General features: G+C 39.4%; 4 protein-coding genes across 5 annotated transcripts; 3 read left to right on the top strand and 1 right to left on the bottom strand.

Moving 5' to 3' along the window:
* The first annotated feature begins 20,398 nt into the window (after nt 1-20,398).
* On the top strand, nt 20,399-27,275 carry LOC137258560 (uncharacterized). Of its 2 annotated transcripts, XM_067796272.1 has the most exons (3): nt 20,399-20,602; nt 23,403-26,773; nt 26,834-27,275. In XM_067796272.1, exons 1-2 carry the CDS (start codon nt 20,558-20,560, stop codon nt 24,462-24,464), a joined length of 1,107 nt encoding a protein of 368 aa, XP_067652373.1. In that variant the 5' UTR covers nt 20,399-20,557; the 3' UTR covers nt 24,465-26,773; nt 26,834-27,275. The 2 variants fall into 2 exon arrangements, with proteins under 2 accessions (XP_067652373.1, XP_067652372.1); XM_067796271.1 differs by lacking the exons at nt 20,399-20,602; nt 26,834-27,275 and adding an exon at nt 21,595-21,809 and having other exon boundaries at nt 23,403-24,464.
* A 5,833-nt stretch (nt 27,276-33,108) lies between these two features.
* LOC137258935 (zinc finger protein 423-like) lies at nt 33,109-95,513 on the bottom strand. Its single transcript, XM_067796630.1, has 8 exons — nt 95,393-95,513; nt 83,019-83,114; nt 82,238-82,423; nt 55,793-56,052; nt 52,437-52,576; nt 37,602-41,026; nt 35,642-35,769; nt 33,109-34,801 (listed from the first exon to the last, which is right to left on the bottom strand). The coding sequence occupies exons 1-8, from the start codon at nt 95,430-95,432 to the stop codon at nt 34,634-34,636; spliced, it is 4,443 nt and encodes a 1,480-aa protein (XP_067652731.1). The 5' UTR covers nt 95,433-95,513; the 3' UTR covers nt 33,109-34,633.
* Nucleotides 95,514-108,440: 12,927 nt separating this feature from the next.
* On the top strand, nt 108,441-118,785 carry LOC137257666 (eukaryotic translation initiation factor 2 subunit 2-like). Its single transcript, XM_067795026.1, has 9 exons — nt 108,441-108,654; nt 110,467-110,626; nt 111,237-111,313; nt 114,050-114,221; nt 114,702-114,781; nt 114,945-115,093; nt 115,571-115,627; nt 117,147-117,232; nt 117,810-118,785. The coding sequence occupies exons 1-9, from the start codon at nt 108,637-108,639 to the stop codon at nt 117,983-117,985; spliced, it is 975 nt and encodes a 324-aa protein (XP_067651127.1). The 5' UTR covers nt 108,441-108,636; the 3' UTR covers nt 117,986-118,785.
* A 4,551-nt stretch (nt 118,786-123,336) lies between these two features.
* LOC137258010 (uncharacterized) lies at nt 123,337-137,532 on the top strand. The gene is made up of 4 exons (XM_067795543.1): nt 123,337-124,209; nt 125,672-125,807; nt 130,282-130,414; nt 135,683-137,532. The coding sequence occupies exons 1-4, from the start codon at nt 123,503-123,505 to the stop codon at nt 135,766-135,768; spliced, it is 1,062 nt and encodes a 353-aa protein (XP_067651644.1). The 5' UTR covers nt 123,337-123,502; the 3' UTR covers nt 135,769-137,532.
* Nucleotides 137,533-141,447: the final 3,915 nt, after the last annotated feature.

Here is a 141,447-nt window from a genome sequence, read left to right as displayed (position 1 = left end):
GTGATACATGTTTTCCCGAGTGCTAACAATCCCACCCTTGGCGGCGTAAAACTAAACTCAATCATTAACTCACACTGTATCTGTTGACACCTGTGGATGGTAGTAGCAGCATGAAATACGGCAGAAGAAAAGGGTTGAACAAAGTTTAGTGTTATCATGAATGTACAAAGACATTTCCTGACCTGCCGTGTTATACCTGGTTGAAATGACCGCTGCGAATGAATCACATGAAGCTAGTGAAGAACTAGTCTCCTGATAGATGCCAAGCTACTGGTCGTGGTGACATTACTTCCTTTCTCGTCCAGGTGTTGCCTTCGTGGTTGGTCGATATCGCCGTGGAACATACTGAACATACTACGAGAGATTTATAGTCACTGTTACCTTCGCTTGTATAGGTGTTGTCTGGGAAACAACGGCGTGAGCAGGATACTTTTGTAATTTCCGTCACATGGATTATGCATATAGTGGCCGGGAGTGGGGTAATTGCACATGCATAATAAAGACCAGGAACTGAGGCCATCTAAATCAATCAATCTAAATAATAAATGCTGTGGTTATCTCACTCGTATCTTGTCCAGGTGTAAATGCACTGTGTTACAATCAATCAACCTTTATTTCTTTGTAGTGAGACCACAGGCCCACGTTATATTTCATGATTTCTGTTGTATAAAATCCGCTATGTGAGAACTCTTCTTTGACAGTATCTAGTTTTATAATTGATTCGAATAAACCCCCGGGCCCCATCAATAAGAGTGAGTGAGTTGAGGTTTACACCGCACTCAGAAATATTCCAGCTATGTGGCGGCGGTCTGTAAATAAGGCTATCAACTTGTCTGGACTAGACAATCCAGTGATCAACAGCATGAGCATCGATCTGCGCAAGTTGGGAACCGATGCCAAGTGTCCACCAAGTCAGCAAGCCTGATCACCCGATGATCCCGTTAGTCGACTCTTACGACAAGCATAGTTGCTTTTATGGCAAGCATGTGTTGTTGAAGGACTATTCTACCCTACCCCGGGACCTTCACGGGTCAGTCAATAAGAAGCCTTTTGATGCGATGCGACCGATGCACGGGCGCTGCCTTCCTCTCTTACTTTATCCTCGGTTTCAATGTCGACTGTTTCGGCAAGCATTGGTTGCTGAGGACCAATTCTTGTAACGTACTGTTTCGGCAAGCATTGGTTGCTGAGGACCAATTCTTGTAACGTATGCTAAATTTGGTATTAGACTTTCTTAGTCAAGTACAGATTCTTGCACTTTTATTGTGTTGAGTCCCAACCGGGATTCGAACCCACACCCTCAGAGTCTGGCATCTAATCGCCAGCACACAAAGCCAGTCGCCTAACCAGCTCAGCCACCGCGCCCAATTCTTACTTAAATCAGGGATAATCTACAACAGGGATAGTTCACTCACCTGCTTTCTTTACCATTTGTACTAATTAGCGCGTGCCTCGTCATGCTCCAACGCACACAATGACTAGGCTCGTTCCCAGTGCAACTTCAGTTGTGTTTAACAGAACTTCTGCCAGTTTATTGTTGCAGTCGGAATTTTACAATGAATGAATGAATGAATGAATGAATGATAGTAAAGATTAAGAGCAAGAATTAAATTTGAATGAATGAAAGAAAGGAAGCAAATGGATAAAAGAAAGTACATATGTGCATGAATGAAAGAATAAATGATACACCGCGGCCTCCCCACCTCTCCTACACACACACACACACACACACACCATGTTAAAGAACGCAAAAGTACCGCTAGAATACACGTGTTATCATCAGCTGTCCTTGTAAAAAATCTGCTTTGAAACATTTTTGCTTACATTAAAATTATTTCAGATATCTTATTGCAATGAGGGGAATGGAATGGACATAAACAAAATGTTAACTGACACTGTCACACAGCCCTCAAGAACAGAAAGCGTAAAGCTGTCACAAAGCGTTGTAAACACCTTTCCAGTTTGTCAAATAATAGGATCAACAAGAAAGAAAGAAGTTATGTAACTACAACCCTCAAGCATCAATGGCGAATCAGATCAGATCGGCATATTTTTAACACACATCATATACACCCTAACAATTAGTTTTAGATTATGAAACTATTACTATTGCATGCAAACACATTTCACCTGATAGTATATTAAATTAAAAGGTGTGTGACAGATGTTTTTGAAGAAATAACTAGAAACACTCAAACAACGGCGTGTAGCATTTCAGTGGGGGATCTGATCACATCAGCGACATGTCATATTTTTCAAACACCTCAAATACACCCTAATAATTTTTGTAAGTCATAAAACTATCACTATTACTTGCAAATACCTTTCAACTAAAGGCATGTTTCCCTTCTAGAAAGTAAACGAATGTGTGAAAGACGTGTTTATCGGCTCAATTTAGTCTGTCTTCGTGGAGAATCGAGAATGGAAGCCAGTGAGCTATAACATACCGACTGAAACTTTACTACCAATCCACTGTCGTAATACTGACAAGGGTTAGTCCCACCTGTCCGGTTTGTTTGATATGCCGACAGATAATCCCGTACGGGGAATTACCGTCTTGTCTTTGATGTACCGACTGGAATACTGGACAAGGGGAGCAATATAAAGTTATATCTTTTTAAGGGTTAAAAGGTTAAGAAGGTAAATTTTAACATTTTAATACTGCATTTAATTAACAATGCTACGTAACTTGACATTTTGACATTCATAACAATATATATACACAATTTCCTAAATTGACATTATTTTACAAAATTGTAAACCATATATATGTTTCCTGACTATCCTTGTGATCTTGCTCCAGGGAATGTTTCTGATGACAGTAACTTCAATCTGAGGAATAATGAAAATTATCAGACTATAAGATGAAAATCTACCAACTGCCAAATCGTTACTGCCCGACACAATGTAACTGTGGAATGAACTACCTATAAATGCGAAAAATGCTTCCTCTTTTGGACAGTTTAAGAATCTAATCAAACCAAAAGTTAACACAAACATAATGTTCGATCTCAATTTTGGTAGCCGATTCTGTCATATAATTCACTGTCGCCTTAGTGTGGGATGCAGTGACTTAAACAGTGACAGGTGTAATCGTTTCATCTCAGATAATGCTACTTGCTCCTGCTCACAAAGCCCAGAGGGTGTATTCCACTATTTTTTCATGTGTCCTAAATTGATAGCATTCGATACGAATTATGTTTATATGTTTAGTAGAACGGTGTTGGCTCAGTGGGTAAGTGACAGGAATTGACTGACAACTGAACTGCGCTCACTGAAACTGACTACAACGGGCCAGCAACCCAAGCGCAACACTTAAACTGGATTACCTCGGATTACCTGAGCGGACAAGTGGGACTGACACTGACACTAATACCAAATATCTGACTTAAACTGAAGTGACAAAATAGTTAACTTATCTTCTACATGTGGAATTTCAGTTGTCACAAGACTCAGCGAATTTAATCAGCTGCTGAATATAAACCGGGCTCAATCTTAAATACTGATCATGACTGCACTGGTTACGTGTTACAGCGGCCAAAGTGCCATAGTTCAGCGAACGATACCACATACCTTCACCGAAGGGAACTACATGTACGACACGCATTGCTCACTAGCGTTCAGATCAAATGATTGACCAAAACCATACAAAAGAGGGATGCAACATCAACGCTTCAACAGTAAACTCACTGTAGGTAGGGCGGCACGGTATTACCGGTATACCGGTATATCGCGATACTCTTTATAAACGATATTTATTGCAATATCCTTTCTGAGAAGCGGTATACTGTATAAAGAACATGTGACGTTTTTGTGATTATCTTCGTGGTTCAAATCAAAATCTACACAGACTGCCATTAACAACAATTGTTTCCATCATTATCCAGTGACAAAACGGCATACTGTACACAGGAACCCGATATCGCACTGTAGGTTAAACATAGACCATAGATATACACTCACGTCATATATATTAATAGAGTGAAGGAGCAGAAGCTGCCATATTGGATTGTCGTGCAGACATCGACTCGTTCCGATTTCAAGCTGAAATGTACGCTAGGAATTCGGTGACATTCAAAACTATGCACACGTACCTCTCAATTATACATGTCCCCAAACATCCTGCCTGATTTCCACGACATAACACCCATTTTATTAAGTATAATACGTCTTCAAACTCGAAAATCAAACCAAAACACCTCTGGGGTGAACGTTATCCCCGCACTCGCAGTGAGTTAAGTTTTACGCTGCTTTTAGCAATATTCCAGCAATATCACGGCGGGGGACACCAGAAAATGGGCTTCACACATTGTATCCATGTGGGGAATAGAACCCGGGTCTTCGGTGTGACGAGCGAACGCCTTAACCACTACGCTACCCCACCACCCCTGTAATACAATAAATTGTACAAAGAAGGAAATGGAGTACTAAGCTATGCAACCTCATTTTGAGATTGCTCTTATCAGAATCATGACATGTATGTTTAGGGACTTCAAATGTAGTTAATAGGATTGGCATGCACAGCATGTGTCACTCACTATCAAACACATAACTTCCCAATGTATCGCAATATGTTGCGCAATACGTGTCCCAGTATAGTGTTGCAATACAATTTACTTGCCGATACACAGCCCTATGGATTAGAATTTAAGCAGGGGATGAAGTATTTTGATTTTATCAAATGTATTTTGAATATCAAATGTCGTTCTCTATCTGAACATTAAAGTTGCTATCGAATGCAGTTAGTGAGTGAGTGGGTGAGTGAGTGAGTGAGTGAGTGGGTGAGTGAGTGAGTTTTACGCCGCTCTCAGCAATATTTCAGCTATATGGTGGCGATCTGTAAATAATCGAGTATGGACCAGACACTCCAGTGATCAACGACATAAGCACCGATCTGCGTAGTTGGGAACCGATGAAATTTGGCAGCCAAGTCAGCGAGCCTGACAACCCGATCCCGTTAGTCGCCTCTTACGACAAGCGTAGTCGCCTTTTATGGCAAACATGGTTTGCTGAAGGCCTATTCTACCACGGTAACTTCACGGATCGCTATCGAATGCAGTATATAGGATGATTTAAATACTATGACGCGATGCTATGAGTAGAATTTGTAGTTAAGACATGAAATGGGTTAATCACAGGAGTATGCAGATGAGTGAGTGAGCGAACTTAGTTTCACGCCGCACTCAACATTATTTCAGCTATATGGCGGCGGTCTGTAAATAGTCGAGTCTGGACCAGACAATCCAGTGAACAACAGTGTGAGCATCGATCTGCGCAACTGGGAACCGATGACATGTGTCAAAAAAGTCAGCGAGCCTGACTACCCAATCCCGTTAGTCGCCTCTTACGAGAAGCATAGTTGCCTTTTATGGCAAGCATGGGTTTCTTGAAGGCCTGCATACATGGTTTAAATGACAACATAGATGTCTTCACTAATGATATTTAACCTGAGAGGTTCGAATCTCTGTTTGGACAATAATTTTCAAAAATATAAATCTAGACTTTTTCAATCGTATAATGTTTTCAGATGCTATAATTTACATATAATTCAAATTTCAATTTTTTCAGGAAATTCTACCTCTACACTCATGGCATAAAATACGCCAATATACACGTGTACACTCATTGCATAAATAATTTCACCTAAAAACATTATACGATTGCAAATGTCTAGAGTCATATTTTTGAAAATTACTGTCCAAACAGAGATTCGAACCCCTGTGTATATAAGCATGGGTTATACTGCGACATCAGTACCACTCCTTTGTTGGGCTCATATCATATGACACACTGAAGGGTGATTTCCGATGATGTATGAAAAGTGTATGATAAGTTTTCGGATAATGTAAGATACTCTTTCAAATAAGCCTCCTTGTCGTTGATTATTAAGCCCTTTTAATGGTTATTAAATAACATTTCATGACGTATCAGCACGATGGGTGAGTTTAGTTTGAGCAATATTCCAGCAATATCACGGTATCTGGGGACACCAGAAACGTGCTTCACACACAATATCGGGTCAGAATTAATCTTCAGTAACCCAGCGTGATGTCACCACCCCATCAGCGGGAAGTCACCGCCCCATCAGCGTGAAGCCACCGCCCCATCAGTGTGATGAGGTCACCGCTCCATCAGCGTGATGAGGTCACCGCTCCATCAGCGTGATGAGGTCACTGCTCCATCAGTGTTGAAGTCACCGCTCCATCAGCGTGATGTCACTGCCCCATCAGCATGTTGAAGTCACCGCTCCATCAGCATGATGAAGTCACCGCTCCATCAGCGTGATGTCACTGCCCCATCAGCATGGTGAAGTCACCGCTCCATCAGCGTGATGAGATCACCGCTCCATCAGCATGGTGAAGTCACTGCTTCATCAGCGTGATGAGATCACCGCTCCATCAGCATGGTGAAGTCACCGCTCCATCAGCATGGTGAAGTCACCGCCGCATCAACGTGATGAGGTCACCGCCCCATTAGCATGCTGAAGTCACCGCTCCATCAGCGTGATGAGGTCACCGCCCCATCAGCATGTTGAAGTCAACGCTCCATCAGCGTGATGAGGTCACCGTCGCTTCAACATGATGAGGTCAGCACCCCTTCAGCATGATCAGAGGTCACGGATATGAAGCTTGTAAACCTCTCTAGGAAGGTTATCAATGTTAATAAGGGTTCACGACCGTAAATGATGCTACTCAGATGACCCAGCAACCAGTGTCCCCGGATACTACAGCTAGCAACGGCGAGAAATTTCAAAACCCACTTTCACCTTGCGAAACTACAACCCAGTACTACTACTCTTACCTGATACAATTGTCTAAAGCACACAATACTGGAGATTACACGACAGCACTTCCGTCACTATTTATCGAACGCCAAACACTTCATGTCTAACCTGTCCGTTAAACCCCAGCCAAGATGACAACCAAAGTGTGCTGATTTACGATGCATCTGAACTTGTGTGACCTTTTCTAAAATCTCCCACATACAGAACAATATGTTTATTTTTTGATAATGTGTGGCGTAATATTAAACTCCAGAGGTGATTCATTGTTTGTCTGGAAATTTTGCGTTTTATTCCGGGGATCTAGAACCTTTTGCATAAACACATTTTCTGTGTGTTAATTCCTCGCGTGTTTCAACCATTTGTCCGAACACACTGACAGTTAAAAATTCCTGATATGATCAACTGTTTGTTTCAACATGGCATGGTGACTGTGAATTATGTAACCGACATGATCAACCATTTACCTCAACACGCTGACCCTGTATTAAATCCCCGACATAATCAGTCCTTTGTCTTTCACTGTGTAGATTTCTCATAGTATCTTCTTCCATCGTTACAGAAACGTTATAATTTGATTCTTAATTCAGCCTCTGTTCCAGAAAGCTGGCTTAAGGCATGATAAAACCGTTGTACAAAAGCAAAGGAAACACCATGGACCCGAATTCGTACCGCCCAATCACAATATTGTCATGTTTCAGAGAGTTCTTCACGTCCGTTCTGAATAACAGATTAGCCAATTTTCTTAAAGGTCATATGCAACGTAAAACACAACTTTGTAGATTCTGAAACCTTTGGGTATGCACTTACCGAAACATATCATCAAAAATGCCAATTCAACCTAGAAAGTTGAGAAAACGCGATGAAAAACAGCCCACGAAATAGGAAATAATCTACTCGTTACATAACAACAACAAAAAAAACCCAAAACATATGATGACTGTGATACGTAGACTCTGTCAATGAGAAAACTCAATGTCTGGTTTACTGACAACTATGTCTGCCTGCCTGGTAATAGCAACATGCAATGCATAACTTAAAACATTGACCACATGCAATTAGAAATTAACACCTATCGGGCTTATTAGCCATAAAAAGGGCCAGCTAAGCGTATCGGCAAATGAACCAGTGGCCAATGAAAAGGCTTCGTTACACTTGAGTGCACATCCACCGGCTTTGACTGGGTTCGGTATCGCGGCTGCTGGTTTCGAGGGAGGTAAACCCAAGTACAAAATATTGCACTTTTGATTTGCGATTACACGCTTATAATTTTGTTTGTTTGGGATTTTTTTCTTAATCAGCAATTCATTTTATATATCATGAATAAATGTATGTGATAACTGTCTTTTAACCATGTTTGAATTTGGGTTGCATGTGACCTTTCATATAAGCAATATTTTAACTTCTGCCTGGGCAGGATTCAGAAAAGGTTTTTCGGGATCAGACAATCTCTTTGTCATACATATACTTACAGAACTGTTAAAATTACACGAAAAGAAGTTGTACTGTGTCTTCATTGATTTTACGAAGCGTTCGATACAGTTTGGCGTGCTGGTCTGTGGCATGATATGGTCAGGAACGGAATAAGTGGAAAAAATTCAAAAATTAATAAAAAACATGTCTCATGATATCAATGCTTTATAACAATCTATCAAATACATTTCAGTGTTACTCTGGTGTTAGACAAGGAGAAAAGGTATCGCCATTATTGTTCTTAAATATTTATAAATGACGTAGAAAATGTTCTTCATGAAAGCAATTGTAAAGGCGTAGACCTCGAATGTAATGGAAATATGGATATGCTGTCTCTGTTAAAACTGATAATCTTATTACATGTTGATGATGGTGTTCTTTTTAGTGAGGATCCAGTTGAATAAAAAAAACCAACAAAAACACTAGGTATATTTCAAGGATATTTTTCCACATGGAAATTACATGTAAATCTCACAAAGAAGTGCTTTTTTGGAAGCGGACCTGCGACTAAATTAAAAAAAATAGAGAGAGAGTACTAAACTTAACACCATATTTATGAAACGGGTGAGTGGTTTGGTATCTCACGAGCCAAAGCGAGTTAGATACCGATACCATTCACGAGTTTCTTAAATATGGTGTTACACGGGACAAAGTTTAGTATTTTATTTATTACTGACCCAACATTTAATCGCTAAATAGTATCGAGCAAAGTACTTCTTTTCTAAGAGAATTCAACGAGTGTAGTGATTCTCAGCTTTCCGCCAATCATAGCAAAAACACACAGAATTAGTGACGTGTGCAATTATCTCGGAATCAAACTTCATAGGAATGGTGAGAGTGCATCAAAAGTCATGTACGCTTTATTGAAAAAAGCTCGGAATATATATTTACCACAAGATTGTATTTTATCAGCTTTTGACACTATGCTCTTATCTATTATGATTTATGGACCCGAAATTTGGGGATTTGAAAATTTACTGATTATTGAAAGATTACACCTAAAATTCTTAAAACTTATTTCCTCATTGTGAATTTGGTAGAGAGCCAGATTATATAAAATATATAATATAAACCAGTAATAACTTTCTGGCATAAGATCGCTAGTTGTACCAGTACCTTGAAAATCTCCAGTACACTGGATAAGTATGTTCAGGTCAATGTCCCAGATAAGATGGACAGACTGAGATTCTTAACGATTGCGGACTAAACGATGCATATGATAATCCCTCCATTTGCAGCACTACATGGCTAGCATCAACAGTAGAACAGATACTCAAGGAACGAAATTTACAAAATCGTAGAAGTTCTTTAGAACTAAGTTCCAAGGGAGTTTATTATAAATAGTATGAACAGGATTTATATTTTGAACCATGTCTTTTTATGCCAAATGCAGTTTACTTGCCTATTCTTAAATTTAAAACCAGTAACCATTATCTACCCCTTGAGACCAGGTGGACTAATACTTTTAGAAATAATCGTTTATGTAAACCATGGACCTCGCCTGCTGTTGGAGATCACTACCTGTTCATGTATCAAGCTCTTCACCTGCAGTATGTCAATACATGGCCCAACCTTTATACGCTTAAAATATTATTTTGGTCAAAGAAAGCTAAAAATGCTTTAAGAAATTGTCAAAATTTTTCAAATGCATCAATAGAGGTTTAGATATAACTATATGTACATGTAGTTAAATGTGTGTACCACTCTCCAATGGCATCTGTGCATGTATGTATGAATGTGTGTGTTCGTACGTACGTACGTATGCGTGCGTGTATGTGCATATTTATGTATAAATATGCATATTGTATTTTACATCATCCTGTCTCATGTATATATGTCACAAATGCCATCCTGGTGTATATTTGCATATAAGTTGTATTCCATTTCAATCACTGGTTCCACCGTTGGTGGAAGCTGAGAAATAAAAAACCTTCGAACCTTGGACTGTGAAATAAATTCCCATCATAATAATCCGTTTGTCTGAACAACGTTGACTCTGTAACAAATTCCCGATATGATCAACTGTTTGAACGCGTTAGCTGCATATTGAATTCCTGACATAATCAACCGTTTGTCTGAACGCGTTAGCTTCATATTAAATTTCTGACATAATCAACCGTTTGTCCGAACGCGTTAGCTTCATATTAAATTTCTGACATAATCAACCGTTTGTCCGAACACGTTGACTGTAACAAATTCCAAACATGATCATCTGTTTGTCTGAACACCTAAGTTGCATATTTAATTTCTGACATAATCGACCGTTTGTCTGAATATGTTTGATTGTGTACCATGACCTGACGAACGCGTTAGCTGCATATTAAATTCCTGACGTAATCAACCGTTTGTCTAAACGCGTTAGCTCCATATTAATTCCTGACATAATTGACCGTTTGTCTGAATATGTTTGATTGTGTACCATCACCTGACCTGACGATGTAACTGTGACCTGCGGACAACATTTCGGGGTCGTGTTATTTGCCTGAGAACAAACTGTGTCACGGTGAAAGGCTATTAAGTTGAACATTGTGCAATGCTGACAAATCTAAGATCAAATGTCGACAAATAACGCACACTCTCAGCAACTGGGACACCGAAATCTTCTACACCAAAATACGAATGTTGTTTAAAACATTGGTCATGTACCTGCCGATATTTCTTCTGAGGCTAAGGGTCCTCCTTTCCTAAGATAACGTCCGTCACTGCCTACAAAGGTATCCACGACGGCTGTACTGCCCCAACAGCAATTGAATGCTTGTCTGCCGATACACCACTTTTCAGGCTTCAGTTACAAACACGCCACTTTATAACAATATCCGCTTTCATGACGTCGCCAACTTGAGTCACCTACAGCATGGCTATTGAGTCAACAAACAGCTCAATTGCATTCGCGAGACATTCAATCGTGCCAGTCAGGATTTTAAAAGAGAATTAAAATCCCCGGTAAGGGACTAAAACTTAATTGAAGCATTAATGTGTCATTAAACGTTCATTTATTAACGATTCATTAAATTCTGTTGTGCTAACGTTTTAATTACGCCGTGATGTCATTAGCTCTTCATTAACATAATGAGATTCTATGGGATCATTAGAGCGTCATTAAATTCCTGGGTGCCCTGGGTGCACATTTCTACGAGATCTGATATTTTAACTTGATGGTCTTATCTGTATTTTATGAATGGATATCTAGTGATTAAATGTACATTTCATTTTAGCACTCATGGTATTTTTATCATAGATTAAATTGAATGACAATGGTGTCTAAAGGGCACTGTATGTGTGTATGTATGTATGTATGTATGTATGTATGTATGTATGTATGTATGTATGTATGTATGGATGGATGGATGGGTGTAAACACAAGTACAAATACTTCGGTAGTTTGGAAACAAAACACTGATACATGTTTTACGAAATTTTGCGAAGTTTTACGTAAAACAAAGTAAAGTTATCCGTTTATACCGTGTACCGATAAAAGCACAGTGCTACGTCATTTTTCAATTGCCATCTAACGGAAAATGTACAAAATACTGTCTGATATCTGTACGACATATACTGGCGTCTCCTATTCTCGCGGTACTCACGGATATCGGCTGAAAAAAAATAACAGAAGCAATTCTTCCTGGATGATTGCTTGTTTTTTAATGATGGGCCTTCTCTTCTAACATCAGCGTCTATCATAAGCTAGATCCACGAGGTGAACGACCAGTGACGAGTCCAGTGATAAACAATGCCGTCCGCCATTGACAGAATGAGACTTCTTCTATTCTCGCGGTATAACGGTTAAGTCACGTAATGGAGTGTATGGAAGGGCAGTCCTGTCTGAAATCTTGGGTGAAACATCTGATATATCCAAGTTGGAGTATAAAGGCTAAATAATTCGAAAAGTAAAAGTCCTCAAAGTGAAACTATTTACAAAGAAAGTCAAGTCTGACAATCACTCTTCACATTGACAGTAAGGAACTAATATGCTGTGACGTCTCAACTCTCGAATTTCCGAGCAGTACACCAGATGAGTCCAGTGGGGACAAAGGTCGCATTTCCCCCATTTCACAAAGACAATGTGGGGACGTCTACGAATTTCATGAGGATGAGATTTGTTGCACACACAGCATTTTTCTTCCTCTGCGAGTGATGACGCGTACCTGTCGTCACAGATTTCCGGCGAAGATACGGGCATGACACCATTGTTGGCACACAACCCTGATGTGGAACGTCGCACATCTGTGACACCGCGATCAAACGGGAGGATTCCCGACTTGCGAAACGTGTTGGAGATGATGGCTGGACATAGCGCTTTGATATATGGCTGAGCTGACAAAGTGGCAACTTCATATCTGGTGATAGATACCCCAGATTTGTTGTGAAGATATGTGCGACATTCCCTGTAATAATGATTCTTGAAAGGACTGAATACTCCAACATCAAGACGTTGAGTCAAATGGCTTGTGGTGGCAGTACAAAAAGAACGACGTTTCTTTTTCTTGCCCAGTCAGTTAGCATCAGAGATAATATGTGATTTGTGACCGTCATAAAGGATCAGTGTAGGTGGGACATCAATCCCTTCCATTATTGCAGCATGTTTGGCAAGATGATCCATCACACAGGTCTCAAAAATGGCGGAATTCGACCATTCAGTTTGCGACATCTTCCCGTTGGATCCAACTGGCGCACCTGTCAAGAGATCGTCTGACCAACGTTTACCTGGGAAAGCGTAAAATGGCGTAACATAATTTCCGAGCGCGTTCGCCCCTGCAATGATTGTTACATTTGCCGATCTAGGAGATGTGATGGCTTGGGGGTTGGATTCTTTTCCACACACAACCTTTGATGTATTGTGTTCTGTGCTCACACCAGTTTCGTCGATGATTAAAGATGCGCTCAGGGAAACTGTTGAAGTTATGCCTCGTCATAATTGCTTTCAGCTAACGGAAGTACTTACCTGCTGCTCGTTTAGAAGCACCCTTTGCCCTGGTTAAGTGTAGTTTCTGTGGTTTGGCTAATGTAAAGTCTGGCCAGCGTTTCAAAACACCATAGAACCACCTGTTATTTAAGGGGTGGCTAGCCTTAACATGTTTCTTAACTGACTTCAGAGTAACCATATCCGATTTCCGCAATGTATTTCACATGATTCATCTTCTGCAGTACTAGTTTTAAAGGGTCTGTCAGGTCCAGGTGTCCCATCCAGAGCAACACTACATCGTGTGCGGTCCTCAAAGTTGATACGGGGATGATATTAAAACAGCAAAAATGTAACGACACGTATACCTTAGTTACCGAAGAATGGCATTGACGATTGCGCCCACTTCCATTTTATGGCCCTTAAATGTTTCCATACTATTTATTTGATTTACTTGTGATTTGTATTTGTCAACGAGTAGTAGTGTAGCAGACGATGTTTTTACTGGAGACTGAATATGTCTGTGTGTTTTTTTAACTAGATAGAGATACCACATTGTGACAGAGTAAATATCATAGACCACTGGCATATCACACACACGGTGTTATGGTTCTTTTCTTGTAATGTCACCAATATTCGTGACACTGCAATATTTTGTTCGCTCGCAGAATTAGTCACTTCTTAGTTACCAGTCGGCAAGGTAAACAACCGCTAGGCGTCGCGCATGGGTGATCTCGGCAGAAAATGTGTTTACCGCGAGAATAGGAGACGGCCCTTACTTACACGGTGTTTTTGAAAGGGTGTACGGGACTGCAAGATCGTCACAAATTCCGTTTTTCCTTTGGCTACGCCTCGTGTGACCAAATTATTACCATTAAGATATAATTTTAATTTATATCTTCTCTTTAAGCAAGAACATTCAACATTCGGCAGAATGAGACGCAAAATATTCCGCCATGATATTTCCTGAACGGCCATAAAGGGAGATAACATGGGATGGTTTATTTTATGGTAAACTGAATCGATGAAATTTGCCGTTTTGTTAACAAGTGAACCATATCGATTCTGTTCTACTGATGAGTTTGTCTCATATACCTGTGGCGAGGTCGACTTCGATCGTGTTTTCGCAAACATCTGTTACCATGTCTACTTCACAGCGAGTCATATGTTTGCAAAACTTAAGTAGTTGCGAAAGAGATAATACACAGCGGTGTTTATCCACAGTTATTTAGACTATCTATAATAAAATTAGCCAAGCATTTTGAGATGGGTTTCTGTCATAATCTAGTTTCATATAGTTGTTACATTTCTGCCTTAAAATCCTATTAGAATTAATTTATCATTATATTTATGTGCCCCTTAAAATCCCCATAAATAGGTGCGCGATCTGTTTAGTGAATTTATTAAATTACTTTAATTTCTAGATATGTTATGGTCCTTAATATATAAGTAAATCATATTTCACCTACAATTGCCCGAATTGTGGCTTGTACATGTTGTCTGTCTCGCCCAGAATAAATTCACAGCGGAAAAAAAATTGAAGCGGAATGATTTTGTTGAATGCTACAAACGAAATGAAAACACAATACAGATAACATAGCCACGTTACAGCAAGACTATCAGACTATTGCCTTGTGCGAGGGATGTATCTATCAATATCCACTTCAACGTACAATATGCTACTCATCAGCCGCTGAAAAGAAAACCTGTTCTGTGCCACGTGATCATTTTCCAGTTTTTTTTCACACTGCTGTAGTGTATGTTCTCATTATGTTAAGTTATGCACAGCCAAACTGTAGCGCAAATGAGGTTGCGAAGCATACAAAGTCTTCTTATATGCGAGCGAAGCGAGCAAAATAAAACATTGCCACCATCAAAAATGCACTTCCATTTCACGTGATTAATTGTTCAACATGGGGTTGGAAATGTGAGAGCACCACTCAGTGAAGAAATGGGTGTTTACCTTTGATGGTGGCGATATTTTACATGAAAAATATGTTTCGAACCGAAGCAAGGAAAGTATGTTTCCAACCTTTGCTCGCATCACGGGCAAACTGTAGCGCAAATGCTGTTGCGCAGCTTAGAGAAAATTACCAGTCTATATATATGCGAGCGAAGCGAGCAAAGGTTGGCAACGCACTTCCCTCGCTTCGGTTCAAAAAGTATTTTTCATGTCAAAATAAAATATCGCCACCATCGAGGGTACACTTCCATTTCCTCACTGGGTTGTGCTCTCACATTTCCTATCTCATGTTTGATAATTACTCACATGAAATATGTTTTATTCAACATTTTGAACGCCACTCGTGGTATTCAAATCGTTCTTCGCCTGTATTACCCCTGTCAGCTTCCGGTTAAACGGAGTAGAGGAACAAAAATAAGCAGAAATTAGAAAGACATACCATATTGCCTAATTTTATCACGATTCTGTTGAATTGTATTTGTCTTAAGTGTCGGCGTTATTGTTAGATCTTTTCTAACATTTATTCTACAATAAACACTGCTTTGAACCGGAAGCTGGCAGGGGTAATGGAGGCGAAGAACGGTCTGATGTACCACGAGTTGCGCGTAAAATGTTGAATAAAACATATTTCCCGTGAGTAATTATCAAATATGGCGTTGGAAATCTGAGAGCACAACCTAGTGAGGAAACTGCATGGTGTGTAGCTTTCATGGTGGCGATATTTTATTTTGACATGAAAAATATTTTTTGAACCGAACCGAGGGATGTGCGTTGCCAACCTCTGCTCGCTTCGCTCGCATATATGAATACATGTACGGGTCATATTCTCTACGCTGCGCAACCCCACTTGCGGTACAGTTTGCCTGTGCTCGCATGTAAGAAAACTGGTCATTTTCTTTATGGTGCGCAAACCATTTGCGCTACAGTTTGCCCGTGGGTTGGTTTGGGGTTAGGGTTAGAGTTAGGGTTAGAGTTAGATTACGGTTTTACATTGCCTAAAATCCATGACTACCACAACTCTCGCAAATCACGACAGTCCGGAAGAATCAGTCATTTGTTCATTGTCGCACCATTGGTTGAGAGAAGACCCTGATGACAAATATGAAATATATGCTTTGAAACTGTCTTTGCCATCCCATACATATACAAACATTCTTTGAGAAAACAGACGATGTAAACTTTGCGATTCTGTTTCATTAGGGAAGAATTCCATTACCTTTTTAACTGTGAAGCTCTTCTCCAACAACGGATAATGTATAATCCAAGTCCTTTCTATGAAGGGCTTACTCTGTTTCAAATTAAACGGCCATTTGTTTAGAAAGCATATAACTCTGTAAATTCAACCTAAACGGATTTCCATCTATGACGGAATACGGCAACAGAGAGGTCATGCCCGTATAAAAAACAGAAGAGAGTATAACTCCCTAAGCCGGGGTTCAGATGCACAGTTTCCTTAGGTTTGTTAGTAAACGTTGTGCGGGAATTGCGCAGGCGTGGTCCAGGATCTACGTACAGCTATAAAATTACACAGCAATGTTAGATTGTCAAATTTCTCGAGCGCCGACAGAGAGGCCATGGACCATGGACGTAGTGTTAGATTTGGGTGAAATTTTGAGTGGGTGAAAGTAATGTTTCTGGACCCCCTCTAATGTTAGATAGAGGGAGTCCTCACTGAATTTGATGAGTCAAAACACTCAAAAACCCTCTCTTGAGCCAACACTGGACGTATAATGACGAGAGGGCACAAGTCGCCAGGTCGCCAGGTGACTGTAACGTAATACCAGATCGAATTTCAATCTCATCACAATGTAAGTCTGAAAAATCACGGCATCGGGGGCTTAATAGGCTTTTTTAAAAGGTCAGCTTTAATATTTTTACACGGTTGCCTAAACAAAGAGTGAAAAAAGAAACTTTAATGGCTTCATCCATCAGAAGGTAGTCGTACAAGAAGTAGTTGAAAATCACAGAATACCGAAGTCATCTTTTCATATGATCACTTTGAATTCATGCTTCGCATGCTTCCAAGTGATGATCTGCCAGTGAGATCAGTCAACAATATCGTCGGTTATCTAACACATATTGCCTATAGCAGTCTATTCTGGGCGAAGTGTAAACACCATACCTTGGGGTGATTTGTGAAGCAGATGTCCTCTGCACAATATGATAGTGTCCCTGACCTTTCCCGTTTCTCAGGGGCAGTTAATCCCATTTAGTTTGGAGTGATCTCCCTTTGTATGAAAAAGCTATTGCTCGACATTACACGTTTGCAGTTTTCCTCGGAAAAAAGTTCCGCCGATGCATGTTCTATATTGCTTTCACGCCATATTCATACTTAGGTGCTGTTTCTATATTTTCGAATTTTATAAACGTAATGAATCAGTGTCTATGACGAAGGACAACGCGATAAGCCTTTCTCGACGTATGTTACACCTAGAATAGCCTATAAGGTACATAGCGTTCACTACATGAAGTGAACGCTATGTATCTTAGCTACACCTAGAAATGAGTGATTAGAAGAATGAAAAAATACATTGTATACATTAGTCAGTTCAGCCAGGTAATACATATTGTAAAATGTTGTATTTCTGTATGTTTCATATTATTCTTTATGACCACCGAAATATAGCTAGAATACTGAATCATGCGATGCGGCCTGAAACTAAACCAACTCACTCGCATAGGATGTAGGGAGCTGCCCAATGCACAAATGAAAGTAATGTTCTATGGTCTCGTATATTTGTGAATGTCTATTTCTGAAAAAAAAGGGCCAACACAAACAAACATTACCACAAGAATATTTCAATTTATATAGGTCCGATTTGAATATTTAACAACATACATAAATAATCTTGTATATATTAGACTTAAACACGTATCTTGAATTCTGTCTGCTGTTCGATCAAAGCCATTACCATTGTCATATATAATAACGATTTCATTGCGAGGTGTAGGCATCATGACCATCACAAATTGTCCCTGTTTGATGAGGTCGTAAAATGATTCACAATGCATCTGGCTCACTGGTCACACCTGTTATGTGATGTTTGCGGTACAGGGGCCCGTTTCACAAAACTCTCGTAAGCCTAAGATCTCGTAACTTTTCTCGTAGCATCCGCAGCTCCTGTGTTACAGTATAGGAGGTACATTGGCTACGAGAAAACTTACGAGATCTTAGGCTTACGAGAGTTTTGTGAAACGCGGTACATTTCTATAACGCACAATGAGATTGATGTAATATCAGATCTGTACCAGACCGCCAAACTCGTGTTGAGATTTTTACGATTTCCAGGAAAAGGCGTTTCCCTTCTTGTTGCATTTGTATGTGTGTTGGCCATTCAAGATGAAAGCATCTGTGCAGTATAAACTGATTATTTTCTGGCTACCACAGAAGGAGCGAATTACGGCCAAACAAGCATCATTTGAGCACCGACCTAGGTATTGACAGGTATTGGCATGTATGAGTGCTGGCCACTGGTGGTTGCCATTGTGCGGCCCCAGGTTGTCCGCGATCAAGTATAGTTTCTACACCGCCCACGTCACAGTCTTATGTGTCAGGCGTGAGCAGGTACGCACGGAATCAGTTTCATCGTCATGCACTGCACGCGCACTGACTTACGTCTGCTCTCCTTTTCACAAACCAAATGGGTTTTGTCATTGCCGTGCACAGCCTTCTTCTCGTAAATGCATTCTCTAAACCCTTGTTTGCCAGGAGTAAGTGATCTGGTGTTTCTTTGTATCATAAGATCCAATTTTTCTGATGACCTGATTTTGCGAGTGTTTTAAAGGGTAACAGATGTAGGCCAAAACAAAGGGTGTAAAGGTAGCTCAGTTCTCAACAAAAACAAGTTCTTGTAAGATTAACTTTTGGCCTTACCAAATATTTTTTTATAAAACACACGAATATATGGATTAGGAGGTTGCTTGGTTGAATGATTTGCTGTTCAACTCCGCGCTGGACCAGACAATCCAGTGATCAACAGCATGAGCATCAATCAAAGTACACAATATTATAATAAATATATTTATTATCAGAGTCCCTGTTTCATAGTGAGACATGCATCAAAGGGAAGTGCATGCCTCTTGCCGTTAACACTGCTGAACTCATACGATGACATTGAATCGGTACTTGCAAGACTATACATGTGCGCGTTTACTTAGAGCGCAAGTGCATAGGTTATGAGTTCTTTTCAAGTTACATGTGGAATATGATTCAGCGAGGTCGAGCTCACCTGTGCTCGAGTGTAAAAACCTTGAAGTCAACTTTAAATGTTGTCACAACCCCTTGTGCTCAGTACACAACCCTGTTCACTTTAAACAAATACACGAATCTGTTAGTACAGGGCCAGATGGTGGCCACATACAAACACCTAGTTGTGGGTACAGTAACAACTGTACTTTGACTATTTGGCCCAGTCAACTCAGCTGTGAATGGGTACCACGTAAAGATGAGAAATCCGCAACGCAATAAAAGCGGTGCGCCTGGTGGTTGCAAGAGTTGCATACTCCTCGGGGAGTTGAGATTAATAATAGGATGTCCCGTTGAGATTGACATCCAATGATCAAACAGAACAAAAATTACCAGCGCTTTGAGCATGTACTTGTTGCATGGATATCTGCATGCATTATATAAAGATCCTGACCCTGATCCTGATCCTGATCCTTATGTCACTGACAGTCCATATAAACGTTTGATGTGGACGGTGACACGTTCGCACATACCGACGTTATTCGCAACTCACGTTTGCCTCTGCATGTGTGATTACACATTCTAAACAGAACTCCGTGTCAATCCCCTTACTTTCTCAAGCTGCACTTGGCGATTGGGGGCTCCCTCTGGAATGTCCAAATCACTGCCATTTGCTCTGAAGGGACATGACGTAGATACTCTGTCTCATAATCTCTGATCCATGTTGCCATGTTACATGAACATGTATTTCCCTACATCCTAGAACGCCGGGATGTATTGCTGGAATATTGCCATAAGCGGCGTAAAAAACAGACACTCGCTGTTTCGTTCGTAGTCTCATTTAAGGGAACGCACTCAATCAGTTTAGAGATAAAATCATATCACAGACAATGTTGAGTTTGGCTGGGCAAATATGACAGATCTTGCAGCCCCGGTAATCTTAGTGCATTCACTAATAAATTAACAGCCTCTACTCGAAGGTAGTGAAGTTATCTGTGTTCACACATACATGTATGCATTGTGTCAGTAGAGATAACCTAGTTTCAGTGAAGAGATGTCCTCAAGGGTATTATCCTTGACATAATCATTCGGAACACACACAGGCTGGACACGCTGTACTTCAGACTATACCAGGACAAGTCCAGCAAGCCGATTAACGAGGTTCCCAGGCTGTGTGACATTGGGAACAGACGTGTCAGGGGTTCACCCTGTATTCTAAGAGATACGTTTCAATAAACGGCTTACAACTCAAGGATGAATGGAGCCAGGTTGGAAGGAGCGAAGGTGTCGAGGAGAAAGGTATCAACTGTTGGAACTTTGGTATATTTTATATACTAAGATGGCGATCTGTTTGTGAAAATGGCTGCTTTGATGGGTTGTTCTAACTGAATATCACAGTGCTCAGTATCTATAGCCTGTCTCAGGACGGTGTTTGGTAACTTTGGTTCAACACTATAAGTGCTATCCGTTTCCAGTTTAGTATGAGGCTTTATAATTCTTCTACTACTGAGGATTTTAATTGTCATAATTTATCACTCGATAATAAGAACGTTGTCTATAAGAGCCGTCATTAGTCATAACACCACCTCACATGTCAAGGGTGTTGAGCTAATTACCAGAACAGCGACCCGGTCATGCAAATAGGCAGGTCACATGTCACATTCTTACATTTTGCTCGGCAGGTCATGTCATGTGACTTAAAGCACGTGCATTTTGCATTAGTTAACGGTGTCAATACCGATGTAGGGCTAAAGGACTCATCTCAAAATCAAATATGTCACATAATTTATATGATGTTTTCAAACTGCTATTGCGATGTCTTTTCGTGCACATGTAAATGGCGGAGAATTTTGATTGTTTAGTTTCCATGAAAATATTTTGAGCTTGGAAGGAGTTAGGGGACAGGTTTATTTTCTAGGCATTATTCACAGTCCATTGATCATATTTCCGCGAAACTATGCATGTACACATTACAGAAGTGGGTCTTTGACTTGTATTTTGGGGGTTGATCACCTACTTGTTTTCCTCGCATTTTTCAAGATTTTTCAAGCACAAAGCATCTCTTCTTCGGGCAGGTCAGTATCTTATTCATCTACAAGATGTATTAAGATTGGTGGGATGGTCTCTTCTGTAATACCAGTACTCATTTTCAGCTGCCAATACATGTTTGACACAGGCTTCCCACCGACTGATATAAATCTCCCTATTGCCGTGTGAACATTTTTTTCAACGTCAGATAACTTGAATGTCGTGTTGTAACGCGATACCGTCCCCTTGATATCACCCGTATCAGTTCAGTTGGATTCAAATAGAAACTGTATGGTGGTAGTCGCAGAACCTCGTGACCAGCGTTCTTCAACATATTGTCGATGGCATAGGAAGTCTGTGCTGTAACACAAGCTCATGTCAAGTCATGTCTTACGATGTTTCTGTCAAGCCATTCAATGATCTCTGCTCTACGACAATTGGATGTTGGACACCGATTGTCGGACTCACGGCAACTGTGGTAGGGAACATTGTTCATCACTACCAAGGACTTTTCTGTAAGGGCTGTAATCAGTTGTTCTTCTACATACTGTGTAAAAACAGCCCCCTTCATTTCCCTATGGTAGGCTCTCCCGTCGGTGGACGTAGATTTAAATATCAAATCACACCCAGGCAGAAATCCTCTGTGTGAGCTAGCATGCAGAGTTATAAGTCTCTGTCCTCTACCAGCTGGTAGCTTCCGCTTCGGCTCCTGTCTGTCAGGATGCTGCCATGGTATGATGCTGTATGAGAGGTATTTGTCTCGTCTAGACACACCGGTTCGTAACCATCAGCGCCTTTTTGTAATTGTTATCAAGTAATTCATTCTTGATTTTACGATGTCATGTCGTTCACACATGGCAAGTTTTATCCCATAAACACTTTTATATTTGTACCCAAATTTCAGCAGCAGTTTGCAAATAGTATAACGAGAGACATCAAACTGGAGATCTTGAGCTAGGATTTGTTTCAATCGCCGTACCGACACATGCTCATTTTGACGTGTTACTTTTCTAAATGTGTCCCTGACAAGCCTTTGATCAAAACTATCCAGTTTTAATTTCCTACCAACTTTGGATAATTCCACTCAGCACGCCCTTTGAGAGATCCAAGGCATGTTGGGTTCGTTTGAAATACTCTTCAGGAGCTGCAAATGGACGGCCCCTTTCACTTTCTCGTTTGAAATAATTAAAGATTTTTCTAATAATGTGTAACATAGTCATGTTTACGCGAGAATCGTGATAGCTTGGCCACTGAATATATGGGTGATACGGACTATCTGCTGGGCTGATAAGACCAACGGTCAACCAGCATCTACACAAATATCTGGTCATGATACTGATACTGTTATGCTGGTTATCTACATGTACGGCCGATAAGATCAAAAGGTCACGGGTAGCTGTCACAAACATCTTGTTGTGATACCCAGACTACTACAACGTTGCCGATAAACTCCTCAACTCAGGATTTTTGAAGAAATAATCCAGTTTAGACAAACTGCCGGATTGTAGAGCTGATGATAATTGTACAAGCCACATATTTAATGCTGGTGTTTTGCAACTTGCCAGATTTTACAGATGCTGGTTTTGACAGCTTTAATGGTGTGTGAAAGCAAAATATTGTCTCGGGTTTTATAACAGGAACAAGGCGTGCTCAGTGGGTGTAATGGATCTTGTGAAAACATCTACGCTTTCTTTAAAGGCAGTGACCAAAATATATCCAAAAAATAAGATTCAAAACACATGGAATGACGTGAGAGGTTTTACATTCGATCAACAATCCGGGTTACAGTAAGTTTTCAGCAAGCCAAGCTGGACTAACAGGATCGGGTGGTTAGTCTCGCTGACTTGGTTGACACATGTAACCGTATGCCAATTGCGTAGTTTGATGCTTATGCTGTTGATCACAGGTCCTGGCTCGAATATTTACAGACCGCCGTCATACAGCTGGAATATTGCTGAGTGCGGCGTTAAACACAACACCAACCAACATACCAACCAACCAACCCTTCCATCGGCAAATATGGAAATAGTCCCTTGTCATATAACAACCTCATCTTTTTATGTTACGACAGTGCGTGTCCCGCAGCGTCGCTCTCGCGAGTGTCGTCATGGTTGCCATCATCGTTGTCATTTACGGCGTGGCGTGGAGGAGTCTCACAATTTTCAACCTTGCATCAAGTAGTCTTCCATCGGCGGGGGATAAACAGATTATAATTTACAGATGTTTGAAACGCCAACTCTGCGGTGGATATGCAGATCGCCAGAAAGGCATCGTTGCTAGTTACGTCATATCCGTAATGACGGGTCGAGGGTTTGGCATTGAGCTGAACAAACCTTGTGAGTTGTCAAACTTTCTCCACCCGAATGAAGTGAACTGGACAGTCAGTCCGGAGATACACGGATTCAAATCTGACACGTGTTCAAAGCTCGACAGTGGGGCACATTATATGCGTGTGAAACTATCAACTGATGATGTCAGCAAAATCTTCCCAGAAAACATAACTTACCTCACTTTTAATACAGATTTTGTCCAATATCTGAAACAGAATGCCAAATACAGAAATAATCTAGGGTGGATGGTGAATGCATCTCTGAGTGAAATCTATGCCAAATCGTGGAGGACGTTGTTTTGTTTAAAGGATGATTTGCAAAAGGATCTGGATAAATTCCTATCTCTCGTTCCAAGGAACTACTCGCTTATTTGTGCCCAAATTCGTATGGGTAAGAATCCAAGTATTCCCAAAGACAGTGAGACAAGAAACGATCCTGAAAGCATTAACACGATATGGGAGTTTCTTCATCATTATAACGATACGTCAAAATATAAAATATTTGTGTCAACAGATTCAGAAAATATGTGGAATGAAAGCTTTCGGCTTTTCCCAAATAATTCTGTGACAATTCCGGGTGTTATTGCGCATGTGGACAAGTCACCTCGGTGTGAAGGCTTCCGAAAGGTGATACTGGATCAGGAAGCGCTGAGTCATTGTGACACCCTATTGATCACCAACAGTGGTGTGGGCAGGATAGCAGCCTTTCTTAGACAACGAGAAGATAATCTATATTGTTTCATGAATCGAAAACTTACTAAATGTAATTATACCTCTCCAGAATTCATGCCCAAGAACTGGTAGAAGGTTGTTGATGTTGTTGTTGTTGTTGTTGTTGTTGTTGTTGTTGTTGTCAACAAAAGAGAACCACTGTTTTCTTGCAATAACCGAAAAGAAGTCTTGTTTCAAAACACAACCTCCGCCACCACCAAATATTATAAAATTTATAACGGCCCTCGACACTGACTAACGTGGAACTTTAAAATACATATTCTCTTGCGCAAACGCCACTATTGGCCACTACGTTTAGATATCTTATCTGTTAAAGAAAATAAGCTTTTTGTACACATTCTATCTTAAGATTTAGGTTTCAGTCCATGCCCTAGACTAATGGCTAATCTCTGAAAAATATTTTTTTGTTGTAACAAATACATCCATTTGAATTGAAAAGGGACCCCAGTCAGCTGGGAAATTCTGGACTTCTGCAGGGTGCAACATTGCAGGGAGAGCTCAGCTGTAGGGAAAATAATATAGTTCAAGGACTGTGAGACGGATCGTGTAGTCAGGTAAGAATCGACCGTTAGCAACCCAAGCATGTCGAAAGTCTCAGTATTTATTTATTGTTTGATTGTTTGTTTGTTGGTTTGTTTGTTTATTTATTTATTTGCGCCTCTTTAGCAACAATCCCGCAATATCACGTCTGGAAATAAATTGAAGAAGTGAGCTTCAAACATTGCACTAATGTGGGGAATCGAACTCTGACGAGCGAACGCTTTAACCACTGGGCTACCCAACATCCCTGCTGCCTCTGAGAAGACCGAGCCGCCCGTGGTTGACGCATATCCTAATTGCAGAGATCGTTCCTGTGGTCAGTCACTAAACTGTCTTGTCCAGACCAAATGGAATGGTGGAACAAAGTGTTGTTAGAGTTCTCTCGCTTTTCAAGTCTCCTTCACCATCATTTGTGATAAACGGGACGAGCCGCATAGCGACACGTGCCCATCTGGAAGGATTCGTGACCAACTCGTGTCATTCCGGGACAAGCCGAATAGCGACTTGTGCCCTCTGGAAGGACCGTAGGAACATCAGAACTTCTTCAAACAGGAACGATAACTGTATTCCTGTTTCATTCCAATGGTAGTTAATATTACCGAAGTACTCGCGATCGTACATTATACTGATGTTTTTGTTTTTGCTTATCTATTTTAAAGAATAAAACCTCCTTGGTGCAACTAAAAGGAGAAAAACATATTTGTTAAAGACATATTCTGACGTAATTATTAGTACATATTTACTTTAGATTTATTTTTCTGAAAAGGGTTTAATAATCACAAATTGGATTTGTGTTATTGACTGAATAAATAATCATTTTTTAAAAATAACCTGGTTACATTAAATCCCAAAGCAGTTACTCAAAAATGACTTTAAAATATTTCTAAAAACTGGACATTCGTGTAACCTTGCTGTCATACCCCAAGTTGAATTTTAAATCAAATCGTTGAACAGTACATGTATGACCGAAAAGAATTCAGACTACAATAGTCCCATAGATGTGAACTAGGAGATGTGCGAAAATACGACAGACCAATCAGAAAGCCGTAATGACTGCGATGCTTTGATGTTTTGTTATGTTTGGGGGTTTGGTGGTAGTGGTGGGGCTTTTTTTGTTTTTCATATTTTTTTGTTTTGTTTTGTTTTAGGGTGTTTTTAGTTTTTGTTTTTGTTTTAGTTTTAAATACATAAAAACATATCTCGTCACGTTAAAAGTACAATAAACGTAGGTAACACAGTGGTGTGGCCTCACGTGAAGTTGTTAATAAGGATAACGCCAGTGACGGTGAGAGTCAGATACGAGCATGTACGTTTGTTTACGTAACTGCTTTCGATGGTCCGACTGAGGGTCATTCGCCACCACTTGCCATTTTCCGTAAGGAAAACTGGGAAGACTAATGGCCTTGTTCCGGAATAACACGGGTTGGTCACGAGTGATTTCAAGTGTATTTCAGACGATTTTGCTGGCTTGTTTGGAAATTGTACGTGCGCTTCTAACATTTTTATGAAATATATTCGTAATCTCTACGAGTTTAAAAACAATAATATTACATCTGTATTTAACTAAATTTAATCATTAACACTGGGTTTACGTTTCACATCTCTGGAGATTCCCAGATATCTGACTTTTTGTGGTTATTCATAATTTGTTTTTAGAGTATGCTTTATAAAAATTCCACCAGGCATATAGCAGTAGTAAAGTTACAGCGATTGTTCGCTGAGATAAATTTTTTAAAGTCATGTAGTATCTGCTTTGGGGTTTATTTCAACAGGAAAAACATTTAGTTATTTTTTTGTGTTCCGACCCCAGTATGAGGTGAGGTGAGGTGAGGTGAGGTGAGGTGAGGTGAGGTGAGGTGAGGTGAGGTGAGGTGAGGTGAGGTGAGGTGAGGTGAGGTGAGGTGAAATGGTTGTACTTACGAATATTTAGTGCATGTAAGGACGTGCATGCGTGTGTACATGTGTGACTGCTTGTATTAGCCCAGACCTAAGCTACTCTGCCATCCGGTTGTTGTTAATTCTGGATCTCGGCACGAAATGAGCCGCCCAAATATATGCTTATCCAGAAATCAGCGCTGTCTAATACGGCACGTTGCGAGGGAGTCGGTCGGATGTGTTGTCTCACAAATTAATCCTGCGTTTATACTACATGGTTGCTGACAAAGATTATTTAATCTGTCTTTTCTTGTCAATGTGCGCCATGTAATAAAACCATGTAACCATGTGATAAGACACATGTAATAACACCATGTAACCATGTGATAAGACACATGTAATAACACCATGTAACCATGTAATAAAACACATGTAATAACACCATGTAACCATGTAATAAAACACATGTAATAACACCATGTAACCATGTAATAAAACACATGTAATAACACCATGTAACCATGTAATAAAACACATGCACATCGTGTATCAGAGTGGCAAAACTGGTTCGTTCTAATCAAAGATAACAATGTCATCTCGAGAATCCGGCACGTTCTCAAAACCGAATTATTTCTTCAGTCCCGACGAGCGCCGGTTTGGACAGCTTGTATATACAATAAATTGAATACGAAACAGGAGATGAAAGAGTGAAATGTACAGATAATATGTATATTGTTTACATAAGGAAGAGTTTGTACAAGTGATTAGCAGATAGGAGTAGAAGGTAGTAACTGTCCAACTGACTTCCTTTCAGCTGCGGTTGTAATTGTTTTATGGTTAAAGACTCTGATAGTTTGCCCATGTGCCAATCATGGACACTGATGGTTAATAAGATTGACTGTTGTCAGTCAGTGGAGTGAGGAGGGTTTCTCATGATCTGCTCAGAGAGAGATGATTTTTGGTTCATGTGATTGTTGCTTCACAGATACTGAACATGTGTGTAGGTGAAACATCCCGCCCATACGACTGAAAGAGCACAAACCATCTGTACAATAACTTGACCACAAAATTATTAAGATATTCTGCTTCAAAATACGGCGCCATTTACTTACCATGGGCTGCAAATGATAATCAAAGAGGGGCAATTGTTACGTCGTACGTTCATGATTGGGCAAATATCGGGACACTTATCAATAGATATACCAAACTTCATTCCCATCACTTTTGTGTGGAGAAAATTTTGAATTATAGAACAACTGTAAGTCACAAACAGGGTGATGAGCCGGTTAAAACTGTTACAGTCTACCATACAAACGGTGAACAAATCATCAAAACTGATCTCATACACACCAAAACAGAACAAAAATCACCGAAATTTCCAAAACTGCAACAATAGCCTCTAAAACCGAAACAAAGGCTCTGGGGAGTGAGTACAGCTAACAGAATAGCCAGGTGAGGGGCTAGAGGTACTAATTAGTAGCTTGTAACAACAGGGGCGGGTGGGAAGGGGCTAGAGGTACTAATTAGTGGCTTGTAACAACAGGGGGCGGGTGGGAAGGGGCTAGAGGTACTAATTAGTGGCTTGTGACAACAGGGGGCGGGTGGGAAGGGGCTAGAGGTACTAATTGGTGGCTTGTAACAACAGGGGCGGGTGGGAAGGGGTTAGAGGATTGTTGCCATTATGCAGGAGGGAAAACACGCAAAATGGCACCTCCTTTCAAGTAGAGATGATGCATACAGCAACTGATGCTACTAGATCTGTTCCTGACTGTTTCAAACAATTTCATAGTTGAGTACCTCTGTTGGGAATCAAACTAACCTCAAGGATAATAAACCTACAAGCTCCGCTCTCCTGTCTCCCCAACCCCTCCTCCACCTGTGACAGTAATTGTTGGGACTGAAACATGATATAGTCAATGTGCATCTTCATATTATGTGTTATAACCCTAATTAGTTTATTTTAACATTCGTTCACGCTTTGAAACGTAATTAAAAAACACGATCAGCTTATACTTATAGTGAAATCATAAACACGATTGTAATATCTAGACAGTTTGTAGATGGCCAACGTAATTCATATTTCACACACACACGCCGTAAATGCGACCGAGTGTATTACACGTCACGACGAAAAGAAATGGTTCTGTTGAATGCTACAACGAATGAATAAAAACAAAATTGCAAATATCAACATTAAAGCAGACCGGCGTTATAACAACAATGTCCCGCTATTACCTTGTCCGATGGACGTATCAATCAGTTTCCACATAAAGGAACAATCTGCCATTCATCTGCAGCTGGCAAAAAATCCTGTTCCATGTCATGTGTCTTTTTAACGTTCCAGTATGTGAAAAAGTGATAGATCGTTATTACTAGTGGTAGTTTCCCAACTGGTCACATGACTGTTTCATGTGAGTGAGTGACTTTAGTTTTACGTGTCAATAAAGTCAGCGACCGTGACCACCCGATCCCGTTAGTCGCCTTTTATGGTGAGCATGGGTTGGTGAAGGCCTATTCTCACACTTGTATGTAGTTTCATTGGCCACCTAAGATAGCTCATATGGAAAAAAAATTACTAAGCCTTTCAGTCAACATATTGTTGGTTAATCCTTTTTAAAGAAGGGCGTTGTTTTAACAAAGTCACTTTACGACAGGGTGTGTTCTGTTTAGATTAGTAAATAATTACTACCTTTTCACAATATTCCGCCGTGCAAGGTTAGTTACAAATAATCAGCCAGCGTGTAATCCTTTGATCGATGTTTGTTTGTTAAACTCAGCTGATAATTCCTCTTGCTGCTCTTCCATGCAAATATTATATAACATGTAATACATTTTCCACATCAGACCATGAGTTGAGTATTATTTACTCAAGACACGGGAAATGCCAAATGGTATAGAGTCTCCTTGACGTAACGAAGGGCACAGCGGTTCGAATCACTGTTTGGACAATAATTAAAAGTGACTATTTTGGAAAATCTACCACTACACTCATAATACTGATTTTTCTGTGATACAAGGGAAATATCTTTTCATCCAAAACAAAAACTAAAATTCTACCCTTACCTACTAACACACAAATATTGATGTAGTCAAAGTATATTTTTTTGTGTGTCATTTTTATGCTTTTCTCATTTTAACAGGCTGGGTAATTTGGGCCATGGAACAAGTCTTTAGAATACTGTAAGTTAAACCTGTGTGCAGAAAATTATTCCTAAAAACTTTGAAATATAGGGCTAATTAGTGTCCGTGAGATAATAATACACAAACTATGAGGGATCTGTTTCTCCAACTCATAAGTTAAGAATTTTCTACCTACTGAACATTTTGAGGCAGTACTTTTCAATTACCAAACTGAATTAGCTCATATAAAGATACACATGTGCAGGTGTGGCTACTTGTACTAGCCCAGAGTGAGTGAGTGAGTGAGTGAGTGAGTGAGTGAGTGAGTGAGTGAGTGAGTGAGTGAGTGAGTGAGTGAGTGAGTGAGTGAGTGAGTGAGTGAGTGAGTGAGTGAGTGAGTGAGTGAGTGAGTGAGTGAGTGAGTGAGTGAGTGAGTGAGTGAGTGAGTGAGTGAGTGAGTGAGTGAGCGAGCGAGCGAGTGTTTTATCCCGCTCAGCAATATTCCAGTTATATGGATGAGGTCTGTAAATAATCAAGTCTGGACCAGACGATCCAATGATCAACAGCATGAATATCAATCTGCACAGTTGGGAACCATGTCAGTGAGCCTGCTGGTCTAATAGTGCCAGCATACTGAGACAGTTAAGCATGAATATCCCACTCAAACACATTATACTTACTCCCAGCTGACCAGTCCTTGCAGCCATTTATCCAAGCGCCAGGCAGGGAATGCCAAGTACCATATTTTAATGTCATTTGGAATGACACGTCCCAGATTGCTCTTTATCAGACACACTAACCACCACACTAGGGTCTCCCAGACAATCAGAAGAAATAAGTAAATAGATTGTGAGTCTTTCACAAGTTTTATTATGAATTCAGCACTTATATCATATGAACACAAAGCTTCACTGATCACAAAGCCGCTACAGTCAAGACATGTTGACATAGAATTTAAAAATATAACTTCTGATTTTGCTGCATCCAAAGTAAAACTCCATGACCGATCAACATTGTGGTGACCTGCTGTCATTATGTCATAGAGTTCCTCACACCAATACAAGCAACTTATGAAAATCATTCACAGTAATCACCGTTGATGTGTTAAGGAAAGGACTATTTGAGGTGACATTACTGCACAAAGATTAAATGAATGAACAGGTTTTACACAACTCAGGGCCCACAGTCAGACACAGAGTCAGAATTCCGACTTGCATGGAATATAATTGTTTGTCTGTGGTAAATATCAAACATCCTTCCCTACATAGAGAGTTAGTTTTCTGTTGCTTTGAACCGTTTTCCGATCTATCATGGCTTGTCAACTGAATCAAGGTTGAAAACCTGAAGGGAGGCAGGTCTCATACATTCACCACTTTGATAAAGTTACAAACTCACTGTGGTTATGGTGCTTATGAGTGAGTGAGTGAGTTTAGTTTTACGCTGCACTCAGCAATATTCCAGCTATATGGCAATGGTCTGTACATAATTGATCAGACAATCCAGTGATCAACAACATGTGTTGATCTAGGCATGTGTGATCGCACAACAAGCATGGGTTTCTAAAAATCAATGCCTGGATCACCAAAGAACTGACCCCACATATTGTTCCTTTGCTTGGAATCAAACCAGGTTGTTGAGAGTGGTGAGCATGTGCTGTAGGTTATCCACTAGGCTACCCACTACCACGGTTAAGGGAGAGACAGCGTATGCTGCCCATTGCAATATTAGAGCAGTATGACAGCATGCAGCACTAAGAATTCAAACCTTGCACCAGTGTTGGGATCTGTACCTGGGCTCAAAACATTCGTATCCAAAACAATTCTTAACTTTGATTGCAGCCAGTGTGTAATGAATGGGCTTTAGAAGTTTATAGATCTACAGATGTTTCGAGAACAGCTTGTCTGGTCTCTGCTGTAAGAAACACAACTATGGGCACTCATATTCCCATGACCACCCCTACTACCAAAGGTAAAGAGGTAATCAATGCCTTCAGGTAGATCCATCATCAAAATCATATGAAAACTAGTTGTGGTAGGCCATTTACATATAGGATTGCATAAATATATGTTATTCCTCCCTCAAAAAGTTAATACATAGAGACAAAATTCACTTTCAAAACTGCTACAAACAACAATTTTTCACCTTAGGTTCGATCTGTGAAATCACCTTCACAGTACTAGATAACACATTGCATATGAAAAATTCAACAAGCAACAATAGATTCTCACTGGAGTTAAAATACATTTCTTGCTTCTGATAATTATATTCTTCTGCTTCTCTATTTGTACATACACAACATTACAAAAATACAGCTGCATTAAGAATACTGTGGTCATAGACTTCCAAACCAAACGTTATCAAACAGTTGTATCTACCATAACAAACCAATGAAGGACTTATTTAGTTTCAAATTAATTTTTTTTAAAAAGTAACTAAATTTCCAAAGCAACAATCAGAAAATGTTTACATTTCAAAACCTTTCGCTAGCCATAGACAACCTGTTTTAACAGGTATCAAGTTTATTTGTCTACATAACTACTTGTCTTATATACAAAACTAATAAATCATCACATACAAAACACACACATCTCCTTAGGAATGATTAAGAGTCGCATACAAATATCTGTACAAAAAGCAAATTACAATCTTCAAAATAAACTAATATTTTCTACTCAAAACTGCCTTAAGTTAAAATACAGATATCACAATCGCCAACATCTCATAGCACTTACATAATCTTCTCAAGCTAAAAAAATAACAATCAAAACGAATATTTCATGATTCTGAGGCACTACCTGAATAATAAAAATAATAACTATCTAGTGTTGTTTTTTCTGTTCTTGTTAATAAAACGTAAATACTCTGATGCCAGAGAGCAAACCATATTTTACACAGAGCACCCTTCTGTCACATTGTTGCAAATGATTATTTTTCTGAGACCAGACCAGTTCTATTTCTTGTTTTACAGATTTTTGCCCTGAGAAAATATAAGGCAGGAGGGGAAAAAGAAGATAATATCATCAATCAAAGAAATATTCCTTATAATATTCAAAGTATTTCACTTTTGGCAATTTATGAAGTTTATATGAGGCAAAATACAATCTAACAAAATGTTCTTGTAAGTTTACATAGTTGGCTAGTTACAACATTAGAATTTCATTTTTGGAGCAGGGAAAATTAATTTTCTTCTTCTTCTTATTCCTGGAAAAATACGACAGGTGGAATCATAAAACAGGAAATATAATTGGTCTGGTCTGAATATGTTTTCATGATACAGAGGTGGCAACACCAAAAAGACTGACATTTGTAATTTCGAATTTTTTAAAACACCAACTGACTTAAAAACAATCAGTCTTAAAAGGATACGAACATAATACTTGTCAAAAATGACGTCTTCTGTCACAACAGTCTCTAGACGTTGATGCATCAGTGAGTTATCCCCCTTCAACCACAATTCATACAAGGATCTCAATGGAGACTTGAAGAAGTTAATTCACTTTGCAATTGACCTAATAACTGTCAGCACAACTACCATTAAGGATGTCCACTCGTCTGCATGCAATCATTTAACTTTTAAAAATCTGATTTCTTCATTGGAAAAATATACAAGAAATAAATCAATCAAGAGTACAAATTAATGAAAGGTTGAGATGTGAGACTAGAAGGTATTTTCTCATAGTGTCATTGTGCATTAAAGAATCACTGAAACTGATTCATGTTCCAGAAACCATTACCAGATATATGTAACATCAGACATAATCAACATTTAAAAGATTAAATGTAGGTCTTCAGCTTTTACTCATAAGCATAGGTATGGTGATGAGAAACCCCAGAAATATAATTATGCCAAATAGGAACTAGAACCCAACATCATAAGTTTGTTGCACACTAAAGGGATTAGGGTTACAATGATTTGGTTTAGTTAAGCAAAATTTGAACCCAACAGGTTAGTTTCGATTTTCGATAATCATTATCGATTCGATTTCAATTCAACATTTGAATACCTATTTAAATCATTTCCACACACCAAGAACGTAATTCTGACTCCAGCAAAAATGAGCAGTTTCAAGGGATGGAATACAGGGAAACATGATTGGTTGCTAATCATTCAATTAGAACTGTTGCTAGCAGATATCATCAAGTTGACAATGGATTTCAGCTAACCAAGCTGACTCTGAGAGTTAAATGAAATCTGATGTTTTTACGTATATGAAGAATCAAATCGAAAATGATCGAATCGAGTGTCCAAACTTAACAATTTTATCAAAACACACTGAATTACAGCAGCTTCCACAACGGTCCACTCATGCCCCGAATTTCTGGATGCATCATGACAGCTGTGAACCATGACTAGAGCACAGAAGTATTAGCCAGGTTCAGTATCTGCAGTTACCACCGCCCCATTTCATAAACGATCATAATGCTATGGTGATCCTAACTCCCATACTTCAACATTGACTTCAACAGACATAGGGCTGTTATCACTTTGTGAACTGGGCACCTCATCCTTCCAGCAGACATCCTAACATTCCTAAACACCAAGACCCTACAGCATTAACACTTGAGCAACAGACACATTTACACGGATCAATAGTGTCAGGGTAGAGCTGATACCATTATTTTAAACAACACTGACATTACATCAAATCTTTAGCTGACATTAAATGGACAATCTGAATTATTCAGATACTGTCAAAGGAGAGTGTCTAATGGACCAGTATTTCATTGGTGGCAGTGGTGGTGGCTCCATCTAGGTCATCTTTCTGGTCAAGGTCAGATAACTCTTGTATGCCGTTCTGGCTGGCTTCTTCGCTGGTGGTGTCACTGTGAGTGTCCATCTCAGACATCACCTGTTCCATGAGCGCTGCAGAGTCCTGCACAACAGACAAAATCATCAATAGAAATGGGCACATTCAATACTCAAGAATCTTGTTCATGTACGTCTGAGGGCAGTGGGTGGCCTAGGAGCTCCTTACACTGTTTGTTTGTACAGGAGACTGTGGTGGCTGTATGGGTTAGTTCACTCACTGACACTGAGAGTATGGGTTTGAATCCCAGATGAGACTCAGGCTAACATAAGTACCAGAATCTGTGCTTAACTGAGAGTGTTACTGTGATGAAAACAGCATTCTGTATTCAAGCCAATAAAGGTGAGTGAGTATTCAAGCCAATAAAGGTGAGTGAGTATTCAAGCCAATAAAGGTGATGTGTTATATTTACATATGCTTTCAGCAAGGTGCAGCCTTCACACTTCCCACATAAACAATCAAAACAGCACCTTTTATGAGCATGAATAACATCAACAATATCCACCTGTATGGTCTGCCCATGGAGCTGACAGTCAGTGTTTTGAACCCTGCTAAAATCATGATAAGGGCATTAAAATGGACTTGTTGCTACCAAGGGGCCCATTTCACATGGAGATTGTAGTACTACGACTGTCATAAGTCTATGTTAAAGTTTGGACGTTAGGATCACCTTAGCACTACAATCACCTTGTGCAACAGGGCCCTGGATGATTAAAAGATGCTGCTACCCTGGCTGATGCTCAGCACTAGGAGGATAGAACAAAGACTGTTGTCATCATACTCTGACAGCAAGAATCACAGGATTGTTTGGTCCAGACTACATCTGCCATATAGCTGGAATATTGCTGAGTGGGTCATTAACAACCAACAAAACCTACTGGATGACAGGACTAGCTGGAGACTTACATGTTCCACGTGGGACTTGATATGATCGCGGAGATAGCGGCGACGGGAGAAGGCACGGTGACAGACCGGACACAGGAAGGGCTTCATCCCTTGGTGGCATCGCATTTGGCTCTTGCGGTTTTCTTTTCCTGTGGAAGAAAGTTTACTATGTCAGCCCTGTCTCAATCTTTCACAAGGATCAGGAAGTCAATCACTCCAGGAGTATGTGAAATTATGAGTAAGTGAGTGAAGTTTTATGTCGCTTTAATATTCCAGCCACATTACAGTGGGGACATCAGGTGGGGTAGTCTCAAGGTTAACATGTTCGCTCATCAAGCCAATGGCCCTGGGTTTATTCCCCATATGGGTAAAATGTGTAAGCCCATTTCTGGTGTTCCCCGCCGTGATATTGATGGAATACTGCTAAGTGTTGTAAAACTGCTCGCTCGCTCACTCACTCACTCACTCACTCACTCACTCACTCACTCACTCACTCACTCACTCACTCACTCTGACAGTAACAAGGCATCTACACCTATGACATCAACATTCATGTTCGTCCCTACTGGTACAAATTTAAGTGACTATTTTGTCATGTTCAGCCATATGATTAGTCAGTTCCATTTTAGAAACACCTGAAATAAAAGTAGCCAGAAATGTGATCTTTTTGAACAAAAATAGAAACAGATGTAAAGGTTCAGTTGAAATATGAAAACATGACACATGAACTAACCCAATTTACTATGCATGTACTTATTCACTATGCCACAACACTTGTATCCACAAAATAGGTGGATAATACTTGGACTTACCCACTAGTAATTTTGTAACACTTGAAACAGCCAGTTACACTGACTGACTAAAGCCACAGTTACCTGTAAGCACTACGGCAGGAACTTGTGAAAATGACTTTATGCTTTCAAAATTCTTTTCACATAGATTCTGGGATATTGCAATCAAATAACTAATGAATTCGTATTAAACTTGCTTTAAGTAATATTTTCATGCCAGAATTCAATTTGCTATACATTTTTTCTTAAGGCCAGAGTAAGTAAGTGTTATGCCAATCTGCAGTATGCTAGTACACAGGGCTGTGTATCAGTATCTACTCACACCTACATAGATCCCTGTAACTGGGATATTTGGGGGATGAGCAATATGTGGGTGAATCACAAGAAAAGCTCCATTTTCCACAGTAAGATATATGTCATTATTCATAATGAAAAGAGGGACAATAAGTTATCAATGCTGAAGTCACAAGATTTCTGTATTTGTGCTTTTCTGGGAATAAAAATGAGTTGAATTCAGTAAATTTTGTCACAAGGGAGCATCTCATTTGGTCATCTGGAAATTCATGGGGCTTTTCCAGAAGTGCATAGACATGTGAATGGTGAGGCTGTGTGTTAACACAAACACTTTCTGGCAAACAGGGCAGGGGAACATGGCATCTGGGGATGACAGACATGTACAGTGGTAATGACGATGTCAATGAGGCAGGTTGTGGAGAGTTACATCTGAGATAGACGGTACAAGGATCCACACCTAAACTCTAACAAACCTTATCAACCTCACTCACATATAACGGGTCACCTCAGACCATATTCTCAAGATGGCATCATATGGTTACACTATATAATCAGAGATGTGTATTGTATATCATCGGGTTGTAAACTGTCATACCCTGGGATGTGAACAGTAAAGATGTGCCTGCTGTGACTTTACACTGATGATTTCTAAACATACGTTTCCATGTAGACATTTTGAAGTAACCATTATTTATGACTGAAAGAACTTTGTCTTGCTGTCACTGATCCTAAAATATCACATTATTGGAAACTTCCAGTATATTGTGGCAACACCTAGTTTCCTCAAGTACAGGTTCTGAATCTCTGGTCTCCCTTGGGCTCTTTTTTAATTCACATGAGCTAGTTTGTTACTATAAAAATTATTTATATTCAAAAACTAAGCATTAGTCTAATACCTGTCTTGTGCGTCCTCATGTGTCCCTGGAGATTACTGAGGCTAGGGAACTCTTCGTCACACTCAGTGCAGGGGTACGTCTTCTTCACACCGTCAAGGTCAATGTTGGAGTGTGTGCTGAAGAAGTGCTGCTGCATGGTCCCGACTGAAGTGAACACTTTAGGGCAGAGGGAACACTTGATTCTCTCCTCCTTGTTACCTTCACACTTGCGCTGGTGAGCCTGGAGGTATGTGGTGCTTGCGAAGTGCTGGTGGCACTGCAGACACTCCACTGTAGTGGATGATGTTGGGGAGCTTTGACGAGACTTGGATGAGTTTTGTAGGGAGGCAGAAGCACCGAGAGCATCTTTCATTTCATTATGGATCATGTATTTCTGTGAACTGTGCACATGGTGGGACAATGAGTTGAGGAAGGCTTTCTGAGAGTCAGGCGAGCCGTGAGTCGAGGAGACTTTCCCAGGGGACATGTGCAGTCCTGGAGAGGTGTTCACGTGAGGACTTGAGGAAGTGGCTTGTTGGTGGGAAAAGAGATGGTTCTCAAGCTCAGCGCTAAAGAAGAACTTCAGGTTGCACTGACTGCAGGCATACTTGCGGCCACCAACCCCATGTTCTAGAGCATGGGCTTGGATGTCTGTGATGGAGCTGTAGACATTGCAGCAAATACTGCACCTCATTTCATCACCTTGGTAGGTATGGTCTATCAGGTGACACTGCAGCTTGGAGGGTGTTTCAAAGTTCTTGCCACACAGTTTACACTCATGAATGTTTCCTTCCTGAATCATGTGAGTAGCAACATGCATCTGGATCTCATATTCTGTAGCAAAAGACTCTTGGCATTTAATGCACTGAAACGTCTGCTTGTGGGTCAGCTTATGAGCATCTAGTTGGGCACTTGTTGGGAAAGTCTGGCTGCATTTATCACAAGTATGTTCAACAGTCTCTCCATGATAACACGGCTTACAGACATAGTACGTCCTGCCGCTGGTGTTCAGCTTTGAGACAAGGTTTTCTTTAGAGTCAAAGCTTTTGAGACAGACACAGCATGTATAGAAACTGGGCTTTGACTGGAAATGGTGTTTTCCATGCATATTGAGCTCTACCAGTGAGGCAAGGGTCTGCCTACACACGATACACTGCAGTAAGGAACCTTGGTAACCATGTTCCTGGGAATGGATGTAGAATTGGTCCTCACTCTTCAGACTGATCTTACAAACAACACATGAGTTTCCTTGCTGGATCTTACAGTGCTGGAGCTTGTGCTCTGCCAGAATGCTACCTGATGGAAACACTTCATCACAGATGTTACACTTGAGATTCTCCGAACTAAGATGAATCCTCATGTGCTTCTCATACTCGGACTTGTTCTTGAAGGTCTGGCTGCAGTAGATACAGGAGGACATCTGTCTGTCTCCAGTTAGGGCAGATATCAGGGCTGAGTTTGGGACCACCAGCTTGTCTCGAGGTGGAGACAGCAGGTCACTAATGTCCGATGTTTTAGTGATCTTCAGGCCATGATCCTGGGCTTTATGCATGGTGAGGAGGGACTGTTGGCTGAACTTCATGTCACATATATTACACATATGCATGGGTTCAGTGTTCTTCCAGATAGCAGATCCCATTGCTGCTGGTGAGGACGCCGGCATGGGGCTGGTTCTTGGAACTGGAGCAGGTACTTCTTGTTCAAAGAGAATATCTGGATCTTTTTCAGATTTGATATTTACAACTGGAACGTCAGGCTTTGGAGGATGTGGATGTTCATGTACTGGTTTGTCCCCATGGATATTCTGCATGTGTTGATCTAGAAGATACTCTATATGGAAAGAACTGTCACACATAGGACACTTGAAGGGTTTGCTATGAGTTGTCAGATGACACTGTAATTCCATCTCATTAGAGAAACTCTCCTTGCAAAAGAGACAGCGGTATGGTTTGGACATGTGAAGGTGGTTCACACGTACATGGACCTGCCATTCAGTCTCTGAGCGGAAGATGTTGTCGCACTGTGTGCACTTAAACAACTTGCACTCATTGCTATGTTTGATTGCAAAGTGGACCTGGATGTTGACCTTGGAATCAAAGATCTCCTTACAAAGGGAACACCTGTAGAGGTGGTGGGCATGGATGTCCATGAGATGCTTCTGAAGCTCATCAGGCTTGGAGAACAGCTTCATGCAGCTGGTGCAGCCGTACTCAGTGGTCATACACAGATAATGGATGGAGGAGTGATTCTCAAGCTGATCCTCAGTCTGGAAATGCTGGTTGCACTGCTTGCAGGTGAACTTGTTCATGACAGATTCCAGATGGAGCTTCATGTGGGCCTGGAAGTTTGTCAGATCATGGAAGGTAGCGTTACACTGGTCACATGTTAAACTGTTCGGTACACTCTCGTACATACTGGTCCCATTTCCTATTGGACCCATGTTTAGCCTTTTCGGGGGACTACAATGTTTGTGATCCTTGTTCAGCTTGGACCATGACCTCCTATTCTTAACTTTGCCACCAACCTTAACCTTCTCCGAGACTGGAGTCTTGTGAACAGTGTTCCGATGTTCCTCAAGTGCAGCTGGATCTGAGAAGGCCAGAGTACACTGAACACAGTAGATGGAGTCTACCATAGCAGTTGACCCTTCCTTAAAGTAGTGAGCAGTCTTCTTGTGCTCAGCAAGAGCTTCTATACTTGGGAACTGCTTTGTGCAAAGACTACAGGGGTATTTGATGTCCATACATGGCTGGTTCCTGTGAACCACATTCATGTGATCATGAAGGCTGTAAAGATTTGGATAGGGGGCATTGCAGTAGTTACAAGTATATATCTCAGCTGGTTTCACACTATGCATGCTTTGCATATGAATTTCCAACATTTCTAAGTTATTAAAATCGTCTCTCATACAATAAGGACAAACCAATAGATCACTTGCAACACTGACTCTTCCAGTAGACAAAGAAGAGTTATCTCCACTTAGCTGAACTAGGTTAGAGTTGTCTCCACTTTCCTGAACTGAAGACACATCATCTGAGTTTGGTAAGTTATGAATGTCCATATGCTGACAAAGCTGTTCTGTGCTGAAGAAGTTCTCGAAGCAAACTGGACACTTTAGCTCCAGGGGGTTCTCATGGACATCATGATGGTGCTTATCCAGAGCCTCCTGTCCCAGGAAACACTCCCCACACAGCTGGCACTGACACTTCTCAACCTTTACTGTGTGGATAATGAGGTGAGCCTGCAGTTCTTTGGTGGTTGGAAACTTTTCCTGACACTGAAGACACTCCAGTTGCTTGTTGTCTGCTGACTGTGATGACAAGGTCTTGTGGGACAACACATGGGACGTCAGGGATGCTGCAGTCTGGAAGCCTCGGGAACACACCGGACACTGGTAGGGTTTGCCACTTTCATGAGTTCGCATGTGACTCTTCAGATGATCACTCCTGTAAGAAAATAATCATTGTTAGTGGGATATAATCGTACAGTTAACCTTAAGTGTTAATCAATAATGGCCAGGGTTGAACAGTGCAAGGGTGATGAGAGGCAATATTTTGCTTTTATGTAGCATACAGACATGGCCAGTTATGCATCTGAATCCCATTTTGTAAAATTCCAGGTGTAAACCTATGTGTATAGAATGAATTAGAACTGTGTACACAATAGGTTAAACAAAAACAAAAACAAATCTGAGTATACATTTGAAGAAAGTTTTACACGACTACTTCAGAATATTATGTTTTTTGACAATATCTCTTCAACCATGGCTCATCATCACCTCTCTGGATAACAAACATGGTTACACTGACAATCAAACCCATTTTTCCACTTCAAGAATTGAGCTTAGATGTTATTCTGCGTGCTATGGGGAACATGTTCAGAACTACAATAAGGTGTGTAAACCATGACTAACTCGAAACAATAAGTTAAAGGCAAGGTGAAAACGTAACAACTTAGATAATGTTACAATAATTTGAGCTCAAGTAATGCAATAGTTCACAGAAATATTACCAAAGCACAGGGTGCAGATATTTGTCATCTACCAGATCTGCTGGAATATTTTCTTCATTTTAGTACCGGTTCCATGAAATAAACTATACTGCGCAGAAGATAACATGCATTCTACTCATGTCCCATGCACCACTGTATATCCTATAATTGTAGGAAAGAGATGTGACCCACCTTATTCTGAAATAACTGATGTTTTTTCTGACACCACACTCACAGAAACAAATAAGGGAACATGTATTTTCACGTGTTCCTTCATTTGTTTCATTGAGAGTATCAATAGTATGTTATCAAGATGAATGTTCAGAACTGATTTGCAAGAAGAAAGCTTTTACATTCTGCCATTCTAATTTCATTAAAATTGGCTGAAAACAGGCCATATATTCAAATTAATAAATTTATGGAGTGAGTGAGTCTAGTTTTACGCCGCACTCAGCAATATTCCAGCTATATGGCGGCGGCTGTAAATAATCAAGTCTGGACCAGACAATGTAGTGATCAACAACATGAGCATCGATCCGCGCAATTGGGAACCAATGACATATGTCAACCAAGTCAGCGAGCCTGAGCACCAAATCCCGTTAGTCGCCTCTTACGACAAGCACAGTCTCCTTTTATGGCAAGCATGGGTTGCTGAAGGCCCATTCTACCCCGGACCTTCACGGGTCCTGAACTATGATGGCTGTTGTTTGACAAGCGCTTCTATAAAGCTGATGCATGATATAGCACATACAATATGTAGATATCAATTTATTTTCACATGGAGTCAACGGTTGAACCTAGCCTTGTCACTTTATTCTAACTCATTTACGATATACTGATTAATGCACACAACAGAGACAGACTGTATAGTGTCTACTTTGTCATATGACATTTAGTGACTAATCAGTCAGCATCCCGGTTCAGTAGGGTAGCCTAGTAGTTATAGCGTTTGCTCATCACACCGAAAGACGCAGGTTCGATTCCCTACATGGGGACAGTGTGTGAAGTCCATTTCTGGTGTTCCCTGCCATGACATTACTGGAATATTGCTAAAGTGGAATAAAATCAAACTCAGTCACTCTTTCAATCAGCATACCATCAACAGAAGACAAAGAACAAGAAACTTAAGACAGCAACCATAGACACCAGAACAAATTCTCTCGATTCTTCAAAAATGGTCAACATCCCAGACACCAACAATATTCTTTTTTCAACAAATTCAATATCCCATACACCAATATTAAAATATATATAATATTCACTGAACACCTGTCCTACCTGATCTGAGGAAAAAACTGATGTTCCAACATCTTCAAGTCAGCCAGGTAGCAAGACATAACAACTGCATGTACAGGTAATTCCATACCAGACAATAACAACCTACTGAATCCACATTGCACACACACACACTTCATGTTACCTCCAATTACTTCAGTTCTACATCACTACCACAGTTCAATGACAGGGAATACTAAAGGGGCATATATGCATCCCTTGACAGATTTCTAGAAGTATAATACTGTCACAGAGAGTACTCCCCACCTAGGAGATCAGATGGCTGAAGTAATGCTATTGTAGTAGTAACTCAATGCTTGCTGTAACAATTCCTGCAGGTACGTTTGTTAATTAATGTCACGCCCAGCGACATTCCACCTACGTGACAGCAACCCGCATGCATGGATGGACCAAACAACAAAGTCATCGAAATTCAGAACAATTGATCCATCGATGGGTCCAAGTCACCAAACCGGACTACACGATTCCAAAAATACCCGCTCATGACCAAAAATTTGTTGTCATGGAATAGTCTTGTAGTGTTGTAGAGAAATAGTTGCTACATCTATGCCTGTACGTTACTAGCTAACAAACTTCTTCACTAGCCCAAAATTTGAACATAAAAAAATATTACAAAAAAGAATTACAAAAACAGATGAGAATAAAACTCCTGGTCCTATGGCCAGTGGTTTTTCCCACAAATCTCTGAATATTATTTTGGACCGATGAAGTACAGACAGGACCACTAATCATTGGCCATTCACGGGTCCTGTGGTCCTGTGGTGTTACAGGAAATATTGTAAGGGGCGGTGGGATAGTCTTGTGTTTAAAGCATTTGCTCAGTACGCTGAATATGGGTTCAATTCCCCACATGGGCACAATGTGTGAAGCTCATTTCTGGTGTCCCTGCCACAGCATTGCTGGAATGCTGCTAAAAGCAGCGCAAAAACTCACTCTCTCTCACTCACTCACTCACTCACTCACTCACTCACTCACTCACTCACTCACTCACTCACTGCATTTTCACACCACACCAAACTAAGACTATAAAGCAAGACATGCTTACCTTTTTCACAAACACCTGGGATAATCAATGATGCTCTGTTATCCATTAATACAATCTTCATTGCTCAATGGAATTTTATGCTAAGTGGAACCTCTGTGGGCTGATAATAGAGATGGATATTCTTCTGCACTGATATCTTACATACAGAATTAGAGGTCTCCCAAACCGAGTGTTTTTCCTTAAATGTTGATTTAAGAGGACAGGAAAATTGCCAGATGTTTGTCATAAATAATCAAATACTTCATGGAAAGAAACATTTACCCAGTATGGAAACTTTACACCAGATAAATTACTAGACTTCCAAATGACATTTATTCAGAGTTATGTTTATGATGAGGATGAAAATGGTTGATAGCAATACCTGTAGCGTTATGTATTGTGTACTTGTGATGTTGGTAGATGGTGTGATGTCTGTTGACTGGTTTGAAGTTGCAATATTTCTAAACAAAAAACATACTATTAATACAGCTTTGACACACTTGTGCCCTTTTTGTTATGATCACAAATATTGTATGATCAATCATAATTTGATAACAGTGGAGAAACACATTGGCACATAAAGTAACAAAGGAAACAGTATTTTTTAAAAATGTTTTTAAATTGTCTTATGAGATATAATTAATGGTAACTAGCAAATGGAAAGCAGTCTATGATAAGTTTTGATGTTTTACACAGCTGAGTGCGTGAGTGACTTTTATGCTGTTTTTAGCAATATTCCAGCAATATCTCGGCCGTGGACACCAGACATGGGCTTCACATTTACACAATTGAAATTATACTGCCAATATATCAATATCAATATATCAGTATCAATATATCAATATATCAATAAATCATTATATCAATATGCTGTTTGCATGCCCTTTAACCAAAAATAACCGTATTTAAAAAAAAAAAACAGAACAAAAACAAAAACTTAAAGCGTATTTGACTCTTGTCTCCTGGAGATGAGTGAGTGAGTCTGACTTTATGTTGTTTATATCAATGTTCCTGCACTAGTATGGCAGGGGACATCAGAAATGGGTCTTGAACCCAAGTCGTGGGTGTGATGAGTGAACATTCTAACCACAAAGCCACTTTACCACCCTCCCAGAAAAACTCAAGATCATGAGCATAGATATAAAGGAAATGGGTCATTACATGGATGATAGACAGTATGTCATTTCTGATCAGGTTCGTCTGGTACAACCTTCTAATGTGTCATTAGATCTTCACAATCTTTTAAGAAGTTGTTAGATATTCATGACCTTCTAATGAGTCATTGGATCTTCACGACCTTTTGAGTCATCAGATCTTCATGGCCTTCTAATGAGTCAATAAATCTTCAAAATCTTTTAATGAGTCACTAGATCTTCATGATCTTCTAACGAGTTGTTAAATCTTCAAAACCTTCTAATGAATCGTTAGACTGTCATGACTCTTGACATGAGTGAGTAGATCTTCATGAACTTCTAACGAGTACTCACAACCTCCTAATGAGTTGTTAGATCTTCACAATCTTCTAATGAGTTGTTAGATCTTAATGACCTTCCAATGAGTCGCTAGATCTTCACGACATTTTAATGAGTCATTAGATCTTCACGACCTATCAATGAGTCAATATGAAGTTGTAGCTAGAGTCCAACATAATCTCTTTAAGGCTCTCATAGTACCGATGCTTTGACAGTGATCAGCACTATACTGACACAAAATAACAGTCATCAGGATTGAACTTCCAAAAGTATTTTGTATCTGGCACTGAATGAGTAAGCATGTTTGTTTCATACTACTTTAAGCAGAATTCAGTCACATCAGGTGGCTTGTCAACTTCCAAATGAAGTGACTATTGTCTTGGACATGTTCAGTTTGATTCAACCACAAGTAAATTACTAAAGACATAAAGGTCCAAAGAGTAGCCGCTGTGGTTTCCATGAACTTGAACAGGGTTAAAGAGTATAACCTTTTTAAAAAACATGTTACAATCAGGACTAGAGGCCCAAGGGTTAGGTAAGCAGATAGATTGTATATTGGTAGTTTCGAACACCGCTGTTGTCGGTCAAACAACTGGGACCAAAAATCCAGACACACATAAGCGTTAGTATTCCACTGGGTCTTCTCAATGTTCAGTGTTTGCCTCAAAGTGATGCATTTTGTAGATTCTGGCTAAGAAATGACCACATAAAAAAACATCACTAAATCATCAAAGAAATCAACCAATTCCTTGAAAAAAAACCCAGCACTATCTCATCACTGTAGGATAGAAAAACCTAACGAGCACAGTATGCAGTGGGAGAGCATTATTTAAAATAATCAATGGCATAGTCATGGCGACTTGGGGGAATTTAAGAATGCTTACAAATAATGGACTATCTCAATCATTGTAAAACATTCTCAACATAAAATCTTCAAGATTCAGCCTCAGAGGTACATTTCACAATGTACTTTATTAGCAGATAGTTTGCCTACATGTTGTCATTTTAATCAGTAAGAACACTGATCACTGAACTGATTTGCTGGATTTTCTTTATGGATACCCATGTTTCAAATTTTACCATTCATGACAAAATTCTGGAAACAAACCAGATTGGCAATAATGCATGAGCCTGTAGATGTAACAACTATCAAATTATAAAATGTTATATACATGCATCCATGTTTGCCATGCTTTATATTACATTCAACATTCTGATGCCTACCCTAACGAACTGCTTCCAAACACATTAGCAGATTACGGCTTAATGGCAACTTATCTCATTTTTTACAATGAAGCATTAACAAATTAAAACTGAGAAATTACTCACAGAAGAATAAGATTGATCAACCAAGATCATGGTTACAATGGGCACTTTATGTCTTTCTGGTGTCAAACCTTGGTGTTTGTGTCATTTCAAAAATTAGACGCTAACAGCCTCAAAAGAATCATTGTCATTCCATCAGACAAAAATCAATGCTTGTTGTTTCTTCCTACATTGTGTCTTCATCATGAAAAATCATCATGAAAGCCTAAAACTCAATATTTTTGATGCTGCTGGGATATACTTGTGACAACACCCCTACTTGTTCACCTGGAACTTCCACAGCAAAAGCTCAAGGTGTGATATATTTCACACTATAGCAGAAGCAGACATGTGATACGGTTCTATATAACAGGATTGAATTACAGCATGATGACTAGATTTCCTTTCATTATGATACATTGTTCTACAACAAAGACGCAGAAAAGATAGCACATTTCAGTCATCACAATATAACATGTCTAGAATCACATCTTGCGATGTTTGTCACCTGTATATCAGAAATATCGGTTATAAATTAAGTCCTGTGTATCATGATATATCATGATATATAACATGAAAATGAGATGATGTTAAGAAGAAAAAATTGATTATTGCACTTGTTTTTAGATCTATAAAAACAGATTTATAAAAACAATCTTTTGAGTGCATTTGAAAATCATTGAGACAAAGTCTGAACCTTAGATCAAATGAAGGACACCTGCACAAGAACGTGTAATGCCAAACACAAACTTGATGAAAGATTATTAACTCACCCGCTTTCTTCTGGTTTTGACCGTCTCACAATGTGAATAGCCCGCAAGAAATACAATATACAAAATAAATATACGGACAGCTTAACAACGCTGATGTACAGAAATAATTTTACTGTGCTGTCATGGACTCTCCTGGGAAATTTAATCTATTGGGCGAGTGAGAAGAGGTGACATTTTCAATTCCAGGTACATATCGCTATAGTTTCACTGCTAAGTAAACCTGTTGCCATGGAAACCAAACATCAAAGTTTCTTTATTAATCTGCAAAGATACGCGACATCTCCAGGTAGGGTTTTTCTTTGATCAGTAGAGATAATAAATTGGAGACTGGCTGCCAATAGTCTGTTCATTGCACACACATCAGAAAAGGTTAATAACGATGATGATGGTGAATGATCTCCCTTGGGAAGCAACCGAGTACTGATTTCTGTCTGCCGGGAGCCGAGACACATGTATGGAAACCCACAAGGGAAATCAACTCAATACCTTCCCTGAAACAATTACGGAGATGCTTCAATAAAACTACTGAAAGAAAAGAGCAAGCACACAAGGAAGCTCGGTTGGAAAATATTGTCTCGTGGGATGAGAGCATTTTGCATACAGCAGTGTTTTGGAGACATGCATAAATTATTCAAACTTTGTTATAAACTTGCAGTATTCCTTCTGGTGGCAGAACAGACTTGGTTAAACACTGAGTGTGGGGGAATATTGTAATGTAGATTTTTATGACATTGTCGTCTTGTGAGTCGGACAGCCTGTCTGTGATTTTCTCTAGAGGATCTGGTGTAGAGCTGCAGAATTTAGAGTGACAGTCTCTTGAGGATGTGTCATGAAATATTGATGCATATTACTGTCTGAATAGAAGAAGAACAAACTCCTTTGGCAATGAAGGAATTCATCAGTGTCTTTAAATCAGATATATTCCAGGCTGTAAATTTTTGCACGTCATATTTGCCAGTGTCTGAGAAGAATATGGGTGAAGTTTGGATACCTCAGTGCATCAAGATTGACTCATTAAATAACTAGCAAGAGCCTCATCAATTTGTAATCAGAGCACCTTCCCTGAAGATTACTTTACCTCGAAATCTGAGAGCACAGTTCTCTGTAACTCATATCAACTCTGTACATAGAACATACATTTTCTCTTCACATTGCAAATTAGTTTAAACGACCGTTGTTGTCTTTCAAACAAAGGAGATATTGGACACCGAATACTGAAGAAAATATAGCAGGTTTCCATTTTTCCGTAGATTTCAACAAAAAGACATGTTTATATTCTTGTTGAATTTCTCTGTGAACCAGTCAGGCTCAACAATGGTATGTTTATGCCAGTCATACTAGTCTTCATTATGCATGGTAGGCTGCACATGTATGCTAGTCACAAGCTGCCTACTGGGATCTGGCAATACTGTAGCATACCTGGTCTATGGAATTCTACCACAGGCGCTTCTATACCAAAGCCGCAAGATTTCTACAACACCGTAATTAATACAGTTTTTTTTAGCAGTTTTCTGAATTTCATTTTGATTTTACTGGTTCAAAGGTGACTATGTATATTTTTTAATCTCATGTGATGTAACACTCTATTTATCTAAAGAAGAAGACTCATGAAACATTTTACTTCAATCAAAATAAAAATAGGTCATCACAATCTCTCTCATCATGAGTGAGTGAGTGAGTTTAGTTTTACACCACACTCAACAGGAACTCCAGCAATATGGTGGTGGTCTGTAACAAAGTCTGGACCAGACAATCAAGTGATGAATAGCATGAGCATTAACTTCCCCCCATCCCCACCCAGTTGGGATTAGTTGCCTCTTACTACTAGCATGGAATGCTGAAGACCAATTTTACCTCGGATCTTCGCAGGTTCTTTATGCAACCTGTTGACTCAGTGACAGCTGTTTAAAGATAACAGTTATGTCTTCCTTTTTTCCCTATCTTTTGTACAGTTTTATTTGATATGGAAATGTAAATTTCAAAGCCAGTGCCTCTATCATAAGATTATCATGGGTTTGATCATAATGAGGAAATCCCAACCTGGCTATTGGATAAAAATAGACTTTTGAGAATTATCATTGGCAGAATTTGCCACTGATTGTCACATATTTGGTGCAACACATCCACAGCCAAGAGTGAGTGAGTTAAGTTCTATGCCAAACTCAGTAATACATGACAGCGGTCTGTAAATAATTGAGCCTGGCCACCAGATCCAGTCTCCCCATAAGACAAGCATGGGTTACTGACAGAAAGTCCAACCTGGGGTTTCAAGGGTCTCCACAGCCAAGAACCAGACTTGGTAAGAAAGGCATCTTTAAAAAATGTGTGTAGTAAATTAATCCTCAAATATAATATATACAATTACTAAAAATCACATAATGGTGGTAGGAAATAAATACAAATCTGATCTTGCCATGACTGAGTAAGTTGAATGGTGGACAATTAAGAACATCACACATGACATGATGAAATCCACATGATGTGGCCATGGAGCATTAAAAAATAACAGTAGATCATCTCATCACCTTTGAACCATGAAACAAGACAACAAGCTAATAATTCCTGTAAACAAGTAAAATCATACTAATAAAAAATTCACAGTTTATGAGGACTTGAGACAGTTCAAAGGCTTTCAATGTTGTCAAAATAATCTGCATATGGGACAGCACCATATATCTACACCTCCACAAAGGACATTTAATAATTATTCAAGCTAAATGAAGCAAGTAAAACTTTGTAGTTTGATCCTGCACAGAATACACATTTATGAGATGGCACACCAGGAGGTTGATCTCCGTATGATGCTCAACCAATCATCAAAAAGAAGGATATAACTTCTGCATCTTCCATTCAGGATCTTGTAATATTACCCACAGTAAAGATCAGATCTTATGTCAGCATCACATCATTCTGAGTCCCATGCGTGTCCTGTGAGTCAGTGTAAGGACCATGATTTTGTCAAATCAAGGCTCAAACAGAGATCACGTCTCAGTGGCTGGAGACTGACATAATGAAAGTCACTGTTGGAATTCAGTCCATTGGAACTCTTGAAGTTCTTGAAGCTGCTGCTCTTAAGAGGAATCTGAGTGAGGCTTGTTTGACAAGGATACGCTGTCAAACATGTAACATCAGTGAAGTCATCTCTCCAACCTTTTGTCAACAGATGTTTGTTATTCATGGTACTGTTGTCATAGAAATATTACCGGTGCTTTAACGTAGCTGGGGTCCCTGATCTGTGGTAAATAATCATATCTGGACCAGATGAACCTGTGATTTACATTATGAGTCATGCTACACATGAGACTGCTGACAACTGAGAATTGATCTTTCTATGTGGTCATCCTACTGCACCACATTATCACGTTACCATCGCCCACCCTCACCATCACTCTGACCATCACCATCCCCACCAGGAGAATCATCATCCTCATCATCACCCATCCTCACCATCACCATCACCACATCACTGTCACATCACCACCAGGAGAATCATCATCATCACCGACCCTCACCATCACGACGGGAAATCATCATCATCATCATCATCATCATCATCATCATCATCATCATCATCACCACCATCATCATCATCATCATCCACACTCACCATTGCTACCATCACATAACCAACATCACCATTATCACCATCACCACCAAGAGAATTATCATCACCTACCCTCACCATCACCAATGCCATCACCACCATCACCATCTCACCAGGAGAAACGTCATCGCCACCCTCACCATCACCAATTCCACTACCGCCATCATCACCCATCCTCACCATCACCACATCACCATCATCACCATTACATTCACCAAGAGAATCATCATCACCCATCCTTACCATCACCATCTCTATCATCACCATCCTCACCCATCCTCACCATCACCACATCAACATCATCACCATTACAATCACCACCAAGAGAATCATCATCACCCATCTTCACCATCACTACATCATTACCATCACCACATATGATCCACCACCGACCACCCACTCCACACCCACACCTACCTGGTTCCCCCACAGCCCCCATTATCACCACCGCATATTATCCACGTACGATTACAACAGCCACCTACACCCATCATCACCACCACCATGACCACGTATCGTCACTATGACCACCGCAGCCAACAGTCATCTACACCTCCACCCACTAACATCACTCACTACCACCAATATGCAACACCCTCTACCACCTCCACCAACAAGTACCAACAACTTGGATAACACATAAAAATCCTCAAGCTGTGAAAATACATATATAAGGAGAAAATATCCACACTTTTATGAACAGGTTCATGTTCTTACAACCTCATGTATTAATTACCTGAGAAATGAATATCTTTAAAGTTCAAACACATGAAATAATCTTTCGTATGTATAACAGTGAAAAGGCAAACACTCTTAAGCCTTCAAACAGCCAACACTAATAAAAGCACTGGAAAAAGTGAATTGATTAAACTTTGATTCTGATCAACAAAAGGTTGTCTTACATTCAGAAGAACAGACCTAGTCAAGCCCTCTATCTGCTGAAGTTTGACACAAGACAGAATTGAAGTAATTAGGCACACACATTACCAGCAAATAAAACTCTTAGACTTCCTTTCTTTAATAACCAAAACCTATGGAAAACAACACACCTGTGAAATTAATATCTAACAATGTTTTAATGACTCTAAAACTACCTTGTGAAAGAGAACGAAAAAACACATATTTACAAAAAATGATTTACACATCTCCAAACCTGAAAGCATTAAAAACCAGTGGGTTCTAAGGGTATTAAGATTTCCTTCATCCCCTTACAAACTCAAAACTGAATTTCAAATTTTAGAATGTACTACCTATCACACAGAGCACATTTTTAATTTCAAACCAGTAATTCACAGGTCTAGTTCAATGTGTCCTCTTTTCATGAGCATGGAAACTCAGCTTTGTAGATAACACCATTCTGCAAAACAAAACTTAAGTTAATGTTTTACTTACCTGGAAAATGCAGCATCACACTGTTGGCACTTGTACTTCTTTATGCCTGTGTGGAGTTTCATGTGGCGATCTCGACTGCGCTTATGTCGGAACAGACGATGGCAGTGGCTGCACTTAAACGGCATCTGGTCTCCATGAACCTAGCAGTAAGAATTTCAATTTTAGATCATGTAAATTTCTGTGCTCTCTGTTAACAGGGCTTGATAAGCATATTCTGCTAAATTCCATTTCTCCTTGTTTTTGTAGGAATATTGATTCCAGCTTGCTAATTTGGTTGACAGTTTGCACTAATTAATTCCAATATTGAATTAATTTCACATTCATTGAGACAAACCAACCCAGATGAATCAATCTTGTAAAAACGTAAAAAGTAGTCTGAAAATTATAACTAAACACTATGTGAAGTGTATTTTGAAAAAATAAATTACACTGAACTCTTACATAAAATTTCACAAACACTTATATAGTAGTTGACAAAATTACAGCAATATGTATATTCAGGAGACAAATACATTTCACAAGAGGTATGGCTGTGAAATAGTCCTCTGTTGTGATACAAACATGGAGAAAAAAACTGACACAAGCTTTAAGGATCTGAATTCTTACAGCTCGTCCTTGAGGATTTCTTACTCCCAATAAACATCAGTTTGAATAAACAGTATTATACAGTTTCCAGCTATCTGTAACATCTGAGAGCAACAGGAAGAAATCTCCTTGAAGAATGACTAACTTCTGCTCCAGGTAAAGAGGAGTTGCAAAAACATACAAGTCTGATGCAGAGCTCAAAATTAAGGAGATGTTGGGTCTTCCTAATTTGCCCCTAAGCATCTGAATCTGCAACCTTAGCACTGGGGCAACACCTTGACTTACAGACTACTGAATCCACAGCCCTTCAATCTTCTACATTAGCACTGGGACAACACCTTGACATACAGACTACTGAATCCACAGCCCTTCAATCTCCTACATTAGCACTGGGACAACACCTTGACTTACAGACTACTGAATCCACAGCCCTTCAATCTCCTACATTAGCACTGGACAACACCTTGACTTACAGACTACTGAATCCACAGCCCTTTGATCTTCTACCATAAGACTGGGGCAACACCTTGACTTACAGACTACTGAATCCACAGCCCTTCAATCTTTTACCTTAGCACTGGGGCAACACCTTGACATACAGACTACTGAATCCACCGCCCTCCAATCTTTTCCGTTAGCAATGGGGCAACACCTTCCGATTTGTGTTTGATCAAATTATTTCTGTGTATCAACAGTGCACTCAGCAATATTCCCACAACGTGTTGTCCACCTGTAAATATTTGGGTAAATACCAAACAATCCAGTGTTCAACACTGAGAGTTACAATAGATGTTATAAAGGGCAATCACATGAACCATGTCGCCTGACCACCTGATCGATATTGTGTAGCTTCATATAATCCGCATAGGCTGCATGGGATCTATTAATCCTTAAATCCCCAAGGTTTAATTAAACTTTGTGATTTAAATCTCATTAAAAAATGCTCTATAAGTCTTCCGTGGAAATCACACACAGCCCATTATAGTTAGGTTGGCTAAAACACTGTCTTAACAATTGATTCACATCATTCAAACCTGTGAAGATATGGGTTAGAATTGTTCATCAGCCAATCATGCTTGTCGAAAGGAGCGTATAACAGGATTCTTAACATTTGATTCACATCATTCATATCCACGAAGATACGGGTTAGAATTGCTAAACAGACACTAATGCTTGTCGTAAGAGGTGATTAACAGGATTCTTAACACTCGATTCACATCATTAAAACCCACAAAGATATGGGTTACAATTGTTAATCAGCTACTCATGCTTGTTGTAAGGAGGATAACACAGGATCGGGTTGTCTAGCATGCTGACTTGGTTGACACATGTCATCATATTCCACTAGCTTAATCAATGCTCTTGCTGTCAATCAGTGGTCCAGGCTTGATTTTTTTTTTTTACATACTGCTGCCAAATAGCTGAAACAGTGCTGAATGTGGCTTTGAACAAAGTGTATACAAAAACTTGTGATGTACAGGTGATATGGCACTCATAGTAGGGACAAAACTGGGATGTCACTTTACATCAGTTTCATGAATTAATACGCATAACAATACCCTGGCATCATTTGATATGCATCACAATACATTATTTTTGCGGCATTATTGCATAAATTTAATTACATTTTGAAAATAAATATTACATATTTTATAACAAGACAAGATTAACATTTTTGATCGTAAGAGAATAAAGAGTTCTAATTTCCCATCTTTGCACATGAAAAATAATCATGGATGACTCTCATAGCAACAAAAAACAATGACACATTTGCAAAATGTAAATGATATTTAAACATATTTATACCAATACTTTCAAACCCTAATATGGATACAGTTCGGAATGTATTAATAATTGTATCATCTTAAACAAAGTATTATTGAATAAGCATCCCTGGTAATGTATGTTGTTTATTTGTAAGATTATTTACAGATTGCTGCCATTTAGTCTGAATATTGCTGACAGCAATAGACAAACGTCATATAAACTACTCCAAAGTCTTTGTATCAATTCCACACAAGGTGCAAGGTACAACATCTGAAGTGGCAGAGGGGTAGCTTCATGGTTAAAGTGCTGCCTCATCATGCCAAAGACCCACATTTCCACATTAATACAATCAGTGAAGCACATGTTTGGAGTCCCCTGCCATGACTGTTGAAATATTGTTAAAAACTGACACACCCTTTTAACTTTGGTTGAAGGTGACTCACCACAACACCTTCGCCTAGTCATCTCACCAAATAAGTCACTCCTAGTGTCTTTATCCTTGCACATTTGGTGAGACCAACTTTATTTCTAGTTTTACGCATCCATCGATAGTTTTTTTTCGAGAATAATAAAAAATTAATTAATTTGCCCCATTAAAAAACAAAAATCCAAATGGTTTTATTGGCCAAAATTGTAAACATACAAAATTGTTTAGATTGTGTTTTTGCCACTATACATTTCATGAATTGACAAACGTAAAATACTTTTAGTATCTGAAAGGAATATTACTTTGGTAATTTTCTTTTTTCCCCTCCTGCATTTAGGCTTTCTGAGGACAAAAATCTGTAAAACAAGAAATAAAAATGTCCTAAAGTCAAAATGTTTTTGATATGGGGGATGCATTTGCATCCATGGACTATCTTCTCCCCTAGTGACCTGTATGTAAAATCATATCTACTTGTTAAAAGTATACCTGTGCTCTAACAAAAAGATTCAAGCATACTGTGTTCAAGGTGTCTTAAAAAAACACTTGAAATGTCAGGGTTTTTTTATCTGAAACTTACAATTTCATGTATTTTGAGGTAAGCCATTCGAGAGAAGGCCTTGTCACAGAAATGGCAGCCGTAAGGAAAAGCCTTGTTGATAGTGTTGGAGAACGGCAGGTGATCGGGAGTGAGGGAATCCAACACAGGTGAGCGAGAGTCACTTCCTGTTGGTGGACTCTTGCTGCACTCCAGAGATGACGACGTGGATGAGGGTGTATCTGATCGGGCAAGGTTAGAGCCATCATTCAGGGTCCACGGGATTGCAATACACGTCCCATCTGAAATACAAAGCAAAAAAACTAACATTTTGAGTTCCCATAGGTTTATTGTAAAAAGATTACCTGAATTTCTTAAGAATTATAGGAAAAGCATTCTGAATTGATATCAACATTCTGGTTTGATGCATGGTGAGCAATATTTCACTCATTTCATGGCTGCTTGCAGTATAATCTTGTCTGTACCTTTCAAACCAGTGGTTGATAATATGTGCAACAATCAACACCAGTGACATAAGATGACATTAATAATTAAATTCTGGGAGTTGTTCTTCAAGGACAGTTAGGTATTTCAAGAACAAATGCTCCAACAACATGCAATGCATCCTATGAACACCATCTACTCACTGCTATATACAGCTTTTGTGCCATAAAGCAGCACTTAATGAGTGCATTTGTGAGTTTTATGCCGCTTTGAGCAATATTACAGCAATATCACAGCTAGGGACACAGAAATGGGCTTCACACATTGAACCCACAATGGGAAACAAACCCATGTCTTTCCCATCACAAGCAACCGCTAGCTAGCTACTCCACCACCTCAAACAACACTTAAACCAATGGAGCTAATATCCCTATCCCTTTCAGAGACAGCTTTCTTTATAAAAATCAACCTGAGCATACAAGAGTACAAGACAAATACAGATGGAATACTTCCAATGAAACATAAATAAAACACCAAGCAACAAATGGTTTAAATCAAGTATTAAAAGTATCAATATCTTCCCATTCCAGATCTGTTTCTGACAGCATTTACATGCAGAAAGCTGGTTCATAAGTGAACTGCATAAATCTTTCACAAAGACAGCACAAAAAATTTTACAGTAATCTAATTCCACCTTGCAAAAAAATTAACCAATACAGCAAACTATTTCCAAATTGGAAAAACGTTCCCTTCTTCTAAAATCTGCTTTCATACATGCTTCAATTATTTGCATAAAAGTGTCAAACATAATTTGTTATCGTTCTTGCTCATTTGAGGGTAGAAGGACAAGGAGACAGCAAAGGCCCTAATCAAAGAAACAAGGCTGCACCATGGGTCACGTCCACTGAGTGGTTCCTCTCAAACCCAGCACAACATATCAAATGAAATCAGTATATTGCCAATCCCCAAGATATTTTTCACTGTTTCCCATTAATATTTATTTGGCTTTATTTATCAAAGATGTCCTCCGGTAATAAAAGCTGATTCCCTGGATGGCTTTGCCATCTCTTGCAAAATATGTTGGTATCCGTTGAGAGTTAAGTTTTCTGATTGACTAAGGTCTGCTTGTAGAGGAGTTAATTAGAGCCATGCCCATAGGGGGCGCTGGTAAAGAACAGCACGCCATATTATGAAACTCTATCATCCCAAGGGAGATTATAAACCAGAGAGCTACATTTTCACGAGTTAATTCTAACGACAGTTTGCGTCCTCTCCCTAAAGTCTCTCATCTCTCGATGTCTTGCATATTATGACAAATGAAAACTATCTTAGGTTTCTTCTTGTTAAAAAATACAATGGACCCCCTGAGGGCTCATTATTCAGGCAAGACCTCTGAATAGTTTTGTATATCCATTACAGGGCTGTCAATATATTCAGGTGTCTTCCCCTGGGAGCCAAGCAACACAGTTACTGCAGGCAGGCTGCATCTTGCAGAGGCTGACTGAAATGCGGGGGTTCTACATAAAGTACGCAAACTTGGAAAACTTTCTCCATGATGACTGGAATATTCTGACAAACCAGATTGGGTCTGCAGTTGATGGTGGTATATAATCACTTTTTCTTTGGGTTGGGATTATTCATCTACACTGATATCCTCAAGAAGAAGAAAATTATGGTTTCTTGATATTGTAATTCATTGACAGCGGTCATTTCTTGCTTTTAACTATGAATGATGGAAATCTGTATTATTTATATTAAATCAATTTACATTCAGTTGTTTTCAGACTGAAAAGGATTTTTTTTGCCTTTCAAGATCTGTGTCTTCGTACCTGAAACAGACAGCCATTGGACTGTCAGTTTAGACATGGAAGACGAGGTGGGTGTTGTAATTCCCACACGTTAAAGTTCCATGCAACTGAGATTCAATGTGAGTACATGTCAGCTGAAAAGCCATGCAGGATGCATACAGCGAAGGCGACCGGTTTAGAACCTCCATGATAAGAGTTATGTGAGGTTGTGTGCAGACATTTTCTGTGATAATTGAACCTTCGGAGACTGGAGAGCTCCCTGGGGCCACCATTATAAGCAGGATGCATCGTAGCCCACGCCCCTGGATACCAAACTCAGGACCTGATGTAATTATTGCCACAGCCACATAGCACTTACCACCTGCCAAGACCCAAATGAGTGATCTCCCTTGGGTGTCTGCTGCTGACTATGTAATCATTCTCTACCAGGTGGAGCCCCCATCGGGATCAGCCAATGGCAAGCTAGACCTCAGTAGGGCCCCTTACCATTGAGGCAACTCCCCAGTCTAATCTATCACCATAATACAGTCCATTTCATGGCTCTTTTCAGAGGCATTTTATCTGCCCATGGAGACTAGGAGGTTTCAAACTGGAGAAAAGTAAACCCCAGCTGCTAAAATTATTTCCGGATCTGCACGAGCTTTATTTCAGGGAGGAGGGAGCCTCCAGTAAACTGAGCGAGACAGTGCCCCCTTGGGGACAGCCATGACACTCGTCAATAAACTTGTAGTTTTTACCCCAAAATGGGATCAAACGAAACCCAATGGCATAACATAAAGTACCTTGTCTCTTCATCATGAAACCGAACGAACGGATTTCTTTAAGCAGATCACTGAACACACCAGCAACATAACATCTGCTTGAGAATTACCAACACGTAATATGGAAATCTGTATTTTTATTCCATCCTACAAGAGGTAGGATTTGTATCATACATTTGATGATAAGTTTGATATTTTTTCTTTGCCCAAACCTGCTGCTGACCTCTACACATGAAGTTCTCTCATTGATGACAGATGCAGTTTCATGTGTCATGTTTACAAGCAAAAGAACACAGATTTAAGTGACTGAAGTACAAAAAGTGTTGCTTAAGCACAGAAAACACGTGTTGGACCCTTGTCTGCAGTCATATAATGATTTGCACTTGAGCGTTCATCACATGTTGGTATGTCAATCTCTTTCCCTTACACCAGAGGTGTTGCTCTGTTGCCTATAAGAAGAATCCGATCCTCAATTCTCCATAGGCCTGACACAACAATGAGGCAAGGCACTTTGCAAGTATATTTGTCCTTGGCAAAGATCTTCAAGCCATATTTGTCTTCTGCAGAAGACTTGTGTCTTACTTTCTTTGTAATGTATAATTTCAAGATAGAAAATCATGACTTATTCAGTAAGTACATATGATACAATGTTGAAGGTGTCAAGTCAAATTAGAAGGAGTTATCTCCCTTTACAATATGAAACCAGTGAATTGTTCTCTTGACTGTAAAGTAAACATGTATGGTGAAAAATGCTGAAATGTCTCCAGAGATACATCCTTACTTACATTAGGGCTTGCAGCCACTGAAAAGTACACAGTACTGTTAGGTCACTGCTGCAGAAAACAATTAATTGGAATATACAGAATGCCATATTTTTTCTGACACTTGGGAGACAAGGAACACACATCATGTTTTGGGTGTCATGACTACCATCAAATTGCTGGTGCCATTGTTAGCATCCTTCTAGTTACCGATGCTACTGCTACCATCCATAAAGATAGTGATGCTATTGTTGCCATCCAACATTTTGTTGTGCCATTGCTACGTTCAAGGTGTTACACATGCCCACCATGCTGCTAATGCTGTTGTTACTACTGCTGGCACCATTGTTACCTTCAATCATCTTGATGATATCATTTTTATCTTCCATCAAGTTGATGATGTTGCTGATGCCTTTGGTGCTATCCATCATCTTGTTTGGTGTCAATGTTACCATCAATCATCTTGCAGGTGCCATTGCTAATATCAGTCAAGTTGCTGGTGCCATTGCTACTATCAGTCAGGTTGCTGGTGGCATTCTTCCTATCCATCATAATGCTGGTGCTTTTGTTACTATCCATCATCTTGCTGGTGTCATTGTTACTATCCATCATCTTGCTGGTGTCATTGTTACTATCCATCATCTTGCTGGCGTCATTGTAACTACCAATCATCTTGCTAGTGCCATTGCGACTATCAGTCCAGTTGCTGGTGCCATTCTCCTTATCCATCATAATGCTGGTGCTTTTGTTACTATCCATCACCTTGCTGGTGTCATTGTTACTATCCATCATCTTGCTGGTGTCATTGTTACTATCCATCATCTTGCTGGTGTCATTGTAACTATCCATCATCTTGCTGGTGTCAGTGTTACCATCCTACTATCCATCATCTTGCTGGTGTCATTGTTACTATCCATCATCTTGCTGGTGCCATTGTTACTATCCATCCTCTTGCTGGTGTCATTGTTACTGTCCATCATCTTGCTGGTGTCATTGTTACTATCCATCATCTTGCTGGTGGCATTGTTACTATCCATCATCTTGCTGGTGTCATTGTTACTGTCCATCATCTTGCTGGTGTCATTGTTACTATCCATCATCTTGCTCGTGTCATTGTTACTATTCATCATCTTGCTGGTGTCATTGTTACTGTCCATGATACTGCTAGTGACATTGTTACTATCCATCAATCACCTTGCTGGTGTTTCACAAAATGATTGTAACACTACAACTGGCAAAAGTCTATGTTAAAGTCTGGGAGTCACAATCACCTTAATACTATTGCTTCGTGAATTGGGCCCTGGTTTGCCCCAGTTAGTTTTTTTCATTTTGTGAGCACCAATGGTTTAATCATGAGTTAGTGAGTGAGAATGGTTTAACGCCACGTTTAACATTATTCCAACTATGACACAGTGGGGGACATCAGAACCACGCTTAATATTATAGCTTCACCAACATGGTAAATGTTTTGAGCCCAGCATCACTTTCGTCATTATTCCCACAACAAACTGACAACATGGCTATAATCCCATCTTACTCACTCTCACTCACTCACTCACTCACTCATTCACTCAACCACTTACTTCCTGTGCCCTCAGTGTTGAGACACCCCATACTCCAATCATTACACAGGCTTACATACACAGTCCTATAGCCACAGGGAAGCAGCTTAACTAACATCCACTGTCTACCATAGTGACAACATGTAGGACATCCACCAATAGTATGGAGGTCCATCAGCCCTAGCCACCTCCTTGTTCTTGCCATTACACAAGCTTACATAACAGTCCTATAGCCACAGGGAAGCAGCTCAACTAACATCCACTGTCTACCATAGTGACAACATGTAGGACATCCACCAATAGTATGGAAGTCCATCAGCCCAAGCAACCTCCTTGTTCTTGCCATTACACAAGCTTACATAACAGTCCTACAGCCACAGGGAAGCAGCTCAACTAACATCCACTGTCTACCATAGTGACAACATGTAGGACATCCACCAATAGCATGGAAGTCCATCAGCCCAAGCAACCTCCTAGGTGTAATGGTTACAGCATCCACCTGGAGTGCGGAAGGTTGTGGTTTGAATTCCAGCCATGCTATACCAAAAGACTTTGAATATGGTACTTGTCTTTCCCTGCCTGGGACTCGGCATTAATGGGTACAACAAAGACTGGTCAAATATGTCTAGAGTGGGGTATTCATGCTCAGCTGAGGCACTGTATCTCAATGAGCTAGAAACCAAGTCTGGTCTAGTGCATGCATGTCGTCGTCTGAGTGAAATATTCTTACGTACAATGTTGAACCCCATGTCACCTCACTTCCACAGTCTTAGAAATACTCTTTATGTTACACAAACTCCTCATGAAAAATACATTATAAGTTTACAGAGAAGAAGAAAAAATAAAATTACTGTCTCAGATAAATGTAACCATCTGGGAATTCAGGAAAATATAACAATTTGCTTCAAATTGTATTATTCCAAAAGATGACATATCAGTTACTCGCTAAGCACATACATTGGCTATGTTGATGAGGAAATTTAAGGAAACACACTTTGAGAACAATAGTCAGTTAAGATCGAGATGCAAATTAAAGTTATCTTTTCCACATTTTGCTGCAAATGCAGATATTTATAACCCTGACACTGAATATCCCCACTTCAATATCACCCATTCATCATCACCCTCTCTCCACAATTACATCTTGGAAGAAACAATGGACCACCAAAACTGATAATAGCTGTAATTTAATTTCAGTTTTTAACTAAAACTCATTTAGTTGACAACAGAATAAATTAATCCAGTGTGGGCCACAAAGTACAAACAATTGATGCAAGTTGTTTGTACAAATATGCTAATGGTTCCCTGAACACACCTCCTCTCCACGTCAACAATGGCCTACACGGATGCACATCACAAAATCTGTTAATCAGCCTCATGTCCCACTGCTGCCTTCCAAAAACAGACCTTAAACCATTCTTGTTTGACAAAAGTTGGAATAAGTCCATAGGGGATGATCCTAACTTATTAATAGGTACTTTAATTATTGATCGGCAGCAATGAGGAGGCTTTAAAACGAGGCATTTATCATTTCATTTGAAGATCAATAAATTATCTTGATTGGCAACGAGGGAACCAAAGATAACATATTCTCAGTTTCTTTACTTTTTCCACTGGTTTGAGACTAGCTACCCTTGGACGTTAGCATAATTGCATGTGACACAGCCGACTGCTTCAAAAATGGATAGGGCCATATTGGGATCGGAGTCTTCAGTCAGACATTGGTGTCATGAATTGGACTTAGTGCGTTTAAGCCGTTAAACCTATTATACATACCATAATGATATGTGTTAACATCTCATAACGCTGATTACAATTTGAGCAACAGAAACCATTTATCTTTTACCTTCATGAAAATAAATGGCATGATTACACAATGCCATTTACAAAGTGGTTAAATGCAATGTATGTTAAATTTGGGATTTCACTTTCTTAGTATAGTACAAATTCTAGTACTTTTTTGGTAGAGTCCCATCCTGGATTCGAACCCGCACCCTTAAAGTCAGGCACCTAATCGCCAGAACACAAAGCGTAATAATAGCTTTCAGCCGTGGGAGCCGTGCCAATTTTTACTTATCAGAGGGGTACACAAAGTATGCAGTCTAGGCTACCAGTTGTCTTTCATTTTTGAGGAAGTCCCATTGGCTGAGCGGGCTAGGCGGCTGACTTTGTGTGCTGGCGAATAGGTGCCTGACTCTGAGGATGCGGGTTCGAATCTCAGATGGGACTCTGAATTTGTACTTTACCAAAAAAGTGAAATCCCAAAATGAAGATATAAGTTGAATGGTTTTTGTAGTCTGTGATTTTTTCAGTTTAATGTGACCTTCAAACTCCACTAAGACAACTCAGCCCTGCGACTATTCCTTGTCATGGGAAAGGAAGGAAACTTTAAGACTGCTTTGAGGAAATTGCTACAGGATTATATAGGCTAGAGCAGAATCACACATTTCCCAGGGTGCACAATCTTCCACAAAGACATGTTTGTGCTGCAACAGTTGAAAGCCTATGGGAGTTATGATAATCTTTGAGGCTCTGTAAAAACACCGTATCATAGTAAGGCATCTCAAAAGGCAGCTCTATGCAATGTACCTTGTTTGAGAAATGAACCCATGTTTTTGCCAAGATGTCCCAATGCTTCCTCAACACTAGTAATTCAGGACAAAAAGTCTGTAGGTTAATATTGCCCTCAGAATGTTCCAAGCAAACAATGATGGCTTTAGAAACTGAATCTGGACAAAAGAGGGAGTGAGAAGAAATGGTTTTACGCCAATTCTGGCAACATCACAATAACCAATGTATGAAATAAGGCCTGTCCGACCACCTAAGACAGGTTATATTTTGGATGGATGGTCAAAATCTACAGCTAGCCAGCCCCAAGGTCTGGTGAAAACTTTAAATAACATATTCCATACAGCTGAGAGTGAGTGAGTTAGTTTTATGCCGCACTCAGCTATATTCCAGCTGTATGGAGCAGTCTGTAAATAATTGAGTCTGGACCTGACAATCCAGTGACAAACATCATGAGTATTGATATGTGTCAACCAAATCAGCGAGTCTGACCACCCAATCCCATTAGTTGCCTCTAACGACAAGCAGAGTCGGTTTTTGGCTTATATCATACTATGCAACAACCGACACTTGCTCTGGGCTTGATACATTCTATCCATGGGGGAAAAGAACCCAGGTGTTCAACATGATGATAGGCTTCCCCCAAGTTCCTCTGACCAGTAAAACCAGCGATTTGTTCACACACAAGAAAACCCTGTCAAAACCCTGTTATTATCCCCATGAAAGAGCACATTAAAATTTTGTTATTCAATAGGAAGGTTTCTTGAGGTTTTCAGTGCAAGTTCCAAACTGGTTACTTCCATTTTCAAGTCAAAGTTCTGGAGTGTTCCAGAATGTCTTACAGATAGCTTAGATTGTATGGCACCACTTTCCATGGAGGAAGCCACAATGGCTGAGTGCTTTAGGTGGCTGAGTTTGTGTGCTGGTGATTAGGTGCCAGACTCTGAAGGTGTGGGTTCGAATCCCGAATGGGACTCAACCCTCAAAAGCACTAGAATTTGTACTTTACTAAGAAAGTACATTCCCAAATATAACATATGTTACTTTCCAAAGGTTATGGAAAAGAAGGGTGCAATGCTTTACATAACTAACGACAACATAAACTCGTTGGTACATATTTCCTCTTGTCATTTGTCCTACCTTACCATTAGCTTTAATATCAGTATTAGTTATAATAAGCCTTGGCTGTGTGTCTTACATGTTGCATGCTGTTCCACAGTAGTTAATTCAGTGAGGTAAATGAGGTTTAAAGTCACATCCAAATTGTGTGAGTGTATGTGTGTCTGTGTGTGTCTGTGTGTGTCTGTGTGTGTGTATGTGAGTGTGCATCTGTGTATGACTTTGACATTATCAAAAGTTTGATGGGGAACTCGGTGAGAATAGAGTCTGAATCTATTTGACTCTGAAATTGGCACTGGTGACGAATTGTTGGAATGTTCACACTCTCAAAGTAGACAACATATGTTTGATGTGTATAGGCCGCTTAAGACATCACTATATCAAGATGCATTTTCAAGTACCTAAAACAGAAGGAGTTCATTTCACAACTATTTCTACAAAAAAGTCTTAAAATCAAACCATGAACTTTCAATTTCAAAAACATAACCAGACAAGCTTAATGAACCACCAACTCTACATAATGTACAAGTAAACATGCAAAATGGTAAAGAACAATGCAAGCCTGTTTCATAAGAACCTCAAAAATGACAATGACCTCTTGACACTGTGGCACTGACAGGATTTATGCAAATTTTGAAGCTGCAGTAGTAAGAATGCCATCTTCTACCCAAGCTGGTTCTACAACACTTCCAATTTTATACAGACTTACTCCATTGTAGATCATCCTTCATCAAAACCCATAAACATTCAGCATCAAAGTCAGATACTACCACAAAGCATAATTTGACTTCATTCCCACCTGTTTCACACCCACAATACTAAACAAAAGTGAACATCAGTTGGTGGCACAATTTGAAACAGCGCAGTGAAAGCTTGAACATCAGGGAAGCTCAAATATGGCATCTTTTCAATATGAAACATGCCCAGACAAACATATGACAGAATTTATTATTGGTCCCGTGAGGTCCAAACCCAGACAAGTGGTGAGACAAGGCTGTCCCTGAATACCCACAGTCTGCTGATTCAACAGCTACACAGTCAGGAGGTCCACACCTGCATATCATCACAATACAAACTTCAATCGCCAGTCGCTAGGAATGTTTAAATGCCCATTCGGATGATTCTCAAAACACAGACCTTGGGTAATTGCCAATAAGTCCCTAATGTGACCATAATGGCTGATTGTTTAGATACACCTGATGAGAATTCTATGGCCCAAATTGCTACATGACTGATAACAATGAATTCCCACAATGTGATTCTCTCAGTCTGTTGCTTCTTATGGCCAGCGTTTCTTCTTAAAGATAATAGCAGTGGACCTCTTGTGCTCCAGCTAGCAAACTTTTTCATACAATAAAATGCCGGTGATGCTTTTGTTTCAGACTTAAAATTCATGCTCCCGTGAAAGCCTGTAAACATGATAGATAGAGCTTATTTCCTCATCACATGTCATACTGATGACAATAAGAGTGTCACAAATGTTTTACTTTCCACGTGGCACCAGTATGAGTGAGTGAGCAATATTTTATGCCCCTTTCAACAGTACTCTGGTGACACTATGGACAGAAATGGGCTTCGCACTCACACACTTCGAACTTTGGCCTTTGTCATGACTAGGTAATACTTTAAACACTTTATATACACTGCTACCCCAACACTTCCGTTTGTATGAATGCACACATACAATTAATAATTTACAGAGGTGAAGATCCAGGAGTATTCGGATGAGCCAATTTTTTCTTCAGCAACAGCAACCCATGCCTGTTGTAAGAGGCTACTAACAGGATCAGGTGGTAAAATTCACTGACTTCACACATGTGACACCTGTCACTGTATACCCTGTTGGCATGACCTAACACAGGATCCTCTAGTCCACTCGACATACGTTCTGATAAATCTCCACTATACCCTGGTTGCATCCATGGCTCAGCCCAATGAATTTATTACCCTTGGTTGGCTTTTCATCCAATCAGGTGTCCACGCTGATCCGGAAGTTGAGCACACAAGTCACAACTCACTTTTGCTACTTATATTATCTAACCAATTAAACTTGGCAACACAACTGATGCAGTTACTCTGAAAGAAGTAGAAGGAGTTCATATATTTCAGATCTGTCAATTTATCTGTATAATTTCTCCCCAAATCTGAGTCACACTGTGAACAAACCTCTGCAGCAAACGCTGAGACCACTATCTTTGTTGACACTTTTCAAGCTCAGTTGTAACGGCAGCTTACTGATTGGCTATTGTGAGAGTGCAGAGCATTCAAAGGAGGAAATAAAATTATCAGGCTGAGCTGGAGATGCATTCAGGGTACAGCGCAGATTTATCAGAACATATACCCTGGAGATTATCGAGGCTAATCCAGACTTGAATATTTACAGACTGTCGTCACATAGCTGGAATCTGTGGAGTGTGGCATTATACAACATATCGTATCCTGTCAACAAAAACATAAACAACATCAGGGCGATTCTGGGACTTAAATCTACATTCAGGCAAAGGGGTAGCCATGTGGATAAACATTCACTTGTCAGGACAAAGACTCTGGTTTGAATCACCATATGGGTACACTGTGTGAAGAATGTCTCCATGGCCTACCAAAACATTGCTCACTCACTCACTCACTCTCACTCACTCACTCACTCACTCACTCAAACCCACCTCAATATTGCCCACAAACCTATCATTGTATTCCACTGCAACAAAGGGAGGGAACGTTTTCACTGAATTCAAACTCGCATACTCTTTTGCAGACACCCTGATATACCTTTCACAAATCTGATCTGCGATCTTCCAAAAACAAGCAACACTAGATCTTGTGTCTAAAGTATAAGAGTGGGTGTTCTTAGCAATATTTATACCACTACAATGATGAGAATGTGCATCAACTCTCATCAGAGTTCATGACAACTTCCAACACCTGATATTTGTCTGGAGTCAGTGTAAAGGTCTGAGTTTTCTCTAAGTGAGAGCATTTATATCCATTAGACACCTCATTTTCGGTGTTATATATGCATTAGAATGTGAAGTAGGCTGAAGAAATGCTTACAACAAAGACAATATTTGATTATCACTTTTTGATTGGTCCTATAATATATTTATAGTTGAAGGAAGTGTCGGATTCCAAGTACAGTACTGTGTTTGAGAGAACTGTAAGGTCAACTCATGTCTTTTGGTTATCCATAGGTATAGCAGTGAGTAAGCGATCGAGTGAGTGAGAGAGTAAGCGAGCAACTGGCTGTGTGGGTAAGAATGAGTGAGAGAGTAAGCGAGTGACTGGCTGTGTGGGTGAAAATGAGTGACAGAGTAAGCGAGCAACTGGCTGTGTGGGTGAGAGTGAGTGAGACAGTAAGCGAGCGACTGGCTGAGTGGGTGAGAGTGAGTGAGAGAGTAAGCGAGCGACTGGCTGTGTGGGTGAGTATCTGTGGGTGGTCCGAGTAAAAGAACAGATGAGTGAGTGAGTGAGTAAGCAAGCGACTGGCTGTGTTCATGAATGAGTGGCTGTGGGTGGTTGAGTGAGTGAAAGAACTGATGAGTGAGTCAGTGAGTCAGAGAGTCAGTGAGTCAGTGAGTCAGTGAGTGAATACAAAAACAATAATACATTATTTCACCAATATTCCACACAATATTTAAATCAATAACTTCGCGGACCTTTTCACTCCATCCCCCTTTACCCAAAATCAATACATGGAGAAGCAAAAAAAAGCAATGCAAAAACTAATCCCTGAAAAAACAGACATCATGTATTCCTACAACTGTTCAGAACTAAAGAACCTTTATCAACTTACATAATACAACCCAAAGCATAAGTTTCAAAGCATCAGTTGTTATTCTTCAATATTTCCTCATGTGTGTCTACAATTTCATTATACCTTTGGATCATACACTGTTTAAAATCTATCCCATGGTGCACCAGAAGTAGTGGCGCCATGGAAACCACAGGGGTTTGAAACCCTTGGGATGTGCTTACAGCAAACGGCAATATCAGCTATAGAGCACCAGTGATAATGGGCTAGAAGTGCCAGCCTCCCGGGGACAGGAGGCCTGACCCCTCACAGGCAGAGGGCCATTTGTTCTCATCAGGGAGCAATCATGTAGACTATGACCCATGAAATATTTGCTACCTGCAGTCTAGCCCAAAATAGGAACAATGGTCTCATGCTGGTAATTGCTTTATGATTGACATGATACCTAGTGCAATGAAAACATTTTTTTAAATATGAGTTAGATAGTGATCGAGTTGGATGATACACGTCAACTCATATTTTCACTGCTGACTCTCAATGTAAAATGTTACTTTTGTCCAGTGTGATTTACTTTCTAATACATGCTACACATTTAGTTTGGATAATCCATAGTTCAGTAAAAAACATTCAACGACTTGGGACAGGACTTGTTTAAACCATACAACATAATAAGCCAATTGTGATATTGCAGTAACAAACAAATATTCATTTGGTAAAACTTTTTCCTAAATGTTGCTGGTTAATTAAGTCACTTACGTTGTTGTTTACTATTGGAAAGGAATGTGTGTTGTTTACCGGCACAGTCAACAACATTCTGCCTACATGACAACAACCTGTAGATAAAATATACTGAACAGCCAAAAAAACACAACTTTTTAAAAGTTTAAATAGAAGACACAAAAATGAATGAATACTTTTATGAGATTTCAGTTTTTCAAAAATTGCATTTCTTTTTTGTGTTCAGCACAGTTTGGACCAGAAAATCAAGTGATTGATATGCTGAGCAACTATCCTCACACGTACTTGCCTCATCATTTGATGAACTAAGTTGCATCTTATTATCAGTATAGTAACGATTTCTAACCTTGTATCCCCTCATTTTTACAATATATGTGGTTTTCACATAAGAATATATATATGTTCACATTTTTGTCTTTATGGGGTGCATATTAATAATCACCTACAGATGACAGACAACAGACCAGATGAAGGTTTTGGGATGCTGATATGCACAGAGCACTTAACTGGGAAATATGGTGCATGACATTCCTCTAAGGACTGAAACAAGATGATGACAATCTTAATGCAGTTTGCCAAGTTCCTTCTACAACTGTACAAAATGAAAGAAAAAAAGCAATTTGATATTTGGAAAATGAGAGTTGATCTCATGTAGATGGCAGCTTAATGAGTGTCTCAGTATATTCTTGCAAGTATCACAATGCCTCATCAGTTTTGAAAATCTATACATTCCTGAATCTCTTAAATGCAAATTCACAGTTATCACTTCATTTCATGAATAGATAATTATATTCTATACTATATGAATCTACTGTGTCTGAGAGGGTCCAAGGCGAAAAATGCTGGTAATACTAAGTTTTTGTAAGAAAATAAATATACTGAATTGTCCAATTCTCTTGTGATTTCAAAGTTATGAACATTATTACAAACATCACAGGTATAATCAAGTTTTATGTCTATAGTGAGAGAGTGTCAGTTTAGTTTTACACCACTTTTAGCAATATTCTAGCAATATCACACCAGGGAACTCTAGAAATAGGTTTCACACATTGTACCCATGTGGGGAATTGACCCTGGGTTGAATCAGTGTGTGTAGCGAATGCTGTAACCAGTAGGCTACCCCTTTTTGTCACTAAGATATGAAAACTTTTATTGGATAGAATACAGGGTCTTGAGTAGTAATATACTACTTCATAAGATACAAGTATCTTCTTAAGGATGACAAAAGATCCCTACCCTTAATATCAGAGGGAAGCTGTAGGGCTATTCCTGCATCTTGGAATGAGTGAGTGGGCTGGGTCACCTGGTGAGAGCAAGTGAGTGAGTTGGCTATTTGGCTTCTTTGGGTGGGTGGGTGAGTGAGTGAGTGAGTGAGTGAGTGAGTGAGTGAGTGAGTGAGTGAGTGAGTGGCTGACTAGTGATTGGTAGGGACAAGTGAGTGTCTGTGTGTTTTTATACAGTTTTTTATTTCTATAGTTTCTAATTTTCATCAATGAATCCTTTGAAATCAGGAAGTCATTATAAAAGTAAACATAGTTATTACTTCTGACAATCTATTCATTTTACCAATGAATAGTCACACAGTGTCACAAGGCTTGCCCTCGAAGGCAAAATGTACAAAATAATCACTTTAATGCATTGCAGAGTATCAGGTCAACCTGCTCAGTGTGAGATCATTATTGAAAATCAAACACTGATATATGGATACAGTGTATCCCCCAACACTCTTTCTAAACACAAGAGTGAATGAGTGAGTTGTGAGTGAGTGAGTGAGTGAGTGAGTTTAGTTTTACGCCATTTTTTTTAGCAATATTCCAGCAATATCACAATGGGGGACACCAGAAAATGGGCTTCACACATTGTACCCATGTGGGGAATTGAACCCATGTCTTCGGCATGACGAGCGAATGCTTTAACCATTAGGCTACCCCACCGCCCCTGAGTGTGAGTGAGCGTTTTACACTACTTTTAGCAGGGAACAACAGATATGGGATGCATACATTGTATCCATGTAAGGAATCAAACACCGGACTTCACTGTGATGTGTGAAGGCTTTAACCACGAGGCTATCCACCACCCCCTCCCTCTAAACACGTTGGGGATATGGATACGTATGCTATCACCTGGAAAATATATGCTCAATTTTGTGACCTATTTTGCATTTTGTAAATAATGTTACATAACTTCAAATACTAGTGATGACCAACAACATTCTTGGGGAAATGCAGACAGACTATCATGGATATATCAAGAGACTGCAGGTTTGGACTTGACAAAGCAGTGGTCAGTAGCATGAACAACACCCAGGACATCAGAGTTTGATGACACATAATCAGCAAATGTCAGCCAGAGGTGTCATTCCCATTTCTGAAAGGGGTGGTGAGGTGAAATGGGGTTTAATGTCGTATTTAACAATATTTTTACGATGTGCATGTGTGGCTGCTTGTACTAGCCCAGACTTAAGCTGGTTTTATAGTGCTAGCTTACTGATATACCATTCTGCAGTCTAGCATGACTACCCCACTAATACACATTTACTGACTCCAAACTGACCAGTCCTTGTCATAGCTATTAAACATCGAATGCCAAACAAGCGCCATATCTTAACTTCTTTTGGCATGACGCGCCTGGGGATTGAACCCGCAACCTTCAGCTCTCTGAGTGGACACTCAAAGCACTACACCATGGAGGCAGTATATTTCTGAAGGACACTGAAGGACCTAGGAGCCACTATACAAAGCAACCGTATAAGTATGACTGCCACAAGTTCGTGTAATTGGTATGGGACTAACGATCAGGGATAAGATCGCTTTGTAAAGTAACACCCTGTTCATGCTTTGACTCACTGTCTGTATTATCAAGTCACTCGACATGTCAGAATCCTAAAGCAAATAATTCCATGCCAGCAATAAGTTGAAGGATAATGTTTCTATGGTAACAAGGTCCACATTGTAATCAGTTCCTGTACTTTTGAATAAGAAAACACAAATTTACCAAAAATCAAATCACCCAAACACATGAGATGAAAATGTTTGTGTATATATATTCATTTCACCCAAACCCAATTCATACCTCAAATCCAGAGAGGCAAATCGAAAATTCAAACTCTTAACTCTTTATGCATATCAATAGTTATTTATGAAAGCAAAATTACTTTCCAACTTAAATGATACACAGTCAGTTGAGTTTAAGGAAGGACTACACCAAGCACTCCCTGTAGGGCCATCAGTGAATATTTGTCCCATAAAAAACGTCTGAACCTTTGATTGCCGCTAATGGATATACATAGAAACAAATAATGTGTGGTTGTATTACATGACGTACAGATTGGAGCTGGCTGCCCAGGGCACTATCATTACTACCTGCTGAGCCTCTCAGAGCAGGAATAGCCATTGCCCTTGTCCCTAGATGCTCGTAACACATGCTGAGAGAGAGCAGGACAAAACAGGTTTGAGATCAGGCAAAAACATGGCCACGCTGACAGCTCATTTATCTCCTAGACAAAAACCAACCCTAGAAATGATCTGGACAAGATTCTGACAAAATCCATGTTTATTCATGTCAAACTTGGAATGACATGTGCAAAAGTTGAGGGTAATTAATCATGCACTGTTTGAAACAGCGACATGGCTGTGAAGTATCATTTCAATGGGAAGAGGTAACCTGAATATGGTTGACAGTTGTACTCATCTTTGGACAATGATAAACATGCATCACCACATTCGCATATAAACTGTTCTTTTCCAAGCATTTTAATTGTAAAATATAATGTCTAAGTATTTGCACTGAAAGAGTTATTTTTGTGACTTAAAAGCGCCAGTTAGTACTTGAAGACCGCTCCCTACCCATTGCTGTGATTATGACATCACCACTGTTTATGTGCTTATGTGCCCTCTCACAGGTTTGTTTGGGGTATTTTACAGACCCTCATTCAGCAACACGATGGCAGTCTACACATCACTGTTTTCGAACCAGACAAACAAGTGACTTATATTTTGAGAGCTGCTCCACACTTCCAGGGAATGCTGACATGCTATCCATAAAGTAACTCAGGGGCAGTGGAGTAGCCTAGTGGTTCAAGCGTTTGCTTGTCACACTGACGACCCAGCTTTGATTCACCAAACGTGTATAATGTGTGAAGCCAATTTCTGGTGTCTCCTGCTGTGACATTGCTGGAATATTGCTAAAAGTGGCGAAAAACTATACTCACTCATTCAAATAACTCAGACCGGTTCGGTCTATTAGTATTCTTAGTGAGTGATTTTCCTTGTGACTTTTAACAGTATGCCAGCAATGTGGTAAGGATACCAGAAATGTGGGATTGGAACCCAGGTGTCTGGCATGACAGGCATACCTTGCCCCACAACACCACACTGCCCCAATTGATGTATTTATCATGAGAGAAGACAAAAAGCATATGTTGCTGGCCACAAATTCTGAAATCGACAGAATCATGAACATGGCCATTGATCCTTCATGTCACACACTGGTTCCACACAGGTGAGATGCCTTCCAATAGTGACATGTGGATAACACGTCCATTGTGGAAGTTGTTTCTTTTTCAGCTGACATTGTATAGTTAGGACTTATTACTTCACTGCCAGAGGATTGTCTACATCTGTTATGCTGGTCATGTGTCAGGTGGACAATGGACGAAATTTATCTCTTAAACAGATGATCTTGGTTCACTTGGTTCATACTTTGCATTAAATTGATTAATTATTGGTCTAAAAAAGGCATTTTTACCAACAGACAGAATAATGAATATAATCACTGAATAATATATAAATACACTTTCAGCTGAAAATTCATACAAATTCCAATTAATGATACCTGAAATAATGAAAAAAGCAAAGAGTGAGTGAGTGAGTTTAGTTTTACACCACACTCAGCAATATTCCAGCTATATGGCGGTGGTCTGTAAATAATCGAGTCTGGACCAGACAATCCAGTGATCAACAACATGAGCATCGATCTGCGCAATTGGGAACCTATGACATAAGTCAACCAAGTCAGCGAGCCTGACCACCTGTTCCCATTAGTTGCCCCAAAAAGTAAAGCTCTAAAAGAGTATAGAAGGCATCTACTATGGGTATCTAGGCAACATGAACAAACTCATGCATGCTTGTTCACAGTTCTCAAATCATCTTGATTCACATTAGTTGTTTAGTTTTTACATCAAATCATCGTGTATGAAACTAAGTTTGGTTACTAGCAGAAGGGGAGGTTTCTATCTGCCCCAAGACATGTTTTGTTACAGTTGATTTTTTCATTATTCAAGCTTGTAATATTTCATTGTTAGCGGCTGATGTGGATGAGGCCTGATGGAGTTAGATAACAGCAGCTCAAATGAGCAGCAGTCACGACAATTCCAGAACAAAAAGGAACAGAGCTTCTTTAATAACCTACTACTGGTAATTGAGAGGAGAGATTAGTAGCAGTACAACTATACAACTGTACTAGAAACAAAATGAATAGAAACAGGAACAGCAGTGCCTGCACAAAACATTATGACTGTATACAGGACATGAAATACACTGGAGGTCAATGGAAACCTAACAATGGCTGATTGACCAAGAAAACGATCACTGTATGGACCAACAAACAGGAACTGATACAGCGATCTTTTAGGGAGATCGCTGTATAGACCATGGTTCAGATGGACAAGGGACAAAATTTATCTCTTAAACCTTTAACAGATGACCTTGTTTCATACTTTGCATTAAATTTATTAAGTTAGAACCTGATACCATTGTAGGGAAGATCACTGTATGGACCAACAAATGGCAACTGATACAAAGATGAGAATATGGACCAACAAATGGGAACCAATACCACTTAATGGAAGATCACTGTATGGACCAACAGATGGGAACCAATACCACTTCATGGAAGATCACTGTATGGACCAACAGATGGGAACCAATACCACTTCATGGAAGATCACTGTATGGACCAACAGATGGGAACCAATACCACTTAATGGAAGATCACTGTATGGACCAACAGATGGGAACCAATACCACTTCATGGAAGATCACTGTATGGACCAACAGATGGGAACCAATACCACTTCACGGAAGATCACTGTATGGACCAACAGATGGGAACCAATACCACTTAATGGAAGATCACTGTATGGACCAACAGATGGGAACCAATACCACTTCATGGAAGATCACTGTATGGACCAACAGATGGGAACCAATACCACTTCACGGAAGATCACTGTATGGACCAACAGATGGGAACCAATACCACTTAATGGAAGATCACTGTATGGACCAACAGATGGGAACCAATACCACTTCATGGAAGAACACTGTATGGACCAACAGATGGGAACCAATACCACTTAATGGAAGATCACTGTATGGACCAACAGATGGGAACCAATACCACTTCATGGAAGATCACTGTATGGACCAAAAGATGGGAACCAATACCACTTAATGGAAGATCACTGTATGGACCAACAGATGGGAACCAATACCACTTAATGGAAGATCACTGTATGGACCAACAGATGGGAACCAATACCACTTCATGGAAGATCACTGTATGGACCAACAGATGGGAACCAATACCACTTCATGGAAGATCACTGTATGGACCAACAGATGGGAACCAATACCACTTAATGGAAGATCACTGTATGGACCAACAGATGGGAACCAATACCACTTCATGGAAGATCACTGTATGGACCAACAGATGGGAACCAATACCACTTCATGGAAGATCACTGTATGGACCAACAGATGGGAACCAATACCACTTAATGGAAGATCACTGTATGGACCAACAGATGGGAACCAATACCACTTAATGGAAGATCACTGTATGGACCAAAAGATGGGAACCAATACCACTTAATGGAAGATCACTGTATGGACCAACAGATGGGAACCAATACCACTTCACGGAAGATCACTGTATGGACCAACAGATGGGAACCAATACCACTTCACGGAAGATCACTGTATGGACCAACAGATGGGAACCAATACCACTTCACGGAAGATCACTGTATGGACCAAAAGATGGGAACCAATACCACTTCATGGAAGATCACTGTATGGACCAACAGATGGGAGCTAATATTATTTTACCGAGGCTGAGGCTAAGTACTGAGTGTAAGTTTACTTAGACTGCAACACGTGAGAACTAATACTATTTCATGGAAGATCACTGTATCGACCAACACAAGGTGACCAAAACTTCAACAGCCACTCAATGACTTTAACCATTTTCTAAAGTTGACTAAGAGATGACCCATCTCAATTGCTGTTGATGGGAAGGCATATCAAAGATGATAAGTGTAAACATTGTGTTGTTGACATCTTACATTAGCTATGGTGACATAGATAAGTTACATTTTTGGAAACTTATCAGGAGATAAAAACTCATCAATATATACTGATTTACTAGTGATCTCCATTATCCATACTCAAACCAGCTCTAGCAATCTCAAGTTAAAAAAAACAACCACAAACACGGCAATCAGAAAGGCCAAGCTGTCAAGAAACTTGGTAGCTATTCAAAGCTTAATGAATGAGTAATAACAGAGCTACCCCACAGACAATTGATAGTCAAACAGGTATGCTGAGAAAATTTACAATGCATGTGTATTCCCGATTCCCTCTTTCCAAACTTTTTCTGTCTGTGTAACTGATGGTGTCGCCTTTGCACAATGAAACCACTGCCAAACATTCAAAATAATTTCAAAATTGATCACCAGAACTCAATTCCATGAACAATACATACTGTTTAATTGAAGTCGACAAATCACACATCTGAAGATGTTTTATCTTGTATTACAAAGCTATTACATATTTTTTACCAAAATGTCAATATGTATTCTGCCAAGTAAGTGATGCAGATAAACTTCTTCACGAGCTGGAAATAAATCTCTTTGAAATGTGCAAATACTGTGTAATCAGGGACGGAATCTGAACTCAAAAATTGTCAAATGAAAGCAAAATCAAAATGGTAGACTGTTTCATTGTTTCTGCAGTCATCAAGGGGTCTTTGAGCCTTTGAAGATCTCAAATCCGTGAACCAATCGTGTATGAGCGGGAGCTGTGACCCTATTGTGTAGGGCACCCCCTGGGGACAGAGCTGGACTCAGATTGAGAGTGGTACACTCAGTCTCCCTGCTCCCTGTGTAATTACTGGGCTTCTCTTCACCCCAGGGGGTGGACTGCCTCTGACAAGACCACTAGGCCGCTGCACAGAGCTGCAGACTAACATAGTCAACCCTCAAGGGGTCCTCACAAATGTCTTTGAAGACCCCCCTTGTGGAGTTCATTACGCCAAATCTGCCTTCCCTGGTTTGTATTGATTTTAGAAATCACAGCAAAGCTAACTTGCAGAAAATCAAGTTTATTTTTCCATCCATGCTGTGCTAAATATATATACCTGGTGATCAGTGGGCGTCGCCTGAGTGCTTAGGTGCTTCCTTCGACATGCCAGTGGCAGAAACATGCATGCTTCCACAACTTGGCAATAGCAGTTTCACAACTGCTCAGTACTTCCAGTATACATTACAGCTTTACTCCTAAAATCAAAAGTATTAGTTAATCTGTTTTTAAGAATTTTGTTAGAAATTTCAAGCATAAAATGCTGACTTAAACAATTAATCCCAGAAATGTAACATTAATGGTATCTGTTGAAATTTGAGATACCAATGCCTTAAAAGTGAGTGAGTGAGTGAGTGAGTGAGTGAGTGAGTGAGTGAGTGAGTGAGTGAGTGAGTGAGTGAGTGAGTGAGTGAGTGAGTGAGTGAGTGAGTGAGTGTTTGAAGCCTGCAGTAACACTGCAACCACATCTTCCTAGACAGTTAAATGCTACAACTGTGGAAAGGGGAAAACTACCAGTCAATACCCCAAGTCTAGGTAGCCACTGGCCACTCTAAGCAGACTGGGCCACAGTTGAGACAGTCATCCCAGGTGGTCACTTGTCCTGGACTGTCCACACAGTGTCATCTGATCCCTGCTTAGACTCCTCTCATCACAATCATTGCTGTCTCAGCATGGAATCTGCACAAGTGTGAATACACATGTATTGATCTCTCAACAGTATCGGCTGTCAATACAAACTTTCAACTGACAAGGCTGATACTTTATCACTGAAAAGTACAACTACTTCCATAAGTGTAAAAGTTGATGTCATCAATTTTTGTGCATTGTTTTAAAATATCTGTTCAAAATACAGGAAAATATTTTCAGTGAGAGCAATTTTACACCAATATTATTTCAATAATATCACAATGGAGATACATGATAAGTTTCAAATCAATGAAGACTGAGTTTATTTTCACACAGCAGGGGACACAAAAAAATGGCTTTACACATTGTACCCATGTGCGGAATTCTACCTAAAGCTTCGGTTGCTTTAATCACTAGGCTACTCCACCACCCCTAGACCAATAATGAACCAGCACTTCCAATTGTAGGTTACCTAACCAAATATCTACATTATATATTTCACAACCATGTGAGAATCACTTGAAAACAAAGTTTTAGACAGCCAATTGAGTTGAAAGGCTACCAGCTACTTACATACTAGTCAATTACAATAAACTATTTTCCCACAGACTGTGACGAGACAATACAGCAACATGATGTGCAAGACAGCCAGGAAATCAGTAATGACTGAAATGTACAATACTGCATCAGTTTAAATGTGGCTGTAAATATACAATAGTACTTTTACACAGCATTTAATCAATATGAACATAAGATTTGATAACTCATTTCACAGCCTGCTGCCAGCTAGTCTGGTCTGGGAATGACAGTAATAGTGTCCAAGTACATCGTGGTGACAGCTCGCGATTCTCAGCACCCGTTGCTTGTCACTTTGCTATTGACGCATCCCTGCTGATAGTCATTTCACACCATCACTTCACATTTTTCTGTTCATCGATTTCTTGCATAAAAGGACAACCTATGTGAGAAACTGGATGCCTCTGGGAAATGATATCTATAGCGAGGTATAATGTTTTCGTTTCAAATTAAGGTCGGCTGGAAAGAAAGACGATATGATAATTGGATGAGGTCTATTTCACAATGACTTTATTTAATCTCTCCAAATGTCTTGACAGTTTGTTCTTCTCCTCATAACTGATGAAATTCTCAAATAAGTGAACAATGAACTAGGTGTGCCAGAAATCTATCAAAACTAATAAGTTTCCTTATTGTGAATCATGAATCACTGACTATGAATTAGGCCTCGAGTATGAGAAAGGCATCCATCTGTATTCATAACACACATGTACATTAAGTGAACCTCAACAGCATATCAGCATAATAGCTGAATTTGTTTTCATGAATAATAAATTATACCAACCCCTTCACACACAAACTTCATTTCTGTCTCGCAGTCAAATTACATCAAAACAAACGTTGGTGTCAAATACTTTAAGGATCACTGGCCTGAACACAATTTGTCTTGACTCTGACTACCACCCTGATGATGTAGCACCAACACATTTGTGTCCATACCTTGTTGTTATTGTTACCCTGTATCAACAAAGAGGTGTGTAAATTCTTTCTTTGACATCTTGAACCTTCCTGATATGTCATCTTACAACATGGCCACACATGTGAATTGCAAAATGCATTCCCCTGCTTATCCCATGCTTTTGTCCATTTCCACAGAGGACTTCACAAAAACAAGAGTTGATTCCCTTTTCAATACCTACACACCTAGCATGTTAACACATGGCTAACATACCTCTTAAAGTCGTAATTGGTTACTTAGAATAAGATTGATCCTGAAAGATTGAATGAAACCTTGAAGCATTTCAAACAAAACCCAATCCTACCAAATTAACAGGGTTTTTTTCTACCTGATATTGATCACGTGAAAGCGTGCAGCTTTGTCACATCTGATTCAGGCAATGAAACTCTATTTCATCATACTCCCTGCAGCAATCAAGGACTCACTTTTATATTTAATCAGGAAGTAGGAACAATGTAGGGAGTTCCATGTACTACACATGTGCCTGCATTACCCAATGTCCAATGTTATTTGTCAAACAGATGAGATTGGTATTTCCTCGATTTTGCTAATAGAACCATAATATAGGAGAGTAGAAACTATTCAAATCAAGAGAACATGGGGCTGTTCTGCTGTTTTACTTTCACAAAACTCAAACTTAATTCCAGGCTAGGTTGCAATATGTTCCACTGTTACAATTTAAGGATTAAATATTCTCAAACAGCAACAGAAATATCAAAATGTGATTTAAATGTGTAATCTGCTGCCATTATTCCCAATGCTACGGTACCTCCTGCATCAATAAAACACCCATTGTATGACAGTGTTTATTCCTGTTTGGGGAAAATAACACTATGAAGTACACTTTTCAATCACACAAATAGAGACAAACATCTCTACAGTGTTTTAAAGACATTTCTTGACATGTTTCATTTTCGGGAGCTTCAATACAGCAGCCCATGTGAAGATCTGGTTAGAACTGGTTTTCATGAACCCATGATTGTCCATGTGAGCAGCTGTATTGTTAGTCATGAGACTTATAATTTGTTCATGCATGTTACCATATCCCACGTGTTACCTTATCCCACGTGTTACCTTATCCCATGTGGTGTTACCTTATCCCATGTGGTGTTACCTTATCCCATGTGGTGTTACCTTATCCCACCTGTTACCTTATGCCACATGTTACCTTATCCTCTGTGTTACCTTATCCCATGTGTTACCTTATCACACATGCTATCTTATCCCACATGCATGAGTGACAGAGTTTAGTTTTAAGCTGCTTTTAGAAATAGTCAAGGGCTTCATATGTTGTACCCACGTGGGGAACTGAACTCCAGTCTTTGGCAGGATGAGCAAACACTTTAACCCCAAGGCTACCCCACCACCTCCAAAATGCATCATGATATTAGTCACTGATTTGTTAGAGAGAACATTTGTGACAAACAACTTGTTTTATGACACTCAAAGAGGTCAGTGATCCCATACTCAAATACCTAAATGTTTAGAGTCTGTTGTCCTTTGAAGAAGATAAGTATTTAATAGGTCAATTATTGTATTGTATAAATCATACACAAGTCAGCTGTCCAGTTGGTAGAGACAACATTGATGTCAGTTGCTTGTTAAACTAAAAATCTGATAGTGATCACAATAAAGATGTTATGGCCACACAATTATTTCACCACAATACCTCTTTTGCAATATTTGAACTTGTAATAAAAGTCATTGATCTTAGCACTGCCATAATGGCTTTGAGGAAGGGTGCACTTCAGAATCTGGCACCATTCAGCTTAGCAATACCCTATGTGTAAGCATAAGTTACAATTGGTGCTAAGAGCAGATAACTTTGAGAAAGGGTGCCCTGCTGCAGTATCAGGCCACATTCAACAATGGTGATCTTAGCACTACCATATTTGAAAGCATTGGTAACAATCAGTGCCAAGGCCTAAAAAAATGTTGTGGTTCTGATAACCTGACCAACCCGTTAATTTAGGTGCAACTACTCTTTTCTAAACGGTATGAATATAATAAGCTTTCACATACCATTGTTTTGTCACATCACTGACAGACATTCGTCATTCTGATAGAATAAGTAAAAAAGAAGGCCACAAGCTTGACTGAATAAACAATTACACATTGATAAATATGTTAGCAGTTTGTACTTTACTTCAGAAAAGGAAAACAAACAAAAAATGCCTACCTGCCTTAAATTTTAAAGAGGTGTAACTGGAACAACTTTTTTCATTAAATCTGCGCTAACATGGCTTTGAGGGAGAATGTCCTGCTTCAGAATTAGAACCCATTCCGAAAAATGACCATACCACAACCATATTTGTAAGCCAAGGTTACAATCAGTCCAAGATAAGTTTGAGGGACGATGCCTGCTGCTGTCACAAGAGGTGTCACACCATCTATAAGAAGAACATCAACAAAGATGTACCCTGGAAATACACGCTAAGTCTAACAGTGTCCTACCTCCATTGCAGTCAAAGTTCCGATGGTCCATGAACTGGTCCAGGCTGTGAAAGATGGCATTGCACGATTCACAACAGAATGGCTGACCTCTGACTTCTGCTGGATCTTCGTCTGACAGTATCTCTCCATCGTCCTCTTCTGTCCCATCAGCCTCCACTACAGGAACTGGGGTCTGTGACAACGACTCTAGAAGAACAAGAGGCATGTAACCTCGCATTATTGTTCTGTGCATTGCACCAGGTGGTTTTTCTTACAACTTCATCAAGTAAGGGAACGGTCATAAGCTATGGCAAGGGGGGAGATAATGATTTTTATGGAGAAGCATGTACAATGTGAAGGCGACCCATGTGGGGAATCTAACATGGGTCTTTGGCGTGACAGATGGACACCTTTACCAGTAGGCTACCTCACCACCCTATCACTAATGAGAAACACATATCTAGACTTGTAAAGGTTACATGCACCTATGTTCATAACCTGTGGCATCTCATAAGAAAAGCAGGTCTTGTTTGTTTATTGTTTAACAAGGTATTTTGCAATATTTTAGCTGAACCTGATAAAGTCCCATAGATCATCACTTCTGGACAATCAAGTCTTTGATTCATGCAATGACATGTAATCAATTCAGTTCTGCCTGACAACCCAATCCATTTGATTATCTTTTGGAAAAACATAATACATGTATCTGTGGTCCTATTCTAACTCAGATTCCCACAGAAAAAATAACAGATAAAATAACAATTGTCAGAATTCTCCGATTCACACACAATACAGCACTAACCAGAATCAGTGCCCACTGTTGTCACATCAGGGTTGTCTTCATCTTGGATGGAGTTGTCTTCTCCTAGATCAAGGCCATCTTCTCCTGTCAGAGGGACTGGAATGAAACAGACATTATTATTGAACGCGTGTATAAACATAAGCATAAATCCAGTTTACGTGCAAATCTACATAAATCTATGATTGTTATACAAAGTTATACGTCTTGCAACAAAGGAATTTTCATACACACTCTGTGTTTACAGGATGTATGTAAACCAAACAAAACATCCAAATTAGCTAACACTCTGTCACTATGTATCTGGGACAGAAAGGGCAAGGTACAAAAGTCATCAGTGCCGGCTGGATGGCAGCTTCAGAGAATTATCATTCTTTATGCTAATGTCCAGAAGTGGGCAGTGGAGTTCCAGGATGAAGAGACAGTGTCAAAGATGATCAAACACCAAGAAGACCTATCACCAAAACAGTGAGTTAGGCTTAGCTATAGCAGCATTTTAACAATAGCATAGAATGTCACATCAGAAATCACATTTTTCCATCAAGAAGGGAACTAAAACAGGGGCTCCTTTCTTGAAGTAACCTTTACTAAGGTTAATCTGAACTCCCATTCTTTAACAATGCACTAAGGTTGCCTTAGTGACTTACTACCACCTTAGTGCTTTGTGAAAGGAGGCCCTGGTTCCTCACTGGGAACAGCAAATGCTTCAACAATCTGGATATCCCAGCATCTACTCCACCAAGGACACTATTGGGGTAATACACCATATGATTATAGACTGTCAGTGGTTCTTCATCTCTCAGCAGGTTAAAGCCTTCGCTCGTCACGCCAAAGATCTAGGTTCAGTTCCCCACATGGGTACAATGTGTGAAGCCCATTTCTGGTGTCCCCAGCCGTAATATTACTGGAATATTGCTAAAACCATATTCACTCACTCATCATCTCTCAAACTACTGGCAGGCAAAGTTGATTTTGTTGATTTGTAACCATATGGGTGACTCTGGTTCCAGTGGCACATACAGTTTTTTGAGAAAGGGGAGTGCACACTACTGAGGAAAGGGGACTGCACACTTCATTTTCACCTGAATTTCAATAGACCAAGGTGTATGTGCGTGCGTGTCTGTGTCAGCAGCAGCTAAAGTTCAGTCAAAACAGCTAATGTTGGCCTCAGTTTTCTGGGATACCTACTGGTGGACAGTACCTTCCAAAAAGGTCATCCACTGAAAGTGTGTGGTCCCACAGAGACTATGCACCAGTGCACATGCCTGTTGTACTGAACTCACTGAACATTCCTCCAAGGGTTTGACACCTTCTGATTTCATTTTTCTGTGATCGGATGTTTTACAGCATCAGGAGGAAGCCTTGATGGCATTATCCTATATTTGATTATCTTGAAAAAAACATGAACAACCACCTATATCATCATGATCACAGCTTTTCTTCTACCCCTTGGAATTAGCTGGAGTATACTTCACTTCTTCAGCTGTAATTGCAAATTTCTAATGAATGTTGTGAGTGAGTTCAGTTTTACTCCGCACTCAGCAATATTCCAGCTACAAGGCGCAGTCTGTAAACAACTGAGCCTGGACCAGGCAATCAAGTGAACAACAGCATGAGCATCAATCTGTGCAATTGGGAACCGATAACATGTGTCAACCAAGGCCTGACCACCCAATCCAATTAGTCGCCTCTTACAGCACACATGGGTTGTTGAAGGCCTTTTCTACGCCGGACCTTCACAGGTCTACTGAAAGACATAGTTGGTTAACAAAGGAATGGAAATATCATTGTTTCAAATGTTTTTTCATCTTTGCTTGTTTGCTTTGCTCAACAATATCACAGATGCAAGACATTCAACTGTCCACCTGATAGTGCTTCGGCTAAATGCTTCGGCTAAATTGGTGATCAGTCGGTTGAGTTAAAAAAATGAAAAAATGACCACAATCACTTAAGTCAAGGAGCATGAATAACCTCTAAATCACCATTCCAGAGGTCAAACAAATACACAGTCAATATGCTCACTGTCACTCGGGGTCCACCATTTCGCATGGTATGTAATAATATCCATTAACATATTCTATAGCCCTGTTGACTGTCTAATCCCACTAATCCCATTCTAATCCCACTTAATCATTCATAAAATCACAAGAGAGCTCAGTGAAAGAGCCATTTGCCATTTTGTAACAAAAAAGTCATAGTTCGTCCTGGTGAGCTTTTGTATTAGGGGTTTTTGTCCAAGGGGGTTTGGTCCACGGGGGGTTTTGTCCACACACCCTTTCAGGGCATGGGTAGATGTGTAACTGAGACCTCAATGTAAGCATCTATAGTGGTTGTAGGCAAGATCAAACCCACTACTTATCAACTATACATGTTACAGAAACCATCCAAGTAATATGCAGTGGTAGAGTTATAGCAACAGAGACTTGTATCGCTTAGAAACGCGTTCGAAAGACATATAGGTGTATAGACCCTACTCTAGTACTATAAAAAATAGGAAAGGGATGTAACGAAGAAACCCTCCCCTCCTCATGCAAAGTTACATGTCACCATGTGAAATATTTTTAAGGCCCCATCGAGGCCAACGGATCGAAAGCCACATGATTTCCCTGGCAAAATGAGCTATAAATGGTCACAATCGGCTCATTATTTCAAAAGTTATACGCTTCAAACAATCGAAAACAGCTACCTCCGCAATTTCACGCCAAAATCATGGATCACCCAATACGGCGAAAACTCACCTTTCAAATTCGTTTACTAATTCCAGCCACGTTGACAGCACCAGCATTGTGCTGGATTTGATCGGTTGTGGCATTCCGCGGGTCAGAAAACTTACTGCAACATCTCCATGTCATTTTCTTGACACAAAAGCAAGAATTTTCACCAAACTCGCCAGCAGTCCTACTCACCTGTCAGCCATAAGTGACCTTAACATTCAAGTGGCTTGAGCAGATCCGCACACACAGGCCATCCAACTGGATGGAAATAAGAAATACAGTGGGAATGGCCAATCAGATGGCCAGACTCTGTTTGCGCAGATTTGCTCAATAAACAGTAACCAAAAGTGTTTACTGATCTCAGGAAACAGTAACTACCAGTGTATGTTGATCCCAATAAACAGTGAACCACAATGCATGTTGATCTCAATGAACAATGCCCGTTGATCTCAATAAACAACCATGTAAACTAATCTCAATAAATGGTAACAAACAAACAAACAAACTGCAAACAATGGTGTCTGGCGATCTCTATAAACAGTCTCTGCCAGTATAAACTGATCTCAATAAAAACAGAAAAAGACAAGGCTCGCTCATTTCACTGTCACTGTCGCTGATCTCAGTCAACAAACTCTCACTATGCAAGAATTAAGAAATTCAAACAGAGCATGTTGACTTTTCCAAACAATCACCAACAGTCTCATTAAATCAATTTGTCTGTCAATGGCAATATCTTTCAAATGACATTTCTGGCAAATTCAACACAGGTTATCATGGTGCCATCTATGTAAAGAGATATGGCCGAAATATGACATAAAGAGCCAGAAAACAGCAGAGATGAAGTTCACAGTGGCAAAGTGCATTTGAGTTCATACCATCTCAGTTCCCAAAGTGGTACTCCTGCCAAGCATCTAAACAACTTGGACTTTTGCTGGAATTGCACAAGTGGTATACTTTGTATCAAAATACAGTGGAAGCTGTCAAAACCGGCATCTGTCCAATCTGGCAAGGAGTCAACACCAGCATAAAATCTCAGTCACGCTTGTGACTTGACCATTTATCATCAGCTCTACAATCCTGCACGTTGTGTAAACTGGATTGTTTCTTCAGTCCACATGAGTGCCAGTTTAGACAGCTTCCACTGTAAACCATATGGCTTTATCTGAGAGCACTGGGACTAATTTCACAGGCTCTGACCATCATGACATAGTGCAGTTGATCAGGTAAACCCAAATAACTGCAATAATTTATTGAATAAAAGACTTTTTTTTTTAAAGAAAACAAAAACCCTTTCTGCTTGGGTAAGTCAAACTGAATGTAAAATAACACTTATTCCCAGTGTTTGAGAACGTCATTCATGACACGCAAGGTTTTATGGGAACATGACCTGTTTGACCCACCATCACGGATACTACTTAGCTGGTGCAAATGTTGCGCTAACATCAACCACAGTGTTCAGAAAGGAAATATGATAGAAACTGATGAACGTACAATTCATAAACCACACCAGGACAACTGCGTAGACCCCCAACTTCCACTGCATATTTCCATGGCAACCAGCAGTTCCCCTGGGGTAAGGGCTACAATTAACTGAGAAAGTTCCAGCTTCCCCCTGGGGGGTCAGGCTCCATGGCAACTAGGCCATCCCAAGTCTCCCATCTCCTGCTGTACAGTTGACTCACCCTTACCCCAGGGGAAATCAGCTGTAGGCTTGCCAAGCAGTGAATAATGGGAGCCCCCACCCCAGGGGACAAGTCCAGAGAAGCCCACCCCCTTGGAGAATACATTGTTCTCATCTTGCAGGTTACTTCTCCAGGAAAACACAGCTGAAAACCCATCAATTTCCTACTGCAATGACATGTTTTTCTTCTTTCCACAATTTTCTCTGCCATCGGCTTTCACGAGATCTTTCCATATCAAGATAGAGATTTTTTAACAAATTTCCAGAGACATGTAATAATATTTTATGTGGTCCTGGAGGATAGTTGTGTTGAAGGCACATATTGTGAATGAGAAGACAATGAAAACATCCATCTTGGAGATCCCAGTTTTTAAACTCAGCCAAGAATAGCAAGCATGGGATTCTTAAGTTCATTGTCCATTACCACTGGAATTTTATTAATCATACTTACAAGAGGCAAAAGGTTTCATATTTAATTTATTTGTCAATTAACATTCAATGATTACAGGTCTTTTACACATAAGTCTCACGCATTATTGTCATGGTGACGAACTGAACATAACCATCATTCTATGCCATAACTGTTACACACAGTGACCTCAACTTCTTTCATGCACTGATTGAAATTGAGGACAAAATTCAGAAGGTACATCTTTTAACCCTTTCTGGTGACAGACAGTAACACTGGCAATTTTCTCAAAAAGCCCTCTGATTCTTTTAAATAACCACTGGTGAAAAATGGTATCTATGATTAGTATGTTAAATATACAACATCTAATATGGATCTGAATTCAACGTCAGGAAACCTGAAGAAACCAAACCCTCAACCTGCTTCTCTGCTACTGGCAACAGTGTTGTTTGGAATTTTTATTAGAGTGAAATACACAAAACAAACACAGGATGACATTAGCTCAACTGCATCTTGAGTTCACAGAATCTAAAAAAACAGTTCTGATCTAAAGTTTTAAGTTTCAAATATACTAAGAACTGTTATTTTATACCTCAAAGGCACAGTTGTTTTCTCAACTATTACGTTGTCTGAGATAAGTAGCATCTTCCAAACTCAAAATGTCTCGACATTTCAGAAGAACATTACTTTTGAAAGTAGATTTTGAAGTCAGTATCCCTAAGGAAAACACTGCAAGCGTCTTGAATTACTTTTTATATCCATAAGATTATTTCAATATGAGGTCCTACTAGCTGGTCCCATCTGAAAAGTATGTTTCCACAAGAACATGTTGCCTGCAAACATACACTCTTGTAGCTATGTGTCTACAAGAAAAATAATATTAAATGATACAAATATGATTGTTGATGTCCTTTGATGCCACACTCAGCAGTACACCAGCTATAGTCTGTAATAAATCAAGTCTGGACCAGATAATCCAGTAATCAACAGCATAAGCATCAATCCACACAAATGGAAAATGATGACATGTGTCAACCATGTCAGCAAGCCTGACCTCCTGATCCAGTCTTCTCTTATGACTAGCATGGATTACTGAAGACCAATTCAAACCCAGATTTGCACCCTTTGATGCCACACTCAGCAGTACACCAGCTATAGTCTGTAATAAATCAAGTCTGGACCAGATAATCCAGTAATCAACAGCATAAGCATCAATCCACACAAATGGAAAGTGATGACATGTGTCAACCATGTCAGCAAGCCTGACCTCCTGATCCAGTCTTCTCTTATGACTAGCATGGATTACTGAAGACCAATTCAAACCCAGATTTGCACCCTTTGATGCCACACTCAGCAGTACACCAGCTATAGTCTGTAATAAATCAAGTCTGGACCAGATAATCCAGTAATCAACAGCATAAGCATCAATCCACACAAATGGAAAGTGATGACATGTGTCAACCATGTCAGCAAGCCTGACCTCCTGATCCAGTCTTCTCTTATGACTAGCATGGATTACTGAAGACCAATTCAAACCCAGATTTGCACCCTTTGATGCCACACTCAGCAGTACACCAGCTATAGTCTGTAATAAATCAAGTCTGGACCAGATAATCCAGTAATCAACAGCATAAGCATCAATCCACACAAATGGAAAGTGATGACATGTGTCAACCATGTCAGTAAGCCTGACCACCTGATCCAGTCTCCTCATATGACTAGCATGGGTTACTGAAGACCAATTCAAACCCAGATTTGCACAGGTTACAGGTATGAGAAGAACATTTACCATTTGGTAAATATTGGAAGTGTTCCGTGTCTCATGGCAATCTCATCACCAGAAGGGGGTTCCAGGTGAAAACGGATCCTTCTAACTATGCTGGGGAGAGGCTAGTGGTCTTCACACGTCAAACTTGCCACCAACACCAATTGCAGAGTTGTCAAACTGTTGTCAAGATATAGGATGGGTCTCTATTCTCACCAACTTTTCCATCAAACTTTCTGTGTTGTCAAACTCGCGTTTGAGATCTGCAGTGTTGTCAAACTCGTGTTGTTCAGACACAACCAATTGCAGTCATGTGACAGCACTGACAGATACATGACACTCAAATGAAACAAAAGTTTGATTACATGTGTTTAATATGTGAAAGCATGAGTTTGACAATTTTGAAAAATTAAATAACATGTTGTCAAACATTATTTTCGCAAGTGAAGGCTGCTTAATGGATCGGGTGGTCAAACCACTGGCTTAACTTAATGTGGGAATATGCCCACAAAATCAGTTGCTGCTCCAGGCCATAGCCAATAGCAAAGTGTGGCAGAAAAAACAAACAAACAATCAAACAAACAAATATAATCTGAATTCATAGCAGAATTGCACAGAAAGCGAAATAATTCTTCTACGTAAACAGATAAAACTGAATACAACAGAGCTAAATTATTCTTCAAAGATTCTATCAAAACCCAGAGAGAGAAAATGGAAGTGGTAATCTTCCTCCTCTATTCAAATTCATTCAGCAAAAGAAGTACCGTATTACTGCCAAAAGTAAACAGACAAAGATAAAAGCACTAAAAAAATATTTATTGATACATGAAATATAGTTAACAAATTTGCAAGTGAAGGGCACATAGCTCAAAATCATTTTATGTCATGTCTTTCCTATAGAATAGCCAATATATGTACAGTAAAGGGGAATGATACCTTTTGCCAGATAAAAATAAATTAAATCTGATGCCAAACATGTCAAAGATGAGGATGACTGAAGACGAATATTGTTGATTTGTTAGTTTGTTCTTTGCAGCAAAGAAAGCACTACGTCCCTCATATCACAATGGTCTGTGTTTATGAGAACGATAAGACAAATGAATGGTTGATATCAAGAACAACGTCCCATGAGTGAGTGAGTTTAGTTTTACACATTTATAACATACTCAGCAACATTCCAGCCATATGGCAGCAGTCTGGACCAGACTATCCAGTGATCAACAGCATGAGCATCTATCTGCACAATTGGGAACTGATGAGATGTATCAATCAAGTCAGCGAGCCTGACCACCCGATCCCACTAGTCACCTCTTACGACAAGCATAGTTGTCTTTGTGGCAAGTATGGGTTGCTGAAGACCTATTTAGTAACCATGGCCTGCAAAAACAATGTTGTGGTTCTGATTACCCAAATGACCCATGAATTCTGGAGCAGTCCCTATTTGTTGTATGAATGGGTGTTGTATGGGTGGTATGAATAAACTAAGCTTTCAGATACCTTTGTTGTTATGCTGGCACCAACAGATACATCGGTCATTCTGAAAGCTGACATGATGGCTGGAAACTTGATTAAACAAACAATCACACATTGATAAATGTGTTCTTAGTTTTTACTTCACTTCTAAAAAAAATGTGAAAGAATCCTTCCTCCATACCTACCTATCCTAAATTTTGGAGAGGTAAAATCAGAACGACAACATTCTTTTTTATTGAGCCCGAGTCACAGGGTCAGACTGACAAATCTAGTTTAATCAAAATGGACAAGATTCAGTAACGGGTACCTATTCAAACCTGACTCACATCCAGGTTCATATGAGGCTAATTTCATAAAGTAATAAATAAAGCCTCAATTAAATTAAAGCAAATACAAAAAAACACTTTTTTGACAAAACTAATTCATCGAAAACAAAAAGGACAGGCCTTAGCAATAAATGTTGAATGAGATGTTGTCAGGAATGCAGTCTCAAAGTGTGAAAGCAAAAAGTGTTCCCTAATAGCCTCCAACCCCATCTACTGCTCATTAACATGCACAAGGATGTTATCTTGACAACATGTTAAATTAACATCAGCATGGGGTATGACAAAGCCTGCCACCCCAGGACAAACAAAATCCGGTTGTTTTGTTGAGACTGAGGACATCTCCACCCCTTGATACCCCCCATCGTCAAGCAGATCCAGCCTCAGGCTGATGGTGGGAGGGACTGGGGGAAATCAGAGTAATTCTCAGTGGGAGCTCGGCATCACCCCAGCAACCTGGCCCCCTCCCACCCCCCTGGCAGCCTGGCAGTGCATGCACCTGTCTCTCCCAGCACTATGTGAGAACTGTATACATACATACATTAGTGATATATGACATATATTCTAGTCCTGGGCTCTTCTAATTAATTCACTATGCATCACAGGGGGCTGGAAATTGTACCCCTAACATGTTGATAATGAAAATGAATCAGGAACGCTGTGACATTGTCAGGTTAAAAGTTTAACTAAGTTATGTGGGGAGTGAAGTAGTGTTAAGGATAAAACACATACGTAGTAATGGGGAAAATATAGGTGCATGTAGTTTATGGGGTATTGAAAACTATACTGGAACAGTACATTTGTTGATATAGATGCAAGAGGATAAAGCTGCCTCTGAGGGTACAAATCCGTCTTGAAAGAACATAGGGGTATCGGAGAGTAATTATGGCACGGAGGCTAGTGCTAACAGTATATCAATGGGTAGGGTGGTACATAAATGAACAGGGTGGAACATGAACGGGTAGGGTGGTCTATGAGTAGGTAGGGTAGTACATAATCTGGTAGGGTGGTACATGAGTGGGTAGGGTGGCACATGAATGGTTAGAGTGGTACATGTTCGGGTAGGATAGTACAGGAGTCAGTTGGGCCATACATGAGTGGGTAGGGTGTTACATAAAAATGGGTAAGGTGGTACCTGAGTATATAGGGTGGTATATGTTCAGGTGGGATAGTACAGAAGTGGGTTGGGCCGTACTTGAGTGAGTAGGGTGGTACATTAAAATGGGTAGGGTGGTACTTGAGTGGGTAAGGTGGTACATGAGTGGATAGGGTGGTACATGTTCAGGCAGGATAGTACAGGAGTGGTTTGGGTGGTACATGATCTGGTTAGGGGGTACATGAATGCGTTGTGTAGTACATGAGTAGGTGGTACATGGGTGGATAGGGTGGTACATGAGTCGGTAGGGATGTACATGTTCGGGTAGAGTTGTATATGAATGATTAGGGTGGCACACGATTGGGTATGGTGGTACATGAATGGTTAAGATGGTATGTGTATGCATATTTTGACACAGGAAGAGATGGTTACACTAATACAGTTAAATAACGGGTAAGATGGAACATTCAGGTGTCCATTGTTAACATGCAATTCAATACTATTCCATTTTTACCACAATAGTTAGTCAAGTCTGGGTCAGACAAACATAAATAATATGATAAATATTGTAAGCAAAGATCGTGGCTAAAAAAACCTGGCAGTGCAAAAGTCTAGTAGGTCAAGCATTCACTCATCACACTAAGATCCAGGTTTGAGCCCACAAACCCATGTACCATTTCTGGTGTACCCTTAGATGATATTGGTACAATGTTACTAAAAAACAAAAAGAACATTTTCACTCACTTAGTAGAATGATAAGTTGTCAACCCAGTTTCTAATCCTGACCATCACATCCACCTGGTGACTGACCAGCCAATCCACACTGTCTCCTCTTATGACAAACATATACTGTGGGGAGCAATTCCAACCTGGACTCCCCACCAAGGCTTACACAGTAGCACCAAAACATGTAAGTGGTCAGATTAATCAGTGCTTCTGCACATCATTTGTGTACAAGGTTTGGTTTATACATTAACTTTGTGAAAGAAAATAGAAAAAGTCACCAGTGAAGGTCAGGTGTCCTCAAATATCATAATTATGATGGGTATTCAAGTAATAGAAGTCCCTTTGAATGACAAGGATCCTGCACACATCAGAAAAGTTAAAAATGTAAGATTTGGGACCTCCATACATTCAAATGTAATAATAGAATACCTCAAGGACTGAAGTGCTCCCTTAATTATTAACACTGAATTGTTTTGCCATATTGATAATGAACTTGCACGAGACAACTTATGGTATGGATAGGTAACTTGTCTATGGGTCATATTAGCTACCGTGCATTGTGACTTCATACACTCATCTCTTATCACCATGTGATATGTGATATATCATTATAGAACACATGTCAAGACATACAAAGATATCTGGTTAAGGCTTGATAAATATTTATTACATTTTTGGTGTGCCTAACCATGAGTGACATGTAATTAGCATAATAGGGAAATATAGAAATGTATGGATGGGAGCAATGGAGATTTGAAAATAACAATCTGCTCATGTTTAAACATGATGTTATTGGATAAATTTTGCGTAATTTTTATGTAATTCCTCTAACAACCACTTAACAAATGACTGAATGAATTAGAAACAGAAATTCAAATATGTTTCAGTTCATGGTTCAGTCCACTCGGGAGTAACTATCACTGGCAATTGCAGAAAAAATGTTAAATTGGAAAATACAACATTAAAACAGCCCTTGTAAATTGAGACTATACTTAATAGTCCTGAACACCAGTCTAACTGTGACTATGTCTCAGGAGGAATGTAGGATCTCACACAGCTGGACATCTAAATCACCATGACAACACTTCCCCCATTACCATGGAAAAACCCTTCCCTACCCCCTGGGTCAGGTTGTGTTCAATATCCCCACCCCAGGGGTTTGCGCCAAGAGAGGAGAGAGGCTATCACTCGGCTGATACTGCCAGCAGGGTTCCCTGTTCCTCACTTTATCACAACCAGCACAATAGCTGATGAAGGCACCCCTTGGTAACTGGCAACATTCACCTAGCAGAAACAGGTGACAGTCGGCTGTGGAGATATTGATCAACAAGGCCATGTAATACAGAGGGACCATAATGAAAGACACAACTGACACATAGAGTGTTTGACCTTATTTAATTCACTACTGTGACACACTTATTCTGACTTCTTATCAAAATGCATTGTCTAGAAATAATATTACATTACAAAAATGATAAAAACTAAAAAATATACCCTTCAGATATATCTGTTTTACCTTGTAATTGTACATGAGTTCTAAAAGATGAATTCTCTGAAGCAGTGTGTAATCAGACAATATTCTAAAAAAGTAAGTACATTCGAAGATGGGAAAGATACTAGATCTACTTTCAATACTGTATGCTTCCCTTCCAGTAAGGAATCAGAGTAGAAAACATATGATCAAATTTGGACTGATCCTGACATCTAGCATCCCAATCAATTTCAACTGACAAATCAACGACTACATGCATAATCAATATTCCATTCATTACTATGACTTCAGTGATAGTAGCATACGAGCAAACTGGACGCTGAGCACGACGATGCGGACAAAAGTGTCATTTATTAAACCGTATTATGTCATTCTGTACAAGTTAAATGAGACATCTTACTACAGACAAGACGTAAAAATCTAACAAGACGCCATATGAAAAGAAAATCCCAAAACGTGTTACTTCCAATCTAGTTCGTCTCACATGTTCACTTCCAGGAACTAAACCCTACGCCTCTCACTCAATCGTAAGACCCCATGTGACAGTCATTCCACTCAAAGCGACGCTATTTCCTGCAGTGTCAGACTGCCAACAGCTGAGATTTCAACCATACAAGAAACACTCACTACTGACACATACACTGACAATAATCACAGCACACTAAACATATATAGATCTATACATAATCTTTACTTACGTTTGCAAGATTTAGGTCGTGCTTGTTTTCGGCGTGACATTTCAGACCCTAGTTTCCCAACGCAGCTTGTCTGAGAGAGCGCACGGCGCTGTATTCCGCTGTTGAAAGCTAAAACCCAGCATGTGGGCCCAAGCTACGTCATGAAATGAATATTGAATTGCCCTGAAACTAACTGCGCCCAAGGGGGGCTCTCCCCCGGGACCCAACCTTTCCTGTACACCCCGAGTCTGCCACGAGATGGAGTCGCCTGGGGGATGAGGTTCGTGGTATATTTAGCTCTGGCGACGTGCAGGCCTCGGAGATAACACATGTGAATAGTTCGGACTCCCCAGGGAGCAGAAAAACGCCGACTTCTCCCTCCAATGAGCGAACTACTTCTAGTTCGTGGTCCCAGTGGGGTTCCCAATCTGCCATCTTTCACATGGCAATGGCTCGATGTAAACATAACGAGTTGTTTACTACGCATGCGTTGAAGAGCGTCTGCTACCAGGAAAAGATTACTCTGAATAGAGTCTATCAAGCTTCCCACTAAAAAGACTATTGGCAGCTTCATTAACAAAACATTTCCTATATTTCGTTTCATGAAAATTATAGACATTCCAACCTAGATACCAAACAAATGATAAATCAAAATAAATACCCGTTTCGATTTCATAAACTATAATTGTGTATTTCTAATCATTACCTCTCTAATCTTAATCATTATAGATTTTTAGACCACACTTTTCGCATTCCTTTTTCTATTATGTGTACCAAATATTTCGACACTTTGAAGTAGAATAAACTTCAGTGTGTCTAAAAAGACACACATAAAAAGTAAACATTATGGTTAAACGTTACGCTTTTAAGTATTCATTTCATTTTAGGATATAATTCTCTACTTAATATATACAATTAGTTCGAGAATAAATTCAACCACTGAAAAAATATTTTTTCATTTTTCAGTAAAAGTTGTGGAAACAATTTAATTCACAACCCTACCATTAACCCACACAGGCAGAAAGATGTAACAGTTTCTTTATGTGATCTGACGTATTCATACTTCCGGCCAAACAACTCACTGCTATAAAACTCTTGGGCGCGACTTGAAGAAAAAAAAAAACAAAAAAAAAAAAACAAGAAAAAAAACAAACTTTTATGTAACTTTTCATGGCAATTTCTAAGATTTGAATGAAATGAATGGTTGGCACGTCATAGTATTTCATTTGCATAGATCGACCAACCATTTCGACACAGCGATATTCCTAGCTGTGTTCTGTGCGAATGCAAGATATTCTAAGGATTGGTTGGCTCTATCAAGAGAAGAAAGCAAAGAGTGAGTGAGTGAGTTTAGTTTTACGCCACACTCAGCAGTATTCCAGCTATATAGCGGCGGTCTGTAAATAATCGAGTCTGGACCAGACAATCCAGTGATCAACAACATGAGCATCGATCTGCGCAATTGGGAACCGATGACACATGTCAACCAAGTCAGCGAGTCTGACCACCTGATCCCGTTAGTCGCCTCTTAGGACATGCATAGTCGCCTTTTATGGCAAGCATGGGTTGCAGAAGGCCTATTCTACCCCGGGACCTTCACGGGTCAAGAAAGCAAAGAAACTTCAACCGAACAATGTATCCGATGTAAACGTCCAAATGTAACATTCCAACTGGTTCATTGTGGCGTTCGCTTTCAAGGCAAGGACACGGCGATATTTGAAAAGCTACCAAAAGAAGCTAGAAGTTGAAACTGTACCCACCCTGGAGGATTTGGTTTAGAACTAGTCTCCAGCATCCCATGCTTGTACATGTAATTAAAGACGACTAAAGGAACTTGACTGAAGCATGTCACAATGTCCCAACTGCATATATCAATGCTCATGGTGTCAGTCACAGGATTGTCTGGAAACGGACAAGAATTATTTTTGAATGTGAAAACAAGTATTCCTCGATGTCAGTAACGTGAAAACAACAAGAAAAGTTTATTCGATGGTGACGTATTCAATGACGTATGTCGTCGTTGTGTGTCGACCAAGCAATGTTAGTATGGAATGTGATAACCTAGTATATCCATTAACTGCTTCAGTGATACTTATGTTTAAAAGAAGAAAGTTATTATAACGTGTGATATAACACCACCCACCTTATTTGGAAAGTCTTACATATTTACAGACCGCCACCGTATGGCTGGAATGCTGCTAGTATGCGGAAAACTAAACTCACTCACTCACTCACACTAAGTCTTACAATGTGTGTACAGAGATATGTGGTGGCCACAGTTTTATGGATTGTATGTATTACGTGGGCCTGTAAAGGCCGGGCAAATGTTCAATATGTGACACAGAAGATTTTATATATTTAGTAAACACCCTTTTTTCCTCCCACACCCCCTATGTAGGTGACTGTCACGGCCTAGCTTTGTTCTCATGTCAAATCCAGTGTTACCAGCGTACATTTTCTAAGCCCGTTATTTTATTTCATACGTTTTGCTTAGTTTTTTCTCTTTGTTTTTTGCTTTTTTTCCCTATTTTTGATTTTTTGTTTGTTCAAAGCCGTTCACCATAACTCGTTCTCCGTACTCTGGACCAGACAATCGAGTGATTGACATAACAAGTATCCATAACATAATCTTGATACGGCGAAATGCATCATCGAGACAGACAAACCCGATCACGTTAGTCACATCGTATGATAAGCATCAGTTACGGAAGATCAATTCTAACCCAGATCTTCACGTGTGTGACAGTAACGCAACGATTATACCCAACGTGTTTACATTGTTTTATACAACCTAACAACAGCACTGACAGGGTGGTGCTGTATTCTGTAACGGTTGTCATCCACATGTACTGTGTCTGCGACAACACGTCAATAACGCATTGGTCAATACAACGACGGACTGCGCCATGAGATGCCGGTTAGTACCGTGAACGGTTTGCGCAGCCAAGCAGAAACATGGCGATTATCTCGACTTTGTTAATTAGCAGTGCTAATGTAATTAGGGTCGTTACCTTTGAGGTGTGAAACAATTGACGCTGCGCTAATTACCGACTTTTCTTTTGCACCTGTGAAAGTTAATTAGGTTTGAAGCCCGGATGGGACTGGGTAACAAAAGGTACTGGAATCTGCACTTAACTGAGAAGAGAGTGAGCCCAAATATAAAATATAATACATTTGACTACTTTATTGGGTACGATGTGTGATGCCGAGTGATATAGTTGGGATATTGCTGGGATATTGCTGGGATATAATTGGGATATAGTTGGGATATTGCTGGGATATTGCATCGTGCATTCAGACAAAGAGGACCTTCTGGAAGTCACCCGTGCCCAGAACAACACGCTTAATTGGAAACTGCTTCATAACAATCAATGGAAGAACCCGTCGGCACACCACTGATTTTTCACAAAAGATCTATACTAACCGCTAACCCCAATCCCATTTAAATCATATATTAGTGCTCACTATCCCAACCTCAAATATCCGAGTTTAACGAGAATGTACATAATGATATGTCAAATGTACGGTTTTCTCAATGTAAAAGTCATACAGGTGATATACTCTGCCAGAAAAGAAACGCAAAAATGGTCTTTAAATTGCATATATAATCAATACATGACAAAGAAGTTTTGATCCAGATTATTCCACATGTACTACTGGAGTAAAGTTACTTTGTATTGCCCGATGTTGTGCCATTTTAATGCAAACAGATAATATCAGGGTTTGTGATGTTTTCCTTAATCACTGATTAACATTGAATCGATAATATCGAAATCTGTACGATTTGACACAATGCATCGCGGCACGCCCTTGAAGCGATGTGCTGTCAAAAGTCAGTTCATAAATGATATTCAGTATCGTGTGTGTCTATCATTGGCGTTGATGTAGGCTTAACAACGACGACGCACAGACGACACTGAGCGATTGGAGAAAACTTGAGGAATGTTGTTCCATGCCCGTGAAGGTCCGGGGTAGAATTAGGCACTGGGTAACCAATACTTGCCATAAAAGGCGACTATGCTTGTCGTAAGTGGCGACTAACGAGATCGGATGGTCAGGCTCGCTGACTTGGTTGACACGTTTCATCGGTTCCACTTTGCGTAGATCGATGCTCATGTTGTTGATCACTCGTTTGTCTGGTCCAGATTCGATTATTTACAGACCGCCATCATATAGCTGGAATACTGCTGAGTGTGGCGTAAAACTAAACTCACCCACTCACTCACTCACTGAACCAAAGCGTCTCCCAATACAGCTAACCTCAATGGCTGACTGCGGGAAAGACGTAAACGCCGCTCCATTTCATCCCAAGTTATAAGGAAGCTGGATAGGGGACAGGTCAGGAGAAACAGGTGGCCAAGGCAGTACCCTGACCTGAGCTGAAGAATGAAGTTACGTCTCTGCCCATGAATGAACGGCTGATCTCATCCCTAAATGACCTGTCTCAGAATGTCATTGAGTCCGACCATGACAATAATGTCCCATATCATGTTTCCGTCGATGTTGAACAACGCTCGCGTCAGCATACCGTTGACATCGCCGTCTGTACACCCCTGCACTGCCACATGGACTGACCTGACGAAATCTCGACTCGTACGTCAGTGAACACAACGCCATCCACAATTTGTTTCCTGTACTGTAGATGGTTGTCATCACCAGGCAAGTTGTGCATGTCGGTGACGTTGAAGCAAAATTTGACCTATTTCATACCGTCGGGGTCGAATCTTGTGTCTTCGGTCGGCTTCGTACAGTCCTACAACTAAGTAAAAGTGAGCCAGGAATTATACGTGCAGTCAGTCTGACAGACTGGAATCGATTCCTTAGATAGGTCAGCTGAATATGACTGTCCTGCAGACGTGACGTGACGTGACATCAAGCGTTGACGGCTTGTCCAAGGTAAATCTCTCCTTTTCTCATTAAGTTGAAAACGTTTCCATTGGAGACGAGATCGTGTTTTCATGGACACTAAAATGTCTGGCCACTTCACTTTGGTCTGACATTCTCTGTACGTCATGGCATGACGTACACGCTGTTCAAACATTCAGAGGCCAGAGATTAATCAACCGTTCCTCAATTTTCAATATGAGGTGTGTGGCTTTCTTGTGTTCAAAAGCATGCAAACAATGAGTAAGTTCATTCTGCACTTAGTGCATGCAACGCGCGATGCGTGACATCAAATTTCATGCAAAGTGCAAATCTTTATTTGGGGTCAATAACTTTTTCAAATAATGTTAATCTATCCAATTTATGCTGCCACAGTTACTTGTTCCGTTTTTATGTTCGACTGGGTTTGGATCTGGAGGTCTTGGGGGCGATGGAAGTCTTTTTATTGTTGTGGTTCTGCATACAAGCGCCTGCTTGTTGAAAAATGCCGTCTGTTTGTTGCATAATAAGGAGATCGTGTGGCCGAAGAATTTCTTCTGTGTAACACCGTGTCGTTAAATTGGCCTGTAACAGGTCTGTTCTACGGGTATGGTAGATGTTGACCCACATCATTACACTCTCAAAACCAAACCTGTCCACTTCCAGCATACAGTTTCTAGCATAACGCTGCCCACGACGTCACTGCTATGGCCGTACTCTGTGTCATTGACACCTCTGACGTCACAATCGACTGTTTTGGTTAGTTTATTTGTTTATTTTTACGGGGTTTTTTTTGTGTGTGTGTGTTAAGACTCGGACTTTATTTACAGCACTTAAGTGTTATAGTCAAAGAGACCAAAGCCACTTTTCAATCCTCTGACTCTTTCTTTGCTTCTTTCTTGTCAGCAACAGGAGAGGCGTCGGGAGTCTCAGTGGCAGCATCTCCAGCGGGATTAGAACCAGCTGAGCTACCGATTTTGGTGACGCGATCCTTCACATTGACACCTTGATAAACAGACCTGACCAGTAAAGTTCAACAAAACCACTAGTAGACTTCAGGATAGTGATTGTGCCGTCAGCTAGGAAGAGGGCGGCCTAAACACGAGCAAGTTCATTTTTATAAGCCATTGTGATTTATATTCGTTTTTCTGCAAAGGATGCTTATTGCGAAGAGAGCAAGTCGCCGGATGGGCCTATAGGAGAGAACCGTGCACTTTCATGATGTGATGGTCGACAATGTTGATCAGTTACAATGACGCTTCGAACAGGTCGTCTGAGGCGGTGCGTATACACGGTTCCTCGCGATCTGGGATGAAATCCTTATATAGTGTTACCGTTGTGGAGGTGGTCGTGGTGAGGTGACCGTGGAGAGTCTATCACGTAAGTGACGAACCCGTATGAACCTGTCTTCCGCTCCAGGTGTGACACGTGTTTAAATTAAATAGTGCTTGACGTTAACAAGGCGGAAAAGCCTGGCTTCGGCGGAAGCGCAGCCGGCCGTTGTCGATGTCACGTTGAGCTTGTGACGAAAGACAAATTAAAACTATCTTTTTCATAACCGGGGTTGGTTGGTAACAGGTATGGAAACGCATTCTTGCCACAGTCTGAAATCACTCTAACGTCCATTGTTGACAATACTTACAATACAGATGAAACCTAATTCAGAAATTTCACACACATCCCACAGGCTGGGTAACGACACACGCGAGTATAATATGAAAAATTCAGATGGAAACGTCATGTACGTTGATGTATCATCTTGACAGATAATCCCCTGGCTTCGGCCAGCGGCAGTAACTAGCATGCATCAGGCTCATGGTATAAACCCTAATGCTTGACGCATAAAACGAGACGCATCCTTCCTTATGATGCTACGCCAAAATGTATCTCGTAATGTTTCAGTCTGCCGTTATAAAACAAATAAACATATTGAAAATCGATAATTGTTCGATTGAGCTGCGGTTAACTTGCCCTCGCGTCACGTGACTTTCAAGTTTTTACTCCGTAACGGGGTGCAAGCGACTCACCGTCCCGTTCAGTAATCGACGTGTAGTCTGTTTCCTTGGTTATCAGAGTGTAAGGGCCGGATTCATTCTCCATCTCAGGTGAGATCAGCTGTAATTTATCAGGATCCCGTTAACCAATCAGATCTAAAAATTCTGACATGGGGTATGATACACTTTGACAAGTGCACTTTCACTTAAGCAACGCTGTACCACCCAAGCCTAATGTTGATCACTTAGATCAGAATATCCGCTACTCAGGTAATATATACAATGAAAGTTTCAAGAATTCCAAATAACCTCCCTTTCATCAATATTCTCCCGAAATACAGAGCACAGAACGCTAGTAAAGGGGCTGCGAGTAGCCTAGTAGTAGCCTAGTCGTCGCGCCGAATTTCCGGGTTTGATTCCCCATATGAACACATCGGCACAATGTGTGAAGCCACAACACATTCACTCACCAATCACACTTACGAGTTTCAAATATTTGCAGTAACTATAAGTTTGTTCAGGTTTATTATTCAACCGGTATTTTATTCATTAAGGAAAAAGAAGTAAGAATTGAGAAAGTCATGTAAATTTGCTAAATCATGATATACCATCCACTTTTTAAAAGGTATATACATTGCTTTCAGTTAATTTGATCTTAAATGCAAATGAATTAGTTGGTAGAATGCAATGTATAACCCTGAACTGAAACCATTGAAATTAAGTCTTTGCGTAGTCTTTAAAGGTTCTTGAAAATAGTTATTATTAATAATCTTGAAAACAAAGTTATGAAACACGACACTGGAATGGTTCTAGAAGATTCAGGTTCAAGAAACCTTGTTTAGAATCTAACACGAATTGATTGCTGCGTGTTATTGTATCGTTATTTTTATATTTACCTATTTTACACGTACTATTACTGCTTATACGAGGTGAGACTCAAATAAACTGCCTGTCTGTCTATTTAATTGGCGTAGATCAATGCTCTTGACGTGATGTTGATCACTGGAGTGTTTGGCCAAGACTCAATTATTTACAGACTGTCGCCATATTGCTGCACTATTGGCAAGTGCGTCATTAGCAAAACACGGGTCGATTTGGAATGCCGTTTGCTCCAGAAATGTATTTTAAAATAGATAAATAAATACAATAATAAATGAGCTTTGGAACTGAGACAGTGCAGACGTGGCCAATCGTTTTAGACTTGAGTTGGACTTATCAATATTATCTCCGAAATCATGGAGACATACGTAGGTTGATTCTTGAACTCGTCGTGCCCAGGGCTCCTTTCACGAACCAACCTTTTCTCAGATTAACCTTAACTCCCATTCTTTAACATTGCACTAAGGTTAACTTAGTGACCTACGATCGCCTGTGTGCTTCGTGAACGGAGGACCAGGTTGTCTGGCCCAGAGAATGTCAAGCGCAGTGCGCATTACTGGTTGTCAGGTGGTTTTGTTCCGATCCCTAAAGATCCCGGTAAGTATTGGTTTTCAGCAACGCATGCTTGTCGGAAAATTCGACAAACGGGATCGGATGGTCAGGCTCGCTGATTTAACTGACACATGTCACCGTTCATCGTGGTTAGAATTGATCTTCAGTAACCTATGCTTGTCATAAGGGACGACTAACCGGATCGAGCCTGGTTTGGTCGACATATGTCATCGCATCCCAATTGATGCTCATGCTGTTTATCCCTGGATTGTCTGGTTCAGATCCGATTATTTACCGACCGCCGTTGTATAGCTGGAATATTGCTGAGTGCGGCGCAACACGTAACTCGCTCACTCACTCTGATTCCAGTCACTGGATTGTCTGGTCCAAACTCGATTGCTCACAGACATCCGTGATATACGAATAATGCTGAATGAGGCTTTTGACAATGGGATGGTCACTCTCGCTGACTTGGTTGACACATGTCAGTGGTTCCCATTTTCGCAGATCAATAACTATGCTGTTGATCACTGGATTGTCTGGTCCAGACTTTATCATTTACAGTATCAGTATAAAAAACAACACTATTTTGTTCCCATATATGTATGAGTCATGCCCATACCACCTAGACCTATCAATCTGTGCAAGTACATTTCCAATCACATGACATTATCGATCCACGTAGTCCACGGGGTATTCAAATGTGTTCGGTGTGGCCGTTAACAGGGATTCGTTAAAGCTATGGCATGTCTAGGTTTTTAATCGCTCATTTCGTAAAGACAAAGTTGTTAATTACTGATAGCATTCGGCACATGCTGTGTGTGTGTGTGTGTGTGTGTGTGTGTGTGTGTGTGTGTGTGTGTGTGTGTGTGTGTGTGTGTGTGTGTGTGTGTGTGTGTGTGTGTGTGTGTGTGTGTGTGTGTGTGTGTGTGTGTGTGTGTGTGTATTTGACTCACCCGTTAAATGCGTTGCAATGAGCAAACCGGGTGTTGTCTTGTCGGAATAAACACCGACGTCATTCCTCACCTTGGCTCTCCAGTTCTGGCACAAGCCATGTTCTTGGAGGTTACGGAAAGACGTAAGTTTTGATGAATGGGAAAGGACCAATGCATGGCGCCATCTCTGGAAAACTATAATCTACATGTTACGCATGGTGGATGGGACTGTGAGTACTGATGGTGAGTGAGTATGATTTCAGCAACATTTCAGCAATAAAACGGAGGGGACACCGGAAATGGTCTTTACACACTGTACCCATATACAGAAGCGAACCCGGATGTTCGGAATGATGGGCGATCGCTTTACCCACTAGGCTACCCCACCGTCCAGTGTGCTAGGGTGAGTGGGTGAGTGGGTGAGTGGGTGAGTGGGTGAGTGGGTGAATTTGATTTGTCGCCGTTCTGAAAACCTTCGCCAGCGAGTATCAGCATGCATGTTGGCGTGGTAAGTCCTTGCGAATGTCGTAGCAGTTTATCCAAAAACCTTCATGGCGAGTTTGTTCCATGAATGTGCGAGGTAGGCCACAGTAACTAATATTGAATGCATGAATACAGGCATGAAGATGTGGATGTGTAAAATGGACACATGCAGCCTAATGACAGTTGGTGAGGATTCGAGATAAGTAGTCACCAAAAGCGGATCCTGTCACGTCTATAGGACGCAAATCCAACGTTTTAAACTAATTTTTAAAAAGGACAAACAAAATACAAAAACAAACAAAATGCAAAAAAAGAAGACAACATACGTTGCTCGGAATCTTTTCACTGTTCCGTTTGTACTCATGAACAGTATAGCCACATCATTAATCCAGAAACTCTGCATATCGGACGAGCGCTGATGGGGACACTGGCGTCTGTATTAACGAGAGTTTGCTGTAATAGAATTTTTTTCTTGAATGGTGGCATTTCGCTAATCACCTCGACGTCCCAACGAGAATAGTCACGCAGGAATAACTCTGGTCGATGCTAGCAATCAGGATAATGCCGGTATGCTATTTTAATGTCTTGCGTTGCGTACAAGCTTAATCCCTTCATGTTGTCCATGGTAGGATTAACAACACTGGGATCCTGTCTCATGCTGAGTCATCGCAGAGGCAAAGAACCAGTTCAAAATATGGATTTACATATGCTTCTGTAAATCCCACGCGTATGAGTTTATGTGGACTAGTTCACGTTCCCCCTTACAGACAATAAAGATTAGTAATAATGAGGCACAAATATGCATACCAAACATTCCTTCAAACTCTCCAAGCAATACACAAACCTTTAATGGTTCTTATAAAGCTACACACCAGTGGTGTTGCAATCATGTCATAAGGAATACATGTATGTTGTCGTTCTGGAATATGTTCAACGACAAACAAAACAGACTTTTTACCACCGAGAACTGACATGGAGAGGAAAACGTGGGAAGGGAGAGAACTCCAACGACACTCGACAAATGTACAGGTGATTTTGAGCAGTCTAAGTAAACTTACTCTGTTCGTTATGCTCCACTACTGACCCGATTATTTAAAGACCGCCACCACACTGCTGAAATGTTGCTGAATGTGGCGTTAAACAACAAGCCAGCACGTGTGGTCGTGTGGGATTGACAGTAGTGATTGTTATTGCTTTGTGAGCATTTTACTTCTGCTTCCTCTGAGGCCCGAGAGATCCAATCTGTGTATTTTACAGGTGCTTCTAACATTTTCACTTCCAGGGTTGTTAAATACGCCGCGATAGTTGGTAAAACGGTGTAGAGGTACGTCTGGATGTTGTGGTCGTTATGTCAATTGTGTATCTCCGATTTCTTAAACAGTGTTTCATTTCATCTGATAAATTAGAATGTCCATATATTGCAATGTATGTTACCATTTGATCAGGTAACTTTACTATCCGAACACTGAAACAAACACAACAGGCCACAGCTACACCTGGAATTATTATGAATGAATGCGTCATAAATAAGGTCAAGTTTTCAGATACTTAATGTTTTTCTCTGAAAATATAACAATCGGCCTGATCATGATGTTATTTGCTTATCTATGGGTTCATGTGAGAGTATTTCAGGCTTCGGATATTTTGAGGAAAATGTAAAAACGATGTGTCTGATTCATTTCTTTGATAGATCATAGGAGATAGGCACTGTTTGCCACAGTGGCCATATTGCCTTATATGGTACATTGCCGTATTGCATATGGCATTGTTTAGTGTTGATGATCAACTGAAGCTGTTTTGTTTCTAAAATATGGTAAAGTACCTTTATTATCTATTACGTTTTTATTGTAAAATATTACCTTTGGGAAATAACACAATATGTATTTAGAAAAATATTGGCAAATTATACGGATATGTTGATTTCAGAACACAGTATTATGATACCTAACATAGTTTTTACTCGGGGATTCCGGTTTATGTTAATGGTCCACATATGCAAATTATTTCAAATATCTCAATTCATAACCGTGAAAGATATATTGGCACAATGACTATCAAATAAGAGTAATGTGAGTCATGAAATTACCACGCATCGCAAGTTTAGCTTATGGGACAAAACTAGTGGTTTCGTCATATATACCGCTCGCATTCTCCCCTTTAAATGTATACCTTTTACCATGTGCCTTTATTGACTTTGCTACTTTTTATACTTTGTATTTCATTGTGTATATTTACGTTTGTTCTTAAAGTTTACGATAGTCTCTCATAACCCTTAACGGGTGGCTCACTTTCGTTATGGATTACACCTTGTATATGTCCTGGATTTTACACGTTTACATAAAAAATCTGTCTGTCTGTCACATACATAATAATCGTAACCAACGCATCGTCATTTCCAAGCTCGGTTTATTACAAGTAGCTGTGGTAGAGCTTCAATATTTCTGACTATGATGCATCTCTGTAAAGATGGTAGAAAGAAATCAAACATGGTCGGTGACGACACTGCATGCAGGTGGGTCCCAATTTCGGTGCTATCGTGACAATTAATGTTTCCTTTCGGTTGTTGGAAACTAAAATCAAAATGGTTTCCTATCCTCGATTCAAAATTAGAATAAGAGTTGCAGAGTTTACAGTGAGATTGCATCAAATTCCAAATCGGAATGTACATCTGCCAAATGAAGTTTTTATGTTGCAGGGGCGGTTGTGGGGGTAGCCTAGAGGTGAAAGCGTTCGCTCATCATACGGAAGACACGGCTTCGAATCCCTTAATGGGAACAATGTGTGAAGCCCATTTCACCGTCGTGATATTGCTAAAATACTGCTAATAACGGCGTAAAACTAAATCACTTGCTCACTACATGCTGCAGAACACGACACACCTGTTACCGGACCAGCATTTCGTATCAACTGCGAACAAAACCCAGCAGAGGACTGTTCACAGTTTTAGTCGTTGTTTAGCACTCACAATGTCACTGTCGCCAAGAGTCTATTGTGTATCCCGTATTTAGCCATAGCCTACTGAATTTAATGGATTGAAATAATGATGAATCGGGTCATACGAATATTGTTGTTATGATTTATGTTTTTATTGAACATGATGAAATATGTCAGCTCGGGGAGCAATGCCAACCTGGGGAACATATGTGCCTGTATTTTTCTTGGTCAACTCTATAAACAGAAACTTGACACTTTCGATTTCAAAGCCATTTGCGTGACCATATAAACAGCACGGTTATGTTTCATGCGTTTGTTGAATCTGTTTTCAAATTATTGATCTGAAAAAGATTGTACAACCAATAATGAAGCGTTAGATGATGGAATGAATATAAAAATAATGTTTTAGCGGTTTCCCTTGTCGACGGAGTTATCTTTCTTGCATGACTCTCTATACAGCGTCCTTGACATTGATTACAAGCTGATGCAACTGCAAACATGTGAAATTTTCGCCGCAACGCGATTTATTTAACTTACGATTTAAGTGTACGATCTCCAGTTCGTGGCCCAGATTGTGTTTTTGATTCAAAGTTTCTGTGTTTGGTAATATTTCAAGCAAACAAACATGGCAGATGAAGAGTTGGTAAGTAAATGTTCTTGGCTCGATGTCTGATCTTGAACAATATGGCGGCGTCCATATTGAACATTTTCGGGCACGTGTAGTGAACAGATGAAAGTGGATTATGTTATATTCTCAACAGAATTCTGTTACGATTTTCCTCTTCATTTATCCTGAGACGCGTATATGTTGTAAACGAAATATATTCGAGAAATTATGGGCGTGAAGAAAAGGTTTCGCAATCTGCGTAAATATGTTAGTCCCCTACTTCGAGACAGATCGACATGATTTGGCTGTTTCAACTGTGTAGATTGGTATTTTAATATCTTCCGATATCTCAAAAGCATCGTTTAACAACGTGAAATTAGCTCCTGTTGATGATTACCTTCCTGGGTTTACTGCGTAAAAGTTTTGCATTGCTGAGTTTCAAATTAACAAACGTGGTAAGAGTTCCTCCCGTTCCCGTACCTCAAATACTATTTATTCATTGATATATCCTAGAATTGTTAACAAACCTAACACAATTACTACGGGACTCACAAAACATAAGTAAAAGACCCTGTAATATATAGGGTTGAACTATGTGTTACATCTGTTTGTCTGCATAAGAAAGAATATGGAAGGATTTATTTCCACAAATACATCTCCAATCGTACTTAACAAGTCATAGATACAAACATATTGATATGGGTATTAATTGTCTGTTGCAAAATATTTGGCTAGAATGCAGTTTACCGGGCACAGCTCACTTTACAATCCTTAGGGTTGGGCACCCTTGACGATCCTTAGGGTTAGGGTGGGAGTGCTAATTAATCTGAAAAAGTGTGCCCGCAGTACTCCCAAATTTTGTTTTGTGCTTGTAATCATCACCAGTGTACCAATTGCCTAAAAAGAGTCTAAAATGACCCAAATCAACAAAATATTTCAAGTATTTTGTTTGATGTTTTCCCTGAAGGATATATGAGCAGTATTCTTATAAAGATAAACGTGTTGCAAGTCCATGAATCGTTGCTCACAGCTGCTGTGGCTTATGCATTAAATATGATGGTAACAGGCAGTACGAATTAATCTGCTGGTAGTTACACTTTGTATGCTGGTCACATATGAAACCAAACCTTCCTCTAAACCTTTTAGACTGTTAAACATGGATTACAAAAATGTCAACATATTTACACAGTAACTTTTGATACTTTTCGACTTCCTTTTGCATTGTTTGTTTTTCACATTCTTGCCTCTAAGGAAAACGACTGCAGGATGATGTGTCTAAAACAGTATGTGATGTCATCACATATTCACAGGGATGAGAAATTTCCGCAGATCCACGGAAATCTGCGTTTTTTTACATCCCCAGGGTCATTTTTCTGAAACGTCTAAATATATATACAGTGTTAATATTGATTTTAGAAGCCATATTTAGTGTGTAAAATGCCAAAATCCCAGGAGCTTCCGGGGGGCTTCGCCCCCCTGGGCCCCCAACCAGGCTCCGCCCTGGACCTGCCTGGGGGGCGGTGGCCCCCAGACCCCCGACTAGTTTTCAGCTGTAAATGAAAATTTCCATTCTCATCCCTGTATTCAGTCAGAGATCAGAAATGTGATAACCCAAAAATATGTCTTCATTGTTGTCCATAAATGTCTGAAAATAAGGGGATGTTAAGATTAACATTTACAGGATCCTATACGTTTATAAGGAACTTTCTTGATTAAAGTTTGACTCGGGATCCTTTACGTATTTACTATGAATGAAATAACCAACCATAAGTCTTATTAAAATCAGGTAACATAGCTGCAAATGACTTAACATTTGAACATAAATCAACCATAATGTTACTTTTTCAGCCTCTCTTTGATCCTAATTTGAAAAAGAAGAAGAAAAAGAAGAAGACTCCATTTGATCTAGATGCGGCCATGGGGGAGAACGAGAGTGGGGCAGCTGATGGAGCACCCTCTGCTCCAGCTGAAGAGGCTGCAGAAGAGCCAGCAGAGAAGCCAGAAGAAGGTATGTGAAGTGTAAATGGGTTCAGATGCATTTGAACCTTTTGGAGAAATATGGCTGGTTTGAAATAATGGGCTGTGTGTTTAAAAAAATTGAAATTCTTGATTGATTCATACTATTCTTGTGTTAACTTAGATATTTTCAGTCCTCTTACCATCCCCCTTCCCAGCACATGAGCATGGATGCTTCAAAATTCTCAGTAGGGCAACATTCTGAGCACCATATGGACTTCTGCGTCTAATAAGAACTCTAAACTGTTCCAAATGGAGTGTGATAAAGGCTGCTCTATAATGTGGATATCTGAGATTTTCTCCCAGCTCTTATAAATGGCATGTAAAAGAAGTAAGCATTGTGCATAGTTGGCATGGAAGCTGAAATATTTTCAGAATGTGTGTATACCTGACGTATGCATTCATAAGACGGTCAAAACATGTTTTAATCATTAGACAACGTTTGTTAAAACTTCACATGATTTACTAGTTTTTTTTCAGTTAAAACATGTTTACCATGAGGAGCTACATCAGAGATAGTAATGAGATGGTATCATGCGTCCTTATTCAGATTCAGGATTAACTTGATTGTATCTGTATCATGAGGTGTTTTCAAATTGTAGAGGTATTTGGAGGATTAAAAAAGAAGAAAAAGAAGAAGAAGCCATTTGACTTGGATGATGTTGGAGATGCTTTACCGGTGAGATAAATAATTAGAATAACTTTGTATAAAATAGTGTTTCCTCATTCCTTGATTCCTTACATGATTGTCCATTCCAGACTCATTAATTGCAGAACACATTTTGTTGTTGCATACATTTTTCATTCTGTTAGCCCAAACATGTTTCTTAGCATGATTGTCAGTCAAGTTTGATCATTGGATCTATTATTACCAGAGCTCATTAGACTGAAAAAAAAAGACAAAACCACTTCCCCAGTGTTAGCCACTGGTAGAAGACAGACTTAGCCTTCAGCCTGATTGTAATAAAGATGTTGTAAAGACATATATCTTGTCCTTACTAAACCCAGCTTCATGTTTTGATTAGTAGCAGTTGCTATTTGTCAGGAGTGAACTCTTTTCATTGCAATTGATAGGGAGTAGAGATTATGAGTGTGTTCCTACATCATCGCAATCATAGATCTGCAACTTAGAGTAATCTTCATAATCTTCAGTGCTTCAGTAATAAGTCAATGTCAGGGATCACTCTGGAGCAAATCCCCAAATACCTGCTCAATATAGGATCCCTGCTGTTTCGATATGTTTTCAATGAAATTACTCTGGAAGTTTATGAACAAATATCATGTCTCATCGAGTTTTCCTATTCCTAGTATAGTGAAAAATGGTTTGTTTGCCTATGTAATCACTTGTACCGCAGAAAACGCAAACCTGTGTATACTTACAGGGTCATATTAGCTCATTAGCATTATAAGATGTAATTACATTTATAAGGAATTTTCTTGACTAGAATTGGACATTTTGAATATTATTGTATGTCCTTCAGGATCCTTTACATATGCTCGTTTTCCTGTATCTGCTATGTACACTTGTTTGTACAGGGCATTTCCATGATATCTGGATCCTGTGAGTGTACCGAGCATCAGATTGAGCAGGCAGACACTGAATGTGATAAATTGCGTACGGATATCAATAGTACTTCCTGCTTTTATGACCTCATTATCAAAGTTATTTGATTGTGATACTGAATCAATATCTTTGACATTAGATCATAAACCTTGTCCAGTGTCTGCACAGTCTCTTTTCTGTTTTGTTCCCAAGTGTTTGCCAGTTGACTATGTTTAACCATTTTGTCGATTTCATTATGTGAGTAAGAAAAATAGTAATCAAGCTTCTTATTTGCTTGTGCAGGTGAGATCATGCTAATATGGAGAAAATATATTTTCCATGATCAATATATTCTCTTAGTGCCAGTCTCATCTGAGGATTTTTTGACAAAAAAGTATATTGTAAAATGTGTCCATCTGAACATTTCAAGGCAGGCATATTGGCACTGAGTCATGATACAAACACTTCATTAGTCTGTCATGTGATTTGAGGGCTGAGTACAATAGTCTCTACATATCAAGGTGTTATAATGAAGGAGTGGAATCGTGATCCCCAGTCTGTAGCATTATATCAAGGGTTGCTTAATGTTGCATCACATTGTGATTTCATCAGATTTCCTTGTGTTTATAGCTGCTAGTAAGCAGCACAGTTCGTCAGTTTTACTATATATACAGCCTGGAACACAGATAAAGTCAAAATTGATAGAATTGGATGAACAAGATAGGAAGTTAATTGAGGAATCTTCCAGGCGTTGTGTTGATATTTACAATGAAGGTGAAGAAGAAAACTTGCTACATGGTGTGTATTTGAATGTGTTCCAAATATTGTGGCAGAGGTTTGTTTTTTCTTCTATGAGAAGTGTGTTTGTAATATTCACGGTAGTCATACCATCTCGTCACCTGCCCAGATATTTTCAAGATTGGCTCAGCGTCATGGGAAAAGTTTACTTGTTTATTCTCTCTGATGTTTACTTTATGAAACTATAGGTAATATATATCATAGATATTTCTCTCAGTTGCCATCAGTTTCCCAGCGGTTCAAAAATCCCATTGCCCGAAGGCCGGGACAAGTCAGTTTTTATTTCAGGCACTCAAATAATGGTATCTTCGGACTACTAGGTAATTTCCACTTGGGATTTCAAACCGCAAATAAACTTGGATTTCATTTCATATCTGCTCATAATGTAGCTATTACATTTTGCAATAATAGTAATTTGGAGCTATTGTTCTTATTTATCGCTCCCCGATAAAAAGTCCAGTAAACATTAACATCAAACATTGTGTCATAAAATCAGGGCAAGTGGAAAATTAGTCAGGACGAGTTATTTTCTTGAAGTCACTTGCCCTGTAGCAAGTCGCTTTAATTTAAATTTGAACCCCTGTTTCATCATGTTCCTATTTTAGTATTCTCATGAGCATGATGAAATACATATGCAATAAATAAAGATTATTAACCTTGTATGTGTCCATATCCTTAATATCATATATTAGTAATAAACATTTTAATATGCAAGCTTTTGGCTCTAAATTCTAATATATATATGTATAGACAGGACACACGTGTGTGTGCGTGCGTGCGCGTGCATATAGTGAAAATTGGTATAGATAGCTTGAAACTCTTTTTTCACCGGTAATTTCATGTATGAGTATTCATTTACTTTATTTTTTGTTGTATAATGCTTCATTCTCATCATTGTGATTGTGTCAAATTGGACAAAAGCAAAAACTCCTATCAAACTGCAAGATAAAATAAATTTAATGATCTTACTTAAAATATCACAGCCTTTTAGATCTTAGAATTGATACCAGGTGTACAGAACCTGTAACCATGGTTACACTTTCAATAAGCTGAATGGCACTTTTTCTCGTTCAGGACGGTGGGGAGGGAAGTGAGGCTCCTGTGCAGAATGAGGGAGATGAGGGCGGGGCCGAGGATGAGGCAACAGATGAAACATTTTCCCTTGACTTCTCCATCAAGAAGAAGAAGAGGAGGAGGAAGAGGGTGGACTTTGGCGAGCAGGGCGTGGAAGAAGAGGTGGAGGATGGTAAGCTTCATGCAAGAATTGTACTTTGTTCACCATTTGTATTTGAATGAGTAAAGTATTAACTTGTTATGAGCAAATTCAAGGAAAGGCATTTTTGTCTTTTGTCGTAATCCATAATACAGTTACAGAAATGGCCTTAGGATCCCTATTTGGTGAAATGTACTATTATGTAAACTTCATTGTTCCATATCCTTGTTGGTTTTAGTTTTAGTTGAAATGTGTAGTGGACACTAAGAGCACGAATTGAGTTGATGAAATGTTTAGCAGTAACATTAAATGTTATAATATCAAACCCTCTGCTTGTATCATTCCATTTTGCATATCCTGCCTTAATGCATTACACCCCAAATTCAAAACACTCATTTCTTTTAAAAGTTCTTATTATTCCTAAAGGAATTATCAAGGGGACACAACTCTGTCGAAGATGTAATGATTCTGTTGTTTTGGTGATAAAAAATACATTTTGTGGTACTGTTGCAGAGGAAACAACTGATAAGGATGGAAAACAAGGGGATACCAAATCATGGATTGGTTCTGACAGGGATTACACATATGATGAGGTGAGATAGAAGGATTCTGTTTACTTCCTTGTTATCATCCTGTGAAAATATACTACAAAAATGATGAACAGTCCTTGATGAATTTTCATTTAGAAGTATTAAAGAACATTATTTTGATGAAGTGTATTTCATGCCTTTGAGATTCTGAGTTATTTGTTTACAGCTTCTGACACGGGTATTTGACATAATGCGGGAGAAAAACCCAGACATGGTTGCCGGGGAGAAGAAGAAATTTGTCATGAGACCTCCTCAGGTGCTGAGAGTTGGCACCAGGAAGAGCTCCTTCGCTAACTTTGCAGATATCTGCCGATTGTAAGTACATCTTTAAAAATCACTGCTGTGGGATTTAAAGTGATGTTGTATCGCTGTGTCTGAGAGGTAAACACCAGCAAATTATTATATCACTTATATCAGTATCTGTGGAACTGAGATGGGGCACCTTCCACACATCCTCAGTTTTCACTTTGAGAAACTGTAATGGAAAGATTACTTTGTGAAATGGGAATACAGGACTGCATTTTAGTCCAGTCTCGGGGACAGTGAGAGGGGTTAAAGCATTTGGTCAACACACTGAAGACCCCGATTCGATTCCCCACAAGGGTAAAATGTGTCAATCCCATTTCAAGTGTCCTCACAGTGATATTACTGGAATATTACTGAAAGCAGTGTTAAACTACTTTCACTAGTTCAGCCTCTTTACTGCCAATACCATATGGTCTGTTTACATCTGTGAAAAAAAACCCCAAGGTCAGTTCATTCGGTAAGTTTGATCCACATTTGTCGTTTCAGATTACATAGACAGCCGAAACACGTCCTGGCCTTCTTGTTAGCTGAGTTGGGTACAAGGTGAGTTGCTGGCAGTACACAGCATTGGTTCCTGGGTTCCACAGTGTTGTTGATTCTATAGTATGAACACTTCATTACACTTCCATCTGTCAAAATACTCTGATATCTGATTTTCAGTTTAGTATGTAAGGTTGTGTTAAAGCAGAGACATAACCGAGTGCTGCAGCCAGACTGCATTTTTGCAGGGTTCTTGCTAATTATTCTTACCATGGCGCTTTATTGATAAATGTATGCACCAAAATTGTTGCTAATTTATAATTAATAATATGTTTTTATATATCAAGAACATATTGGTTTTCAAAGTGTGACATTTTTCACTGAAAGTGATGTCAGACATTCAGAAATCAACATCAAAATATTGAAACTTCCAGGATTCAAACCAAGGCGTTCAAAGTTCTGCACATTGCTAGTCTGTCAACTAGCTAAACTGTAATGTGAATCACTGTAAGGTGCTTGTTTCACTGTAGGGAGCTCGACTTGATGTACTGAGTTAATCATCAAAACGTTTGGGTGGTCACTTATGGTTTTTAACCCCACATTTCCTAATGGTAAGGGCCACCTGCCCCCTTTCAAAGAACTCCTGTCTCCCTCACTAAAATCAGCAGTTATGAGTAAGGAACACTAGCACTCACTGATTAATGTTTAGGTAGGAATGTCAGAGGAAACCTTTTCCTGTTAGCCAAGGTGAAAAAGAATATATCCAATGCATAAATCATGTAATTTTCATTACAGCTGCTAACTGATCAGTAGCCACCTACAGTTTTTATTTGATATACCTGTATAATTTTAACCTAACTGGGATATTACTGTTCAAAACATTGACCATGATGTGTGTTATTGTTAGTTTTCTGAAAAAACTATTTTGTCAAAGTACAGTAGTTAATTCTAGCTGAAATGGGTTGGCACCTCTGTCCAAAACTCTCATGCAGCAATGCAGGTTTAGACTTGTACCTGTTTTACTTAACAGGCCAATCAGATTGTTAGATAATGGTTGGTATCGGTGAACCTAACTGTATACAAATTTAAATGTTATGTTTCCAAATATAAATATGCAACAGAGCATAATTATAGGGGCACGAGGTACAGATTAGTGTCATGTTCAGTGTGGGAAAAAGCCACTGGCCCGCTTGCCCATGGCTAGTAAGAATCCAGTCGGACTAGTAGATCTCCACTGTCGCTGGCCCTGTGAACCTACCAGTGAATTTTCATGGGGTCATTTTGTAGATACATCACTCACCAATTTGTTATAACCAACTTATTAGAAGTTATAACACACTTAAAAGATCATACAAGGTTACGACCTGATGAAAGTGTTCACCATATTAGCAGCTTAATCATGAAACCCTTGTCTGTATTCAAATTTTCGACTAGTGAATTATTCTGTGACATAGTAACTTTGAGACACACCAAGCCTGACTGGCTAGCTGAATTTTGACACAATGGTAAGGTTAACCCATTTTGTTGTATCATTGTTTTGTAACGATATTTTGATCTAATATACTCTCTCTGATTGTTTCAGTGGATCTGTTGACGGCAACAACCAACTGATCATTAGAGGGAAATATAATCAAAAGCAGATAGAAAATGTTCTTAGGCGATATATAAGTAAGTACAGCGTCATACTTCTAACCGTGGTGACTTATACACATCTGGAAACAGCTTTTATTTTTACCAGTTGTCATATGCACTTCAGATTTTGTCAGAGGAACAAATTGAGACATTTTATTTATTGTTGGCATATAAAGTGCATCTGACTGATACATAAATATGAAACTCTGTCATAAATATCAGCTGATTAACACCCTTTCGCTAGCAGTTTTTGTTAATGATACAACAGTACTAGCTTTTAGAGACCCTGATAATACTGCAATTTGAATTTTTTCAGTTTTTAGAGTACACGTATGTATTCATTATCAAGCTAAAGAAATCAAATATGCTTGTGTGAATTTTTCGGTGACTCATACTGAGACTGTAGAGCATGGAATCCTCAGTCCTGAACAGCTTAGAATATTGATTGGATGTGACATGGAGATCTTCACACAGAGTGATAAAAGGATCTGATTTGATGATGATGTATTTTTCTCAGACAACAGATCATGTGATATGGCTATGTTGAATGATACATAGAACTTCTCTGTCAAAGATTTATCACTCAATAATCATATGGGGTTATTTTTTGCAGAGGAGTATGTGACATGCCATACATGTCGGTCACCAGACACGCTGCTCCAAAAAGACACACGGTTGTTCTTCCTGCAGTGTGAAACGTGTGGATCCCGCTGCTCTGTAGCCAGCATCAAGTCTGGTTTCCAGGCTGTCACAGGCAAGAGAGCAGCCATCAGAGCCAAGACATCCTAAATCACCTGTCTTCTTTATGGGAGTACAGAGGTGTTGTATGTCAAGTCGTAATCAAGTCGACTGATTCTTGGATATATTCTCGATGACTGGATGGTGAATTTGATATTTGTGATCCAAATATGCTGGGCTAAGACTGTCCAGTAAGAACAGAACATGTTGGAAAAGCATGAAAACTGTGTCACTTTCCAGTAGTCAGTGTGACAAGTTCCGTTTTGACTTCATGGACTGTATTGGGATTGAAATGAGATTCATTGACTTTAGAAGACTGCTCTAAGGACATGCGCAAATTAAAGAAATATACCAGTTACTAATAGATAATAACTACAGTATGATCATGATGTTTGTCTGTATTGAAATGAACAGCCTGGTGAAGGAATTCCTTATTAATTGTCAGCAGAGACATTAAACTGTTTCTTAAACTACTTGTGACAGAACCATTACAAGAAGTTTTTCTGATTTTCTAAATCAGTATGTAATTGTATCATTTCGATGAATAGGTGTCAAAATTAGAATTTTTATCAGATAGGCTTAGGGATTTGATGGGCGGATATTAGTATTTTAGTGTAAACATCACTTTCACCTCAACTGTGGATATTCCTGAGTGTTGTAATATTTCATCTGTAATATCTCATCAATGATGTACATACATGATCAAATCAAGCCATGTGTACAGTGTACATGATATACCTGTACATTAAACAACTGTACATTCTCCAACCTGCACAGTGTATGGCATCCCCCTTGCTGGGAGGTACTATCTTAACACTGTCCATGCTTGATAAAATAAATAGTTAATGTTTTCCCAGTTTGTTCACTTTTCTCCAGTCACACTCTCATACATGTTTTTGTTTTCTTAAGGGGTGTTGTGGGTCTGCCTGTTGTCCAAGGTACCACTTTTTGTTGTGTCCCTTGGGCTTTGCAGAATCCTGTCATCATGGGTTCATTTTTTTCATTTTTCACGTGTTGTTTAACATAGTATAGTATTATTTGCTATGTGGCAGCAGTCTGTTAAAAAATGAGAATGGAGAACAATTTGAGCATGTTCCGTACATCATGGATATAATAATATGTCAAAAGAGTCAGCAAGAAAGACTATCTGATTCTGTTAGTCGCCTCCAACAACAAGCATTGGTTGCTGAAGACAAATTCTAACTGTATCTTGAGGTTGGGTTCAAATCCTGGTCTGCCATGTGATAATTTTCACATTTTCACCCCCATAAGTGTGTTAACTGGTTTCACCAAAGTGATTGACCAAAAGTTTAGTGACACCTGCACCCATTATATCTGTTCGGACTCCAGCAGAATTTGTTTGTTGCTCATGCTGCGAATTTGCACTTGTCTGACAGTGGTCTGTAAATAGTGGAGTTTCAGATAGCATGACATTTATTAGATAAGTCAGTCAGACTAACTGATTCCATGAGTCGGCTCAATACAAACATGGTTTACTGAAGACCGTTCTAATCTGAATCTTCACGGGTCTGTCCAGTATTATGTGGACAACCATTGTGTAGCAGGTTTATGAAATACTGTCTTTTACAGTTTAACTCACACAATATCTTAGATATCTTCCGTCTCACCTAATAGCTGGAGTGACACTCCGACCAAGAGGTGTACATCAGACTGTAACACCCTTGAGAGAAACATACAACTTATAATATAGTATTTTTGGCTTTGGCCAGTCACGTTTAGGAAGTGTGAAGACAAAGGTAATGATGTCATGGGTTCAACTCGGGCGTCCGCAGCCTCAGTCCCTCTCTTAAACATAAATCAGACATAGGGATTTGACAAACAACAGGGGTCCTATGTTCGAGGAGTTAGTCATAGCTCAATAGTTCCTGATATGCTTGGGTACCTCGTAGCCTTGGCTACGTCGAATGGCTTTGTGGGTCGGAAATTCCAGTTGATCCACCAACACGCATCAAAATGGCGTCTGAGATAAATTTAAATGCGATGCCTGACATGAAAAACTGTTGATTGCAGTGATCAACAACATAAGCATCGATCCACTTCTTTGGGATACGGTGACATGTGACAACAAAGGTAGCGAGCATGAAAACCCCAATCCGTTAGTCACCTCTTAGGCCAAGCATGGGTTGTAGGATGCCAGGTCCTGTCCAAGACAAAGACAACTGATGTTTATCATGAAGTCGGTTACCAAGGATATGTGTGAGTTTTTGGTCGAGGGAGCTAGCAAAAGGTCGAATGCAGTAAATGACAATCATTTATTCCTTCAGAGGAACAGTTTAGAGGTTTATACAGATGTTTAGAAGCTTGAGGGTAGCGGACTGTTTCGCATTATACAACGATGTCTATCTCCTATCATGGGACAGGGGTGGCCGATAGGTTAAAGCATTCGCTTGTCAAATCATTTGGACTTACATAATCCTCGGTTTATCTCTCCTTACTCAAAAATGTCTCATTGCATAAATAATTAATTATTACGAAATTTAACGTCAGTTTACTTTATTCATAAGTAAATATTTCACTCAAATGTACCATTTTACCTTGTCAAATGTCGAAAATGAACCTGCTTCCAAGCGTTGCAAAACAGTGAGCGACAATGATCTAGAACATGTTTTAGATTCAAGGAGCAAAACCACCCTTCAAACAACTGTAACAACAAGAGTAAAAATCTTCAAACTTAGCCACAAAGACAGTCTTTGAAATGAGACAAAATTACCAAGACTGGACTAAAACATCCAAAAATAAACGAGGACGATCTAAATCATCTTAAATAAAGTTGTTACCTTGCAACAAAATGAAATAAAAACGCTGAAGCGCACATAAAATATTTGCGCAGTTTCGAGCGGTTTCTACCGCGTTGGAACTGAAATAACAAAGATCCTTTATAACCTTCAGCAACGGCCTATGTATTTACAGCAAACGGCATCCGATATGTAATAAACGGAGATTATTGCAAGAGCAAGTGTGCTATAACTTATAGGAAACGAGTATAGACTGTGGCAATTCATAATTTTACACGAGTTTCGTATAATATGGCATACTTACTGGGGTGCAATAACCATCAGTTCATTATCCATTTTATATATGTACATTTGTGCAGTAAAACACAATAAGTGGTGGCCCTCTCCATTGCCATGATCAATTGTTTATGGCGTCACAGACGACAAAATACAGAAATGGGTGCTAGGCAAAGTAATATTGCACATGTGCACATAAAAATATAGAACGTCATACTAGTGCATTTGACTGTTTTGTATTAAACGAGATGTCATGGGAACAACCATTTCTGTATTTCATCGTCTGTGACGCCATTGATAATTGAACGAAACATCAATATAAAGGGCCGTTACACTGGCTTACCGTGTTTTACTTCATAAATGTAATGCTTCTCTGCTCCCATATGACATCTTCGAGTTCAATACAAAACACCCGAATGCACAGCATGACGTTCTGTATTTATTATATACCCTCTTACCTTGCATTAATCTGTTTTAATGAGCCTTGGAGCCAGCAGGGGTTCAGTGCAGAATCTGGGGTGCAATCACTGCAATACGGAATTTGGGACCACTTCATACGTACTGCACCCCTGGGCCCTTTCTCTCACATGTGCGAGATAATGCTATTTAAAGATACTAGTACATTAATAAGAATGAAGATTTTATGGATATCAACTTCTTTATATGAGAACACAACGTTTCGGAGTTAATGCTTACTCCTTCATCAGGTGATTGAGAATGGGGTACAGGACTATATTTATATGTACAGGTAAAACAATAACAAAGTGACAAGTGGAATGACTTAACGAAAGCTGGAAGCCAGTATAAACAAGCGCTGATTGGAACCCGACAGTTATGATAACAATGATAGAAGCCAATGGTAATACATTACAGATGATGGGATATGTGAAGGTGACATCGATGCTGGCTTTGGTCTTGATGAGGCGTGATATTTGATGACTGATGGGGCCAAGGTAGGGTATGGTTACTCTGATGGGTGATGGAGAAGGCTTGTCAGCATCGATGTCACCTTCTCCAGTGGCAAGACCATCAAGACCTACCTAAAAGCCAACGGTAAAGGACCCAGCTGTGAACACCCTAACCCGAGAGGATGCATCTACCAGATCCCTTGCAACTGTGGCGACCTATACATTGGAGAAACGCTGAGACCAATCAACACCAGAATGAAGGAACACCAGACCTCTGTTAGCAAACTCGACCAGAAATCGGCCATCTCTGAACACATTCTCAAGAACCCTGGACATTCAATCCGATGGGAGGACACTAGGATACTATCTACCAACAACAACAACTGGCGCCAAAGGAAACTGCAAGAAGCCATCGAGATCCGGAGACAGAAACCAGCAATCAACCGTGACCAAGGAGTGTACCTACCAAGTGCCTGGGACTTATTGATAAATTAATCTCATCTATCTGTGTACATTCTATCTATGTAATTCATGTATAGCCAATCTACCCGTGTACATCCTTATCTACTTGTGTTTGCACATCATCAACCCCCATGTAAACATGCCCATCAACTCTCATGCAGTCATGTACATCACCCTTAATCACCAATCAAGTGTTATGTAAACATCACCCACCATTGGCTTCCATCCTTTTCCCCTATCATGTACATCGTCCTTACCCCCTACCTGTGTTATGTAAACATATCCCATCATCTGTAATGTATTACCATTGGCTTCTATCATTGTTATCATAACTGTCGGGTTCCAATCAGCGCTTGTTTATACTGGCTTCCAGCTTTCGTTAAGTCATTCCACTTGTCACTTTGTTATTGTTTTACCTGTACATATAAATATAGTCCTGTACCCCATTCTCAATCACCTGATGAAGGAGTAAGCATTAACTCCGAAACGTTGTGTTCTCATATAAAGAAGTTGATATCCATAAAATCTTCATTCTTATGCATTTCACTTCTAAATGCCATTCAAAGACTTAGTACTTTAATGTCAATGTATTTCACTTACGACTTTCTGAGCGCTGAGAAAGCTTAGAAAATCTGATATTATCTTAAGTTTACATGGGCATATAATAGTATGTTATGTATGATACTAGTTGTTTCACCTTTCTATGGGTAATTTATCAAACGAAGGCATCACCACACTGTGACAACACACTAAACACAACAATATCTATGTATACTTGTAAAGTGTCACTATACATTACTAAACATTATTACTAAATCAATTCGTTTATTTTCTTCCATCATCCCGGTGATCCCCGCCGCAGTATCGATGGAATATCGCTAAAAGCGGCGTAAAACTAACTCACTCATTCACTCACTAGATCACTTAGATCACAGCGGCCCTGCGAATGAGCTTTTGAATAGAGTGCATAGGGAAAGGCCTATCGCTGCAAAGAGCTTGCATTGTAATTAAGAGTTATCTCCCTTCAGGTTTCTGTAAATACGGAAACAAGTTGCATTGACAAAATACACTCTTCTCATGTCGCGCAGATTATGTGATCATCGATCGACGCTTCTGAGATCGCGCCCTAGAGTGACGGGCGACGGCTGAAGCGTACAGTCGCAACGATGAGCGCAACAGACATGTCGGGGAATTCCTCGAGTCCTGCAATGATGAAAGAGGAACTTAAACAAAAGTTTTGTCGTCTGCATCAGAAAGCCAAGGAACTTGGCTTAAAGGACGACGACTTTAACAAAATAGAGGCCTTAAGGGAAATTTCTCAAAGAAACAAGAAGAAAAATGTTATAACTTTGTACCTCTGGAAAAGTTTTGGACTGGTATTTGCCGTGTATGTTGCAATCTGTTTGGTTTGGTGTCTGGAGTGGCCTGTGAAAAATGATGTCATGCTCTCAATATATTTTCGCCTTCAAGGCCTAAGTGAAGAAGATATTTACCGCGAACCATGCGTGTTAGAACCGCTGGAATCCATGCAGGATATGTTTCGGCCACCACTCTCTTGTGACTTCTGTAAAGGGATAAAACAAATCGACAAAGTTGCCAACATAAAACCGGAGGAATTTGAAGATATTTATGCATATTCGGCAAGGCCGGTTGTGATAACTGACGGCATGAAAAACTGGACTGCGACAGAAAAGTTTAGTTTTTCGTTTTTCAAGAACATTTATAAGGAGGGGAGCCCAGCCCTGGAGAATGTTGAGAATAATTGTCAGTTCTTTCCATACAAAACATCTTTCAAGAATTTGGGTGAGGTTTTCCAAATGGATGAAGAGAGAGCAACCATGAAAGACGGTTCACAGCCGTGGTATATAGGATGGTAAGAGAACTTCAATATTCATTTCAGCTCAGATCTGTAGAGAGGCATTGTTTAGACAAAATAACATTACCATTAAAACATGCACTTACAGTTGGAGCTGGGATCATGTCCTTATAATTTCATGTTTAGCCATGAAAAATCATCTCTTGAGATTAAATATTTTCTTCCAACATTTTGAATGGCACAATTGAAAATCTGAACTGTTATTGTCAGACACAAGTACTGACATGTAATATTTTCCTTCAGTATATTAATGGAATTAGAAACTGCAGTGTATGTTAACACAAAATTGCTGAATATTAATTGATTCTAAATTCATACCAGTCGTTTTAGAAACATTGGCACTTATTCAGATTACCTTTGTTAAGATGAAAAAGTGAGACAGTTATCAGTTTTAAACATTTCAGGAACAGCCAAATTCAAATTTAGGATTAAAAAGGAGGTATTATTATTTCTACATATGCAGAATAATGAATCTTTCTATTCACTATATGGATATATGTTAGGGCTGCAGTAAATCCTCTGTGAGGCAAATATAATACATCACGTGTATTGGGTAATGAATGCAATAACAAGTAAACACCCACTGAAGATTCACACGACCTGTAGCATAAAATTAAACACACGTTTCAGATTTAACATTTTTGCTATAACAGGCATTGAAATTATTATGATTATATAGTAACAAGTATAAGATTTATTCATAAACTACAAACAAGTGTCACATGCCACAAGTAAGAACTTCTGACAAAGTCATTGTGAAAAATTCAGTGAGACACTGGGGCTGGTGGGATGGTGACTTCTCTCTGACCGTTGGTTAATCTGCCGGATTTGACAGAGGGTCAGATGCTATTCGTGAACACTGTGTTTCACTCATTTTACTCAGAGAAACTATAACAAAATATATCGTATGACATGTTCTGTCCATTTTGATAGTGTTAATTTACCCCAAAGAGTCAACCTGTGACAACAATGTTGTCCAATGAAATATGTAACTATATATTTTATGAGCATTTCGACTGTTGTCCTAACTAGTTTAGACATATGCCATTGTGCATATCTCATTTTCATACTTAACACTCAAATTTGATTAAACATGCATTTAATAAATCCGCATGAATATTTGATTCTGCTCGTGAATTGTAACACCCGTAATAAGTATATATGTCATGATACTTCTGAATTGGTATGTCATTTACAATATCCAGTAAGTGTCACTCCAATGCTCCAGACAATTGGTCTTTGTTTCCTTAAATCATGTCAAATAAGGCAAAGAGGCAAAGCAGCTTATTTGCAGATTTTCTGGTCCAAAGTGTATAAACAGACATTTTAATCAAATCCTTGAAATGTGATAAACTTCCTTGAAGTGATAAAGAATCAGTGGCTACAGTCAGATACAAATCCTTCCTGTGTTGTAATTCAAGCTGCTTAGAATGCTTATACTGTGTTTTCCTGGTTGCAGGAGCAACTGTGACGCCAATGCAGGGAACATCCTGAGACAACACTACAACAGGCCCTACTTCCTCCCTCCTGTAGCCGAGTCCAGCAAAACAGACTGGGTCTTTATGGGAAGTCCTGGATATGGAGCACATTTACATGTATGTGGCATGTTGAGTGGTGATTATACAGTAAACATACACAAGTGGTTTTGGTAGCAATTTAGTATTAGTAGTAGTGGTAGTGGTAGTTATAGTGGTAGTAGTAGTATGATATTTTCTGTGTGTTAGGGTTCCATATAAATGCATGTGTTCTTTTCTGTGGTTTGGGGTTCCATTTAAATGCATGTGTCATTCCCTGTATTTAAGGGTTACATTTAAAAGCATGTAATATTTTCATTGTTTTAGGATTCCATTTAAATGCATATGTCATTTTCTGTGTTTAAGGGTTCCATTTAATTGCATGTGTCCATTTCAGTGTTTTAGGGTTCCATTTAACAGCATGTGGTATTTTAAATGTTTTAGGGTTCTATTTAAATGCATGTGTCATTTTCAGTGTTATAGGGTACCACTGAAATGCATGTGTCCTTTTTAGTATTTTAGTGATCCATGTAAATGCTTGTGTCATTTTCAGTATTTTGGGGATCCATTTAAATGCATGTGATGTTTTCTAAGATTTAGGGTTCCACTTAAATACATGTGTCATTTTCTGTGTTTAAGGTTCCCATTTAATTGCATGTGTCATTTCCTGTGTTTAAGGGTTTCATTTAAAAGCATGTGATATTTTTAGTGTTTTAGGATTCCATTTAAATGCATGTGATATTTTCTGCAAGTAGAGTTCTATTTACATGCATGTGTCATTTTCTGTGCTTTAGGGTTCCAATACCATGCATGTGTCATTTTCAGTGTTACTTGTTAAGACTGAAGAAAACTTGTCATAGTAGTTTTGGTGCCCATTTACTTGCTAACATCAGGATCAGTGTTTTTAATTGAGACCAAAGTCAACATGTCAAATGTTTACATACTCTAAACACCACTTATAAGGAAGTGTCACAGAGAATAATGTTACCATAACCTGATAACTCAAAAGCTGTTTCAGTTGTGTTATGAGCAGTGAAATGATTTTTCATTTTGCCGTTGAGTCCAGATTTGATGTAAGCTGAATGTGCAATTTGAGTCTCAATACTTTGGAAAGTTAGTGATGTTTTGTAATTTGACACACTATTCATCATATAAATAACACTTAAATAATATTTATGTGGTATTACAGATTTTGTGGATTACATATTAACTTAATCACAATTTGGCATGTTCTTAAGTATTAAACCCTGAAAATGATAATTTTAATAATAATGTTGTCAAATTAAACTGACATGATAGAATCTTCCTATTTTGAAAATCTATTTCTATTTTTTTGTCATTTTACTTTTTCCTTGGTCATCCTATAACTGACTCATCAAGATCTGTGTTAAACATGTCATCAGCAGCCATTGTAGCCCAACAGGTTTTTCAGGTTCACTGATCTGTGGTTGATGCACATCATTGTATCGATGTTCATGACAACCATCACTGAACTGTCTGGCCCAGACTTGTTATTTACAGACACTTGCCTTGTTGATGAGCATTGCTGAATGAGGCCTTAAACAATAATAATAATAATATGTGCATTTATATTGCACCAAACTCCACTCATGAGGTGAATGCTTATAGCGCTAACAGTCAAAGCAGGCATATTATTACCCTGGATAACCCAAGTAGGCACTAGAAGGTTATAGTCACATGACTTATTCGACCGGGTACCCATTTTCTGCTGGGTGAACAGAGGCAATTTTAAATAAACTCACTTGCCAAAGGTGAAACCACATGTATGATACAACTGCAGCTGGAATGTCCCTATCCTTCCATCCTTATCATTTTATGTATGAACTTGTCTATGCTCTGGTTTAATGCTGCCACCATATAGCTGGAATATTACTGAGTGTGGCGTAAAAATGAAACACACTTACTTCTTCTGCTCTAGAGGGGTCTGTGGTTGGATGCACATGTGAAAGCAGTATAAGATCACAAGCTGTTTTTGTGTGAGAATAAAACTTGGTTGTTCTTTGTTTAAACGTTATAACAACTAGATCATTATTGCATTATTGTTTTGCAAAAAATCAAGGCTTACTGGATCTGCTTAGGACTCTAAAGGGAAAGGAAACAGTGAACTTAAAGGATGATAAAACTATCCAGACCAATAGAGAGAGTTACTTCATTTCTGCAAAAATCCTTACATTAAAGGCAATGCAATTTTTTTTAAACTTGAAATATTCTGTTTAATGTTTAAATCCATAAATGGTAATGTGGCTCCACGATTTAGGACAGGCTGAGTGCATTACATGAAATAAATGTAGTCTGTTGAACTTTCTATTTCAAAACAGTCTTCCCACTTCCCTATGTGAAGTGTAACAGATTGAGCAGACTGGAAAGCAACATTAACGTGACAGAAATACTCTTTAGTTTACACATCTGTCGCCTTCTGTGGTCAATAAGACTTGTTTGTTTCCTTGCAAAATAAAACCTATCCTCTGACGTGCCTTAATCTATGTCAAGGAAATAATAAGGTAGATTTGATTTCATTGTGACAAGGATGATTTCTTTCAGTGCACAAGGAGTGACATTACACGGTGAATTTATCAGATGAATTTAATCATGTTATGCTGATAATGGACTCATTGTGTATTTTGTGCGAAGTCAACGTGATTAGAAACTGACATGTAGTTAGGAAGGACTCAAGACTTGTGTAGTCTCTTTCAAATGTCCTGAGGCTCCATGGCATGTTTGCAGTATGTTTGTCTCGGTTTGCTAGTTTCTGAAGGTGATGGGGGTACCCAAGTGGTAACAGACTTGGCTCGTCATACTGAAGACCCAGGTTCAATTCCCTACATGGGTACAATGTGTGTGAAGTCCATTTTTAAAGTCCCCAGCCATGATGTTGGAATATTGCTCAAAGTGGCATAAAGCTGAACTCACTTACTCTTCAGTTTTCATCATGTCAAAAATATATTGAAAAAAGGAAAGAAGAGAAAAATTGTTCTCATTTCAGAGACAAAATGTGAGTCTAGGACTTTTGAATAAATGAATGAATTGAATGATTGAACAAACAAACAAGCAAACAAACAAACAAACAAACAAACAAATAAACAAATAAATAAATCAATATATAAATAAATACTATGCTACTTGATGCTCCAAGGATTGGCAGATTTCTTTTTATCCCCCACAACAAGTTTTGCAGGGAGTATTTAAATGCACTCTCCATGCATCTGTCCCTCCATGCACATTTGTCTTTTCCGGAGCGGAACTCGATATTTCTTCACCTAATGCGGATATGGATAGATCTGGTGGTGTTCTGGAGCCTTATGTTAGTTTTGATATTCTGAACAAAATATATTTGGTATTTCCATGGCAACAAGTTTTATTAAAATTGGGGGTAGTGCTCTTTTCTGTTCATTGTTCCTTCACAAACTGGACACACAGATAGGCCTGGTCATGTACTGGTGCCTTTTGGTAGTTTTGGAATTCTGAATCCAATATTTTTGGCATTTCCGTGACAACAAGTTTGACTTAGACTGAAATTGAGCTGAAATTTTAAACCTTTCAGTACTCTCCTTCTATGTTTCTATATACACACCAAAATATTTGACATCATCATAACTAGTAGACGTATTCAATTTAGAGAGTATTTTGCCATTGTGGTGGGTGTTGATGACTTTGTCTTCTTGTTCAGTTCATTCTCAACATCGAAATTAGCTGAATAAAAAACTCACCATGTATGTCAGTGCCTATCCTCATTGCTCTGATAAGAAGTGACGAGATTCATTAATGTTCAGTTCTTCATCTGAGACAAAACAGTGGCTGACCATCATCCACATCATGTTGCCTGAAAGGTTATAACAGACACATCTGAAGACTGATAGTAACAGTGAAATTTTAACTGTTCGCCTTAAGCCTGAGTGTAGTAAGTTCCAAGTTCAGTTAGAGAGGATAAGAATATATAGCTGAACAACTTCGCATAACAGTATGAGCTATTTTTTAAGCCTGAGTGTAGTAAGTTCTATGCTCAGTTAGAAAGGATAGGAATATATAGCTGAACAACTTCTTATAACAGTATGAGCTATGGGCCTGTTGTAAATGCCTCTCATTCAGTTCAGTTGAATATGAACATGAACTGATCATGATTCTAAGGTTCTAACGGCAAAGTAGATTTAAAAAGTTTTACCACTAACCATGAAGTAGAGTAAGCACTGTTGGTATTTTTATTCTATCCATGGTTCATTTGACTGGAGTGATTGATGTAAAAAAGTAGATTTTCTTTTCCTTCAGTCTAGATTTTGCTTGTCTGAAAACAACTAACCAGCATGTCTAAGCTATCTTCTAAATCTCCAGGACTCACATTTCATTTAACCATGCCTTTTTCAAAATGTCAGATTACCCACCCTTTGTTTTCTATCAGCATTATACACAGATTATCTTTCAGGCCAGCTTATGATAGGGACATAAAGGAACTGTTTATTTTACCCACTATGTTAAGGCCCCTTTAACTGCTGATATTCTGATATATTCTATCTCTTTCATGTACTGTCCTCTTTCACAGTTGGACAATGTCGGCCACGCCTCCTGGCAGGCCCAGGTGACTGGCACCAAGAAGTGGACGTTGGAGCCACCAGTCGAGTGCTACCTGGATTGTGAAGGAACCATGGAGGTCACCGTTCGGCCAGGCGATATAAGTAAGTAACTGAAAAGATTTGGATTAGTCAGAATTTGTCCAGCTCTACCAGGAGCTCTACACTCAGAGCCTGTCCTTCACTTCGATAACTTCTAATCTAGTATACCTGGTTTCTAATATACTGAGGGTAACAGATAAGGGAACAACACTTCATTGCAGTGTCCCATTGTTTACTCTCAAAGTATCTCCCACAGCGCAATACAATGCTTGCTAAGAAACTTGGAAAAGAGTAAAGGAACTCTTATACTTTCATGTGTTTCCTTATTTGTTTCCATCAGTATATCATTCCAGGAATGAGCTAGCACCTCTTAGATCCCAGGCACAATGTTAAAAGACAAATATTGATTTTTATTTATTTTCTTTTTCATCTCCACTCTAAACAAAAAAGAGCAGATTTGTTTAAATTATATTAAGATGAAAGAAGATTGTTTTGTATGAGTTATAAAACTGAAACTTGTTTAATGACACTTTAAAATTAATATCCCATGGTAATAATTTAAGAGGGAATGTTAAAAAGTAGGGAGCGACACCACGAAGAGCGATATAAATGATGCTGTTTTTATGTTTTATTTTACTCTATAATATCTGTCAACCTCAAGCAAGTTTGTTTGCTATGTACCAGCCTCATGATCTCCATTTTGTTTGACTTGTCATCTTGGTATCAACAAAAAACACAAAATCTGCTATAAATGCATCACAAACTTTAGGAAACAAAATATGCTTGAAAACTTTTGTATGTTTGAGGTTGGTAGAAGTCCACCAAAAGCAAACTTATATATTAAAGTGCATGAAAAAACATTTGAAACTACAATTGCTTGACTCCCCCTACATGTTCACTGAAAGAGCTTGTTTTGGAGACGCTATCCACCCCTTGCAGATGAGTTCATCACAAGGACATAACTGATGCCAAGGGTTTCAGCTAAATACTGAAGGTTCACACTAGTGGCCTCTCCCAGTATATTGTAAACAGTGCCAGCTTGAATATCTGGACACAATGGTTGGGAAGGATCGAAGTAGGGGTGTCCTTAAAAAACAGCCGCTGTCTAAATCTAAATCAAACAATCCAAATTTTTAGCTGTTGATCATGATGGGAATACATTCAGTACCATTCTGAACATGTTTCATATGATATTATCAGAGGACATACTGCTATCCAAGAGGTATAAAATGTCAAAACATTTTCATTTTCTGGAATTATTTTACAAATATTATGCCCAATGTGATGTGATGACTGATATCTTGTGAACCACATTATCCACATATGTGAAACTTTGGATATGGCTTTGCTAATGGTTCCTTCACAATAAAATGGTAACTTTGCAAACATTGGACATGTAAAATATAGTTACACTCACTACTTTTTGACATCCCCTCGTACCATGTTTAAATCAGTTTATGACAAATATCATAGTTTTGCACTGCTTTGGAAACATGTCTTAATAAATGTAAGTGTTTTATTTCATGAGTGTGCAAGGGTTTGAGTGTTTTATGTGACCTTAGGGTATAAACTTCCACATGGCAGGGTGAGTTGATACTAGAAAACCTTTCATCATTTCACATCGGAATGGAAATTCTCCCTGTCTGTAACATATAACCCCTGAAAAAATGTGTAGTTTACTTTTTATACTTTAAAACAACATACCAGTTGACATACCAGGGAAGGGAAACTTTCGAAATTTTCCACAAGACCACAGGACCAGTGAGTGGACAATGATTAGTGGTCCTATCTGTATATTGTTAGATTTATTTAACTATCAATACCACCAGAACATCATTTAGTGGTCTTGATGAATTTTTACTAGCAGGGAACCACAGGACCAGCATAAATTTTGCACACTGGACACTGAAATTAGCACCTGAGCCAACACAGTAAGAGCCCATTGTTGCTTTTGTCACAGTGGTTATGTGGCTTACTGGAGTGCTGCTTTACTTTGATAACATGTTATGAAGCCATTGGCAAACCATTTTCAGCTGTATCTGTACTGATCCTACAAAACCTCCAATAGTACTCATACTGGGCCGTTCATTAGCACTGCCTGTAAAACACTGGTTTAAGAAATAAGCGTTGGGTACTTCATTTTATAAATATTTTCTCCCTTGATACAAAAAATTGATTTATGCATGAATGGTCTCCTTTGTTATAACATCCTGTCCTCCACATGGCAAGATTAATGGATATTATCTAATAAGCGCCAGGTCTCAAATGAGCTGTTGAAAAAATAAGCACCTGAGAGCTTATTAGAAGAAATACGGTGTACATATCTTTTGTGATCTCACCTGGTGAGTGCTTCCTGTTATAACATACATCTCTATCAGTTTTTCCTAAATACCTCCAACTGTAATAGAGAACATTATACATTATTCATCATATAAATTTACAATTGTTTCAGTATACAGACTCAGTGGACTATTTGCAGTAATTGAAAACTCTCATAATAAGATCTACTAACTGAATTAATAAAAACTAACAACTTCACAGCAAGCACAATCTGGGACGTAGTTTTGGAACAATGAATATCAAATACATGTAATACCAGACCATGCCTTTGATTTAAAATAATTTCAGTTTTCTAGCGACATCGATTATTTCTTGTCCTGACATTCTTATACCCAAACAGCCAACTTTTACCTGTGAGAAAAAGGAGCATTAACATTTCCAATCAAGATTTAAATATGCTTCAATATACAGTCAATGAGAACTGATTCACTTTTTCTGAGATATTTATTGACTTGAAAACAGTTGGGTAGAGATGGAATTTTATTTGTATAGGTTAATTCAGTATCACATAAACACAGCATATCAAAGGACAGGACATAAATCATTTCTGAAAAATATTGTGAATATGAAAGTGTTTCATCTAGTTTATTTTGTGCAGATCACTTGGATGTCTCTTATCTGTGTGAGAGTGTATCAGCATAGTCACTTGAGGGTGAAATTAAGAGGACCTAAATAGCTTTATTCCCATCCCAGTAACTCAGTCGTTGATATAGTCTCACTGCAAGACAGGTATTGATTCCTGTATCAAGTGGATTAGAGAAAGTTATTAACTGCTGTATTGGAGCCAATTTACAAGGGCGTGGGCCTATGTAGGAAAATCAGTTTAAACCTGTTTGGTGCAAAATTTTAAATTTAATTTGGTTGTTGATTTTACGGTTGGATGGTTTTGATGCTTCTCTTGTTGGCTGTGGAAATCAGTGACATGTGAAACCATTAGCTATTTATTGTATCGCAGCATGTTTGTGCCAGTGACGTACAGCACCACTAGCTCAGTAGTGAAGTCAGTGGGAGAAGCAAGTGCCCAAGGACCCATTCCACGTAACTTTCTTAGAACTAGCATGATCGTAACTCCCATACAACTGGCATAGAACTATGAGAGCTCAGTAGGGCCTTGGGACAACCTAGTGGTTACAGCATTTGCTCATCAAGCCGAAGACCCAGGTTAGATTTCCCACATGGGTACAATCTGTGGAGCCCATTTCTGGTGTCCTCGGCTGTGATATTGCTGGTATATTGCTAATTGAGATGTAAAACCAAACTCACCCACTCAGCCTGGTCATCTGAGGTACGACAATTCACTGTACAGGGTTGAATTCTTACATTTGCCAGAATATATGGGTTCGAATCCCATAGTTGTCCCAATTAGTAGAGTAGAGTGGCTCCACTCTTTGGTTCCAACTTGTGATATACAATGGACTAGGTATACTGTTTGTCATCCTGTTCTTTAAGTGAACTTGCATTATAGTCATTATCATGCATGTTACCATGGAAACAGTTGCTTAATGGCTTTAATAATACAATGGTATATAATGCTGCCACAACAACTGTTACTTTATGGTTGTGGCAGTTAGCGTAACTGGCTCATTGACAATGATTGCACAATGCTCCGACTTTGACCTCAGGCATGGTGTATTTTGTAGTTAAGCACAGTTTTGAGCTCAGCTGCTTTTGACAGCAATTCTCTAATTGGCTCTTTGCAATTTTAGTCATGCCTGCATTTAACAAACATAACTGTCTCTTTCAAATGGATGTAAACCTTCTAAAAACACAACCAATATTTATTTGTACCCTTTTAATGAAAAAACAACAACTTTGATGGAAAGACTATGACAAATGCATCATTAAAAATTTGAACCAGTCACAAAGTAGTTATTTCTGGAACTGAATAATTATCGAAAATACGGTTCTGGTAAATGTAGCACATTCGCCCAACTTTGACACTGATAACTGGGCCAGTCCCTCTAACATGGTAGATTTAGTTCCCATTGTATCGTCAATTTGTGAGGGAGTCACGTCATCCATTATATCATCCCAGAGTTCAGCACCTTCAATTTCATCAACTATTAGTGACAGTTTGATGTCATGTACAGCATGATCCCACATGTGACTTGACATGGCGGCTCTCTCAAACAGAATGATTTTAAATGTAAAAGTCCTGTGCAGATTTCGAAATTCGAATGTAGAATGTGGGAATAGCAGTTACTTCATCCAATCTCTGTAACTTGTACAAGTGCACCATGGCCTGGTCACTGATAATGACTACAAATGTCACATATTACATAATGAATATTGGGTCATAAATACCAGCAGTTTCTGTATTATAGCAATTTATAATGCTCAGTGAAACGAAAATGTGAGTCCTTTGACATTTTGAACTTGACCATTTTGACAGTGATAATTTATCACAATAACCAGTGGCCATATTGCTGTCTAATTAAATACATTAAAGAGTTAAATATTTCCTGTCTGGCTGGTACAGATTCCAATTATCATATCTCAAATTTAAGTCAAAACACTTTTTGTAAAATATTTATGAATATTCAAGTCGAATGATCCCGATTAATGACTTGAACGGTTTGATTCGGCAAATGAGCAAGCAAACTGTAACAGCCCAACTGTACAATATGAAATATTCCATGGTTGAATAGTGAGTAATTTGTTGGATTCATAGTTTTCAGTGCGTGTATTTACTTCAATCAGGTGTGCTGGGATATCTTAGCACATTCTGATACCTTTTGGTATGGATAAATAACAAATTATCAAAAATGCAAATTCAGCTTATAAAGTTAAAAAATAACATGATGTCAAAAGTGACAGGAAACTAAAGTCACTCACACATGCAGTCATCCACCTTTCACTCACTCACCAAACTCACCCACTTGCTCACTCAGTCACCTACCCAGTAACTCACCCACTCACTCAGACACCTACACAGTAACTCATACACCCACTCACTCATTAGTGTCTCTATTTACCATGTTTATTTTTCAGTTGTCCTTGACACCAACAAATGGTACCATTCAACCCTGAATGTTGGCAATGACATCAGCATCACCATCGGTTCCGAGTATGATTGAGAACAACTTTACACTTGGAAACAGTTCAACTCCACATTTGCATGGTCAGATTTTTGTGGGTAATATTTTTAATTGTCATTCTCAACAATTCCCGCTTCTGGTTTTTGCTCTAAGTTCATGTTTTTGTGCTTCGAAGGCCGGGTTCAAGTTCATTTACATTAAAATCATGATGGAGAATGGTATTAAATTTTCATGAAATAGGGGCTGAAGATTTTATTCACTGCATTGTCTGGTCCAGACTCGACTATTTACAGACCGCTGCCTTATAGCTGGAATATTGCTGAGTGTAGCGTGGCTCAACAACAAACCTGCAATCTTCTTGTCATTGAATATATCTTTCATTCTAACATTAAAGCTATCTGGAGACCGTTTTCCTCCCCTTTTATGACAGTATAACAGCTGGATTGTTTCTATATTTATGGTTACGAGTATCTACATATTTCTGAAAGTCCATACATGAATGTCTTAAGGTTTTGAAATCCCTTTATCTTCCGTCATGTCCAATGTGGTATCTTGTTTTATTGACAACTGTTGGCATTGTTTGGAAAAGGTATTCCAGTTTGATTTGCACACGAAGCTGTTAGTATTATGCGCACATGCTGTATCATATGCTGTTACTTGTCTGCCTGTGTTTAGCCATGACAGCTGTATTTAGCTGAGATTTGTCGTAAGTGCTCAAATATGTGACATTTGTTCAGCCAGTCCTATGTAGACAGGCAATATTTACTTGGCTGTACTTGTGCTGACAAAGTATTTGTATGTCTCATACAGTGCTGTGCATGGTTTAAAGCACAGTCTTTCAACTGGCTGTGACAGTGTATTTTGATCATGTTGTTACATTGTTTATGAATGCAGGGTTATTGTTCCAATAGCATGGTTTTACTAATTATTTTACTCATTGAAAGTAAAGAATATACATGTATTTCCTGTAAATGATAGAAATATTAAGGCCTCAGCAAATAAATTCATACATTTTCGTCCAATTTATATTGAAAATGTGAGCAATAAGGCATTCTAATTGTATTTGTTTAAAAACAAAACAAAGAAATGTTAGTCAGGTGAAATATATTATTTACATGAAGTAGACAGATAAGTATATATTGTAGTGAAAGAAGGAACATAAGTGATTACCTCAGGTTTAGTACTGTGACACTGTATAAGTATGTTTGTCTGATCATGACATTCAGTGATATTCCTACTGTAGGACAGTGGCCTGTAAATACTCTCTCATTCACCAGACAATCCAGTGATTTATGCAGCCAACAATATTCCATGCTGTTAGAACTGAAGACAGACCATCAACAAAATCTGGCCAAGGTTTCCAATTGCGAAGATCAATGCTCATACTGTTGATCACTGGATTGGCTTGTCCAGATTCAATTATTTACAGACCGCTGCCATGTAGCAGGAATATTGCAGAATAATTGCTTTAAACAACCAAGCAGCACCAAGCTTTGGTAACTTCGGATATACCACTGTCCGAACAGGGGAATATTGTGTCAGGCGAGTGTTTGGTCATGATGCAGGTTGGGTTAAAACTCTAGTAACGTATATTATTATTGACATGCTATCTGAGGTCAGTGAGTTCAGCATGTTATTTTGAGCCTTATGTAAATATATAAACCGTTGTAACATCTTTTATTGCATGTACAAAGTCTTCATATGATATTGTGTGATGTAAAAATCCTGAACTACATAAATTATGTTTGCTTTTCATACTGGTATGTATTGCCTTTAGGCTCAAATAAACATTTATAACCTATATAGTTGTCTTCATGTGTCGTAACTGGAACAGTCTGACAGGAGAAGGGTTAATGAGCGTAGTAAGTACTGGTTCTAAGTTATTAAAACATCCCAAAGTTTTTTTAAACCAGTCAAATGTTGCAACATTCATGTTGGTAAGTGCTGTCAAGATGTATAATATATATCAGTGTCCTATACATTTTGAGGGACGGTGGAGTAAGCTAGTGGTTAAAGTGTTTGCTCGTCCAGCCGAAAACACAGTTTTGATCCCCAACATGGGTACAATGCATGAAACCCATTTCTGGTGTTCCTTGCCATGATATTGCCGGAATATTTCTGAAATGCATAAAACCATAGTCACTTATTATATATTTTCATCATGGATTACATGTATTGAATACTGTGTATTTGTGATTGTCATAAGCACTTTGATGCTACCTCATGCCGGCAGATGTTCTTATCTGTTTTGGAAGGCTTGCAGTGATTTAAGCAATGGATGTTTGCAGCTGTAAGCTTGTTGGTAGCTCTAGTGTTGCTTCACCAGACTGTCACCTCTAATTATTTCTTGTCAGGGCTTTTACTGTGGCAGTAGTTGCCCTGTTGAGTGCTAAGGGTGAGTCTTGTTTATCAATTGTGTGAATAGTATTTCAGTCATGTCCTTGATGTGGAGGGAAGCTGAGAGTGATGCAGACCTTTCATGTTGTGGTCAAAACAAGCACCTGTTTGACCTTGACAAATTCAACAACATAATCAAGGTGCTTGTAAGAATCAAACCAGCATAGCTTTGAAACACCTCGGATTATAAAGTCTGCAGTGTGAATGGCTGGACCTTAAAGAAGACAGGACCTCCCCTGTCCCTAGGGTAGAACAAGGGACGAGGGGTTGCCAAATGGTGAAAGCACATGATGTCATGCCGCTGACCAAGTTTCCATTACTCACATGGGTACATGGTGTATAACACTTTTCTTGCATTTCCCACCATATGTAACACTATATTCACTCACTCACTCACTAACTCACTCACTGATATAGAAATGGTGCCTGCGTTTCATTTTAAGCTCTGACATCAGAAATCAGCCTCTTTTGACTTTCCGTGGCCCTTTTGACTTTTCAATTTTTGGCCTTTTTGGCCTGTGGTCCCTTTGTCAACAACCCAATACAGTTCTTTTTGCAAACAACAGTATGCAGCTGTTTTACCCCACTGAGGCTATCTCCAGTATTTGTACTGCTTAGTTTCATTTTATGTCAAAGAGGAAAGGAGAGGAAGTAACCTAGTAAACACACAGTGACATCACCACTGACAGCGATCCTTACCCACCCTTATGTACATAGTCTGTCCTCACATGCCAGCTCTTGATTAATAAAAAATAAGCTTTAATTACATATTTTTAACACGTTTTGGTCTGGCGACACTGAAGTATGTTCAGGGATTTTTAACCTTAGGAACACTGTATCTTATAAACAGTCTCCTGATGGGGTGTTCGATGATACATTTCATTATACTAAAGTAACAAATTAATTTTTTGGTTATTTTCTGTTTTATTTGAAATACATACTGATCCGTCTTTGGTTAATGGAAAATTTCGTTTTTCCATGAAACATACAAATGATTCTCATTATATTTCACGTGTATGTGTAAATGGAATAACATCTGACTATCAAACGTTATTTGTGTGGATATACAGCCGAGAGTATAATGAGTTCCGATGGAACAAATTGCCTTGAAATACCTCCAATACTGATCAAACATACAATGCTGAGAGGCATATTGACATACATGCCTCGTCGTGTTAATTTGTTGAAAAGTCGTGAAATCCGCAGCAGATGGTTTGTGCTTGTATGCAAGGTACAGGGAAAGAAATTACCACATGCTCTGCACTTGAATATTCATAATGTGTTTCAGCCAAATGAACACCTGGTTCATCGACGTATGCAAGGGGATTGTTGTGTGGAAAATTGGATTGTTAGCTTTCGTCATTGGTAATGTGAAATCACTGTGTGTACGTGTGCCCCTATTCGGCTAAATACATGTCCCAGTAGACTAACAACTAGTCTCTGAAATTTACATATTTTAATGAAAAAAGTACATAGTAAAAGCAAAAAAATAATAGAATGAATTTTAGAAGCTAAGGAAATATAGACTTGCGACATTATCTAGACTTGCATGGGATTTCTTGGATATATTTGCTTAAGGGTCTGTACGGCACACTGATGTCCCAGCTAAACATGGACACCACACACCCTTACAGCTTAGTGACTGCGAACCTACAGATCCGTGTTTTACCTACTGCCCAGAGCCAGGCAGGGCAACAATAACTACTATGTTTTAACGTCGGTTAGTATGACGTGGCAGGGATTCGAACATGGGCTTTCCTCTGCACCATGCACCGGGGCGTTCTCATTAATGTTAAAGGTCACATGCAACCAAAAAATCAAACATAATTAAAACACATTTATCACTTATTCATGACATATAATATACATTGCTGCTTTTAAAAAAACAAATAAACAAAATTATAAGCGTACAATCGCGATTCAAAAGTGCAATATTTTGTACTTGGGCTTACTTCCCCCGAAACGAAGCCCTCGGGAGACCGAACCCAGTCATAGCGGGTGGATATGCACTCAAGTGTAACGACGGATTCTGATTGGCTGTTCCATTTGCTGACATGCTGAGGGTTCATTGTGTCAGGGATACTCTCTATATAGGCTCCCTGATTGTGTGTACAGAAAGATGATCTGTTTGATGAGCATTTTAGAAGTATAGCCAGTCACAAGAAAGTAAGATTCTTTGTGGATAACAACTTCTTTTTGTGTACTTGATGCGTCGTTTCAGTATGGATTCATATTCTGTTGTCAAACAAAATCATATACACCAAAAGAAGTCGTTATCCATGGAGAATGTATATAGAGATGTTAGGTTTTGAAAATACATGTTCTCTGAATTTGCGCTCGATCCAATAAAAAATCATGTCAGTAGAGGTGGTAAACTACTGCGTGGCTCCAGCCATCTGTCATTCGTCCAAGTACAAAACAGGACTGGAATCTGGAGTTTGCACAAGTTTCCGTCACATCCAGTCATCCGAATAAAATGAATGTAGTTTGTTTGCAACCCACAGACATAAAAACATGTCATGTGTATCACACGTGCCTAATTACTTAATGTGGCAGACACGGGACTCGGGTGCACGAGTCATAAATCAACTTATTTTCTTTATGTCGTATAGTCTGATAGGTGTTAAGTTCAAATTGCACGTTGTCAATGATTGAAGCGGTGTATTGCATGTTGTCTTTAGCAGACAGGCAGACAGACATATAGGTGTGAATAAACGAGACACTGAGTTTTCTCTGTGACAGAGACTGCTTTCCACAGTCAACAAGTTGTTTTACGTAACGAGTAGATTATGTACTTGTTTGTGTACAACCGAGATTAGACTATTGCTCACGACCTCAGACGCTGGGCATGCATACTGTTTCAAGCTCCGCGAACCTATTCACTGCGCATGCGTTATGGACGCAGCGCAGCACAGCTGTTGAAACCAGTTTTCCCCCCAGCGCTGGGGGGAATTTAGTGAAACGTTTGAACTCCGATTTCGCGGGCTTTTTTTCATCGCGTTTTTTTTCAACTTTACAGGTTGAATTGGCATTTTTTATGATTTGTTTCGGTAAGTGCACACCGAAAGGTACCAGAATCTGCAAAGTTGTATTTTACGTTGCATGTGACCTTTAAGTTATCATCAAGATATATCTTGAAATCAGTTGGTGATATAAGAGAAGGCAGGAACAATGGCTTCACTGATATCCTGTTAGCAGCAACACTTAATCGATTACATCGACGGGATAATGCAGCTAAAGCCCCGACCAACCTATTATCAGCCTGTTTGTAGATCTCTAGTGCCAGTGGCCCAATATTTTCTTTTTATGCGAACAAACCTA

Source organism: Haliotis asinina, chromosome 12 (genome assembly GCF_037392515.1).
Source record: "Haliotis asinina isolate JCU_RB_2024 chromosome 12, JCU_Hal_asi_v2, whole genome shotgun sequence".
Classification (NCBI taxonomy): Eukaryota; Metazoa; Mollusca; class Gastropoda; order Lepetellida; family Haliotidae; genus Haliotis; species Haliotis asinina.
This window is presented reverse-complemented; position numbering and strand designations above follow the sequence as displayed.

Bases quoted from the DNA above. Each gene is read 5' to 3' on its own strand.
- LOC137258560 (XM_067796271.1), top strand. From the start codon at position 21,717: ATGTCTTACGATGTTTCTGTCAAGCCATTCAATGATCTCTGCTCTACG. The intron at 21,810-23,402 runs GTAGGGAACATT...ATGTTACGACAG, and splicing joins TCGGACTCACGGCAACTGTG to TGCGTGTCCCGCAGCGTCGC.
- LOC137258935 (XM_067796630.1), bottom strand. From the start codon at position 95,432: ATGTCACGCCGAAAACAAGCACGACCTAAATCTTGCAAAC. The intron at 52,577-55,792 runs GTAAGTTTCAGA...TCTTACTGCTAG, and splicing joins ACCTCAAAATACATGAAATT to GTTCATGGAGACCAGATGCC. The intron at 35,770-37,601 runs GTATTAGACTAA...TTTCTTCCACAG, and splicing joins CATGAGGACGCACAAGACAG to GAAAAGAAAACCGCAAGAGC.
- LOC137257666 (XM_067795026.1), top strand. The intron at 114,222-114,701 runs GTAAGCTTCATG...GTACTGTTGCAG, and splicing joins GGAAGAAGAGGTGGAGGATG to AGGAAACAACTGATAAGGAT. The intron at 114,782-114,944 runs GTGAGATAGAAG...ATTTGTTTACAG, and splicing joins GGGATTACACATATGATGAG to CTTCTGACACGGGTATTTGA.
- LOC137258010 (XM_067795543.1), top strand. From the start codon at position 123,503: ATGAGCGCAACAGACATGTCGGGGAATTCCTCGAGTCCTGCAATGATG. The intron at 124,210-125,671 runs GTAAGAGAACTT...TCCTGGTTGCAG, and splicing joins CAGCCGTGGTATATAGGATG to GAGCAACTGTGACGCCAATG. The intron at 125,808-130,281 runs GTATGTGGCATG...CCTCTTTCACAG, and splicing joins GATATGGAGCACATTTACAT to TTGGACAATGTCGGCCACGC.